The sequence below is a fragment of the Zeus faber genome (genome assembly GCF_960531495.2).
Source record: "Zeus faber genome assembly, chromosome: 17".
Lineage (NCBI taxonomy): Eukaryota > Metazoa > Chordata > Actinopteri > Zeiformes > Zeidae > Zeus > Zeus faber.
Window position 1 is genome coordinate 7,899,453 of NC_137204.1, and position 141,756 is coordinate 8,041,208.

General features: G+C 42.1%; 5 protein-coding genes across 9 annotated transcripts; 4 read left to right on the forward strand and 1 right to left on the reverse strand.

Moving 5' to 3' along the window:
- The first annotated feature begins 3,839 nt into the window (after positions 1-3,839).
- Positions 3,840-14,845, forward strand: trappc13 (trafficking protein particle complex subunit 13). Its single transcript, XM_080018273.1, has 13 exons — positions 3,840-3,959; positions 4,845-4,913; positions 9,022-9,121; positions 9,717-9,801; positions 9,908-10,035; positions 10,145-10,217; positions 10,551-10,595; positions 10,997-11,014; positions 12,609-12,742; positions 12,839-13,037; positions 13,131-13,231; positions 13,361-13,508; positions 14,575-14,845. The coding sequence occupies exons 1-13, from the start codon at positions 3,914-3,916 to the stop codon at positions 14,680-14,682; spliced, it is 1,254 nt and encodes a 417-aa protein (XP_079874399.1). The 5' UTR covers positions 3,840-3,913; the 3' UTR covers positions 14,683-14,845.
- Positions 14,846-15,050: 205 nt separating this feature from the next.
- Positions 15,051-21,316, reverse strand: sgtb (small glutamine rich tetratricopeptide repeat co-chaperone beta). The gene is made up of 12 exons (XM_080018291.1): positions 21,311-21,316; positions 20,044-20,154; positions 19,490-19,593; positions 19,325-19,400; positions 19,106-19,205; positions 17,813-17,917; positions 17,549-17,687; positions 17,400-17,462; positions 17,005-17,042; positions 16,786-16,869; positions 16,584-16,704; positions 15,051-15,807 (listed from the first exon to the last, which is right to left on the reverse strand). Exons 2-11 carry the CDS (start codon positions 20,141-20,143, stop codon positions 16,593-16,595), a joined length of 921 nt encoding a protein of 306 aa, XP_079874417.1. The 5' UTR covers positions 20,144-20,154; positions 21,311-21,316; the 3' UTR covers positions 15,051-15,807; positions 16,584-16,592.
- A 973-nt stretch (positions 21,317-22,289) lies between these two features.
- nln (neurolysin (metallopeptidase M3 family)) lies at positions 22,290-31,509 on the forward strand. Of its 2 annotated transcripts, none has more exons than XM_080017992.1 (13): positions 22,290-22,494; positions 23,666-23,917; positions 24,010-24,158; positions 25,915-26,019; positions 26,132-26,234; positions 26,316-26,476; positions 27,076-27,211; positions 27,448-27,814; positions 28,579-28,780; positions 28,865-29,051; positions 29,135-29,263; positions 29,356-29,492; positions 29,578-31,509. In XM_080017992.1, the coding sequence occupies exons 2-13, from the start codon at positions 23,689-23,691 to the stop codon at positions 29,737-29,739; spliced, it is 2,067 nt and encodes a 688-aa protein (XP_079874118.1). In that variant the 5' UTR covers positions 22,290-22,494; positions 23,666-23,688; the 3' UTR covers positions 29,740-31,509. The 2 variants fall into 2 exon arrangements, with proteins under 2 accessions (XP_079874118.1, XP_079874117.1); XM_080017991.1 differs by having other exon boundaries at positions 22,290-22,461.
- Positions 31,510-32,766: 1,257 nt separating this feature from the next.
- On the forward strand, positions 32,767-95,752 carry erbin (erbb2 interacting protein). Of its 2 annotated transcripts, XM_080017791.1 has the most exons (27): positions 32,767-33,391; positions 47,782-47,857; positions 69,085-69,279; positions 69,627-69,744; positions 71,195-71,273; positions 71,384-71,473; positions 72,345-72,401; positions 75,322-75,385; positions 75,635-75,709; positions 78,192-78,336; positions 79,475-79,547; positions 81,269-81,398; positions 81,500-81,615; positions 85,042-85,111; positions 85,853-85,952; positions 87,988-88,109; positions 88,538-88,711; positions 89,024-89,194; positions 89,314-89,431; positions 89,590-89,773; positions 89,898-91,422; positions 92,606-92,749; positions 94,223-94,276; positions 94,819-94,986; positions 95,103-95,195; positions 95,356-95,430; positions 95,563-95,752. In XM_080017791.1, exons 3-27 carry the CDS (start codon positions 69,094-69,096, stop codon positions 95,668-95,670), a joined length of 4,239 nt encoding a protein of 1,412 aa, XP_079873917.1. In that variant the 5' UTR covers positions 32,767-33,391; positions 47,782-47,857; positions 69,085-69,093; the 3' UTR covers positions 95,671-95,752. The 2 variants fall into 2 exon arrangements, with proteins under 2 accessions (XP_079873917.1, XP_079873918.1); XM_080017792.1 differs by lacking the exons at positions 32,767-33,391; positions 47,782-47,857; positions 92,606-92,749 and having other exon boundaries at positions 69,091-69,279.
- Positions 95,753-109,472: 13,720 nt separating this feature from the next.
- Positions 109,473-120,939, forward strand: srek1 (splicing regulatory glutamine/lysine-rich protein 1). Of its 3 annotated transcripts, none has more exons than XM_080017937.1 (11): positions 109,473-109,644; positions 109,764-109,897; positions 112,474-112,631; positions 112,791-112,940; positions 113,680-113,858; positions 114,088-114,218; positions 114,320-114,416; positions 114,487-114,588; positions 116,024-116,095; positions 117,419-117,530; positions 118,628-120,939. In XM_080017937.1, the coding sequence occupies exons 1-11, from the start codon at positions 109,517-109,519 to the stop codon at positions 118,796-118,798; spliced, it is 1,434 nt and encodes a 477-aa protein (XP_079874063.1). In that variant the 5' UTR covers positions 109,473-109,516; the 3' UTR covers positions 118,799-120,939. The 3 variants fall into 3 exon arrangements, with proteins under 3 accessions (XP_079874063.1, XP_079874064.1, XP_079874065.1); XM_080017938.1 differs by having other exon boundaries at positions 112,794-112,940; XM_080017939.1 differs by lacking the exons at positions 109,473-109,644; positions 109,764-109,897 and adding exons at positions 110,186-110,265; positions 110,396-110,421 and having other exon boundaries at positions 110,664-112,631.
- The last annotated feature ends 20,817 nt before the right edge of the window (positions 120,940-141,756 follow it).

Here is a 141,756-nt window from a genome sequence, read left to right on the forward strand (position 1 = left end):
CTCTCCGTTGCTCTTTCTTTCTTTTTCCTTTCATTTTTCTTTTTCACTGTTTCTCAGCCTGGTTGGATTCGCTGTAAAACACGCAAAACCTACATTGGAGGTAACGGCACAACTGACATGAAAGAGGTCTGATGACGTCATATGATGAAAAGGGACTGATATAAAGTATCCATGAAAAGAAATAAATAAGCTCAACTGAACTGAATTATTTCCAGATGACTATCGACTTAGACATATGTACCACCAATAAGAATCACTGATAATGCCAATTGATCATTTGGGGTTTTACTTCACTACATTACATCCAACATGATATTATGATAATTTCAATATTGTCATGGGGTAAGGACCAAAGCTTGGCTATTTTTCAGAATGTATTAAGTGAAATCCTATCGGACATTCTTACATCCTTGCAGAACTTGGCACACTAGGGTTAGGTTTTTTTGTTTTTTTTTTATTTCAGTTATTGATGGTCATATGGCCCTTGATGCACTGGCACACTGTTCATTCTCTTTTGTACTCTTCTCTTTTTTTTCCGGGTTTGGGGTTTTACACTGTGTCAAACATCGGAGGACACGATTGCCACGCTTGTTTGTGTAGATTAAATGTGTTTCCCTCTCTCGTCTGTTACATGGGATCCTCCGGAAGTCCTGGTGGGTTACCTCAGGTGCAGGTCGACGCCCAGGAACCGGGGGGAGGGGAAGACCAGTGGGGCCCAGAGTCCTTGGGCAGATGTCCATGAGAGTGCTCCACATGGCAACAAGGTAAGTAAAATATGAATTTCATTCACACAGGTACACACATTTCCAAACACACACACACGCACAGGCACACGCGCACGCACGCACGCACACACACATACTGTATATATGTGAATAGAGGGTCTGAAATAAAAAAAATAGACATTAGGAACTTAAAGCACACACACACAAACTCAATAAATAATATAAAGGTGCTGAGAAATTGGGGTATTAAATCATAATTCTAATAATGTTAATGCATGCAAAGGCAACCCACATAAGGGACGTGGGAGGGGATTCAAACCATAAATATATATAAACAAGACATATTTATACTTATGAATGAATAAACTAATAAGTAAATGAATGAAAACATTACAGGAAAGTTCTATAAATCATGCCTGGATTTAGCCCATCTTTACCTGCCAGCCCACAGTCTTGATGATGGAGCTCATGGATCTCCTTCCATCTAGGCTCCTTGCTGTAGAACTCTTCTGTTTGATTTGGTGGTTTCAGCAGGGTGCTGTAATGTCCTGCGATTTGCTCACTCTCGGTTTTGCAAAGACGGTCGACCATTACAGGGAGGGAGCGGAGGCCTTTCCTTTCTCTTGGCCACCGATGGCCAGCTAGTGAAACCTCCATGCAACAAACCTGTGACAACTCCATTCAGAACTGTAGACCTGGCACCAGCAGAAGGGGAGTTGAGAGGAGATCTTTAATCGGACTTCCGATGTTCAGAAGTTGAGACGTGGTGCTGGACAGTTCTGAATCGGTGCCTATGATTTGAAGACGTCGAGTCACTATGGTGAAAGGAAAAGTCCAAAAGTCCATACAGTAGGAGCTGGGGAGATGGAGACACTGTACATCTGACAGAGGATGGACACCTGGAAGCACTTCCTCAAATGAATGATAAATATTTTCAATACGTGCCTCTAACAATTCCAGCTTAATCCGATGTTCTCAACCGTAGTCATTCCTTGAAAGGAAGAGCGTACTCTGTCAATCTCTTCTATGTCCAATGTTTCGCTAAATATTGTTGAGACGATGCAGAGTCAGGCTCACGCACAGTATACTAGCATCAGTGAACTGAACTAAAACTCTCAGTAGACTTACTTGCTGCATAGTTGCAGTGCATCTATCTATCCTTTGTATTACTTAATTGTATCAAAATCATTATGTAACTGTATTTTGTTTTACATTATCTATTGTTTTTTCCATATGAATGAGGATTTGGATTCAATCATTTCCGTCACGTTGCATATTATTATTATTTTATTTTATCATTATTATTATTGTTGTTATGATTATTATTATTATTATTATAAGGGGTCCAGCCGTGAAAGAGCCCTATTGTTTTTATTAATGAAAAACTTGACAGAGTACAGCTCACCACACACAGATACTGTATAGTCACAATTGGACTTTAACAAAAGGAATATAGGATACAAGCTCTTAACCATACAAAGTTACAAAGTGACGGGTATTATTTTATTACTATTAATCTTTATTATGTTTCAAAATAATTAGGTTAAAGTATTAACAGAAGACAATTGGATTAAATGAAGCTCAGCGTATTAAACGTCATAAATATATAGGCTTCTGAGGACAGCTGGCATGCACTAGAGTAAGTTCTCCAAAATAAATACCCAATAGAATCACTGTCAGAATTTATAGACATTCCAGAAATATCAATGTATACAATATTCCTGAATTGTAGTTGGTCGTAACAATAACCATAAGCAACTACACAGTGTAGGTGATATATGTTTATTGTGTCTGTTATGAAATTATGTAATTCTTTTGTGTTTCTGAGTTTCCATCCAGACGCCTCAAAGAAGTCAACATTCCAAGGCAGCGAATAATCGATGGGCAGAACGTGCTGCTTTAGAGGTCAGCCACACTCCCCTTAAAAAAAAAAAAAGACTAAAATGCTTTATGAACCCTTTGAACAAAATTCAAAAGTAAGGACTGCAAAAAATTCCTACAGAAGTTCGTGCAAATCTCTGACAACATTTAGTACAGATGAAGTTCCTTTGAATATACCTGTTGATTCTCCACACATCTCGGTGTTAAGAGGCTCATTTCATCCGTGTGATGCAGTTTGAGAGACTCCAGGAACAGTTTTTTGTCAGTTTGACAGCAGTACTTAGGAGCAAAACCCAAAATGTTTGACAGCAAGTGACCGAGATGATGTTTAGAAGGAACTTGCCTTTATCAGGACATGAAAATATCTGTGGAATAAAAGACAATGTTTGAGGAAGAGATTATATTTCAATATCACAATTGCAAAGCCAAATGATGACTTTGAATTGACGGAATAGAGCCATGCCAATTGGTAAAGCCATTCAGAGATCACTGGTAAATAATGACGCATGCTTATTAACAATTACTGGCAATACATGTGCGATTATTAAGCAGGGATCATGTTATGCAGTTGTCGATTCACACTTACGCAGCTCAGTTGGACATTTGCAGTATGACTCATCCAGCAGCTCAACCCCGTGGCGCAATGAATTAAGGGCCGGTGTTTGCCAGCGGCTGAGATGCGGGTGCCAGGCGCACCACTGGCCCGTCTCATCCGCACCGTCGGGGAGGTGGAGCAGCGACATATTTATGAGCGTTATTAATGGACATTTTCACCGTCAGGTTGAGTTGATCAGGGGGTTTTTTTTATATAAGGTTTATCAGGCCAAAAAAAAACGGAATTTCTCCATGTTTACAAGTCAGTGTACCATCTAAATGACTTGGAGGTTGTCATCAAGGTAAAAACGTTGCAAAATTACAACAGCTCAACAAAAGCAACTTGGTCCGAAAGTGACTGTCATTCCTTCCAACAACAGCAGTCACACACATCAAGCAATTGCAATGGGTGACCCTTGTGAAACGAAGGCTATCGTGAGTGATGGCAACTGCTCGTTTAGAACGCGAATGGAAACAATCACAAAACAGAGAGCCAGAGCACACTCTTCCAGTGAACTTGGACCAAGGGTCGACGACCCTGGACCCGCCGCGACGCTCAGCGACATTTATTATCGTATCTGAGCATATTTGGTCCTCCTCCCGCTCCGTAGCGGGAGTAGCGTAGTGCGGATGTGAAGGGTCGCCGCTGGCTCTGTAGCATCCTTAGCCTAGCCGCGACTTCTCCAACACCGGACCCGATTGCTCGAAAAACAATGGATGTAAACCAGGCGAAACAGGAGCACCTGCTCGCACTAAAAGGTGGTTCGTGACGAGAGGACGCTCACAGCGGTGTTGTCAACGCCATGAAGAGCAGCTTGTGTATTCCCAGAGAGTGAAGCCGGCAGACATGCTAACGACGACAGCTAAGCCAGTGTTTTTGACGGGATGATACGGTTTTGCGGCGAAATGGACGCGAGTTAGCTATAACTTGTTGTTTCGAGTCACAAGTATCTGATATCGTCTGAATGTCTCCGCTATGTGTGATGGAGGAACATAATGGCACCATATATTTTTTGAACCTACGTTTTACTCGGAAGTGCTCATTTAAATTTCAGTAATAGTTAAAGAAAAAAATAAAGACAATTAGAAAAAAGCCATGAAGAACGTCGCCAGTTTGTGGAGTAATACATTGTAAAGCAGAAAACGGCAACAACTTGTGTATTAGCGCATTTGAAGAAACCCTAGGACACTCTACAAAATAAAGTTGTTTATAATCGAACAGGGGCCGTGTATGTGTCATTTTGAAATTCCTCTCCCAAGATTCGCGTAGTGACGCTATGACTGAGCATGAGTTGATGGTATTGCGATAACAATATCATTCATTCATGATGAGCAACATCGATTGATTGAATTCCCTTGTAAATCAGAGAAAGGCACTTAACATTTATTACTTGCGGCAATAATGTTAATAATCTGTGATTAACTCGTGTTTAATTGGCTGTTGACGACACACAAAAACGATTTATTCAAAAAAAAAAAAAAAAAAGTTCATACTGGATGACAGTGAAATTGGTGTTCTATCAATCAATACACTCAGCCTTAAAAGTTCTAACTCCTGGTTGTCTGCTTTTCAACAAGCCCTGTCACCATCTGCAAATGCCTGAATTGTTAGGGACTGACCAGCTCTTTCCTGTCTTTTTACAGTAATGCGGTTAACAAAACCCACACTATTCACCAACATGCCAGTGACGTGCGAAGACAGGGACCTGCCAGGTAAACCCATTACTGGAGGCCGACGTCACTTCCATGTAGAGTATGTCACCTTGGAGAATATGTTATTCCAGGTTACTCGCTGTTTAAGGGAATGCTAGTTGCAGGGTTGAGGTTAGGGTGAGGGTTGTCTCTCGCTCTCTCTTCCTCCGCAGTTCCAACCTTTACAGACAGAGGGGGGGCCTCCTGCTTCCTCTCAGTAGGGGTGGATGGGGGGGAACCTTTTTCGTGATAACACAATGTTTTTCGCATTTCATTTGTGGTTGTTAAGGCAGCCAACTATTGGTTTTGTCCATTTGGTCCATTTGGTTGACTGACTTTGTGTGATGAATTTCCACATAAGATGAAGTGAGTTGGTGTCATTTCCCACAGTTTCATGAATTTTGGAAGTACCCCCCCCCCCAAAAAAAATATCTGAATGGGATGGAATATATGCATTCTATTGCTCCCCTTGGATTGCGAGAGCAAATTATTTATTCAACTTTACTAGTCATGTGACTTAATTTGTGCCTACTGTAAGTACAGTAGTTTTTGAGCTAGACCTGCTCTTAAGTCGTCTGTATGGGAAAATACAGTGAAATCCACCCCTTTCCTGTTTTCACAATTAGACCTGCTCTTTAGCTGTCTGTGTGGAAAAATACAATAAGATCCACCTTTATCTTGTTTTCACAAATTGAATAAAGGTTACACACACACACAAACACACACACACATATATATATATATATATATATATATATATATATATATATATATATATATATATATATCGACATGATGTAGAAGAAAACATGATTCATCAGACCAGGCCACCTTCTTCCATTGCTCCATGGTCCAGTTCTGATGCTCACATGCCCATTGTAGGCATTTTTGGCGGTGGACAGGGGTCAGCATGGGCACTCAGACAGGTCTGCGACCAAGCAGCCCCCTACACAGCAAGCTGCGATGCACTGTGTGTTCTGACACCTTTCGATCATAGCAGCATAAACTTTTTCAGAAATTTGTGCTGCAGTAGCTCTTCTGTGGGATGGGACATCAATGAGCCTTGGGCGCTCATGACCCTGTCGCCGGTTCCCTGCCCTGTCCTTCCTTGGACAACTTGTGGTAGGTACTAACCACTGCACACCAGGAACACCCCACAAGACCTGTCGTTTTGGAGATGCTCTGACCCAGTCATCTAACATCACAATTTGGTCCTTGTCAAAGTCGCTCAGAGCCTCACACTCGCTCATTTTTCCTGCTTCCACTTCAACTTCAAGAACTGACTGTTCACTTGCTGCCTAATATATCCCACCCCTTGACAGGTGCCATTGGAACGAGATGAGCTCTGTGTGTGTGTGTGTGTGTGTGTGTGTGTGTGTGTGTGTGTGTGTGTGTTAAAAGTATTTCTTTTAACTATTGTGTTATTTTCTTTTTTTTTTCTGGGCTTTTCTTATCAAAAAATGCAGTACTATAACACGTTGGGGCAGTTTAAGATGGCTGTTACGGTAATGAATGCAATTTAGATGAGCTTAGTTTAGTATAAAACGGCGGAACACACAATGACAGTGCAAAAATGTATACTCCATCACTACATTCCCTCACCACTCTTTCTATTGTCATGTTTAAAATAAATGAGATATAAGTTGGCTGTAGTAGGCATGGGGTACTTTAATATTTAAATGAATTATTTCACATTCTCTGTAAATAAGTGTATCAACTCATTTTGGGCATGTTTTCTGGGAGGGGGGGTGACCCATATAATAGATATACTAACATAAATAATGGATAATATAAATAATAGACAATGAGACTAAGATTACATTATATTTTAATTAATGAAGATCACATTGAAAATTTGTTATGTTTTGCATGAAGTCCTTGAAAATGAAAAAACAGTACTTAAAAAAGTACGTGAAAGTTTGCAAAGTTTGAAAACGTTCATTTTGTAATGCTAGAGTGTACCCTGCTAACTTCTGAAATGATTGATGAAATGATTTATAGGCTCCCAGTGTAGGACGCAGTTCCTAAATATAGAATCGAGCCTGGGTATCATTTATAGTGTTTCTTTTTCCTTCTCGTTGGCTCGGGGCAATGTCAGCTCCAAGTTGGTAACCGAGCTCTGCACAACCCCTAAATCTCTGTGACCCTTCCTGGTAGGGGCGCTATTTATACAAGGGGGGAAAGCATTTTATAATGTAAACAAGGAGGTATTACTGAAATTCAATATTAGATGCGTAGTGTAACAGTGTCTTATATACCTGTCCTCACATTTGCCTTTTTACTGCATTGATAGTATCCTCTCTGAAGTTACGATTCATTTTGTTCTTTATTATCGTTGTTCATGTTGGTATTATTATACCAAAAGATGAATCACAAATAAGAAAAAACTTTGAGGCTAAATGTCAAAGGAATCAATCACGACACAAGCTGGTATGACGACCCCAGCAAGGAACTATAAAGAAGTAAAATAATTTCACATTTACTTGAATTGCACTTAGAAACATTTAGGGGCAGGGTTTCATCTAAATCAGGACTAAAGAAATCCTACTTAAATTAATCCAGAATTTAAAAACAAAAACCTTCTGAGACGTTTCTTAATTTCAGATGAATTAGTTCGAGACTGGGGTCTAAGTCCTCGACTAAGGTAATGAAGGACTAGTCAGCTCCTTCTGTGTGGTCTTGGTGCTAGTCTTAGTCCAGATAATCCATCTCTATTGTCAAGGTCGACCTGGAGGCCACGTCCATTAATCCAAAGATAAACCTCCCTCTGGCCAGGTTGAATTTAAGTCTTCACATAGACATAGATTAGCTCTATTCTTCCATCTGAAAAATCAGATTTTTTAAACCAAGACCAGGCCGAGTCTGAGACTAATTTAAACCATGACTGATAAAGGCCATTTGAGTAAAATCCAGATTAAAAGTGTGATTTTGTCTTAGATTAGGCCTAATCTGTGTCCGTGAACAACTTAGAGTTGTTTATTTGACAGCAGCTGGCTCCTGTTTGTATGCCACACATCACAATGTGGCAGGTATGCGAGGCAACAGCAGTTCTGTGTGAAATTCTTACAGAGACCAACCAGGTCCCTTGTAAAACTGTTAACTGTACCCCTGTGCAGTTAACCTCAGAGAGAACTGCACACAATTAAATATAGCAGGATAATGGAAAATAAACCTTTAAAGCAGCTTATTTATTTATGACTCTATTTACCCACAAAACATTTTTCTTTTACTCAAATTGAGAATATTTTTTTTAATATTCCATGATGCTTTGGAATGAATTAAAATGGACTAGCAAGACTTTGGGGTATGTTACAGGGATCTTACCGTGCCCTTGATGTGCTTGAAGTGCTTGAATTTTTATCCTCAGAAATATAAGTACTGGAATATCTTGAAAATAGCCCCCCTTTGTGCTTGAAAAGTCCTTGAAAAAAAACTTGATAATTGAAAACCTATAATGTTCCCTCTGAATCGCTTCCGACATAGATTATACCAGAGAAATGTATATTTAACCTAGCATGGTTGGAAATCCTTATGATACTAGATGACAATGAGATTAATAATAGATATACTAATATAAATAGTAGACAATAGGAATACAATTATATTTAATTAAATATAGATCACATTGAAAATGGGTTATATTTGTTTTGTGTAAAGCCCTTCAAAATGGTAAAATAATGCCAGAATGAACCCTGATATGAAACGGCAGTGGTTAATACAGTCAATAAATAAAACTGCACAAATATGTTCATAATAAGTTGTGGCCCTTTGCATCTGTTGTGGTTTAACTGTGAGGTATATCCAAATGCCACATCCGGGTACTTAGGGTCGTTTCTTATGTATGCATATCTGCTACTGCAATAGACTCTATCTGTGTCACAGTGTTCTTCTTGTCTTATAACCTTTTTTTATTATTTGACTAAAAGTTTTTGTTGTTTTCTTATTAATATCTATGCAATAGGTCAACATACGAATGACACAGGCTGTGGTCACATCGCTGTCAGTATCGCAACTTCTATGACTCGTAAAGCTTCTTGTCCTTTTTGGTTTAACGTATCACATGTTTCACCTTTGGCATATGTCGGGTGGCACATCAAACAATGTTTTCCTGTGTCTGTGGGGTCCTCAGGGAATCTGTTTGGCCAGCTGATGGAGGCAGATCCTTCCACCATTAAAGGAGCGGAGGCGTTGATGCTGGGGGAGATGCTGACGCTACCACAGAACTTTGGGTAATCAAATAGTCGTTTAAAGTAGCAAGCAAAAACAACCTTAAAGAATTCTACACGTTTTTGTAATTCAGTGTACTATAAAAGGCGTGGAATGTAACCTTCTAGTTTTACTATTTCACCCTGATCATTTAGGTATGGCGGTATCGCAGACAGCAAATACAAGTTGTGTAGTGTGTACTGTGCACTGTGATAATTGATCTAAATGTGCTTACTCATGAACAAACGCACATTTTTGACAACCATGCATAACATAACAATCTGAAATTATATTAATCATTAGTTGGGTGTAGTATACTGTGTTTATTTGTTCTGTGTTTGGAAACTAACGTTTTCATTTTCATTCAAATAAGATGTGTAGTACAATTGAATTGAGCAATCATGAAGTTTTGGTTATTCACATGCAAATAGTCAGTTTGCAAGTTTGCAAGAGCAACTTGTATATAAGCTTGACCTTCGTGTGGATATTGTTTATATTCTTTATTTTGGTGTCACTTGACTCATTTTCACACTTTTAAAACCGCCATCTTTCTTTCCTGCCTACCTACGGCGCTTGATGTTGTCAATTGCCCTCCCTGGGAACCCTTTGCGCTTCCAGGAATATCTTCCTGGGCGAGACCTTCTCCAGCTACATCAGTGTGCACAACGACAGCAGCCAGGTGGTGAAAGACATTTTAGTGAAGGTGCCGCGCCAAGACTCTTTATCTCTTTAATGTTTACGAGGTAAATGAGCTTTTAAGCTCGGGCTGGCGGAGGAACTTCACAGCTTCTCCCCCGTGCTTCCCCCAGGCCGACCTCCAGACCAGCTCCCAGAGACTCAGCCTCTCTGCCTCAAACTCGGCGGTGTCCGAACTCAAACCAGAGTGCTGCATCGACGACGTCATCCACCACGAAGTCAAAGAAATCGGAACTCATATGTAGGCTGTTTTTTTTTTTTTTTTTTGCTTAACTTATTGAAAAAGCAATGTTAATATGTAAATATATATATATTTATTTATTTATTTTTTTGCCCTCCCCCATTTCCAGTTTAGTTTGTGCAGTCAGTTACACCACCCAGTACGGCGAGAAGCTCTATTTCCGGAAGTTCTTTAAATTCCAGGTGACTCATGATTCTTTTTGTGGTAACCGGAGCTCAGGCTTGAGAGAAGCTTCAGGAATCTCACATGTCCACACCAGAGCAAAACTCAATTAGCGTACCGGTCCCGGAGTCTTAACGAGCTCCGTTTTGTACCAGGATCTCCGGCCGCCCGCTGTCTGTTTCGGTAAAACCCAGTAGAACTACAAGGGCCACCGGAATGACTGATTATCTAGTATTGCTGAGCACTGCAAATACACAGTTGGGCATTGTGCGGATCTATTTTAGTTTCTGTATTCAATGGAAGAGCAGTGTGAGAGGTCTCCAGCATTCAGCTTGCAATCTATTCTCAATCAGGTGTTAAAGCCGCTGGACGTGAAAACAAAGTTCTACAACGCCGAGGTAAGCCTGTCGTATTTGATTGTTTACGTTGTATATCGTTGTATACACCACTACCACATAATATAGAGCCACAGTTACAAAAAGGCGTTTCTCTACGTCGCCTACCACCAAATAATTATTGAAACCTTCTTGATGCTAATGTAGTCAAATGTCATGGAAAAGCCTTTATCTCCATAAGGACACTATCAAAAGCATTTAAAGTGATTTGCTCACTTTTTGAACCTTAAATTGGGGTTTTAAAGTGTTTTTTTTGTTTTTACAGGCTTAGATGAAATAAGATCGTCTGTCATGCTCCCTCATTCAGCATTTCTTCTTAGAATGCAGATATTCATTGTCATTGACACTGGCCATTAACTTCATTTATTTATGTCTTATATTTCATTTTTTTCCCCTTCCATTAGAGTGACCTCAGTTCTGTGGTAATTTGTTTTCTCTGTTTTCATCGCTAAAACTTCGCTTTTTCTTTCCTAATCCCTTTCACGGCAATGTTTGTCTATTCCCCCCCCCCCCCCCCCCGCGGCCAGCAAGAAGGAGCAAACCGACAATAAATGGAAAGGAATTCGGAAAACATAACTTGAATCGCAAAAAGACAGATATAAAACTTACTTCACTTGCTTCCACTCAATGTGGTGGCAATGCGGGTTTTCCATCGTTTTGTTTTTTTGCTCTTTCTGAAGATGCTTGCGCCCACTCGCAAACTTATCCGGCACAGGGATTTGGTGAATGAACCTGGATGTCGATGGGATCAATTGTTGACGCTTGGGGATTTTCAATGATCAAAACAAATCGGGTTGAAATTGGGGGAGATTTGGGATTGGTATAAGAATGAACTGATCCGGGTGTCCGTTGCGTGATTCCTGGGTTGCAGGTCAGGCCGGTTCATCTTATTTTAGTGAAGGATGATCAGCGTCAATGACACGGCGCCGATTATTCAGCGGACGTTCTTGACGTTTTTTAAAGTGTAATTGGGTTATTGGTACTTTCTCAACATCGGGTGTTGGATGGAGTGACTCTGGGACTCGGCTGAGCTCCGTGATCTAACAAGTCTAAATTGCCCCGGTGTGAATGGCAGGCATGAAACTAATCTCTGCTTCTCTCTCACGATGTCTCACCGTATACTAGAGGTTGCACTGCACAGTTGACACGTCGGTCCTCGAAAAAAAATCTAGGCTCCGCAAATTGAAGGAGGAAGGAAGGAAGGAAGGAAGGATGGAAGGCCCATGAATCCGTGACGCTAGCTTAGCTGCTGAACTTCCTTGAACTTCGTTTATCTAATTGAATACATCAGCACCACAGAGCGTGGGACCTTGATTTTTGTTTGTTTTATCTCAAAGAATATTTTTTTAACAAGTGAAGTGGTGCCTTAAGACGTTTGTGTAACATGAGCCAAAAAAGTTTCAAATCATAAGAATATTGACGCGAACACTATTCATTTGTACGTTCATTGAACATTATTTTATGGGATAGCCTCTGTTAGTGTTATAGCAGATATTTGTTACTGAACAGACGTGGCACATACATGTTTTTTTTTAATCCAACTGGAGAGCAAATGTGTTGGATCGCGATTGGATCTAAAAGTCAACTCGTACTGTTAATACACTAAGTGATATTGTAGCCCGTACCACATTTTTAAAGTTATTTGAATTTTTTTAAGTCAACGTTAGATGACTGGTAAAGTTCGGCGTTGTGCAACCCCTACTGTATACCTGCTGGTCTGCATTGGACTAACCACCTCCTCAAAGGCATGCTGAGCACACTTTAGAGCTATTTTTACCAGGCAGCGTTTAAGTTGAGGTTGTCTTTGTGTTTTCTGTTATTGTCATTTCACGTGATGTGTTTACACTAAAGTAGGTTTGAAGTAACTTTATGCAATTCCACGTTCTAATAGCCTAGCGTCCTTTACATGACTTACATTAAAGTCAGGGTGTTGCTCAGTTAGCCCATGAGTCGGCGTTCCTGCATAGTTCTGATTATTTCAAATTATTATTTGATATTACTGTTGAACCCTCCTAGACAGATGAGGTTTTCCTGGAGGCCCAGATCCAGAACATCACAACGTCTCCCATGTTCATGGAGAAGGTCTCCCTGGAGCCCTCCATGTTGTACAACGTGACAGAGCTCAACACAGTCGCATCCGGAGTTGAAGGGTAAAAGCATTTTGGGGTTTGTTTTTTGTTCTGGTTTTCATTTCTTAAGCAAACCAAACAATTGGTTTGACTTCCGGTTTTTTTTCGTAACCTCAGAGAGTCCACGTTTGGGAAGATGTCCTACCTGCAGCCCATGGACACGCGGCAGTACCTGTACTGCCTAAAGCCCAAGCCTGAGTTTGCCGAGAAGGCCGGCGTCATCAAGGGCGTGACGGTGATCGGCAAGCTGGACATCGTGTGGAAGACCAACCTGGGTGAAAAGGGAAGGCTGCAGACCAGTCAGCTTCAAAGAATGGTACCGAGAACGTTGTCATCGTTCAATGTCCTGCGCTGTTCTCCATTTTGCTGAGGCCTCCGTTATTTGACTCCCTTTTCCTGTGCCTTGCAGGCTCCTGGCTACGGAGACATCAGGCTATCGTTGGAGATGATTCCCGACACGGTCAACCTGGAAGAACCCTTCGACATTGTTTGTAAAATCACAAACTGCAGGTGAAGCCTGTGCTGAGTCCCGTTCCGAGGCTGGTTCTGGGCAATTTGCCACGTTATTTCAAACGGCGGAGGTTCATTTTGTGAGCTGTAGTTCTAAGGCTCGGCGTCTCCTCTGGCTTGATGTTTCAGTGAGAGAACGATGGACTTGGTGTTGGAGATGTGCAACACCCGGTCCATCCACTGGTGTGGCGTGTCGGGGAGACAACTTGGGAAGGTCAACCCCAGCGCCTTCCTCTCGCTTCCCCTGAAACTCCTGTCATCCGTCCAGGGTCTGCAGGTAAGCGCCCAAATGACAAGATCTAGACTAGTGGTCGATCGGTTGATTGGTTGACTGTTTAATTGGGCCGATATTTCGGATTTTGAGATCATCAGCATCGGTCAATGCCTGCGCTCACGAGGCCGATAAACAAAAAAATGTCTGCAGACTAGTGTTGTCTAAAATATCCATTTTTCTATATATATATTGATTCTGAATATTTGAAATGGTCTCAATACAAATTTTCCACACTATGGATACATCGGTAATAGCTCCGCTTCCTCTTTGTCCTCTCCCACAGGGAGTCACACACACCACGTGCAGCGCCCACATAGCCCCGCCGCCTTTCACTCACGCGCAGTCTTTCCTAGACTATTTTAGGTCTATTTATTTTTGTGTTTCCTAACTTGTAAGAAACAAAATCTTGAAAAACAACAATTTTGTTTCAGTAAGGGAATGGAGCGGCGGGGGGGGGACACAGCCGGAGCGCAGATCACGGGCGCCCCGTGTGCAACATGGCGGCCGTCCCGGTCGTGGGAATCCGCTACTTTAATTCCCATTCACGCTTTGAAAAACATAAAATCACATCGTCTCGCTATGGGTCTTAATTTAGTAAAAACTGGATGTTTTTGTGTCAATACTTCACTTGTAAATAATAAATCCTGCACTTCTGTAATGGAGGGACTATTTCTCGATCAGACTTTGATATGACAGTTTATTTGTTATTATCGTTTAGAATTAATTATTTTTCATTCATAATTTTTTTTTTTTTAATTACCTGTGGACATGTATTTAGTTGATGCATTTTTTATTTAAAATAAGTGCACTGCAGAGACAATGCAGACAATGACAGTGCTAAATAAATGTTGATAAGTTCAGCAATTCTTTATTATTAAATTGTTGTATTTTATCAGATGCAAAAAAAACAACATGATCTCAGCAGTATATATCGGCCATCGGCCACCCCGCTCTTTAAATATCGTCATCGACATTGCCCATTGAAAAAACCCAACCACTAATCTAGATTCCAAAATACTCTCTTAAAAAGGTGTGTAACAGTGTGTTTTCCTTCCATGTGTCTTATTAGAGTATTTCTGGACTGCGGCTCACAGACACCTTCCTGAAGAGGACGTACGAATACGATGACATTGCGCAGGTCTGTGTGGTGTGTCCATATACAAACAACGAGTGCTAGTGTTGATTAGCGCTTCTTTACATTGACATTGAACGGACCTCTGCGTTTCTGCAGTTACCTTGAAATTAGGACTTTTTTGCACCACTGGTTGATCACATTTTAATATATTGTTTCCATTTTCTTGTAAAAGGATTCTGATGTAAATAGTGCATAAATGTGAATAAAGCACTAAAACCAATGACCGTCTTTTCTAATAAGCATTTGATCTCCTTTATCAAACTTGAACGGTGGCATATGTAGCAAAGTAAAGAACAAGTGTCTAGACAGGGAAAAGGAAACTTATTTTCAAGACATTTATTGGCATGTTTTTGACAAAACCTTATGCTGTCCTAGTATTTAATTTTTTTTTTCATAAAACATCAGACTTCAAATGTAAGATTTAAAAGCATGCTAATTAACAATCAGAAGTAACTATTAAACAAGCTTAAAGGGGAGAAGACAACATATATGTTTGCTAAAGTGCAATAATAGGATGATTCAGGCTGCAAACATTGTTGTAATATGACACGATTATTTAAAAAAAAGAAAATCAGTTGTTCAGTATTCACTCCTCGAAAGCGATGATTTCAGGATTGAATAGTCAGGTCACCCGACGGTAAGTATGCCATGAATTTATACAAAAATAAATAAGATTGAGGATGACCCAATAACAAAATAAAGAGTTTAACCTTTCTGGCCTGTGTATGGAGAGAAAGCAGAAATGCTATCCTGAAATGCTCCCCTACCACTTGATCTTTTATTTAATCTGTACATGTCACATATGGCGGGCGTTAATCTTAGCACAAGGACTGAACGGGATCTGGAATGGAACAGCTCTGGACAAATATACCGTCTGTGTTGTTGAATGTGCTTTTGGATGTCTCCCCTATGGCCCGGTGTTTACAATGTGTCGTTTACAGCTGTTATTTGACCTGATATCTACATATGCACGATGCTTTTTTAGAAGGTGTAGCTTCCACGCCCTTTGCGTCGCCACTTCCCAGCCCCAAACGCCAAACATGATAAAGTGCCTTGGACCCCCATCTTTGTCTCCTCGCTCCAGCTACGCCGGTGACTTGTTTCAGAAATGGGTATAGAGATTGTAATCACGTCGTATGGTTCTCCTTCCTTGGCTAAGCATCGCTGCTGAAACAAAGATCACATACGGTTTTTCAGATTTTAAGTTTGCGGCACAAGGTTTAGACCAGTGTTTTTTCTACCACTGGACCTTGTGTGAAGAATGTTTGAAATTCCACTTAAAACCACATAAATAATAAGTAAAACCAGCTCTGGCGTTGCAAGATCAAAATTGCAAGGCCGTGCTAATTCATCAGTTTGAGTCAGGACACCAGCTCCGTGTTCATCACAATAAGCTCAGGTTTCACACTGAAAGTGAGAGCTATCAGTCGTGATGAAAGGTGTGATCGTTTAGTGAGATTCGGTTCTTGACGAGTCACTCGGTAAAGAAATCGTTCAATTTTCAGACTCTTTGTACATTTGATTGAGTTGATGTAACGAGAGTGAGACGAGTCGGTCGACTGCGCGTTGTGAATTCTCCCAAGAATTGTTTGATTCTCTCAAAATGTTTTATTTTGGTTTAATCAAAACTAGAAATCAGTCACATTCAATATGGGGGTACCTCAAAATGCGTTCACCTTGTTTTGCCTTGGACTTTAATTAAGTCCTTTAATTATTTCAAGTTTGTGAGTCGTGACTCCAGTCTCCCGAGTCATTTAAGACATTTTGTTCGCTATGAGTGAATCGTTTACGAGTCTTGATAACTAGCTATTAGTAGGCCATAACAATAAGCACAGTCGTACAGGTTTGTGAGGTTCTTAGTGGTAAACAGGACCGTGCTCTGCCGTGGCAGAGTGAAGCTCGGGGGGGAAAAGCTGGTTTCAGACTCAACTAGACGTTCAGACCTGTGGCGATCATGAGTGCTCCTCGGCGCTGCCGCTGAAGGAACGGCTCCGGATGTGGTTCCTTAACTGCTCTATCAGCTCGGGGTTCTGCTGCTGGATCTGCTGGGCGAACTGCTGCCCTCTGCGGGAGACGACAGGTTGAAACGATTGAGGTCTATGAAATGGATGCGGGGACGCGGAGGTGAGGGGACGCGGTACGTACGCCTCAATCAAGCTGGAGATGTCAGAGAGTCCACCCACTCCCGCTCCCGGCCCTCCGACCGCGTTCGACATCATTCCCGACATACTGAGCGGGTGGAAGGACAGGAGGAGGGACAGTCAGTCTATGCATGTTCAGACAGCAGCAAACTTTATGTGGAATATTTGACTTTACAAACCAAAACACTTGAGCAAAACAAAATCAAGTAAAAGCGTCACTCACAGCTGCTGTACCTGTTGGTTCTGCATCACGCTTGCGGCCTGAGAATAATGAATATGGTGGTGAAAATCAAATTCAATTTTGCCTTTTTTTAATTTTTATACTTCACCACAATAGAAACCTTAAGTAGAGAGCAACACAGACCCCAAAACACAGATCACTTTACGCTGTGAAACGCTGGCACGCTTGTAAAATAAAAAAATTCTGCCATCGCCTGCTGCTGCCGTTAAACCGGTTGAGATGCTCCGGCCTGAGACAACGGTGCGGCTGTTAACAACATTGATTAAAAGACAATCTTGAAATGAGCTTGGAATACCCCGTGATCGCACCTAATCCAAATGTCATGGTTTATGGTTTGTGACTTATGATTTACGAATGATGATATCCATTAGTCTTACCATACTGATGAAGGCCGGGTTGTTGATCAAACTTGCCATGTCGAATCCTAATCCGGCCGCTATCTGTGGCACATTAGAAATAAACTATTTCCAAATAAAGTTTTCAACCAGACGCGCAGGTTTTATTAATCGCGAGACTGTCCGCTTACGGGGCTGGTGGCTTCCCTCTGCTTCTGCTCCGCTATCTTTAGGTTGGATTTGTATGTGTCGTTTTCCGGGTCCAATACTAACGCTTTCTTGAAGTAGGAAATGGCCTCAGGATACTTGTTCATGGCGGTCAGAGCCAGTCTACAGCGACAAAGGAAAGTCATAAGTGTTACATCACGGGACTGGATGACTATTTCAAATACACAGCTGTGTGTCTGATGACTTTGGATGGTTTTTTTTTTATTTTTGGGGGCGGGGGGACTCACCCCATTCTTCCATAAGCCTTGCTGTAGCTAGGATCGATGCCTATGGCTCTCTCACAGTCACCGGTGGCCTCGGTGTAGTTTCCCAATTTACTGTGAGCAGCAGCCCTGCAGGGAGCACAGAGTAGAGTGAGGGGGTAAGAGAGTGATACAGTGTCACCATTACATGTGATGTATTACATTTTGAAAATAATGTCATGGCCATTTATATAAGAATGATGAATGATGAATTGTTATAATATAAATATATACAACTCTGCATCTAAAAAATAATTTTATGAATGACCTTTATTTGCATGGCACATACATTAATAGAAGTCAAGCTAAAAATAATAATAGTAAACACAAAAGTGCAATGTATTAATACTTTAAATATAATCAAGCAAAATTATTAGCATAGGAATATGCAAATAAAACAAATTTAACAAAGTTGAATTCAAATATTCATCAATTAAAATTTGGACGCAAGCAAGAGGACTTGTCAATTGTAAGGTATACTGTGAGCCAATTTAATATAAATCTACACCGATCAGCCACAACATTAAAACCACTGACGGTAAATATTGCTCATCTCGTTCCAATGGCACCTGTCAAGGGGTGGGATATATGAGGCAGCAAGTGAACAGTCAGTTCTTGAAGTTGATGTGTTGGAAGCAGGAAAAATGGACAAGCGTAAGGATCTGAGAGACTTTGACAAGGACCAAATTGTGATGTTAGACGACTGGGTCAGAGCATCTCCAAAACGACAGGTCTTGTGGGGTGTTCCTGGTGTGCAGTGGTTAGTACCTACCACAAGTGGCCCAAGGAAGGAAGACCGCTGAACCAGCAACAGGGTCATGGGCTCACTAATGCACATGGGGAGCCAAGTCTAGCCTGTCTGGTTTCATCCCACAGAAGAGCTACTGTAGCAGAAATTGCTGAAAAAGCACTTACAATGGGCATGTGAGCATCAGAACTGGACCATGGAGCAATGGAAGAAGGTGGCCTGGTCTGATGAATCATGTTTTCTTCTACATCGTGTGGGTGGCCGGGGTTAGGGTCCGATCCGATCGAGCATCTGTGGGATGTCCTGCAACAACAAGCCCGATCCATGGGGGCCCCACCTCACAACTTCCAGGACTTAAAGGATCTGCTGCTAACGTCTTGGTGCCAGGTACCACAGGACACCTTCAGAGGTCTTGTGGAGTCCATGCCTCGTCGGGTCAGAGCTGTTTTGGTGGCATGAGAGTTCAACACAATAGTAGTGGTTTTAATGTTGTGGCTGATCGGTCTATGTACAGTATATAGTGTATATACCTATTACAGTAGTAGACAGCGTTCCGTAGGTCCAAGTCAATGGCCTTAGTGTAGCACTCCACTGCACAGCTGTAGTTCTCTTCCTTCATGTGGTTATTTCCTAGAAACAAAATATGGGCTTATCCAAAAAGATCATTATCCATGATCTCTGACAAAAAGGCGTATAAACAATCCTATTTACAAACGTTAAGACTGGAGGGAATGTGTTCAGAGCGGCACCTTCATTTTTCAGTTGTTCTGCTCTTTCTATGTCTTCTGGAGAGGCCGAGGTCTCCGGTGCGGTCAGGTTGTCGTTCTGAAAAAATAAGATAGAGACAAATGAGAAACTCAGTATCGAGCCCATGCCCTCATACACAAAGATATTTAATAAATGGCATTACACACCTTCAGCAGGGAATTTAGGAAGATTTCTGTCAGGGGCTGTGGCACAGCGAGGTGGCAGTCACTGGAGCTGATCTTGAAGGTGGTCTCCAAACATTGTATGGCAACTGAGGGTCAAATATTAAGATTAAAAACAACAATTATTTTTATTTCATTCAAACTTTTAATTTTCTTTTAAATGTAACTGGAACCATTTTTGTAAACTTTGCTATATGGGGAAAATCACAGGTTTTAAATGTTTGTGGTTTTTTCCCCAAGGACTTTTCAAGCACTTCCGCACAAAAGCGGTCTTTTTCAAGGTGTTCCAGTACTGAAATTTCTGAGGAAAACAACTCAAGCACTCCCAGCACCTCAAGGACCGGGTAAACCCCGAAAACACCACTGTGAGTCAGAAGGCTCAACTTTTACACGGCAAGGCATTTTAACTTTCATAAAAAGAAAAGGTGGATTTCCCTTTATGTATATTCACCTTATGCCTAATTATTAGGCCCACCCTCAGTGCTCTTAAGGGCAAAACGGAGCAGTGGGTTTGTATATAAACCGATAAGCGTCCATACCTTCCAGGCTCTCCTGCTCGTCCGAATTCAACGTGCCACGGTGCGTCTGGTCTCGCAGGAACTGCACAATAGAGAATGCTAAGCGCTTCTCCATTGCCATTTTTCTTTCAGCTGCTGGTGCAGGAGACGCTTTGTGAGAATCATGAAGACAGCACAGCTCGCTCATGCGTGCATCGTATTTCAGACTGCAATGACAGCAATGCACCGCCGCAGGACGACTAGTGTGTCGCACAGTAAATCAGCATGTGTAAAACCGTCACCCAGTGTTGCTGTCACTAAATGTAAACGACACCGCCTTGAACCTACAACCGTCCGAGCGGAGGGGGCGATCGTCTCGCAACGTCCTTCCGCTCTCGTGTTTCCGGCCATTCAAGTGGAATTCTGAGCCGATGCAACGTATAGAATGTGGATTCGGGTGCATTCCACACGTTTGGTTGAGGCAAAGTAACCGAACATCCAACTTATGTTCCAATCTTCAATATCCCGACATGTCTCATGTTCAAGAGGCGGATGTGTGTTATTACACATAACAGAAATGAGAATTAAATCGTTCATCAGAATTACTTGTTTTTAACAATGAATCATCAAACAAAACGTGTGCCTGTTGCGTTGACAAAACCTGTGGATTTTCTGCGCAAAGCCTTCTCGTGCAGCCGTTCCGACAACGTTTAACCATATCGCGGCGTCGCGATACCCAGTGTCATATCGCAATATCGACGTCGTATGGTGTCGCCCAGCCGCACCACGAAGTTCGGGAAATGGAAATGGCTTTGCTGTGCCACGACGCCACGACGACAGAGAGGCCCAGACGCAGATAGCCCGCGCTCATATATTCCTATAGTATCGTGATATCGATGTCAGAACGACATGTCGCCCAGCCCCACTTTGAACGCAGCGTTTGACAGACTCAGTGCCCGAAACGCGCTGAGCTGGGGTGTGACGACGCCGTTTTTTGTTTTTTTTTGTTTTATTTACATTTTTTGCTCCGGGTTTATTTTCCAAACAACTGACACGCAGGTTTATTTCCGTCGGTTGTTTGGAGAGCGTTCGGGAGAAGTGGCTAATGGCTAAAGCAATTACGTAGCCTGCGTGCGTGCGGCGGCTGGAGACTGAAACTACCTGTCAAAAAAACCAGTCCGGCGACGCGGCGCAGCAAGGGGTGATCGGCCGGTGAATGCGAGCGTTACGGCGCCGTTTTGCCCCCTTCAAACGCAGATAACGAACAACATTGACGCGGAGGGATGCTGACGTGCCCCCGCCCACCTACCTGAGCTCCCGGTGCTAGCGCGTCCGCCGCTTCGTGACGTCATCACGGCGCCCGTCACACGAGTGGCGGCCGCGCGCCCGCGCGTTCACGACTCGAGGCGACGACAGGTTCGGGCGTTTTCTCCCGATTCGGTTCTCGACGAGTCACTCGATAAAAAAAAAAAATATATATATATATATATTATATATATAAAAATATATAAAATATATAAAATATATAATATATAAAATATATTCGATTATTTCCCATTCGTCATTGGTTTGATTCGGTGGGTGTAACGCCCCGGTGAGGTGAGCGAGGGAGGATTCCGTCGAACGAGAGTCCTAGAAGAGTCGGTTCGAGTTGTTAATGGAGTTCTCCCATCACTCACGTCTGTCCAACTTATTATTCATATACGCTAATAAACCCATACGTCATAATTACTTAGGTGAAATAATGCAAACTGTGGATTTCAGATTCACGCCGGCAAAATGAGCTGCATAATAATAGTTTGGGCGCAGAAAGCGAATCACACGATTTGCTTATATACCTTGATGGAATGCAAAGTGTAAATCGGTGACATTCATCGTGGATACTGCCAAATGCCTTCAAGATTCAAGATTCAAGATTCAAGATTCAAGATTCAAGCTTTTTTTATTCATCACATACATATACATACTTTCATACATATATGCAGTGAAATGTAATGCAACGCACCCGGTGATAGCACACAACATACTGACTCCTAAAACGTAATACAGTAAGTTGAATACTTATAGAATAAGATAAAAAATATATCGAATAAAATACAATAAAAAAATAAATAAATTGCTCCTTCTTCCATATCAATGAAGTCCTCGGTCATTTGTGCGCAAAGATTCACTCTCGTTTACGTCGTTTGAGCGTATTCGTTCGCTACGGACGAATCGCCCACGACGTCTCGCCTCCGCGCGGCGAAGCCGGGACGGGCGGGGGCGTGGCAAGCGTGGGGGACCGCGCGCCCGTGGACGTGGACGAGGAGGTGGGTGCAGCGGACACCCACCCACCCGGGCACCGTCAGCTGCAGCCCCGCGCCGGCGGCACCGCCTGCGACCCCCTTCACCCCTGCGGACGACTACACGACGACGCCCGCGTCCGGCGCGCGTCACCGGCTCTTCCCACGCCGCCGACCGGTCAGTGGTGTTTTTCCAAGCCGCCGCCGACCGGTCAGTGGTGTTTTTCCAAGCCGCCGCCGACCGGTCAGTGGTGTTTTTCCAAGCCGCCGCCGGGTCGCGATGCCCGGTTACTTCGGCGGAGTTGCAAACACGTCCAGCGTGTTTCACGGTGCTCATCGCGGTCTGACCCCAGAATACATCAACTCTGTGACTGCTTGGCTGTGAAAGGAGATGGTCATTCATTACACACATACATTAAAAAAAAAAAAGAAGATAAACAAAAAGAAAAGAAAATAACCATATATATAGATATGTGGTTATATATATATTTATATATATATATGTGTGTGTGTGTATGTATTTGCATTAGTGTTGGTGTTGTAGGACTGGATCATGCTGTTGGGAATGATACTCTGAAAAGAATCGCATCGGACATTCACGTCACTTTTTCACACCCTGTAGACATAGAAATAGATGAGTAATAACATACTAATATGTAGTATTTATTATATATATATGTTATTAAAGTATTGTATTCATATCTATCCATCTGTACAGGATAACCACCTATATTTATATTTAACTGTATTTATTACCATACATACTAGAAACCATAGTGCCGCCTAGAAAGAAGAAGAAGAAAGAAGAAACAGTCTTTATTCGTCACGCAACACACCACACTAGAACACATGCTTGCACACACACACACACATGCACATGCTTTTGACGGTGGCCGGTGAAATGGATCCTCTGCATTTGACCCATCCTGGCTTGTCCTTCCTCCGGGGCCACAGCCAGGAGCAGTGGGCAGCATACGTGGACGCGCCCAGGGGACCAGGTGATAAGTGTCCATCGCTGGTCAGACCATGATGGGTGCATGTTTTTGAGGGGGGTCCTTACTGACGTGAGGTGGAGGAAACCCCATGTGAGCACGGGGAGAACATGCAAACTCCACACAGAAAGGCCCCTATTTAGGAGATAACCCGCCGGAGCACGGTGCCAACAGCGCCCCAGGCGGGAATCGAACCCAGGACCTTCTTGCCTAGCCCCAGTTGTTGCCTTGAAATTAACATATATATATTTTTTTATTTTCTGTATATTTTCTATATTTGAATTTTTTCTATATTTGGAGATTTGTCTTTTTTTTTTTTTTTAATGCAAAAAAACTTTCTGACTGAGATATAAAGGCCATTCAAGTTAGTCCTTCCAACCTCCCCCTCAGAGGTGTTTAAAGGTGGCTCGAGGATGACCCTCCAGGACGGCTCTGCCGCACCCTCCAGAGAAGAGTCCGAGGCGGGAACGGGCGGGAACCCGCTGCGGTGGGACCTCACCCCGGACGAAATCAGGACCCTGACCGACACCCTCATCGACAGGATCCAACGGGTCTACGACGCCGTCGGGTCCCTGGATCTGGACAAGGTCTCGGTGGAAAACACCCTGAAGGCCTTGGCCGGCGCCAAGTTTTCCTACGCGGGTACCTTTACACGTTTGGGTCAACACGACAATGCGATGAAGCCCATCCCGTGCGTTCCTATTTATGCTGCTTGTGTTGATTCCACTTCCCAGCATCACGCCATGTCCTCGACTTCCCCCAGTACGTGTCCCCCTGCAAGGAGGTCCGCTCGGCCAGCACGGAGGCGGACAAAAAACTCTCCCAGTTCGACGTGGAAATAAGCATGCGGGGCGACGTGTTCAAGAGAATTCTAACCTTACAGGTACGATTAAAAAAAAAAAACAACACCTTTTTCTCCTTCGTTGCTTAGGACGAGAACACGTTCGGTTGGCGTGAGCTGATCGAGGGTATTTTTACCGTTTCATGTCAGCCAGAGGGCAACTATTTGTGAAGCGACCCGAGCGCCCAGGGCGCAACGTCTAATGTTTTTCACACCTCACGGCTCGAAGGACTTCTCCAATTATTAAATATAGTACGTTAAGGCAAATGTTTTCCGTTCCGAAGTGCGATGCAGATGTGGATAGAATTAGCAAACCAACCACGACTCATTACATTATAAAAAACAATTACATTTGAAGTAAAAACATATTTTCCTTGTTGTAGTCATAGTAGCTTATAGGGAATGGTACTCATTTTAAACTATAAATAGATCAATTACATTATGTAAAAAATATATGTATAAATCATTAATTGTCGTTTTTGAAGCAATTCGATGTAATAAGTTTAAGTAAGAACTTATATCCTTGTTATAGTCATATGCCAATGGTCCATCCATTTTAAACTGCAATGCACATGTGAATGGAAAATATATATATACAGTATATTCGCACACACACACATATATACACATACACATATATACATATATACGCATATACAGTATATATTTTCTATATATATACAAAAGAAAGTGCTTCTTAAAACTGTGATACATACATACATATATATATATATATATATATATATATATATATATATATATATATATATATATATATATATATATATATATATATATATCGTTTATATAGTTTTATGAAGCACTTATAGAAATGTATTTGCAGAAACTCCTAGAACTCCCCAGCTGGTGAAAGCTTTAATAAGATGAGATAGGATAGGATTAGTTAAAATAACACTTATGGAGAAATTCAGGCGTCACAGTAACCAAAAATAGAGCATGTCAAGGAAGTGATAAGCGTAAGAAGTCAGATGAATAAGAAGTCAGATAAATAATAAAAAACAAAGAAAAATAACGTATGTACACATCTATCCAGAGTTATCATGGTGTAGCACTATGTTAACTAGCAGTAGTGAGCCCAATGTGGGCAGCAGTACTAGTATTCTTAATAAATCATACTTTCAACAAATAATACTAAGTGATTCACTGAATAATTACTTTGTACATTCAAACACATTCAATGTAACAATGCAATTCTGTCATCTTTAAAATTGTGCATTCAAAAGCTTGCATCACACCGAATCCGAGAAACGACAAGATCAAACCAGAAGTCCATTCATTCCGACGGAGAGTCAGATTCCGCACACGAAAAACTGTGACGCATTGCGGTGGGGTATTTCGGCGTCCGATTGAGTACCCGGGATCCATTCAAATTTTTACCACATGCAACATGTTTCGGGCCGACACGTCCGAGGTTACATCAGTCAAGTAATAAGACATATATAAAATAATCACGTTATTAGCGTTAACCTTGGACGTCTGCATATCCACTATCAATAAATCTTTTTTTATATGAGAGAATTCTGTGTATTACTATTATTATTATTTTTTTGGACTTTGCAAACACTGAATAAAGTAAATTTTAAACTGTTATTCATGGCAAAATTGTAAACGGGTAGTTTGAGCTCTCCCATTTTCTCTGACAGATTCTGTGATGCGAAACCCCGTCGCAGTTCACCTGAAGGCCACTGGAGCGGGGTCCGATTGTCGGATGCGATTATGGATTTGGTGTAAAGCGGACTTTAGAGAGGATTGTGTTGTCTTTTGTTGATTTTTACAGGATAGGAACAAGAAGAGCCTCACGTCTGAGGAAGAGAGATTTTTGGACCGACTTGTCACTTTGGGAAAACGTAACGGACTGCATCTGTCGAAAGACACGCAAGAGGTAGTAATACACGTTTTAATCCATCCTCCTGATGATGTTCTGTTCATTTCCAGATGGTGTAAAACAAACATTAACTTTGCTCCTGTTCTGTTTTGTTTTTTTTCTTCCAAAGGAGATAAAGAAACTTTCCAAACTAATAAGCGAACTCTCCATTGAGTTCAACAGGAATATAAACGAGGAGAATACGGTTCTCGTTTTTTCTGAGCGCGAATTGAGTAAGCTCATTCTACTGATTTTAAAATCACGTTTTGGAGTTACAAGCGTACATTCATTTCCGAATCGTTTCATTTGCCAAGGCGGTCTGGCGGATAGCTACCTCAATGAGCTCCAGAAGACGGCGGACGGACGGTACATGGTGACACTCGAATACCCGCACTACCACCCTCTGATGAAGAGGTGTCACATTCCCGAGACCCGGAAAAGGGTGGAGACGGCCTTTCACAGCAGATGTAAGGAGGTAAGAGGATATTTGATTTTTATCTTTAATATAAGGTTTATTTTTTGATTGTTTTTTTTTTGTGCAATTTTTCAGCTTATATTTAATGTTTTTTCATTAGGTTTATTGAACGGTACCCACATTTCTTTCTTACTGGTTCACTGTTAGTTATTGTATATTACCGAATATTTCTGGTTTATTTTTTTACTTTGATTAAAAAAATGGTTTGATTATTTTTTGGGTTATATTTTGTTGTTTATCATTAGGTTTAATGTATATTGTCACATTTTCATTGTGTACAGTTAACCATAATGTTTTATTCTATATGTTTATATTCTTCTTTATTTTTTCCATTTTCTTTTTTATTCAAAATGCTTTAATTATTTTTGCCTGTTTTTTGATGTAAGCTGTTGCTGACGCTGCAATTTTCCACCGGGGATGTATAAAGTAAAGTATCTATCTGTCTGTCCATTTCAGTTTTTAAAAATTGCTTTTAATTTTCAATGATAAATACAGGTATAACTAAACTAAAATTCGATATGATTCACCGATGTATTGACATTTTGCATGCTCTATGCTTCCTTAAAAAAATAAAATAAAATACAATTTACATTTTCCAGGCAAATACCGCCATCTTGGAACAGTTGATAGAACTGAAAGCAAAGGTCGCCAACTTACTGGGTTTCAGCAGCCATGCAAACTATGTGTTGGAGTTGAACATGGCCAGGAATGCCATCAATGTGTCTGACTTTCTAGGTACGACCATATCAATGCACACGCACACACACACACACACACACACAGACACACACACACACACACACACACACACATACACACACACACGGGTTGGAACCAATATGTGATTATTAATGTAATTTGCTTGTCGTTGTCCAGTGAGAACCTCGACAGTGTCCAATAGTGTGCCCTTAAATTATGTTTTTTTGCAGGATTGTTCACTGTCAACATAAAACCAAATGTTATTCTTGCAGACAAGTTGTACACGAGATTGAAGCCAATCGGGGACAAGGAGAGAAGATACATCCTGGCCCTGAAGAAGAGGGAGTGTTTGATGAAGGGCTATGATTTTGACGGACAGATCCACGCCTGGGACATGCCCTACTACATGAACCAGGTGGAGCAGGTCAAGTTCGCCGTGGACAAGGACACGCTGATCCAGTACTTCCCGCTGGACGTGGTGACGGACGGGCTCTTCGGCATCTACCAGGACCTGCTGGGCCTCACCTTCACACGGGTGCAGCAGGCCCACGCCTGGCACCCGGCCGTCAGCCTCTACTCCGTCTCAGACTCCGCAACGGGGGACGAAATTGGCCAGTTCTACCTGGACCTGCATCCCAGGTAATGATGCAGAGCTCGCCAGGTGTGCTGTGGATGGTTTTCAGATTCCTCATTCCGAAAAAGATGAATTGTGGAAATGAGCTTGTGTGTGGCAGTATAAAAATTGCAAGGCTGTAGTAATTCATCTGTTCCAGCCGGAACAGCAGCTCTGTGTTCATCAGAATAAGATCAGGTTTCACACTGAAAGTGAGAAGTTTTTGTCGTGATGAAAGGTTTCGACTCTGTTTCGAGATTCGATTCTTGACGAGTCGCTCAGTAAAGAGTAAATCGAGTCGTTCAATTTGCCGATTCTTTGTTTGTTTGGATTCAGTTGGTGTAACAACGCAGGACTTCCTGTGAACGATGAACAAGACTTGATTTGGCTCTGAGTTGTGAATGCAGTTCTCCAAACAATCATTACATTCTGACAAAAAAAAAATATTTATTTTGGTGTAATGCCAAGTGTAAATCATATTCAGTGACTAATGAAGTAACCCAAACGTCCAGACCTTTTTGGCCTTCGACTTAAATGTAGTCCTCAGTTACTATTTTCAGCTTGTGAGTTGAAGATTCGCTTACTCCTGGAGTGACTCCCAACTCATTAATTTAATGGGTTTGTTCGCTACGACCGAATCGTTTGCGAGTCTTGCATCACTCACTGTTAGCAGGCCATGATAATGAGCACAGATCTATGTGTGTGTGACGTTTTAGGTGGTTAACGGGATAGTGGTCTGGTGCCATGTGATTATTTTATTGTAAAAAGCGATTATTTTATTGTTCACCAGGGAAGGGAAATATGGCCACGCAGCTTGCTTTGGGCTCCATCCTGGCTGTGTAGGGCCCGATGGGAAACGCCGACTATCTGTAGCGGCCATGGTGGCCAACTTCACCAAGCCCAGGAGGGGCTTGCAGTCTCTGCTGCAGCACCACGAGGTGGAGACCTACTTCCACGAGTTCGGCCACATCATGCATGAGCTTTGTTCCAAGGTAGATGCGGCCATGATCTAAACAGTCACTGAGAGCATCTGCGTGACAATTTGTGAGCCTCACACACAATCCGATCCGTATCAGACCGTTTTTTCAGATTTTAGCGGGACCCTGGTGGAGACGGACTTCGTGGAGGTCCCCTCGCAGACGCTGGAGAACTGGGTCTGGGAGAAGGAGTCTCTCAGACGGATGTCCGCTCACTACAAGGACGGCAGCCCCATTCCAGACGCACTGCTCCACAAACTGATCGCATCCAGAGTGGCCAACACCGGTGGGACATGTCTTCCCTTCCCTCCCTTCGGCGAAACGTTTGCCTTCTTGGAAGGGTTAACAGCGTCCCTCTACCTCTTTTAGGTTTGATGAACCTGCGTCAGATCGTGCTCAGTAAGGTGGACCAGTCGCTGCATACCATGCGGCACGCCGACACGGCCGAGGTGTTTGCCAGACACTCTCGAGACATCCTGGGCGTCCCCGCTACCCCAGGTCAGCTCCCACCACACTAAGGGTCAGGTTTTGAACGATGAATGAATCACTCGGAGATGGGGTTCATTATATTTGGCTCCATTTTCCCGAAGGTACGAACATGACGGCCAGTTTTAGCCACCTGGCCGGAGGGTACGACGGCCAGTACTACAGCTATCTATGGAGCGAAGTGTACTCCATGGATATATTCTGGAATCGCTTCAAAAAGGAAGGAGTCGTGAATCCCAAGGTGTGACATCATTTGATTAATTTACAAAATAAATCTTCCTTGTTACATAGTATTGTGTTTAAAGCTGTTCTTTTCTTATTTTCAGGTGGGTAGTGAGTACAGGAGGGTGATTCTGGAGCCTGGCGGCTCCATAGACGGGATGGACATGCTGAAAACCTTCCTGGGTCGTAATCCCCGACAGGATGCCTTCCTTCAATGCAAGGGATTGACCACGTCAGACGAAATAGGACTTGAGATGTTTGGTTAAGCTTTTTTAACTGTTATTGAATCATATTCAAGGTCAAGTGTGTCCACGGGCAGTGTCCACAAGGCTGAACTAAGCCTGCCGGAAGGAAACACTTAGGTTTTTGGTATTTGTGTAACTAACGGCCTATGTCTTCAAAATGATAGAGGTGAACATAAATGGGGAAACATCTTAAAATGTACTTTAAAATCAAATGATTGTAGACTAAATTTAAGTCAGTGTTTTTGAGGAGGTCCCCTCATGGTTTTGCAGGACATATTTGTTTTTAAACCGTGCCATTTTGAGCAGACTTCAAAGTGAATTTAGGGTACTTCCTGTGGGAGTCTCTGCCCACAGGTAGGGGTTTAGGGAGGGAGACGGAGTCTTTCTGGCCGTGGTTTGCCGACACGGCGAGAGTCTTTTATGAAAGCGTTCAACAGAAAGGCTCGCTGGCCACAAGTATAAATAATAAAAAATAATGATGATGATTTTGGGGCGCAGGAGGAACGGCGTTCCGAACTGGCTCCTGGTCGGCTGACGAGCCTGTGCACCAATCCCCTCTGCAAGACAGACAAACATTAAGAAAGCTCCCTGCCCCAAATCAGACCGATCGGCGCCAGTGGGGCTTCGAAGCAGCTGGGCGGGCACAGGAAAGGAAGCCATGCTGCCGTCTGCAGCCGCGGCTATCGGGATACACAGATAATACATAGGAAAATGCGGGTCTCTGTTTTTTTATGCTAAGCAAGAGTCCATGCACAGCAGTTTTTGGGAACCCTCTTGGAATTGCTTGAATTGTTATTCTGCCCTTAAAATGTATCTCCTCCAAAAACGACATGTATTTACCACACAATGGTGCTATAACAGTCAAATTTATATATGATTTTGAATCTAACAATACAACTTTTTCCTTGCATCTGTGCTGGGTCCAACACACACATTTGGACCATTTCTGTCCACTATATTTTCCTATATTTGCGAAATACTTTTTTCTCCTAAATTGCTTTCTCCTAAACTGCTCACATGGGGTTTCCTCCACCTAACATCGGTAAGGACCCCCACCAAAAACATGCACACATCACCATCGTCTGACCAGCGATGGACACCTGGTACCAGGTGCCCGGGCGCGTCGACGAATGGCTGCCCCCCCGGAGGAAGGACAAGCCAGGATGGGAGAAATGCAAAGGCCACATTTCACTGGCCACCACCCAAAAAAACATGTGTGTGTGTGTGTGTGTGTATATATATATGCATGTGTTGTAGTGCGGTGTGTCATGTAACGAGTAAAGATTATTCTTCTTCTTCAATAGCTATTCAAATAGGCTACGGGGGGTGGAATACTGTTGGTGAGTCCCAATCCTAAAACTGATCTTTGAATTGTACAAAAGGCCACACAAAGTCGTTAAGTAAACCCCTTAAAATATCGACATAAATGTAACTGCTTTTATTTAGAATATGTTGTTTTCCACGAACCAAAAGGCTACGAAACTGATTTAACATTTGTAAAATAATATCAGATCTCTCTACATATTGCACCGCCAGCTATTCTGTTTGTGTATTATGTGATCTAGTTCCAATGAGGTAAAATAAAAAATAATGTAGAGTACAGTATATGGAATGGGCCTAAACCTGCGCCAAGCGAGGGATCACCACCAGGGGCCGCAACATGGCAACAAACACCAAATAAAAAATAAATGTGACTGCGATGTGCATTTAAAGCGTTTTCTTGAATGATTGACGGTCAAATGAGCTGCTGTGTGGACGTTTGCAGTACCAGTGACCCCGGACACGGTTAAACTCCTGTTCACCACAACAGAAAACCTGCTCTTGCGATTAAAACACATTATAACACATCCACCGGCGTTGACGTGCTTGCGATTGTGGCATAATAAATACATAATAGAAACTGGCTCTTGTGTTGCAAGATCAAAATGGGAAGGCTGCACCAATCCAACAGTTCCAACCAGGAAAGCAACTCTGTGTTCATTAGAACAAGTTTTCCATTTCCATTTCCATAGTAATAACAAGCAGTTATTCGTGAATCGAACGTTTGCAGTGGTTAACAGGATATTGGAGTGACGTGGTCTTATTCAGTTATCATAAAAAAAAACAAAAAACCGTGTGCCTTGGCGGAAATAAAGGGGTTGGAAAGACTTGAGGCATGACGTCAGAGCGATAAAGAGCGTTTAGCGTAGCGTGGGTCGTTCACGAACGATCCGGTTATTTTGTTATTTTATTTAGTATGATGAGGCGTTCTCTTTTTTTTTCATTGGCAAGTTTTACAGACGGTGACAAATAAGAGCTAGCCAGATATGTGTTATTTTACTTTTATTGTTTATGTGTGGGAAAAAATACTCATATCTGTTCGGCACAAAAATGACGCACTATGGCATTTGTTTTACTTTTTTTTTTTTATTGTGCAACTTTAAAATATTCAAGATTCGCAATTAATACATAAATACATACATACATATTAACGACCTCGAGAAAACGACTTAGATCCTGATTTTCACGGGTTACGTGAACGTCTTTTGGACACGAACGGAGACAAAAGATGCGGTTCCCTTCAAGAGGCCGCACTTCCCGTCAGCGTCCTAGTGACGGGACCGTGAAGTGAACGCCGTCGCCACCGGCGGTGAAAGATTCGACTCCTTCGCAGACCCGCCCCCGACGAACCGCCGGCTGAAAGGGTCGTCGGACGTTCCGAATCGTTCGCGACGCCCGCAGCTCGGGGTCAGGAGTTTCGACCGATACCAAGTACTACCAGGGCCGGATCGTCGACACCGATACCGATTTCCGTATCGACCACCAAGCGAGCGCAAGAGAGTAAATAAATACGTAGAATAAAAAAAAAAAAAAAAGAAGAATAATAATAATGAAATAAAATGTACTTATTTTGGAGGTAGACACTGGTCCGTGTGTTGGTATCGATCCTATCGACGCTAGCGTCGATCTCGAAAACGAGACGCGGCATCGGTAGTATCGATAGTTTTCGGCGTCGATCCGCCCACCCCCGAGCAGCAGACTCCTGCAGACAGCCCCGGCGCACTCACAGGTGCTGGGAGAGAGCAGACACCCCTCCAGCACCACCACCACCACCACCCCCTCTCCCACCCCCGTGTTTCATCCGGATTGAACACAACACGCATCGCAAGAAACACGGTGAAATAAATGCCCGCCGAGCGCACGGTGAAGTATGCCCGAAGACAGCGGGGTGCGACAGACATCCAGAGGAACAGGCTTCGCTGCGGCGGCGGCCGAGTGCGTTCTGCCTTTTGTATTTCCTTGATGAGCGCTGTGGACATTTTGGATTCCTTTAATGCCCACTGACTCGCCGTGTTTCCAGAGGACTTTAAAAAAAAAAAAAAAAAGCGACCGTTTATCGCACAGTTTTCCCCTCTCACGCTCCGAGTAATTCCGCCCGAGTAGCGCCGTGGCGGTGAAGTGAGAACACTTTCGAGGGGGAACCCCGCGCCGAGCCGGTAAACAAGTTTTTATTTTTGGTTTCGCATGAAGGCGACCGGAGGAGAATGCGCTTTACGGGGGTTAGCTTCACTGGCTAAGTGCTAGCACCAGCGGAGACAGTGTGGTCAGGAAGAACCGACCGACCGACTCTACGGCTAACCGACGCTCCGGACTATAATATCCCAAATATCGCCCGGACGTCGACCGCAGCCTGGTAAGTGGCCTTTCTGCCGGGCTTTTCGGGGTGGACACACGGCGTGTTAGCATCGCTGCTAGCATTTGGCTAACGCAGAGTCACCCAGCTCATGTTTAATGACTCCGTGTGAGATGCTGTTCAACTTCGGTCACTGGGGGTTGTTGTTACGGACAGACGAGTGGAAATAAAAAAGGATCGCTCCACAGTCTGAAATCATCCAAACGAAATGTACGGAAACGCACCAACATGCGTTCTCCTATGTAGGCACAGGATAAATGGAAGGGGCTCAGTGGCAGTATGGCTGTAAATATAAATACAGATGGGATATTCTGTATAGGATCAATACATATTAATACGAATAATACAGGCATGGATAACGGTGAGTGAGTAGGACTAAGTTATTAGGATTGTAGTCCGAAATTAACATTAAAATGAATTAAGTAATTTAATGACTAACTTGATTATTCCATCATTATTAACCCGATTTTTTTAATTTTATTGTCGTCTACTGCCCTGTTGTTTATCCATGTAAACAAACTTGATACACACAATACTACTACTTATGATGATGATGATGATGATAATAATAATAAAGAAGACCAATCATCGGGCTGTTTTCCTTTGCCAGTCGGTTGTTGTCGGGCAGGTAACACGCACTGACACTACGCTTCTTCACGGTTAAGGATCTTCAATATATGTAAATGTCCGAGCGGCGTGTATACATGGTCGCGAATGGACCAACGCGACCCGAAATGACTAAACACGTCGTCGTGTGGGGGTTGTTACTCGTCCTGCCGTCCGCAATGGAAGTCCCACAGCTGCAGCGCGGTGGGACGGCGTCCATTGTTGGGGATCACCGTCGAGCCGCTCCGTGAGACGGAGAGACCCGTCTCTTCCTCTTCCCCTACGGGATCGCCGACGTCCCCGATTCGAGTACGGTGCGAAAGTGTTGTAGTTCCGCAAGCAACCAGCCTCACGCCCACGGATGTTGGCTGTGTGTTGAGACGAGCAATCGTGTGCGACTGGGCGACCGGGAAGGATTTCGGTGATACTTCCCGATGGAGCATACACCAAATGCTTTGCAGTGCCCGTTTAAACAACCCCATTTCGGCAACCGGGTAGATCATAACCAAGTGGTGCTGTTATATAGGCTATTAACTCTCTTAAAGTGAGCATTTCTTGACTAGATCGGAATTAAATAAAACCGACTTACTCTATGCTAAAGGGTCAGCCAATTTGGTTGAGAAATGGGTATGTTTGCTATGTCTTACGAATGCAAGGACCAGTCATCCATGATTTCCCAGGACATAAGCCATAGTGAGTCCTCAAGAAGAGAGATGTAAAAAAAAAAAGGATTCCCATGTCCATAAATGATAATCATACACACTGATCAGCCACAATATTAAAACCACTGACAGGTGAAGTGAATAACATTGATCATCTCGTTCCAATGGCACCTGTCAAGGGGTGGGATATTTTAGGCAGCCAGTGAACAGTCAGTTCTTGAAGTTCAAGTGTTGGAAACAAGAAAAATGGGCAAGCGTAAGGATCTGAGCCACTTTGACAAGGACCAAATTGTGATGGCTAGACGACTGGGTCAGAGTGTCTCCAAAACGACAGGTTTCGTGGGTGTTCCCGGTGTGCAGTGGTTAGTACCTACCACAAGTGGTCCAAGGAAGGACAACCGGTGAACCGGCGACAGGGTCTTGGGCGCCCAATGTTCATTGAAGTGCATGGGGGGCGAAATTTAGTCTGTATGGTCCAATCTCACAGAAGATCTACTGTGGCACAAATTGCTGAAAAAGTTGATTCTGGCTATGATAGGTGTCAGAACACACAGTGCATCACAGCTTGCTGTGTAGGGGGCTCTGTAGCTGCAGACCGGTCAGTGTGCCCATGCTGACCCCTGTCCACTGCTGAAAGCACCTACAACGGGCGTTTGAGCATCAGAACTGAATCATGGAGCAATGGAAGTGTCCTGGTCTGATGAATCACGTTTTCTTCTACATCATGTGGGTGGCCGGGGTTAGGGTCTGATCCAATCGAGCATCTGTGGGATTTGCTGGAACAACAAGCCCGATCCATGGGGCCCCCACCTCACAACTTCCAGGACTTAAAGGATCTGCTGCTAACGTCTTGGTGCCAGATACCACAGGACACCTTCAGAGGTCTTGTAGAGTCCACGCCTCGATGGAGCTGTTTTGGCGGCACCAGGGGGACCTACACAATATTAGTGGTTATTAGGTGTATATTTTAATGTTAAAATCAAGCCACTAAATATTTAATTTGCCTATTTTGTATATTGTTGAGATGTCAAGGCACAACAATAACCTTAATCTAAGTGATAAAATACACTGCCTGTTCTGTCAATAACCAACTAATACCAATTAAATCATTCTGAAAAAATGCCCAATGAGGTATAGTTTCCCAATATAATGGATGAGTCTTGGACAAGCAGGGGATGGACATTTGCCTCTGTAAAGTCCATCATAACTTAGATTTTTCTTTTGCTTACAAAGACTGCAAACAAGATCATTTTATTGATGTGGATGGCGACGGTGTTCCCCAAATTAATATTATGTGTACAGATAACCCTCACTTAACAACCTACCTGTTTAACAACCGTTGAGGCTTACGACCAGCTCTCCGGCATTTGTACAGTGCGTGCAATACCGCGGCGTCTTAGCATCAAGCATCTCATCGTGTACTACCATTCTCGGTTTCATTCTCGTTCCTGCAGTCGGTCATTCTCCAAGACTGAAATAACGGCAAGGGGGCGTGTCCTCACTTATCCACCAATTTGCTTAACGGCCTGGTCGTAGGACCGGAACCTGGCCGTTAAGTGAGTAGTACCTGTATTGATTTGATTTGACTATTCCCATTGATTTTCCATCCGAAGCTGTAGTAATTTTTTGAATGGCGATGAAAATCGCCTTTATTATCAACAGCCAATGACATCCGAATTCCCATGCGTCTGATGGGGCTAGTTGCATGGTCATATTCATGTTGGATAATGTTAAAAGTTGATCATCGAAAGCAGTGGAGATGGAAATTTCCCTGTTATCCATGACATTGTTTTAATTACACTGTCTGGAGACAACAGATAGTGAGACGCATCATACTTTACAAACATCTGTTTTCACCTAAGATGTTGTCTAGATGCGAACACCCATTGTCCAAACAATCAATGAACCTCATGGAACCAAACTTACTGCTCAACTGAATCTGTTTCTTTTCCTCATTTCCCACCATCTAAGTTGGATATAACATTTTAAACATCAGAATACTCAGAATAATGACCATTTTCTCTCAACATTGTTTTTAAGGTGCTATATAGTATTGTTACTATACCCTAGCAAGTGAGCGTGTAACAATTAAAATAAAGGTCTGTTTGGATATATATATAAGAGACATTCAAGACTATATATATATATATATATATATATATATATATATATATATATATATATATATATATATATATATTGTGTGTGTGTGTGTGTGTGTGTGTGTGAGACAGAAGAGACATTCAGCTATGCAATGCTTAATGTCTCTTCTTGGCACACTGCCCATTTCCACCTGAACTACGTCACAAACACTCACACACAGTATTACAACATATTAAATTCTGTCACACATAGTTATTTATCTTGAGAGACAAATATTAAATGTATATATTTTTCAATTATTTTCCTACACTATACATATAAAATTATATATTTTTTAAATAAATGTATAAATAAATAAATAGGTAAAAACAATTCTATGAACATATATATTTTTTTACTGTTTGGGTGAGTGTGAAATACAATTCATGAATTGATTAAGGCTATATAGCTGTGAATTATCTCCATTATTCCAATACCCAGTTCCTCATTGACTTGCAATAACACCACAAACCACAATGTTGCACAATACTGTTGACTTTAATGTGAGTCAATTTAAAAATTGTCTAGCTCCAGATAGGGCATGAAATCATCTGGATACATTGCAAGGTGAATACAATTCAAATGTGAATTCAAACTTCCACCATTTCAACCATTTCACTCTTCAATGTTTACTCAGCACTTCCTCCAGCACTGTCACTGTTGTCAGGTTGATGTTTTAAGCAGGGAATTAAAGCTACAGTGAAATTGGCCATTTTGAATCCAAAATGGATCATATACTGTAAGTGATTTGCGTATCTTGGCTGAGAAGTTTTAGGAAGAGACCACACGACCTGGTGTCATATACTGTGTTGAGTATATGAATCAGTTCACTTGTGCTACTTGTACCAAGTGAGGTCAATCTGGACCCTGCTCTGTCGTACGCCGCTTCCTGGAGATTGCCTCGCAACAACATAGGCACTATAGGCAATTCCTCTCCATTAACTGTCTGTTTACCTTTTCTCAAATGGACTTTCTTTCCCACTGCAATGTCCGACACCATTGCGAGTAATAATTGCTGATGATGAAATTATTTCAGTTGTCCACGAGAAGGAAGGATGTGAAACTTGGCTGTCTAGAGCATTTCTCATTACTTTTGTACATTTCCGGTTGATGAGCTTGGTGCTAATAGATATCTGTGAGGGTGACACTGGGAACCTATTCCTGGCTAAATAAAGTAATTTATTGTGGAATATGACGCATTAGAACACTGTAGTTGCAACGTTATTCTCCTGATGTGACGTGATTATAAAAACAAATGCTGGGAAAGAAGTGACTGTCTTCTTTGTCCCACTAAAACCACACAGTGGCGCTCGCTTAAATATGGATGTTATTTGGGCTGATATTAGTGTATTTTAGCCAAAGTTGAGAATTGATATTCAGATTTTGAAAAAAATTAAATTATAAAATATCCACCCCCCTTCCCCCACAGACAAGACGATAATGCTGATCGATTAGATTATTGGGTGACGGTTGATAGGCAGCAAAAATTTCATGACCGGTCCAGCCCTAGCATAGACTGATCTGTTTGCCGCAATACGGCATATTGGTTCACAGTATCGCCAAAGAAAACAAATTCATATTTGGGACTGCATCGTGATATATTTTGGAAATTGCCGAAGACGGGGCTAAACGATTTGGGAAAATAATCGAATTGTGATTTTATTTTTAAGATCAATATTGCGATTTAGTATGCAGTTTTTTTTTTAAAGTTCCTTATCTTCTGTATTATTCACTTGGCACAAGCAACAAATCATTCTATAGTCTGAGCAACACAACATTGGATATAGTCAACATATAAACTGCTCTTTCCTGTAGGCCAGGCCTACGTGTTATGATGAATAACACACCTTTATTTAACTATTGAATTGTAAAAAGAAAAACCTTCCATCACAGCAGAATATTTACTCATAACTTCAAGCCGTGTAATTGTTCCAATCTGAAAATGAACATTTAAAAAATATGCAGTGTTTCAGCAGAAATGTATTATTCTTTTTATAAATACGCTGCGCGCATACGTCCACATACACGGAGCACCGCTCTGTATGCTCAGGGACCGCTTTATTGTGTGTGTGTGTGTGTGTGTGTGTGTGTGTGTGTGTGTGTGTGTGTGTGTGTGTGTGTGTGTGTGTGTGTGTGTGTGTGTGTGTGTGTGTGTGTGTGTGTGTGTGTGTGTGTGTGTGTGTGTGCACACTTAGGGATATTCGGCTTTCGGGTGAAATTTCAGGATAAACCTAAAATACACTATAACCTTTACAGGTGAACTTAATTTGACCTTCTCTAAACTTTTGAATGCGCATGTCCAACTGTTCATTGTTTCAGTACTTTTTGCACAACTTGCTGTTCTCTCACAAGGAGCTGAAAGGAAAAATTCACAACAGGTGTTTGATCCATGAATCGACCAATACATTTCCTGGTTCAATTAGAATTGGTATTTAAACAGTCCTCTTCATCATGCTGTTCACATTTTGACATCATGAGACCAAGACGACACCTAACAACTGATCAACAGTACCTCACCATTGCGAGGCTTCAAACAGGATGTTTTCAGGGAAGTGGCCACTGAGCTTAGAGTGTCACAGAGTGTCATCAGCAGGTTGCAACAGAGATACAGAGAGACTGGAAGAGTCACAGAAAGGTATAGAAGTGGACGTCCTTTGGCCACATCCCACACTGATGACCGCTTCATTGTGAACAGTGCCCTGCGGAACCGGATGATGAATGCCACTCAACTCCAGGCACATTTAAGGGAGGTGAGAGGCACCCAAGTGTCACGTCAGACCATTCGAAACCGTTTACATCAGCGTGGTCTGCGTGCTAGATGACCTGCAAGGATACCTGACCACACCACCAGGCACAGCCATCATCGTCTTGCATGGGCCAGGGAGCATTTACACTGGACGAGGGACCAGTGGCCTCAGTGCTGTTCTCTGATGAAAGTCGATTCACGTTGAGCAGAAATGGCCGCCAACGATGTTGGAGACGTCAAGGAGAGCACTATGCATCAGCCGCTGTTGTCACCAGACGAGCCTTTGGTGGTGGTGGTGTTACAGTGTGGGCAGGTGTGTCTAGTCAATACAGAACTGCCCTACACTTTGTGAATGGTACAGTGACAAGCCCATACTACCTGAATAACATCATTAATCCAGTCAATGTGCCCCTGCATGACACACAGGCCTCATTTAATCTTCATGGACGACAATGCTCCAGCTCATCGAGGTCACATCATTAGGGAACGGCTGCTGGAGACTGTGGTTCCTCAAATGGAGTGGCCTGCACTTTCTCCAGACCTGAATCCCATAGAAAACCTATGGGATCAGCTGAATCGATGTGTAGAGACTCCTAACTCTGTACCCCAGAACCTCAATCACCTGTGTGTGTGTGTGTGTGTGTGTGTGTGTGTGTGTGTGTGTGTGTGTGTGTGTGTGTGTGTGTGTGTGTGTGTGTGTGTGTGTGTGTGTGTGTGTGTGTGTGTGTGTGTGTGTGTGTGTGTGTGTGTGTGTGTGTAAATATATATATGTGTGTGTATGTGTGTATATGTGTATATATATAATATATATATGTATATATATATGTATGTATGTATGTATATATGTGTGTGTGTATGTATATATGTGTGTGTGTGTATATGTGTGTATATGTATACATATGTGTGTGTGTGTGTCGCATATATATATATTTTTTTATCGCAGGCTTTGCAATTAGAAAATTGCAATTACTGTTGAATTGCGGTTGCGGTTTGAATTTGATTAATCGTTCAGCCCTACGCCCAAGCCTATTGCGAAATTATTCAATGGCCTTGGCAGGGATATTTTGACATTTATTTCAAGCTCTGCTAAAAAATATAAAACTCCCTACAGCTTGGTTGGTCAGATTTGTGCTACTTATGCACTTGGAAGCAACTTGATGCAGCTGGCATCGTTTTGCTAAACCCATTCGACTATAGAACATTCCACGAAGCACAATAGACAGTGCCACTGTCGAACGGGGCTTAGGTTAGCGAAAACCATGTTAGCCTGTTGGGTAAAATCAATAGTCCGCTGGATGGTTTTGTGCGTTCACTTAGGGGTGTGATATGATGATATTAGGTCATAACAATCAAAATGTCTCCACGATCTTTTTACAAAGAGATCGTTGGTATCATGCTACAGTGCACATTCTATCAGATGCAGTTCTATGGCTCATACATGCACGTTGTCAGATAAAGCTTAAATCACACAATTTTTCCTCGTCCATGATTTGTAAATCAGAAATCTGGTGGCAGAAAAAAATACACGGAACATATGCACGGCGGAGTTTCCCCCAGAAAAGTGTTTCGGCCCGGTGACAAGTATGGGCCAGGCGGCGTTTAAGAGGGTGATGCTGAGAGTGTCCCTGTTACGCATGGTGGTTTTTTTTTTTTGTTTGTTTCGTTCAAGGAAATTCAGTAAAATACAATTCTTATTTTGTTTAGATAAATAATTTGTTAACAAATAACTGACAGTTTGTATGAACCGGACATTACCTGTTGTATGGCCCGTCCCTTTTCTCTCATGGACTAGCGACCATAATGGGACATTGACGACGCTGCTGCTGTGGCTCGACCAAAAGGCGAGTCGCGCCGTTCGCACAGGAGAGGAAAAGCGTTGGCGCATCAGGCAGAGGATTTGAAGTGGCTCCAAACTATAATGTTAAACTGTTTCACACCAAAATTAGCGGGTTGACCCGGGTTTCAACCCGCTAAAAATAGGCGATTGACACCTTTCCATTGCCAGGAGAAATGCAATTTTTTTGTGTGTGCACAGCGGCGTCGCTCGCTTTGTTGGGGGTCCATGTGCCTTTTTATTTTTCTTTGAGCACCTGCCCCTGAAAGTCTCTGTACTGGACTGTGGAGGGAAAGGGAGACCTGATCACCAGTGGTTAATGGACAGCTCTGAGCGGAGAGGGGGAGAGCCTCCGACCTCTTCCTCCCTCTCCTCTCCTTCCGCTCCAGTTTCAGAACAAGGTAAACTGCACTTACACCGTTGAAATTTGGGGATTTTTCCTAGCGGATGAAAAAAAATATAATAATAATAACCTCCCCAAAAACCGGCTGCCCTCAATGTCAATCGCGATCGATGGGAGTCGATTGCCGATAGACGATTTAATCGTAAATCGGCCCAAGCCTACCACACTCACACCGTTTCACGGTCCCCCACACGGAAAAAAAGTCAGTAACTTCGGATTTTGGATTCTAAATGGGTTATGAGATAATGAAATGATACACCGATATTCCCGCCTATTTATGTGCCAGCCTGTTCACATCATAGCCGATTAAAGGTAGAGCTGATAAAACCCGGGTTTTTCCTTTCCCACTGGTGACACCCGGTTGTAAGCGGGTGTTATCGCGTTTTTGGTGCAGTGGGAAACGGGTATTAGTGAAGGCACGTGTGGTTTAGGTGGATAAATCAATCAGCAACTCGGGCATGGCACCCAAACCTGCGTTGCGATTCGGTCAGGTAGATACCGATCGTATAGGAACCAGTGAGCTAGTGGTCCCAGGAGCCCAACCCAATGAGATGTTTAAACTATCCAGCCGAGCTTGGTATACACTGGGGGTAACTCTGCATTGAGCACACAAACGGCTGTGGGAGTCACGGGGCTTTTTTCATTTTGTTCAATTAGTTAACAGCAATAAAAAAATATATGATCTAAAATAAAACACTACTTCTATTTTCTTTGTTTGGAGAAATTGGGAACGCTGGTCGAGTCGGCTCTGGCATCTTTTACGATGGGAACCAGCTCCGGAGCCAGTTTCTTTTCTTCTTTGTTATTTTTGGAAATGAATACAAGACAGAATAAAAGGATGATCCTATAACGTATTTGTTAAATATGCTCCAGAAACTTCTCACTTTGATAATAACATTAAGAGCCAAGCATGGTGACACTTTGTATGTTGCGCTGGTCGCATCCCGCCCCCCCCCCTCGCAGCGCAAATTGAAATTGCGGAAAAATATTCCATTTAGGGCGGAGCTTGCAGCTCGAGCCTCTCTTTATTTATTTATATACTATGTATTTAGCTATTTATTTCAAATCAGATTTTAAATGCATCCAAAATAGGTAAACAAGCGATTTACGAGTAACGTTAATAGGAAATAACATTACACAATGTATTTACAGATTTTGATAGTGAAAAAGTGAAAATCAAATTTAGCCATTTTACACGCCTTCCTTAGAGACACACCAGTATTAGCAAACAGTTCTTTTTTATTTTAGGTTTTGTGACGTTGTACGACTATATATTTTTTAAATACGTAAATAAGTTTGGTTATACTGTTCAGTAACATGCAAAAATGTCTTAAAAATCAACATGAAAAAGAATCGTGATGAGATCGCGATCCCGCCTGAAGAAAATCATTCAAGTTATGACCGTATGTATATGTATGTGACAAATAATCTCCTGAACTTGAACTTGATAATTGCGAGCGGTCTTCAAAGAATGATTATCCACATGACTGACGGTGTTTTCGATTCTTGACTGAATTCAACCAAACCGTACCAAACCTTATGTTTGCTCCCTGAGTTGTCGGAGCCCTGTTGCATTTTTCACGTGGTGTAAATCAGTTTTGTCATTGGAGAAATCAGAAGTGCTTGTTTTGGTGTAACTGATCTCGAGTCCAACCGATGCCAGATTTTGTAGCCCACGATTACCAATGTTTTGACCAATATTTAGTTAACAAGTGCAAAATTTTAAAATCAATTTAAAAATATATATATATTATGATAATATATATTATAAGTTTCTATATTTGAGAACATTTAACTTAGAAGCATATAAATAAATGGATTAAAAAAAATGTAAAGGATGATATCAAATTACATTTTCATTTGGTATTTTCTTTCTGAGTTCCAGTGAAGGCATCTACACTCTGAATCAAGTTAGTTTTCTCCAAGTTTCCCATGAACGCAGCATTGCTTCCTGTTTGGAAACCTGTTTCTAAATGCAAGTGTAAACATTAAAACATGGATGGATTTATAATGCCTAGTTTGCTGAGTAACTTTAAAGTAGTGTAAAACAGAAAAATACAGGATAAATAATCAATCATTTTGGTTTATTATACTTGTTTAAAAATTGGGACACATCGGCTGCATAACTGCCGATCCCGATGTGGTAAAAAATAAAAGTCAAATAATGGCCTGGCCATTATTTGACTTTTTTTTCGGGCTCTGAACTGATCTCCCTCAGGCAAATGCAGCGGGATCCTTGTCTTGTAGGAATGAGATTGAATAGAGGTATGAGTCGAGAACACACTCTACTTTGGAATGTGTATTCTCAGCTGTGGAGCCAAAACAACATAATATATCTATTCTCAATAGCATGTGAATATGCTTGTGTTTCTGAACAAGAATGCCTCATTAAGTCATGAATAATAGATTTATTTTTGTGCTTTGCCGACTTTGCAGAACAATCATCCAGGAAACATAAAGAAATCATGCGCTACTCTGCAAAATATATGCCCCCTCTCTCACTTTTTTTTTTCAAGCTGCTATTCCCAAAATATATTGGAAACGTCTGTTGTCTGGGGAATAGGAACTGAGACACATAGAATACAAACAATCTTTGATGTTCAGTGACCTGTCATTACCATTTTAGTTTTCAGGGACTATTGTAGCATACCCTATAATAATATTAAATAGCATATCAACTTACACATATCTGTCAAAACATAAATCTAAACATAAGGCAGGGCGAGTGAACTTAATCTTGGTCCCCAAACCATGACCAATAAAAAATATATACAATACTACTGAATATCAGGGAATTTTGAGGGATCGAGCCAGCCATATTCTAACTGGATTTTCATGCATTATTTCCTGCAGCCTGCACCATAATTCCATGCCGCGCAGAGTTTCAGTTAGAAAGAATTGTTGCTGGCCAACGTGTCCTGAAAGATTTTAATTTCCCAGACAAATGGGAGAGATTCCAGTCAAATATTATCTGTATTTATTGAGCTTAAACAATTGATAAGTAGTCTATATAGAGAATGACATCCTGAAGGCATGTAGATGTATAATATTTTTTATTGAACATTAAAAATATAATAAGTCCCGTCAGTTAACAGTTTTTTAAAATTAAAAAAATAAATATTACGAATGTTACTACTTGAAATCAAATCATTTCTGTTCGTGAACAATGAGCAACAAGTGCAGCCATATTTTGTTGGCCCCATTCGGTGTATCTCAATTTGCAAAATTTAGAGCATCTAGATTTCGAAAAGCATTATTTTAGAATGTCGCAGAAGGTGCCCTCGTCTTAGTCGTCTAGCGTCAGAAATAGGGTAAAATCTCAACCATGGAGTTGAAATTGTGGTTAATCTCTTAACGAGACTTTGACCAATTATTGTATTGCTTGGTCCAGCCTAATCGTTTACTCATTTTGTCAGAGTAGCTTAGCTTTGGATGAAAAGGATATAAAGGAGACCTACAGTATGATATATTGTTGACCACTGACACATGAAAATATGGTGATGCAAATTTCAGCTCATATCGCCCACCTTTAGCAATTTATTTCAAGTGAAATCAGAAAAGGGTGAAGTCAGTGTGAATAACATGGGACAGGACCTATCAGTTCTAATGTACATCTGTGTGTTCCGCTTACACTAATGATTTCCCTGCTTCTATGACCCACTTAGAACATCTGTCTCTCTTTCTCACATTCCAGCTCTAGCTCTGTCAACAGATATGTTCACAAAGCCAAATCCTTGCTCTAATTGAGTGCCCGCTGCTTGAAAGAATAACTGTCTAGCAGCATCCGCTGCAGAAGCAGCACACTGAGCGTAAGATCAGGCATTCCCTTCCTTCCATATTTCTTTTGTTTTGGAAGCAAATTGTATTTCAGTGTTTGTTTGGGGTTTTTTTTTTTTTTTTTTTTTTACAAATTAGTGTTCATCTCGAAACACGGTCAACAGACTATCTGGATATTATTAGAAGATTAGCAAACAGAGGGAGTATGGATGCATCCCTCATCCTTGATATGCATATCCTCAAAACTTTAATTTAGACAGCATGATACAGAATCAAACATTGGAGGGAATAACCTAGATTCTTTTCGATGCACAATTATCCGTTGTCATGCTGCTCAGCTTTGTAAAAGGTGGTCTTGACGACATCTTGAAAGCTGTGCTGTTATGTTATTCGGAGAACGGTAACTAGGTGTCGTTTTGTGATTACTAGGAAAGATTGTACAATGATGTATTGAGAAGATATCTGCAATGCCACAATTAATTGTCAGAAGCTAAGATTAAGATTCTTAATTCTCTGATATGTTCTCCAGTCCAAGTGTCGATGATGCAGAATTGAAGTACAGTAAATAACGTTTTTACTTTCTTAGACTTGAAATTAAATGTATTGGAATTTTAAGAAAATACCTGAAAACTATGCATTTTCACTATTTCTCAGGTCCTGTAACAGCAGATTGCTGGTACTTGTGAGATGTATCTCATCATGTTTACTTCTGCATTTCTGAACACATACTTTCAAGGACTAATTGGTAATATTATATTCTTCGTTCCTCAAATTGACCCTGACATACTGTATGAGTAGGGGTTTCTAAATGGCATACACCTATTGCTGACATAAGGGCTGTATGGCACTTTTTTACATTTTTTTCTATGATTATTTTTTTCAGTCAGTGTGCATTACTATAACAGGATAAAAACGATAGAAGCTGTGGATCAAAAATGCACAGGGACTACTTTTCAATGAGGCAATAAAAATAAGTGAAATCATAAATATATTATGTGTCAATTGTCCGCATCCGGACACGAACACAGCTCTCCATGCGCCGTGATCGCGGAGAGCTGTGCCCCGTTCCTCCAAATAGTTTCCGCCGCAAAATAGTCTAATTTTCGCATTGCACAGTCAAATCCGATTAAACTGACAAAACTCTGAGACGGGTACAGCCCTAGAAATAATTTTTAATAATCAGACACACAAAATAAATCCCCCATATGTTTAATGGACTGTCCCTCCCAGTAACGAGCAGAGCAACTGAAAAGCTTTGTTTCTCCAGAAGCCCTTGAACATGGCATGGAAGACAGTCAATGATTAAAACTAAACAATGATTATTTTGTTTATATTTCATATTACACACCGTACGCATTCCTGTAAGTTTCGCCTGCAAAAAAATTAAGAACAACCTTTTTTATTATATGCGGTGATGACGGTAATGAGATCAACCCCGCGGTGACATCGTCACAGCCCTGGCTGACATCACACTACAGCTGAGCTCGATTAGTCGATGGTCGAATGTTTGGTTGGAATGCTGTTAGTCGACCAAGATTGTTTGGTTGGGCGGTCCCCTTTTTTTCTTCCATTGTGTGCGCCTAAGGCCTGGCCGGCTTATTTATTTACCTCTTACTGCCTTGTATGTTCTTCGTGTATTGTTTCCCAGTTTCGTCACGAAGACCCTGCCAGACAAGCCATGTGCTTATAGATTATTTTATTCTAGAGTAATAGTTAAGTTATTTAATACATGTTTTCTTTACCAGACAGCAGCTTTTTTTATTGAGATATTTTATATTTCGTTGCACATAGTCCTATAGCCTTATTATACATAGCAGACCTTGATTCAAAGCATAACACATGAACATTTACTGACCGTTTGTTTCACTTAAATGACCTAAACTGGAAATGAATGGCCACTTTTAGGGCACCTATACATTCATCACTGCATTACAATTAATATTTGTGCTGTAATTTAACTAGGGCAGTTTTACTTGAACAATGGTGTTTTCCATAGCAAACTATTGGCCTAGCAATTTCATATATAGTCAAATCAAGTCAAATCTGTGTACATGATATAAATGGTACACATATATTTTCACATCCTGACTCAAGATTGAAATGGGGAATTCTGTGTTGACGAAATAATACTTCAGAAGTACTGCAACTAGTACTGAAGTACTAGTTTTCAAGCTTATTTGAATTTATTTAACATAAAATGTTTGTATTTTCTTTCCTTAGACAAACAAAGTTGTTGCTGTTGGATCTCTCACCTGCCATACACTGGGATCCAGGAGCTTAAGTCATAAATGACAAGGTAAGTCAGTCATCCTATGACCTTGGGGGCCGTAAAGCATCATATTAAATAACATGCAAGCTAAAGTTATGTTTGCTAGGTTGTATAGATTGGTCGTCCAAACTACATCTTAAGGTTCCCATGTTTTCACTTTCCTTTAAATGGTAATGGGATGCTGAGTTTAAATGACTCATACACAGCTTGTTTGGCTTGTGTATCATATCATATTAGCCTGCAGGAAAACCGGGTGGGGCACCCGTTCTTGTCAATAAGGTGGGTGTTGTGGATAACAACTCTCTCCAACCCTTATTATTCTCATTGAATTAGATGTGTTTAGATTACAGATGCACCGTGTGGTGTGGGGGTGGTGTGGTTTATGCAGCCACACCTGTCTTGGGTCTAGTATTTGGGCGCGGGATCAGTGGCTGTACGACTGTTGCTTGTTAGAGTAATCGACAAGCAACGAGTAACCCCCCCCCCCCACACACGCACACAGGAGAGGACCCTTGTCATGACATGCTTTACACCTGCTACCGGCTTGTTCCACATTGCCCACTCTCTACAATAAAACTGGTACTTTTCAACCCCATGTCTCTCTGTGAGAACCTACTCTCAGTCAAACACATCTCAAAATAAATAAGTGCTCCAGGTTACTGGTCAGAGCTTTTTTGTACAAATAAAATCCAGCTTTGCTTGGATCGGATCGCCCTGTGGCAAATGCCCTGCGGCCCGGCACTGGTCCGCGGCCAGGAGGTCAGTAACCTGTGCATTGGGGAAAGCACCGAAGTCACTTGTCAGATTTTCGTAATAAGTAACCATATTTGTTTTCAAATTAAAGTTTAAAAATAAATAAATACATAAAAAGCAAACCGCGACTGTAATTTTTCTTTTTCCTTTTTCAAGCGACTTAAAGTTGTGTATTATAAGCGGTCTGTCCCTCTGCAATCACTCTCCCTCTGCGCGTGGGCGGGCTTGCGTGGAGAGTGTTCGAGAGGGGAGATGCAAACACTGGCATGGCTTTACGGAAGAAACAAGTTATATATTTCTCCTTTCTCTCACTCTTTCTCTTTGAAAACATATCGATACACCGCAGGATATCGGTATACTGCCCAGCCCTTGCACCACCTGGCACAGAATCTGATATATCTGACACCGGTAGGCCGATCAAGCTGAAAACTGGCCAAATCAGGTCACCAGCCGATCGATCAGTGCATCTCTAGTTTATATGAATTGGTCCTCATGGATGAGAAGGGCAGTCTGCCTCAGATGTGGCCCAAACAATAAATAATCAGAGAGCTTCCAGAGATGGAGAGAATATATCCTATAATACCAAAATGTGTCCTTTAATAATAAGAATTTAATCGATAACATTTCAAATTAAACAATTAGCTGAAGGGGGGGAGGGGGGATTATCCATATTGCTAGTCAGTGAACCATCCATCCATACCAGCTGTTATTTTAGGGCAAAAAAATGACGTAGGATTGCTTTCAGGAAATTCCTTTAAATATGCATTGCTACCTCCGATACAGCCTAACATGCTGGATCGTGTCTATGTACTAGAATTGAGCAGATTTACCAATAAATCGTCTATTGGCGATAGACTCCATCGATCATGATGACGACGATTTTTTTTCATCTGCGAGAAAAAATCAGCATTGAAACGGTGTAAGTGCAGTTTCCCCTGTTCTGAAACCGGAGCAGAGAGAGAGGGGGCAGAGGCCACAATTATTAAATTGTGGCTGCACTTTAACAGTTTTTTTAAGGAGTTGTTATTTATTCCGAGTGAACAATGTGAGTTTCATGTCAGAATCAAATCAAATATCACACAACATTGACTTGTATAATGCACCTTCCTGCCTGATTTAATCTTATCTTAATATCAATTTGGATCTAATATTCAAATGTAAATCTTATTTATTTGCTTTTTTTTTTAACAAGGGACTGTGTGCTCTAGGCAGCTGTGCTTCAAATTAAATGTCCAAGCCTCAGAGAGGCGAGTGTACACTGTGCAAAGAGGATTCCATTAAGGAAAGCTTAAACATTTTTTTAAATGTAGTTGGTGTTCTTTAGAATAAAGCCATGTGCATACAACATAAGTTTCAAAGTCGTCAGATCGCTATAATGTTCAGACTACACAACTTTCTGTCTTGTGGTTTGCACACTACATGACTGACCGGCTACAGGGGGTCACACATTACAACATCTTTCACCAGGAGGAATTTCCCAAGAGTCTGCCGGGTCTCCAAACCACGGTATGTCACAAAATCACATGCGAGAAGTGACACAGGAAGAATTTAAGTGAGAAATATATTAAAAACCTAGAGAAGAAAAGTAAAATAGGTTGTAGGGCTGTAGGGAATTTTGTCAGTCGCTATGATTTGCCTCTGATCTGGGGCTTTGCTCAGTGGTCTCCAAAACCTGTTGGCGAGTGGAAAATCAGGCCAAAATCGTCTAGTCGTAGTCTAAACTCTGCATCAGAATCAACGGATGTTTGCTGGTTTTTGTTACGGGAAGATCATGTACTATAAAGGAAGCAGAAGTTCCAAGCACCTCCGAAGAAAAGAGAAGAAGTTACCCCAGTTTCACCATAAACAAAAAATCAGAACCAGAAAAGATGCAGTTATTTGTTGAGACTGGGCAAATATTAGGAGTTTCAAGATTTAGAACTTCATCTCAAGCATTTAGACAACATTTCAGTCATGGATTGGAATGGTGAAAGTGCAGTGTGATCCCCTTGGGCCCATCTGTTTTTGTATTTTCTAGCAATTGATGTTGAATAGACGTCTATAGGCGTAGGCTAAAAACTTGGCTGAGTTTTGGTCCAAAAGTGAAAGTAAGATGGACAAAATTGCCATTTTTAAACATATTTCCAGCAATGATATTTCACTTTTATTAGGGTTTTTATTTTCTCCGATGGTTAGTTGTAGCAAAACAATAACAATCGCTACTAACATTGTTGATCATCTCGTTCCAATGGCACCGTCAAGGGGTGGGATATATTAGGCAGCAAGTGAACAGTCAGTTCTTGAAGTTGAAGTGTTGGACACAGGAAAAAAGGGCAAGTGTAAGGATAAGAGACGTGACAAGGACCAAATTGTGATGGCTAGACGACTGGGTCAGAGCACCTCCAAAACGACAGGTCTTGTGACGCGCGTGGTGAGTGAAGTCGAGCCCATCTTGTCCCATCCCACAGAAGAGCTACTGAAGCACAAATTTCTGAAAATGTTTATTGCTGACTATGATAGAAAGGTGTCAGAACACACAGTGCAGAAAACAGTCTGTGCCTCAATGATCGGAGCTGTTCTGGCGGCACAAGGGGGATCTGTTTTAATGTTGTGGCTGATCAATGTGTCTATGTCTACATCAGAGTTTCGGTTAGAAAAAGTTGGTGGTCAACGTGTCTATTTAAATTTCCTGGACAAATGGGAGCGATTCCGGTCAAATTGTCTGCGTTTTTTGAGCTTAAAAACAATTGATAAGCAGTCTATATAAAGAATGACATCATGAAGGCATGTAGAATATATGTATGTATAATATATTTTTATGTATGTATAATATATATTTTTTTATATTAAAAGTAAAATAAGTCCCGTCAGTTAACGCTATTTTAAAAATAAAAAAATATATATTACGAATGTTACTACTTGGAATCAAATAATTTCTGTTCGTGAACAATAAGTAACAAATACAGCCACTTTAATTAACATTTCAGTAAAATAAAATTTTGATCAAACCAAAAACAAAATAAACATGGCAAGTAGTTCCACATAAATAATAACGTTTGTGGTGTTGTCTGTGTTCATCGGGACGTCCTGTCAACATATTTTAAATAATTAATATTTTCGTCTGCTTTGGGTCGGAACTGGAGTATCCAAAAAGAGTGTTTACAAGGCAACCTGTTCACGAGGGAGGGGGCTGGGCTTAGTTATATCAATAAACGTGATTGGTCAGAGGTGAAACTTTCAGATCAGCTTTAGATTGTCTAAACTGATTGGCTTCCCGTTTCAACTTGTGAGTGCAGAAATGAACCGATCTACAGACTTTTTTTTTTATGGATATGACCCCCCCCCCCCAAGCACTAATTCAAACTGTGCTTGGATGGAATTATTGTCACCGGACATTATGACCGGATGGATTTAAATATGTTGGACTTGAACCGGTTTTTCCGGGCAAAACTGTGTGTGTGTGTGTGTGTGTGTGTGTGTGTGTGTGTGTGTGTGTGTGTGTGTGTGTGTGTGTGTGTGTGTGTGTGTGTGTGTGTGTGTGTGTGTGTGTGTGTGTGTGTGTGTGTGTGTGTGTGTGTGTGTGTGTGTGTCATTGATAATAACAATATTTATTTTCCTGTTCTTCCAAGTAATTCAAATCGCACAAACACAAGCCATTACAATATTCTCATATTGAAATGACCTCAAACTACAACCCCTCCTTTCGGGCTCGGCAATGTGTAGATACAGCAACAAACAACAAAAGAATAATCAATATCTTATCATATCTATGATAAATTATCACCCAAACAAAAAGCATCAGCTACATTCGGGTAAGGCTCTTTTATTTTTTTACACCATTCAGCCATTAAGTGTACCTCATGGGTTGCACCCTAATGAGGTGTTTTTATCGATTGGATCTTGATCTGTTATCTTGATTAAAACATGAGTTAAGTTAACCTTCACTGGGATTTTGATGATTTTCCTGTCATAATAGAGCGTCACGTTATAGCTGGGCTTACTGCTGTCTTGGCTAGGGCTCTCTTTTAAAACTTGTTGAATTGCTATAGTTTACATACAAGCTGCTTAGGCCATATATAATCTGTCTGAAACCCTGTTTACCTCTGAGTTTAACGGCGCTGTATGTTAAACACCAAATACACAACTGATTTTTGGATCCAATTAGGCTTTCCCAGCCAGTGTTTCAACTGACATTGAAGTATTGAGAAAACATGGTTCACTGTTGTCTGTAATATTCAATGGAAGCAGCATTTGCCGGGCTCAGAGCAAGAAGACTAATAAGGGATGCTATCTTGTGGATAGTTATAAACCTTGTCTTTTTTTAGTCAAACTGTAGTCACTCACAATGATGAGATAAAACATGAAATTAAACATCCAATATAATCAAGAAATATTTTGATGTACCTTGGTCAAGGAGAATTAACAATATGCTGAGAAAATAAACATTTCACATGCGGCACATCCTATACCATGTAGGCTGTAGCCAGTTTTTGAAAGGAAACAGTACATCTTACAAATTAGATATAAATCGCTTTCTGAAGAAAATGTTTGTACTTGCTTGTTGAACAAAAACGCACGGCACTATATTTCCTTAAAGTATACAGCATTATCTACGGAAAGTGTACTGTACCCTCTCCTGGTTTGTTTTGACCAGGTCATAGCAGACATACTGCTCCTATTGGTCAAAAATCACACCTTGTGCATTTTACTGTGACGTGCAAAAATTGCTGATGATCTGTATCAACATTTTGGATTATTAATGCACATTTTTTTTTCCAGTATAAATCAGGGCTTTTCACAAGGATATGGAGCAGTGAGCTAGAGGTGTCCGGGGGCATTCCATCATCTACACTGATGTTAATTATTGCATATTTTAATGAGTTTGCCTACCTGAATTAGGCTTCTTGTGCGTTGAAGCCCACACAGTCTGTGAATATCTATTAATATTTAAAACCATGACTATTCTTAACTGATCAGAGATTTTGTAATTAAAAATCATCAGACCTTATTTATTTGTTTATTGACACCTTCACTGTAAGGTTTATCAAGACATGCCACAATGATTAATTTATTGTTTTACTAGAAACATAAATGCACTTTTGTTAAACGAAAATAAACAAGGTTATTTCATGGGCAACATTTATTTATTTATAAAATAAACCTATGGCAAAAATAACTTAAATAACAAGTAGTACATTAAGTAAGTATATTTTTCAAGTTAGTTTCGGAGACTTTATGACTACCGCTTTAAAGCAAATATCCGCCATGATCCGACAGATCCCGTTCCAGAGGAGAGGAGTGATTTGGCACTCGCTTACACGCTGTTCTGGTCTGCCACTTTCTGGATGCTGTTTTGAGCAGTTGGCAGTATGCATTAGCAGTTAGCCGTCACTGAGCGTGAATGCATGGTGCGTGTAAATAAAATAATTTTTCTTATTCATTACATATCAGGGAGTCTCTTGCGACATGTTTATCGTGCATGCCCCCCCCCCCCACACCTTTTTAGGAAGAACCTTCGCAATCTCCATAGGTAACGACTCATCCTCTACAGCTGAATTTACCTGTGGTGTACCGCAAGGTTCCATTTTAGGTCCAGTATTATTTTTTTAATCGGTGTGCTACCTCTTGGCCAAATTATCCAAAGACACAATGTCTCTTTCCATTGCTACGCAGACAATACCTCTGAGACCTGGTGACCCAAACAGACTACCTGCTGTTGTGGATTGTCTCAGTGATATCAACTGTTGGATGGCACAGATACTTCTTCAACTCAATAATTCAAAATCAGAAATCATACTGTTCACTCCACCAAATTCTACCAGTCATATTGAGTGACCTTGGCACCCTGTCCACAAATATTACATCTGTTGCCAGAAACTTGGGAGTACTGTTTGACTCTTACCTAAACTTTGAACAACAAATCAAAAAAAATTATCCAGTCCTGCTTCCTTCAACTGAGAACCATTTCAAGAATCAAACCAATACTACCACACAGTGACCTGGAAAAAGTAATCCACGCCGTCATTTTCTCACGATTAGACTGCTGTAACTCCCTCCTTTCTGGCATCAACCAAAAGTCACTCTCTCGCCTCCAACTAGTTCAGAACGCAGCAGCGCGGCTTTTTACCGGTTCCAGAAGACATCACATCACCGCAATCTTGGTTTCTCTCCATTGGCTCCCTGTTCCGTTCAGAATCGCTTTTAAGATTTTTCTGATCACTTTTATAGCGCGTCTGGGTCTGACTCCAAGCTACATAACAAGATATGTGAACCCCATATGAGCCAGTACGCAGCCTTAGATACTGGCTGTTCCAAAGTCTAGACTTAAAACTAAAGGTGACCGTGTCTTTTCTGTCAGCCCCCCTCGGCTTTGGAACAGCCTGCCTGAGGAGATAGGGCTGGCTGAGTCAGTGACTTCTTTTAAATCACTTCTCAAAACCCATTTTTATGGATCTGCTTTTATGTGATGTTGCCCCCTTTCTTTATCTATTTTATTTTTTCCTTTTTTGTTTATTTATATTTTTTCCTTTTATTTATATTTCTTATTATCAGATGGTATCTACTTTTTGTCTCTCTATCCGCTTTTACATTTAAATGAATTTATTTAATTGCTGTTTATTAATTTTCCTTTGCCTTTTAATTTCAAGCTCTGAACACTGCTTTTATTTCTCTGTCAAAGCACTTTGTAAACTCGGTTTTTAATGGTGCTTTATAAATAAAGATATTATTCTTATTACCGGCACTAATGCATCTTACAGATGGCACTGCTGTAAAAGCACAATATAAATAAAGATAATTCATTCATTCATTAATCCCATAAATGTCTAAAGGTCTCCATAAACTTCAGTAGACTTTTCAATACTTAATGGACAATCGTCAAGTTTCTGCCACCGGTGTTTTCCAAGGCAACCTGTTTAATGAGGAGGCCCCTGTCTGTGCAATCAATGCAATTCCTAATGTGTTAAGAACTGAAGACAACTCTCTACTCAGCAGGACACTAGGATGCAACCTCTTAGTTGAGCGCATGCACACACATTCCTATAGAGCATGTTGGGGCGGGACGCTGATACAGATATCATCACGCTCGCATTGTTTTGAAGCAGACGCTAGTGGTCATAAATGTACACGCATAGAAAATCACAACTTGTTAATCAAAACTCTTTTATTAGAATCAAAAATGAATATAATAAAGTAGCCGGCTAGACTTACATGAGTAGTCAGCTGTTGTGGAAAGCTCTTGTAAATGTGGCATTTAAATGTTCCCCTCCATGCACTTTATTGGCAGTTCCCATTTGGGAGATTCATCATGTTTCTTTTATTTTCTTCAAACAGGTTCATGGAATACAGCTTACTGAGACTGTGAAAAGTTGTCCAAATGCAATGGATATGGAGTAGAATCTTGAATATTCATTTGAGCAAGTGGTTGTATCACATGTTAAAATTACAATTACATGCAGTCCAATTACATGCCTTTTTTTAAACGTGGCTAACCTTGGCCATATCTAACATTTGGCTCGATGTTGGTATGTCAGTGTTGGTAACATTCTACACATTCCTAGTGACTTCATTATTATGTATCTTTGTAATACATACAGTTACATCATTTTAACCTTACTCATGGTAGCTAAACTACTACACAATGTAATTTTCAGTCTTACTGATTTTGACTCTGTAATTTCTCGATGAACGTGGTGTAATGCGTTATTTCACATTCTAAGCAGTGGCATCATTGAAACGGTTTGTTTTAGTACATAGTAAATCGTGAGGATTAAATAATGTCTTAAAATGTTGATCGATTGACCTTGTTTCTTCCAATGTTGATTGAAGAAGACATCCTGACCTGCACCGCATGGAGCTGCTAGTACATTTACACGTATATACACTTTATTTGTAAAAACTCTACTAATACTGGGGACTAATACTTAGCTCTTTACTTGGCATGGATTCTTCAAGATGTTGGAAACACTCTTTTGACATTCTGGTCCATGTTGATACGATTGCATCGCTCAATTACTGCAGATTTGTCAGCTGCACATTCATGCTGCAAATCTCAAAGTGTTTTATTGGATTCGGATCTGGTGACTGGGAAGACCACAGAAGAACATTGAACTCAGTCACGTTCATGAAACCAGTTGAAGACGATTTTTGCTTTGTGACATGATGCATTATCATGCTGGAAGTAGTAGTTAGAAGATGGGTAAATTGTGGCTATGAAGGTTGCACATAGTCACTCACAATACTCAAATAGACTGGCATTCAAGCAATGATTGACTGGTATTAATGGGCCTAAAGTGTGCCAATAAAAAATATTCCTACACTATTACACCACCAACAGCCTGGACCGTTAACACAAGGCAGGTTGGGTCCATGGATTCAAGTTGTTGCCGCCAAATTCTGACCCTACCGTCTTTGTGCCTCAGCAGAAATCGAGATTCATCAGACCAGGCTATGGTTTTCCAGTCTTCAACTTGGTGAGCCTGTGCGGGTGCAGCCTCAGCTTTCTGTTCTTGACTGACAGAAGTGAAACCCGACGTGGTCTTCTGCTGTTGTAGACCATCTGCCTCAAGGTTCCACGTGTTGTGCATTCTGAGATGTTTTTCTGCTCACCGCGATTGTACAGAGTGGTTATCTGAGTTACCGTAGCCTTCCTGTCAGCCCGAACCAGTCAGGCCATTCTCTGTTGACCTCTCTCATCAACAAGGTGTTTCTGTCTGCAGAACTGCTGTTCACTGGATGTTTTGAATTAACTCTAGAGAGTGTTGTGCATAAAAATCCCAGCAGATCCCAACAGAAATACTCAAACCAGCACGTCTGCCACCAACAATCATACCACGGTCGAAAACACATAATCACATTTTTTCCCCCATTCTAATGGTTGATGTGATTGTTAACTGAAGCTTCTTACCCGTATCTGCGTGATTTTATGTATTGCACTGCTGCCACACGATTAGGTGATTCGATAATTGCACAAATAAGTAGTTCTTCCTAATAAAGTGTTAAGTGAGGGTATCAAAGCAGGAATAATATTATTATTATGAAATATTATAATGCTTTGATTCCAGCAAGCACAATTATCCCTCTTAATCCAACATTAGATTACAGGGTCTAGATTACAGAGTCAAATACCAGAGTAGCATGGAATATCACTTCTGTGTAATAGTCTGCCGCTTTTAGTAAGAATATAATATACACTGGATAATACCACTGGAGAGGAGGCATCTTGTAGGTCTGTCGGTAAGATGTTCTCACAGAACATTTTTGATTCATTTCAAGGAGACCAACATTTTGAGTTGCAGTTTTGAATGGATTATTTTGGATTTTTCCCATGTGCATGTCTCGTATTTTGACAGTTACAGGACAAATGAATTCAGTCAAAGGGTGAGATGTTGTGTCGTATTAACGATCATTATCTTAAACTGGCAATTAAATTTTTATAGTTACACTGTTGTTAATTTCTTTATGGGCTTTTCCATTCTTCGGCATGGGTATTAGTAGATAAATATAGCTGCAGGCAGCAATACACAGGGTCCAGGTTAGAAATGTAATGTACATATTTCAGGTTTTGGAGGTTCCGAGGTTCCCGAATCTGTGCTCTGTGATCATATGCGAGGATGTTTGTAGCAAACCGAGGGACTCTATCCTACCATAGATTCTTTCTTTAATCACCGGGGGGGCCTCATCCTTGCCGCACGCTGCCTGGCCGGAGAGCGCTGTGGCAGGGGAGAGAGCGGAGGAAGCACCGGCGCTCCTGCTGCACAATTGTCTGTTTGTGTCACATGGTTGTTTCTCTGCTCTGTACGATTGGCTTTTCATGTCACATGTTTGAAGTGACGTACATACACAGATTTATGTATTTATGGAGGTTTACAAAGGTTGTCAAACTAACATAATTTTAGTTTTGACTTCTTTCCTTGGATTACATTTTCAATAAGTTACGTTTCCAAGAAATACGAAAACCTTTGTGGTATTTCTGTGAGTAATTGCCATATCACGGCTTCTAATTTTCCGATGCCTTCTTAGATCTTGAACGCATCACTCATTCGCTAAGTTCGGGGAACTCGATGTGGTCACGCGTTTCTGTGGATTAATGATTTTCTGGATTTTTCCATGAATCAGGCAAAGTAATGGGGACCAAAGAGATAAAATATAATTTAAACAGATCCACAGACATCTTCCAGTTAAGAAGGTTAATAAACACACACACATACACGCCTAGCTTGTAATCTTTAACCACAACAGAGCAAGGAGTCTACACCGCATGCTGGACACGGTGCGAATGTACATTCTGACCCATAACCTGCACATCTACATTTACGAACGTTGCCGTGTCGGTGATGCGGTGAAGTTGAACCACGAGATGTTTGTGGCGTAACAGTCCAAAGAGACGCCAACTGTGTTCGTAGCTTCTGTAATTGTTCTGTTCCAGATACTTTATGCCCTGTTCCAGATAGTTTGTCGTGTCGGTGACTCACGACCACCTGGATACTTTGGGTCAAATTTTGTCCATTTTTCATCTAGACTCTGCTCCGTATGTGGTTCGATTTGGATGAAAGTTGAACCGCGAGATATTTATGATGTCCCGGTTCAAACGAGACGTAAACCGCGTGCGTAGCTTCCGTCATTGTTCAGTTCCAGATGCTTTTAGCCCCTTTCCACATAGTTTGGCGTGTCGGTGACTCACGACCACTTAGATACTTTGGGTCAAATTTGGTCGGTTTGTCATCTAATCTCTGCTCTGTATGTGGATCGATTTAGATGAAAGTTGAACCACGAGATGTTTGCGACATCCCGGTTAAAACGAGACTTCCTCTGTTTCAGATAGTTTAAGCCCGAAATTCTTCAGACCTAAACTCGACAACTTCCAGATCTTCCAGACCTATGAATTGGAAAGTGGATAGGGTACTCTGGGCCATTTGCACTGTAAAGCACTGTCAACATCCCATGTAACTGATTTATGATCTATCTAATATATGTAAGAAGTCAAGGACTTAGGAGGGAACAGCACCCCGACTTTTCTCCAAATACCAGTGGCTTCATCTTTAGACATGGTGATCTTTAGACTGTGCTTATGAGTCGGGTTGGGAGACTTAAAGAACTGGCAGATCCTAATCTTCAGACTAGGTATGTCACATAAAATTATAGCTTTCAACTGTCACACAAATACTTAATTAACAATTGAATTCTCTTTTGTTCATTTTACGTCACTGTCGTAGTACAAGCCTATAATTTATGAATACACATCCACCTTATGAAGAAGAGCCATTTTATTGAGATTCAATATTGGAACACAAAAGTTGATTTGGAAAATGCCCCTACACATTCAATTTATTGAAACATTTCTAACATTGGCTCAAAATTCCTCTACAATTTAACTGAAACATGTGATTGTTGTTGTTTTTTGTGATGATTTTGTATGAGACTGGATCAGTTAACTACTATCATGCAATAGTTGTGACAGCTCTAGTTCAGACATGGGGCATAAGAAGGATTTGTATTTCAAAACCAAATCAATCTTTTCATAGGTTTTATTCTATGTTGAATGGGTTTGAGCCAATGCCTGTTGGGGGGGGGGCTTTTAATCAGGCTATTGACAACCCATGCTGCTTTCTGTTTCCTTGCTCAAGTTAGGTAACAGTTTTGTCATGGATAACCTTTAAATACGAGGAGCTGTTTGGTTCTTATTTATTTTTTAAACTCTCATTGTGTATACTGTCAGCTGAGGGGGGAAAAAAAGGTGAATGAACATAGACATTTTGAGAAGGTAAAGGGCATAATTAATGTCTTCAGCGCCACAAGATAAACAGTACTTCACAATGCCAGTGAATCTTTTAATATAACCTATATAAAACTTTTTGGTGGAAGTAAATTATTCATAATGTGCTAAACCTTTTTAAATTGTACATTTCCATTGATATGTAAGTGATTTAATGTAGTCAATAAATGATGTTGCATATAAAAATTTTATATTTTTAAATATTAAAATTGAGTTATAAGGCACCTGCATCTCCAAGCTTATAAAGAACACCTAATTCCTAAGGGTGCTGTGCGACGATTAAAGATTGTTCTTGTTCTTCTTCTGTTCTGTTCTTCTAATTCGGAATGCAAAACTGCAAAACCTTCACCAGTCGACACATGTTGCATGTGACATTTTCGAAATATAATATGTATCATACACTAGCAGTTGTAGTATACTGACTTATGTCTCCATAATACATTGGCTTATATATTATTTTTTTGTTAACCATGAAAAAAGAAAAGCAGGTTTATTTGTCTTTGCTTACAGACAATCCTTAAATACAGATCATTGTCTGCAGTCAGAACCAGATAATTAAACTACACTAAAGCAAAATATCAGTGAGTTGTGATAGCTTCAGTGCAGAGCACACTCTGCAGGACAATATTCTTAAGGACAAGGAATTTGTTCTTGCTCCAATTTGGAGTCAGCACCTATTTTCAGCTGAAGTAAACCTCACATCGTCTGCTCGTCTACTGCGCTCTTCTGCTCTGCCTCAGCCCTTACGTCAGCCTTCACGTCGGCATTCACACATCGGAAGTGGCTTCTAAGGCGACATTGTTGGTTCTTAGACAGTTGTGGTTGCCGTTATAAGAAAAATTAAACATGTCTGCAATTTCAGCATTTGCACGGATGCTAGAAGAAGGGCCACAAATCAACCCCGACTGACAGTAAGAGTAGAGACCAATGTGCCATAACTTTATATTTTGTTGTTTTGGCTTTTTGAAAATAGTTCCTCAAAGTGTGGAATTTGTTTATTAATCGAATTAAGTAAAGTTGTCATTACTATTAAAAGTATCAGATAGATATGGTGGATGCCAAATATAATCCAATATATTGTTATTCCACATTTCAAATTTGGTCCCTTTTCACAGTCCACATTTTTGGATTTAATCAAACGATTCCACCTCACATTTGTGTGCCCTACAATGGAGAGGTGTGCTGAGAGTTTCACAAGTAAAATTTGGAATGGTTGATTTTGAACAATTTCCCATATAAATTAAGTGAGCTGGGGTTAAAATACCATTTCTGTGAGACTGTATGTGATTGAAATATTATTTTTGATTAGCTATGGTGACTCCTCCAAATGATTTCTCTACAGATCCCTGTGTAACACCCTCCAAGGTTATTGCTAATATTCTATGGCTTTTAATATCCAACAGTCGCAAGCATTTTTGTCAGCAAATGGATATCTAAAATCAGCAAGTGATACATGCTAGAAGGTTGATATTGGCCACAATCACATTTAAAATTAATTTTGAATAGAATACATTCCATCTATAAGCATGCTGACATATACAAAGCAGCGAGGGCTGTGGCTTTCTTTCATAGGCATGGTGATCTTTAGACTGTGCTTGGGAAATGTCATTTATTTATTGCATTTTCTTATGTAGGAGGTCGGTGAAGCTAGAAGCATACTTTATGTGAATCTGGTGTTTGGGGAATTTGTATGTGCAAATGAGCCCTGTTTTGACCCAAATGGTGTGTCGCATTGAGTTTGCTCCCCATAAATCGTAAATCACAACTGTCAAACTGTCAAACTTTTTGCATACAAGATGTCTAGAACTGTTAAACAGGAAACAGAAGGTGGCCAATCACAATTTCCAAGTGCACTTAAATAAATATTCTCCAACATAAGTTGTGGATTTTGTTTTGCAGCATGCTGTTAGAGCAGAAATGGCACCATGCGATCTGGGGCAAATCACTGTCTGTCATAATCGCAATGATGATGACCTGACCCTCTTACATGGAACACTACCGACTGCTTTCTAATTTGTCATAGTGAACATATTTTTAATCTTTTTACAATGTTGGTAATCCCATCTAATATTCTCAGCTGCACAGTGCAACAAAGGCTTACTTTCTTTACATAATGCTCCCACTATTCCTCACAACACACTCATAATACGACAGCATGTGGTGCTTGCCCACGTTAGCTGTGGGCTGAAGTAGTACCATTGGGCCAATAATGAGTATCTGCATGAAATTAATTCCATTCATTCCAAGCGTTTTATAAAACAGTGAATCTATTCAACATGTTGCATTTATTTAAAAATCAGAAGTAGCTCGGCATTTGAGGGTCGCTCATGTAAAATCAGTGAAGTGTCCAGTCCTTGGCGGCTTCCATGGCGGCCTTTTGCTTGGTGTATGAATGTGTATCTATGAGCAGCCCATGAGAGGTTATTTAAATGCAGTTTATTTACCTTTTTGAAAATTCTCATTGTTGATTTGTCATTGAAAATTGAATATTTTACTTAAATATAGCTTGGCATGATGAACCCTAAATGGTGAAGTAGGGGGTTGATTCTCGTGAATAAGATCTGGGAATAAAGATCCAACTGTGTGTATGGTTCCAAGCCTGTGATGTAGGTCAACACATGAACAGTCACTAAGCACCTTGAGATGGCTTCATATGCTGCTGCACATTGAGGTTACCTTATCACTGTGTATCAATCTCACGGGGATCCATGACATCTCAATAACCTCCGACTGCATTCATTTTCCTGGGAGCGATGAGTGTCTAAAGAAATAATGTGGGAATGATTCATCAGAGTAATTATGCCAGGCATTTCAAAGGGAATTAAACTGACAGCAATAAGCCGTTGTGCCTGATAGTATAAATGCTTTCACTGGAAAAATATAAGGGTGTAGGGCTTGGTTTTAGCCAGGACCTCACGATCAGTTCATATCATGATACGTTGTAATACGATAAATATTGAGATACATTGCAATAGTTAATTAACTGAAAATTTTAAAATAGACCTAAAAATCCGCTGCGTAGTATCGAGATACGGGAAGTTTTGCGATACGTTAAGTATAGCAATTAAATTTATGTCACAATAATTTTAAGTAAGATAAAATCTATAATGACAATTAGAATTGAAGTCATACCCCTAAAATGAGAAGCAAGAAGTGAATCAGTTTAACCCAAAGCTTTTTTTTTATTTATTTGATCCAGTTGTACTGAATTTAGATTGGGGCATTGCATCAAACTTCTAAGAGTAGGAGTGCTGATCTAGTATCAGTTTCAGTCACTCTGTCAGCCTCCTTGTGATGAGGAAAACCGGATAGATCATCACTCCTACACTTGGGCATTGCATTGTAGTAGTATTATATGATTCTGCAATATATTTCAATGTGTTTTTAATATCTCATCTGACAGCTGTAAAAAGTTTGAAACGCATCTTTTTCTGGTCTTCCGTCCACATTAAGCTTAAAATGCTGACGTCATGACGTCAACTTGCGCATGCGTTAGGAACCTACAAGTGATGGCCGACGACCAGTTTGTTCACGTGCGGTAAATACTGTTCAGTTTAATTAGATGTTATAAAGTAATTAAATTCGTTTGGCGTGTCTCCATTAAAGTTCAAGTTTTTCCAACTTTAGGATTCGCGCCCATACCATATTGTGTATGTACATTATGATCACTGACACTGCACCGTTGTTCTCACTTTCACACCTGATTTTACTTCTAGGGTCCAATAAAGTTACGTTTGTCATCAGATTTTCTCTCTCCGCCTCGTGATTTGGACATGTTGGGAATTGTAAATTACTTCAGATGTTAACTGCATTACGATAACACTGCATCATCACGCTTGTAAACAAAGTCAACTTGTTCCATTGCTGCTGATTTCCTGCGCATGTGTATTAAAGAAATGGAAGCATTTTTGGCCGTTTTTATATAAACCCGCTTTAGCCTGGACATGACCTATATCTCACAGCCCTATGAATAAAAAAATAAAGTCAATTCTCGTCAGAGTATCGATACAATATTGTGGGGGGAAATATCACCATACTATGCTGTATCGATTTATTTTTTTCCCCCACCCCTGTCAGGGTGGTTATTATATATTTTTTGCACATTAATTCAAGTCTTATTTTGATTCTCAGTGTGAATTATGAAAGTTTTACCCAGTCCCAGCTAGTGAGGAGGTGGGAAGATGCAGTAAAAAGGGAAACTCTGTGCTTGTCACCCGGATCAGATTACCAGCCCTCCTCTCACTATTGGTTCAAAGAAAACAATCGTGGTTTGTTTCCTGGAGTCACGCACACCGTTGAGATTAGGGGAGGGGGACAAGGGTGAGAACTAAAACCTGAGGAAGAGAGAAACTGGAGAAGCAGGTTCCACTCTGTCATCCACTGCTGCCGTGAATTCTTATTATGAGGTTTATCCCTCTCTCCCTAGTTCAGCTGCTCCTCACTGCTTTCTTTCCCTGTTCCGTCAAACCTTATGCGTCTCCATAACCCTTAACCTGTAAACATTATCTTGTGGTCACCAGGACGGCTGGAGCTCTAGGCAAAAAAGGCAAAAGTCATCTTGTTTACTCTTTATGGTGTGTTTGTTATGAGACTAACCACCGCGTCTGCCTGAATCTGTGTTTTGCTTAGTCAGAAGCTGAGCTGTGGGCCTCTCGAGCCAAGTATCCTACTCTGCATTATTTAGGAGCTGAACACTTTACTGTTGTTTCCACTGGAATGTGATGCTGTGAATTAGTAGCACGGAGGTAACACACCAGCAGGGACCGGTGATTACGACTAAACTTCAACAACATATGCTCCATTTTTGTGACAATACAGCACAAACATGAAATGGCACCTACAAAACTATGAATGAGAAAAAATTGAAATTTCTTATCCAATTCATATGAAAACAAATTTGTATAGGCAGAAATTGCATAGGCTAAACCTTACAATTTTACACATCACCTAAAATTATTCAAAAAGATGGATAATGATAAGATCTTGGCCAAATAGGTAGACTGCCATTTGTCGGTAACATTTGCATTTGCAATGTGGGGACAGTTTACTGACCAACCTAACAACCAGCTTGCTTTGATCAGTTGTCTGTGTGGTGAGTGCACATTTTTCTGAGATGATCTTGATTATCAATGCTTCTTGTAAACTTGACCTGGAAAAGGGGATGTTTTCAATGATTAACTAGGTCTACTCCCTGGATTGTCACTAAAATGTAGTTATAGCTGAAATGCGTAGTCCCTGCCCTATATTAAACCTACCAGCGTTTAGAATCGTTAACCGTTTCAGTCCTTCTTTCTCGGTTAATTCCTAATGAAATACAGAAACAAGTGAAGGACAATTCTGTGGCATGGAAGTCATTGCTCATAGTCCCGTTTAGATAGTCATAGGTAGAGAAAAGCTCCCATGCTTTTGTTTAATTGTGTTTTCTTTTCCCTATTTAAAAACTATTTTTAGACCTAACACAATTTCTGTGTAATCTATCCTATCCATTCAGAGATATAAAGAGTTAGACTACCATTATGCAGCAGCTCAGAGCGTATTGGCTTCTGGCGCTCTGCCCTGTCTTGAGGAAGTGGCTTTTTCTTTCCTCTTCCTTGACACACTGAGACAGACTTGACACAGACTGAGGCAATTCGACAGTATCCAGCAGACCCTGCATTGTTTTGCTAGAAGGCACAATTCAATACCACAATAATTGATGGAGAATTATGTTGCGTAATGAAGAATGAATTAAATGATTGAAAGTTCCTTTCATAAAAATGTTGATGGTTCTATACTGATTTATATTTTCCTGAATCGAGCAGATGAGTTTTACCAGCTATAAATAAAACACTGCCTCCTCCTGTCAGGTGATTTAGTTGCACTGGCATATAGTCCCATTACTCTTTACTTCCTGAGAACAGTTTGGGTCACAATCTATTCAACTCAATGAACTTGAAGTAGGTCAGTTAGTCCCAGTTGGCTGCAGTGCAGAGACACAACCCGTTTTGGAAAATCAACATGAAGGGCTCAGAAAATGTCATGCTTTCTGTTTATGTATAATATATTGGTTGTATTTGAATACTTTTCAGCAAAGCCTTACAATATATTTTATAATAATATTCTGTAGCCTTAGGTTCATATAGCCCTTCATATTTAGGAAAAAATAGGCTTTGACATGTCAAAATAGGCTAGATTACCTTCAGGCTGACCTCGAATATCCGATCTTTGCATTTTGTGTGTGCCTTGGGGGTTGGAAGTCATTGCTACCATTGACTGTAGCCTCTCTAGCAACACCACAGCCCGAGAGGCATTCCTTTCTGGGAGGGGATTGTGTTGAGCCAGGAAAGTACTTTCCTGGCTCTGACTGGGAGAAGCAGAAGGGATCTGGGATTGCCCTACCTTCTGGACCATTTCATTCACTGTATTGTGAAGAAATCCACTAACATTGCAAGGCTACTGAGTTCTATTGCAACAGACCCACCAGTTGGAAGTATCTGCGCTGAACGACTAGACATGATTTTGAATCTCAAGTCAAATGTAACCATTTCAGTGTCACCCAACCAAGATTTTCATGAAGGTGTTGTTTCAATATGTAGGTTAAGAGAGGAAATCTCCGCTGAGAGCTTAGCATGTCTGGAAATCATTTTTGCATGTCTTCCGCTTATGTGTTACTTAGCTCAAGGCGAAAGCTCTTGAAAACTAAAGCTGAGTGAGTGTAGTCAGTCATCAGGCCCTACAACATGTAGGCCACTGGATAAGCTCATGCTGCACATTAGGGAGAACAGACACTGTTGTTTTTATCACATTGGTGCCCCTCGGTACTGTGCTTGCTTCAGGGGTTTTTTCAACCCAACCATGCCTCCAGTGTTATCCAACCCATCTTGTGTGGAACTGCTACAATTTAGAATTACTTAACCAAGTTAAAACATTTTCAGGCCTGTTTTTTTTTTCCCCCCCAACTCCTCATACATGTCAATTCATTCTTCCATTCCCTATCTTCAACTCATATCACACTCTTCTTTTTCCAGTCCTCCCAGTGATCCATGTCCTCTCTCTCTCTCTCTCTCTCTCTCTCTCTCTCTCTCTCTCTCTCTCTCTCTCTCTCTCTCTCTCTCTCTCTCTCTCTCTCTCTCTCGCTGAGCTTTACTCTGGGTGAAATGGGCCTGGCACTCCTAAGCCCCCTGTCATCCCCTCCACTGATAGAAGTGATTACTCACAGAGTATTTATATTTTGGCTGCAGCGCAAGTGTAGGAGGCTGACCGACCCTTTGGTTATGCATACCTTATGGGTGTGTAGGAGGGTATGGGTAGGGGAGGCCCACGAGTGTCTTGAAATCATTTAAGTGGTAAAATGTCATTCGATTACTTTCTGACGTAAAAAAAATATATAATTGTGTGTTGCCTATTGCAGTTTTAATTAACAGCCAAACTAATGAAACTTTCAGTTAATATATTTCTAATAGTTATTCAAATAAATCTTGCAAATGACAATAGGAAATATAGTAGTAGGGAACAACTGTTACTTGGACTAATATGTATGCCTTGTATTCAGGTTCATGTTTATTACGTATTCACAAATATAACACCATAAAATTCCCGACCCTGTACGTAGAAATGGGCACATCATTTTGGAATCATAAGTAAGGAGACGAGAAGTGAAAAGGTAACCAATAGCGTGGCAAAAAGCAAATTTTAAATACCCATTTTCCATTTAACTAGGATTTTAAAATTAGGTTGCACGCACATTCGGTGTTCATTTGTGGGGTGTTTAACACTGTAAATCTTTTATAATCCTTGGTACCAAGCTAACCCTCAGTTTATGGGTTCATGACATTCTGCATTGACAGAGCAGGTCAAGGCTATCACAATAGTATCGCTCTTACACAAAGTCAGCACAGTCCTAGCGAGAAGCCCGAAGTCTGTGCTGTGGCAGTTCACAGATTAAGACGAGGAGGTGGAAAATTCACATTCTCTGCATGCTCGAGAGAACAAAGCCTCTGTTGACCAGAGCGCATTCCACAGTGCATACTGTACCCAGTCAAAGTCTCTATACTAACCTGTGTCTGAGGCCTCAATTACCAGACCCATATTCACATCATCCCCATGTCCCTTCTGATAGTAAGCCAGTTTGCACGTCAAAAGTTATACACAACCAGTTCTCAAGCCACTTCCTATCCAAGATGAAGGTAGCATCCATGCTGTAGTCTATTATCCATGGATTGCCCATATGATTAGGCTTAAATCAGACGTGGGAAGGTGACTCACTCACAGTTTTGTCTGCATGTTCACCATCAGCCTGAGAAGATTTGGGCTGCAACTTTCTCCAATATTGAAATGCTGTATGCCCACTAAAGGACATTTGTTGGCTGACTCAGTTTTATCATTTTTATATTCTTGCAATTTGTTGTTGCTTTTATTAGGCAAAGCTGATCTAAACAATGCCTTTTAAAATCTTTATTCACTGCGCTATTTTTTATTTTTTTTATGAGTTGCACACCATTCTTACCCATCCATGTATGAGAATACTAACACGGACAACTGCAATTAATTTCAATTTCCAGCCTTATTATCCCAACAATACAAAGACTATAGACAGACATACATGAAATTGCAGGATCCGTTTCTTTCAGTAATATTAATCTAGATAAGTAGCATTATTAGGATATACGACCACCTTGGGCGGGGCCTTTTGGACAGAATGCTACATCGTCCACTCTGAGGTTCCCTGTCCTCTGTCTACAATGACATTCTCTCTGTTTCCTTTGCCCAGTGCCTGAGAATGTCCAAGCGGAACTTGTTTGTTCGCCTGGTGCCGTGCCGCTGCTTGCGGGGCGAGGAGGAGGCTGTGACTTCACTGGACTACTCCCACTGCAGCTTGGAAACTGTTCCTAAGGAGATCTTCAGCTTTGAGAAAACTCTCCAGGAACTCTACCTCGATGCCAACCAGATTGAGGAGCTGCCTAAAGTAAGACACACTGACGTGCTGAAGCAGCTGAATTCTGTAAACTTTGTTCCACTGAACGGCTCACGCAATCCAGACATGGAGAATGATTCATCTTCATCTTTATGTCGGCTCTCTTAATAGATATACACTTTTACTGGACAAATTAATCAATTATATTAGATTTGGAAACAAACCTGAGCTATTAATGGTTAGGTTAACCAGATCTTTCCTTCTACATTCAGATGATCTCAAGATGTTAATATTAATTTAAATAAAATATCCCCAATGGCTTGGTTAAATATAAATGTGTTCTGACCTATCTTGCTCTCTTGCTTCTCCACTTGTCTCTTTTTCTTTCCCTCCCACAGCAACTGTTTAACTGCCAGTTACTCCACCGACTGAGCATGCCAGATAATGACCTAACGGTGTTGCCGGCAGCCATCGCAAACCTCATCAGTCTCAGGGAGCTTGATGTCAGCAAAAACAGTAAGAAAGCTGTCCATTCTGATGCCCTCCTTAGCTGTCGTTTCAAAAAGTCAAAGCACGTTTTACCAGATTCCATCAAGTGGTTGAAGAAAGATGGAATACATAAGGTTTCTGAAAGGTGGAGTTATTGTACTTATACTATAGTAATAAATATTATACATAAATGGTTTAAGAAGTCCTGTATGCATTGTTGGCCAAGAGATGGATGCAGAATCAAGCTTAGATATATAAAGAAATAAACCATTAAGTTCGATGTTTGCCCGGCGAGCACATTTTAGTATTTGCAGAGCTTATAGAGCTTATTGTGCATAATCACCAGGTGTCATGACATTTCACTGCATATATGTATGACTGTATGTATTTGTATGTGACGAATAATCTCTTGAACTTGAACTTCTAACACCCCCTTAAAACCCTTATGCAATGGATATAAAAGCAGACTAGCCCAGACCTGCAGTTGACTGTATTCATCAAACTTCCTCAGTACAGCTGCACAGGGCAAACTCTTCTCATGGCGGTGGTGATAATAATACCACTCCAGCTTTACAATTACAAGTCTAAACTTTCTGTTGACCATGTTTCTGGACATTTAGCAATGTCAGTCAATGTACTGGTTTTTTTTTTTTTTCTTTTCAAAAAATAGGTATTCATATCTGTTTACGATGGGTTTCTTACGTCGATCTGACGGCCAAAGCATTTTCTACCACGATGTTATAATGAAACACATTAAATTATTATCTGGGCCTTATTTATTGAATTGTATTTATTTGACATGTGCAATACAACTGAGCTGGTGTGACGGTAGCCTAAACAAAACAAGTGTTGGAGTGGGCGATGTGGTGGTGTTTTCATAAACCCAACACTGAATAATCTGTGGCTGTTCTGCGTACATTCAAAAGTAGCTTACCCCCCCCCCCCCCCTTTACAAATCCCTCTTTGCTAAGTGTCGAGGGCACATCAAAGTGGTGGAAATAAACTTTGAGAATCGGTCACCTGCCCCTCCGTTCATCCACGGCGGATGTTTGGTGAGAACTTGCAGGTCCGCTTAAGTAGTCACGTCTACCTCTCTCTCAGTCTGTCTTTTTCTCTCAGTCACCTGAAGCACTCTTCTCCGCTGGTTGTTTAGAGAGTGCCGGTGCAGAGGCACTCTAATGCACCCCGAGCTCAGACAGTGTAGACAGAGAGCCGTCCCGCTCGGGTAGCTTGTTGGCTCGCCGGATAAGGCCATTATCAGTCCAGCTGTATTTGACATCTGCAAAGCTTTCCCTCGCTCACATGAAAGGGACGGCTTACATGAACCTATTTAACTTTATTTGTGTTTTGAAGGGAGCAATTTGTTTGCCTTCTCCAAACATTAAAAAAAAAAAAAAAAAAGTAACGTGTGTCAAATAACAAGGGACGAATAATGGATAATGATCTTTAAGTGATTTAAACGTCGGTCTTTCTTTAGGTATCCAAGAATTTCCAGAAAACATCAAGAATTGCAAAATCTTAGCTATTATCGAAGCCAGCGTCAATCCCATATCCAAGTGAGTACAGCCCCATCGTTCGTTTGATCGTTCTCCTTAATTGGTTTTGCTTTGCAGTGATTTTGTTCAGAAGTTATCCTAACCGTCCTGACTCTTGTCCGTGCCGACAGGCTCCCAGAGGGCTTCACGCAGCTGCTCAGCCTGAGCCAGCTCTACCTGAACGATGCCTTCCTGGAGTTCCTACCGGCCAGCTTTGGGAGGTGAGTTGCTTCAGCGGTCCAAGTTGGACCATCTAAATCGGTAAAGTCTTTCCCATCCTGACCTTGCTCCTCGAATCGCGGGCGCGATTTGCACAAAATGAACATTCGGGGAATATCTCCACTTTATTGGAAAGCGCTGCGTTGAGTTGTAAACAAAGGAACACCTGGCTTTTGTCCCCCGCCAGCCATTTCAAAAACAAATACAAATCCCCAGTTGCTCTGGCCTGCCTGCTTTTCATCCATTGCACTTTCATAAATTAGTACGAATTTGAAGGGAAAACAAATATTCAGCTCTGAGTTCATGAGTTCTAAAACTACAATTTCCGGCAAAGTCATGAGCATTATTTTTAAACATTCCTACAGATTGCAAATTGAGAATAAAACACGTAGATTTGGGTATTTGTCAGTTTGAATTCCATTAAGTCGAAATAATTGGTTCAAAATACAGACCTGGGAATGCCAACGTTGGTGTAGGTTATATATGAGGTGATATTTAAAATATAATACACATGTATTGGCATCTTAACTCTTCCACAAGAGTTTCCTTCCTTTCGGGAGAGATGAGAACTAGACGCAGTGACGCGCTTGAGTGGATGCAGAGCAGCTCTGAGAGTTCAAATCAGCCTCTATTCTGCTTTACTAAAGCACGTCCTCAACAGAGACCACACTAAAATCCTGCTGAAATGCTCCGCTTTTTGAGATAGCGTTTATTCTTCCAATGCGTGCCAGAGTATTGTGCAACTGCCACGGTGGCTACTGAAAGAGCGGTATTGTCTCTGTGTGAGCCTTTCATCTGACTCGACACTGGGTGAATGGGACAAGTCGCCCGTGCCCGCGGTGTCACTGATCTTTTCCTCTTTGGCTGTGGCAGGTTGACCAAGCTGCAGATTTTGGAGCTGAGAGAGAACCAGTTAAAGAAGTTGCCAAAGTAAGTATGCCTCCTTCCACATGTTTCCTGGCGTCACGTCCGCCCGACGCCGCCTACACCCTTAACACGCATCTAACTGGAGCAATGAATTCCTCCGTCTCACTCGGCTGCTTGCTGTGACAGGTTTTATAATCTCCTACTCGGGCGGCTGTTCGGGTTATCTCACCATTTGAGAAGGCTCAGTGCAGCCCCACAATTCTGAGGAGAAACTGGGTGGTTGCTCTGTTTCTTACTACTCCGCTGCCCCATTGTGAAATCCCCAGTACTCCATTTCCTGGGGCTTACACATTCATATGGAAACCTGTTCTGCGGAACCAATCCTCTTTTTCCTGGGTATATTCGCGTTCACATCCGTTGCTCCTCGCCATGCCGGTATTGCGGCGCGGACAAGTTTCAGTGCAGCCGATCCTCTCCGCCAGTGTTTACGTGACACAGGCCAGACCTGTTGAGCGCTGGAACACTGACAAAGGGAAGGTCTTTGGGTCAGGAACGTTGCCAGAGAGACACACAAACATTTCGGGGATGTAAACAAACATGCGTGCACGCTCACCGGGCTCCAGATAAGCTCCCACAACGAGCACGCGTGAATTACAACACCGCCGGGTCGTTCTCATGAAACCACTATGAATTGGTACACATACTCCCAGAGTATATGAAATAATTCTTTTAAATATTAAAGTATACAATGCCCGGGGCTCCCCGGTGGCTCACCGGGTGGAGCGCACCCTTTACAAGGCTGAGTTCTTACCACAGCCACAGGTTAGATTCTGGCACGAGGCCATTTGCTGCATGTCATCCCCTCTCTCTCTCTGTCTACCGCCTTCCCCTTCTCCCTGCACTGTCTCTATCGAATAAAGCATGAAAATGCCCCAAAGTACACGTGTTTTAAATTAATAAAAATGTATATTTATTTAAGAAAATATGAGATACTACGTTGTTTCGGCAATGTAGGGGTACATTTCCGTGGCAATGTCTTTTTGCCCGGACACGTCATGGTTATGGATTATTATTATTATTTTTTTTTTAATAAGAAAAGCACAGAAAAAAAAACCCAAAAAAAACAAGATCCTAGTCAAAAACAACGTTGGCCGTGTAGTAGGCTTTAATATTGAAAGGAATTATTTCACATTCTCTCTGAATGTGTGTAACAGTTCATTTCAGGCATGTTTTATGGTGGTTTCATGAGCACGAGCCACACACCCAGCCACACACGGTCCTGCGACACAACAAATGTTATTGGCTTCCTGAAAGTTTGGCTGCATGGATACGGCTCTTTGTGACCAGGCTCAGAATCTAGCGTAGTAATTGTTTAGGGTTTTTTTTGGTTGTTTTTTTTAATGTTTTTCACCTTCTTTAGATGAGCCAGACCAGCATGTTTTCTCATGTGGGCTACTGCTTCGTCTTTCTGCGCCCGCTGCTTGTGTGGACCAGGGCAGAATTTGATTGAAGGTCCCACATCATTCCAGTCAAACGCTCCCAAATGCCTCATCGTCCGTGTTGTCTGATGGGGCTGGAAAGAATGTGAAATCTGTCTTCCATGTTCCTCTGGGGGGGGGGGGGGGGAGACACATCACCTCACCAGACAAGTGGGTCATATTTGGCCCCGGGTGCGATCTAGGTTATCTCATGCGCCTTTGACCAAGCATTTGCATAAACTTGCCCCGATATACCGTCTGGTTTGAGGGGCCCAAAGAGAAAGCAGGCAGAAAGACAACCTTACCCTTAGTCAGGGAACCAATCAAGTTAGGGCATGTGGGGGAAAAAATGCGCAGTGCTCACTCAAATGCCTTGTTCCACCTCAAGGGAGAGAGTCTGCATTATACTGGAAAAATAAAATCATAGTCATATGCAGGGGTATTTTTTTTTTTTATACTTTTGAGAAAACGTTTTGTAGGCAGTGGAATGATAAATTACAAAAATTGAAGAAAACATGGTACCTTTCAATGCTTGATGTACACCCAGGACAATCCCACCTGTGTGAGGTTTTATCTGATCATAAACAGATCAGAGTCTCGCGATCGCAGCTTTACTGACCCTTTATGAGGAGCTTGGGCTCAAATTCGATTAGTTCCATATTATGACCGACTTACTGATTAGTAATCTACACAAATATGATTAATTTAGACTGTAGAAGATTTTAGCAAAGTTCAAAGTTTTCCCGTTCCCTTGTAAAATACTTACATTTGTTAAAATACATTTGAAATTTTGTGTGAAAATCTCTTTTTTTGGGGGGCGGGGGGGTTGAGTCATTCTTTATAAACGATATCAAGGATTTCATCATGAGTTGATCTCTGCATGAGGTTATCAAATCAGTGCTTGTAGAATGCAACATCTTATTTGATTAAGATTAAACCAATGACCTATAGAAGACACGTGCACCGGAGACGAGATGTTATTCTAAAGAAAAGCATATTGTAAGGTACAGCACGTAAAGCCCCTGATTTCCTCCTGTTTGCGGGAGTGCGTGACCTGAATGCGGTGAAGTGTTTTGAGACTGAGGCTGGCCACCATTTACGTCACACTGATAAATTATGTAAACGCATATTATTGGCACATCTGGGTAGGAAAGCTCTCCTTGGCACTTCTGCAGAGATCTGAATCTGTGAAATATGGTACTTTCTTTTAGTGGATGTAATTACATAAATGACTACGTAGGCGACGTCATTGCATTTAGTCTCTTTAAGAGATTGACAAATAGTGTAGGATTCTAGTGCAGAACTCCAGAAAACCCCAAAGCTCTTAATGCATCCCCAAACATTGCTTATCTGAGCACCGTCCCCATTTCATGGTCTGCCAACCTGCACTTGTCATGTGTTTCAGTGGCTCACTCCTGGGTTGTTGTTTGTTTGTTTTGTTTTGTTTTTGTTTCCTCGCAACACTATGATCCGTAACGTGTCGCGGTTTCGTTTCCACTCCACAGAAGCATGAACAAACTCACACAGCTGGAGAGATTGGACCTGGGAAGTAATGAGTTTACTGAAGTGGTGAGTGCCCATCAGTCTGTCCGTCCTACTGCATGTCCGCAGAGTCCTTTGGCATGTGTGCCTTCTTTTCTTCCCCGTCCAAATTCTAATGGTGACTCCCACAGCCAAATAAATACATTGCAGTAACTTTCATTTGTACTTAACCAAATATACTACCCCACCAAATATACTACCCCCAACCCCCAACACACACACACTTGTAAACACCTGATCTCTTTTGTCCTCTCTTTTCCTCTTTTACTTCCTCAGCCTGAGGCATTGGAGCAGCTAACTGGTATCAAGGAGCTGTGGATGGATGGTAACAGGCTTACGTTTCTACCCGGGGTATGATTAAGATTCACTCACGCATAACACAGCCCCATTTTCCTATTTATGTGTTTATTTTTCATACAAACTGTTCTTTTAAAGATGGTCACTACACAAACTTTTTAATTGCATTGCCTTTGATTTGAAGATGTCGATATACACGTTCTCTACGCTCTACTTTGCGGTCACAGAAAATAGCAAATTGTGAGGAAGACACTGAAAAATCGAGTCAAGCTGTTCTGAGCCAGGTCCAGATGCCACCTAGGAGGGAGTGGGTTTATTTTAATACGTAAATTAAATCCGGATGCCGCACGAAAACAAACACGCTGGCAGTGGCTAGGCTGCGGCGGAGGCACTGGTTGGCCAGAGCCTGGGCTGGTGCAGATTGGGGCAGAATCCCACACCCATATTTGTTTGGGCAGCCTCATTTCAATTATGATTAAAGTCAAGGATTGCCACATAAATATACCGGTGGTAAATCTTTCTCGGAATTAAGATGGAGCCTGTGGAATTCCAGATTCTCCTGGAACGCTCCCATTCAAATAATACGATCCAGCCCCATTTAATGGTTGAGAAACCTCGCATTGTTTTTGTGTGATGTAATTTCTTATCCAAAGACCTGAGTGGGTGCTATCAGAGGTCAGTGCAGTTTAACAGCGTTGAGTGATCCCTCCAATTTTAATTATATTCACACAACGCTCATAAGGTATTCAGATGATTGTTGACACCTTCCACACCAAAGACACACTTCAAACCAGTTTCACCATGGGCGCCAAACCTACTGCCTACATCAGAACGCAGAGGAAACATAAAGACTTCAGTTAAATGCTTAACACCATCTCAACCTCAACATTCTACCATATGATCCAAAGGTACAAAATACACAAATTGAGTGTACGCCAAATGTCGGTCAAGGCCATTTTTCTTTTCCTTATACTCAGAGCATTCCTCTATGTGTATTTTACACCTTCATCGATTGGTATTGACCTTCACTTCAACAGGTCGGTATCGCCATCAAGGAGCTTTATGAGGAGCGCATTATCTAGAAAGACGGCTGTATAATGGCTCTTCGAACACTTCAATCACCTTGATACTAAGGGCGACGGTTGAGGTCCCTGAGCAACCTTTTGCTGACATGGGAGGTTGCTGAATACACAACCTGGCTCCTCCACTCAAAGTTCCTGTCGAAAAAATTAAGATATTGTAGTATACATTTGCAATCACATGTTTAATGTAATGGCTGCATTGCAAACCTGTGTTTTATGTCATCTTAATCTCTAGCCCAGTGTTGGATATGATGAAATTGTTATCCAGCTAATTATCCATTTTTTTGTGATGTCCTGATTGGGACGGAACAGATTGGTTAGTAGACTTGTGTTATTCTGGTCAGTTCTGATGGCAACTGTAACATTTTGACTTTCTAGGAAATAGGAAGTCTTGGTCTCTATATTATAGTTTCACAACCGGATGTCGACTAACATAAATGCTGACCTTTGTGTAAAATAAATGATATGATGAATGAATTTGGCCTTCTTGGGCATCTCAAGATTCTTAAACATAAGCTTACCATAAGCACCTTCTGCCTCACAGCCACAACTGTGAGTACTGTCTGAGTACAATGGATAAGCAAATCATTGTGAAATTATTCTGAAAGTCTCTTCAGGGAAAAGCATATCCATGTGCCATTCAAAGGCCCTTTGGAGGATATCTGCTATTTAGGCTAAAGGCAGTTTGTATACCAAGTAATTCAGATGGTTTTTAATCAGCCATTTCTGGTCAACATGTAGTAACTGCATGCCATGCAGCTCTGTATTGGTCCACTTCACTATTCTGGTATTGTTTTGATAAAGCGGCTTAGTGGCCACATTTAGTGTGCAGTTGTTCCGTTAAGACCCGCTGCAGACACAGGCCTTTTAGTGCTGTCGAGCCGCCGCCATATCTTCTCTGGTTTCACATGGGTTCCACGCTACCACACTCTATATGTATAACTGGGGAGTTCTGCCCAACTATGAAATGCTGCCGGAAACCATGTATTGCCGAGGAAATTACTCCCACAGAAGCTACTTTTAGCATGATCCTCATCTTTGTCTATTGTTCAAGTTTATTGTGTTTAGTTTCAAGACATAGCTGTATATTCTGCAAATGTGAGGACGTTGGCCACTTAATTCCTATGACCAGGTTCTCCCGAAACCTACCTAGCTTCTCAGATGTTGCTTTATTATTGTTTTATTTTCATTTTTGTAGACAAATAACAAGATAACTTAATTTTACTAAATGTTCATGAAAATGTTTTATTCCTATATTCAGTGGGATCTAAATATAAACCCAGATAAAATGTGCTCTCAGAAAAAGTAACAAACAACATTGCATATTTAATTGTGAAAATAGCCGAAACGATGCAATATTTCTCCCAGTATTTTTGCCCAAATAATACATCACGACGTTATGGTTAAAGCCCGGGGTAACCAAAAAGGTCTTTACCCTCCTTCGCTCCGGTCAGATGCTGGGAATGCTGAAACAGCTGGCGTACCTGGACGTGTCCAAGAATAACCTGGAGATGGTGGACGAGCAGATCTCCGGTTGTGAGAGTCTGCAAGATCTGCTGCTCTCCAACAACACCCTCACACAGCTGCCTGGCTCCATCGGTAAACAATACAACCTACACACCCAATTGAACCCTTAAATGTTCCTTCTCATTATGTAAAGGTGACAGATCTATTCGAAATACGGAATCTTATTAGTTATTTGCATCCAAGGGTGAACCATTGTTCACCCATTAACGTAGTTTGGTTTGTTTATATAGTTTAGATTATTTATACTATACTATACTTTTATTTTTGATCACAAATCTTTAACTAGGGTTCAGGTCCTTCAGGTGCTTGAAGTGCTGTAATTTTGTCTTTACAAATTGAAGTACTGGAATACCATGAAAATGCTTGCAAAAATGCTTGAATAGTCCTTGAAAAAAAACCTATATTTGAAAGCCTGTGATATTCCCCCTGGTTTTGTTATTCAAATCGAAACGTAATAAAGGATGGCTTTTACGACATATATTATAACAGGGAAATGTAAATTTAATCCAGCATGGTTGGAAAAATAATCTTATAATAAATGACAATGGTGGTGTGTGTGTGTGTGTGTGTGTGTGTGTGTGTGTGTGTGTGTGTGTGTGTGTGTGTGTGTGTGTGTGTGTGTGTGTGTGTGTGTGTGTGTGTGTGTGTGTGTGTGTTCAAGTTCAAGTTCAAGAGATTATTTGTCACATACATATACATACGTTCATACATATATGCAGTGAAATGTCATGACACCCGGTGATTACTCACAATAAGCTCTATAAATACTAAAAAATACCAAAATGTGCGTAATCGACACAAGGTGCGTGTGTGTGTGTGTGTGTGTGCGCACATAATAAAGTAAATAATAGACAGTTGACATTGATTATAGTGCTAAATTTCACCTAATGTTTAGGTTATCTAACATAAGGCGGGCTTTTTCAAAATATTTATCAACATTACCTTTTTTACAACAAGAAAATGGTGGCACTAGAAGTCAGATGTGGCGCCAGATATACAGGAAAGAAGAACATATTATCCATCGATTATGTGCGATGCAATTACGGTATTGATGATTGATGGTGCTTTGAGTTAATCTAACAAAAATCTATTGGGGATATTTCTTTAATGCCATACCACAGCTAGCGCTAATCAATAACAATCCCGAGCTCTCTGTAATCATCTCACTATCTCTATCTCGCTCTCTCTATCTCCCTGTTTAACCCATCAGGCTCCCTGAAGAAACTAACCACTCTGAAAGTGGACGAGAACCAGCTGATGTACTTGCCGGACTCGGTCGGAGGGTGAGTGTTAACAGCATTAGATTCAATATCAGTGATATAATCCCTCGAAGCGGCAGATTGACAAGGGTTTTTTTGTTTGTTTGTTTTTTCAATCCTGTCCCCCTTGATCAAGAACCCTATCCTCTGCAATGCAGCCATTTGGACCGGATCAAAGTTCTAATTTAAAAAAAAATCCCATTGTCCCATCCGCTTCTTTGGTTATTTCTCTTGAGTTTGTTTTTGGTCACTGGCTGTTACTCGAATGAAAATACAAACGATGAAAGCCGTGTTTTCAGCTTGTCAGCCCAACAATTTTATGACTGTTAAATCTGCTTGCAGCAGTAGTTTTCATGTAAATTGCAATGAAGTACAAGATCGACCTCTAAAGTTTGACATATTTTAAGAGAATATGAGACACGTTCGACACCAAATGAAATGATGCTTGGAGTGTTCTTGCAGGCGCTGGCTGCAGCCTTAGAGGTCAGAATTATGTCCTTTCACTCTTATCTCTAATGATCCATCACAAAGATTAGACTTCAGTTTAATCCACGCACATTTTCAATCTAACCCCCTGGATCCGAAGAAGAAATGAATAAAGATTTTGACTAATGCAATTGATGATTAGGTTCTAGAGTGAGCCGCTTGTCGACCATTGTTTCCAAACACCGTCAATTATCCCGTATGTCACTACCCGCGGTGCACTTTGACACAGATTATGTAAAAAAGCCTATGGTTTAGCATAATCCCATGCAAGGATTGTAGCTTAAGCATACTGATTAAATATCTAATCTTTTTTTTTTTATGCTGATTTATCTGTAGCTGTTTGTTCAGTGTGCCCTCCGCCCCTAGTTGTGGTGTTGTTCCTTGTTTTATGTCTGCAAAGAAGAAGCAAATCCCCTGTTAATTCCGTGGCTTCAGAAAATATGGGGCCAAATGATAGCCCCTTTCACACGTATTTCCTATACATCTATAGCACATAGTAGTATCCCAGTAGGTAAATTACTGGGATAACCTTTTCAGCACCGCAAGTGATTTTCACTATTCACACATGCAGCCACATTCAGGAACGTTTCCGCCTAGCACCCTTTCATACTTGCCATGATAATGCCGGAATAGATGGGTCAAGGGACAGTCCGTTCCATTGTAGATGCGATCGTTTGGACAATTTGTGTCGGCAACCGACGTCCAACCTGAGAGGTTTCGTTTTTTTCCTGGCTCTCCGAGACCAGCACTTCGGTTTCCACCTCCCCATCTCCCCGCCCCTCCCAGACAGACTCGGTTCCCTCCGCTGACAGAGCCGGGACAGAGCCCCAGTTCTGAAACTCCAATAGTCCGAAAGATGTCCCATTGCAGCCGGGAAGGTTGGCTGAAGTCATTCTGCATGATAATCTGTTCTTTGAGAAACGATGGGAGATTAATTGGCGGATGAAGAAAGATAAATTTGGCTCAGAGTAGATGAATTTCATTGTGATTTTTATTTACAATGTTTGTTTTCGTTATGCAGAATGACCTTATTGGACGTGATGAGAAACTGAAACAGTTTCTCATCTTTGTAGCCGATCACCACGGTTGGGATCAAACTCACCATTTTTCCGAATGTTAATACTGTAATATCTCCCCCCCCCTCCCTCTCTCTATTTGACTATGCACGGTGAAAGTTTTGGAAAAAGTTTGTGAATTCCACTTTGCTCGATCTTGTAAAAACCCTCCAAAATATCACGTGTTTCTATTTATTTTCCTAGGCTCACAGTCCTGGATGAGCTGGATTGCAGCTTCAACGAGATCGAGGCCCTGCCCTCCTCCCTCGGTCAGTGTGTCAGCATCCGTACCTTTGCAGCGGACCACAACTTCCTCACACAGCTCCCCCCGGAGGTGGGTGTGTGCATGGCGCACGCTGTCGTACGTTGGCCGGCCTCGGTCAGTTGTAATGCTTTTTTTTTCTGTTTTCTTATTTGTTTGTTTTCCGCTCGCAGATTGGAAACTGGAAAAATGCAACTGTGCTGTTCCTGCACTCCAATAAATTGGAGTGCTTACCGGAGGAGATGGGAGACATGCAGAGGCTCAAGGTCATCAACCTCAGCGACAACAAGTGAGCGCATTTTGAATATCAGCCATTGCATGCTGGGTTCTTTCTTGAAGTGCTTGAATTTTGTCCTCGGGAAATTAAAGTTCTAGGAAACAAAAGGGGCCATTTTCCAATGGCCCCCTTTTGTGCTGAAGTGCTTGAAAAGTCCTTGAAAAAACACGACCATTGGAAACCCGTGATAAATCCCCCTGGGTTTGTTTATTCAAAGCGTAATGTAATAAAACATTTCCAGAATGGCTTTTACGACATCGATGATGACAGGGAAATTTAGAATTGAATTTAGTCTTCAGCTGTTTTTTCTTGTCCTTTCGTGATGTCCTTTCATGATTAAATAAAAAACTGTAATGTCATAAATAACTGATCTAGCTGGTTGCACACCCGACATGCAGATTCCCTGCGTTATGTTCTGTGTCAGTTGCCACCATGGCGCAGCAGAGCGATGACATCAGTAAGTGGCAACTTAAACTCTTAAATATTATTATTTTTAACGCTAACAAAAATAAGCGGTGCAGCTGTTAAATATTCGCAAGAGTTTTGAGTAAGTTAACATATTATTTGTGCTTAATGGGGCGTTTCTAGTGTACGTTGAAGCAGTACATTATTTATCTTTTTTTACTTTTTTTGTATTGTTTTCATATTGGTGCAATTTCTGTGACTGACCTGGACCCCTTGCATTGCTGCTATATTTATTGGGGGTCCAGCCCACAGGCGATTCGCCAAGGGTCACGTTCCGCCAAGCGCCGCGTTCCGCAAGAACTGCTTGTGCCAATATTTTACGACATGGTGCTTTACGGTACTTGCGAGTGCATGGGAGCAAGTCTAAACAAAAATGGCAGAACGCGGTCCTATTATTTATTGGATGCATTATTACAACACTTCACCACCACCGGCAACGTAAGGTGAGGTGAATTAAAGTTTACACTACACGGGGTAAAGACGCCTGTTTGTCGTTGATATTTGTTGACCACGACAAAATATGCCTGAATTTGTGTAGTCTGATCCCGGCATTACGGAAACTCAGAAAACTGTAATACATACCTAACACGACTAAACTGGACCCTGTGTATTGCTGCCTGCAGCTATATATATTATTATTATTATTATTATTATTATTATTATTATTATTATTATTACCAAAAACAGTTTGTGTAAAATGTGCAAGTTAACTTCTGTTCGAGCAGGAGCTTTTGTGACCAAAAGGCGCTATGTAAGTCCATGGAGAGGGGTGGAGGCTCTAAATGTGGCAAATATGCATTTTTTCATTTTATGTTATTGGAGTGCACACACACATCACAAAGCTATTGTGTATTTAATATGAACGAGAGTATTCTAATAAAATGTTTTATTACATTCAAGTACTTGGTAAATAATTAGTTTCTATCGCTTGAAATCCATACTGATTTACTGTGATATCCTTCATACTTTTGCAAGTATGGCCGGGAAATTGGCATTAACTTTCATTCTAAGTGGTATTCAAAAGGTCTTAAAAAGTCTTAAATTTAACTTGGAGAACCCTGGGGATGCCCTGAAACTGACACTTTCAATAGTAGATGACAATGACATTAATAGATACAGACGTGGACAAATTTGTTGGTACCCTTACAGCTCATTGAAACAATGCTTCATTCCTCCTGAAAAGTGGTGAAATTAAAAGCAATTTTCTGTATTCCTGCATGCCTTTGATCTCATAGAGTAAAGCAAAGAAACAGTGAAAATAGATCAATTATTGCTAAAGAGATCAATTATATTCTAAAATGGCCTGGACAGATTTGTTGGTCCCCCTTAGAAAGGATTATACACAATAGGATTATAGTGATTTTTAGACTATTTTCTTTAATGGTATCACACATGTCTTCAATCGTATAATCAGTCATTCAGCCTATTTCAATGGAGAAAAGTCACTCTGCTGTTTGGTATCATCATGTGCACCACACTGAACATGGACCAGAGAAAGCAAAGTAGAGAGTTGACTTGGATCAGAAAGAAAATGATAGACAAGCATGTTAAAGGGGCTCAAGAGCATCTCCAAGCAGCTTGAACTTCCTGTGATTACAGTTGCAAATATTATTAAGAAGTTTAAGGTCCATGTGACTGTAGCCAACCTCCCTGGACGCGGCCGCAAGAGGAAAATCGACCCCAGATTGAACAGAAGGATAGTGCAAATGGTAGAAAAAGAGCCAAGGACAACTTCCAAAGAGGTACAAGCTGAACTCCAAGGTCAAGGTACATTAGTGTCTGATCGCACCATCCGTCGCTTTTTGAGTGACAGTGGGCTCCATGGAAGAAGTGCCCAGGAGGACTCCACTTTTGAAAGAAAAACATAAAAAAGCCAGACTGGAATTAGCTGAAATGCATATTGACAAGCCACAATGCTTCTGGGAGAATGTCCTTTGGACAGATGAGTCAAAACTGGAGCTTTTTGGCAAGTGACATCATCTCTATGTTCACAGACGAAAAAATGAAGCTTTCAAAGAAAGGAACACCATACCTACTGTGAAACATGGAGGAGGCTCTGTTACGTTTGTGGGCTGCTTTCCTGCGTCTGGCACAGGGTGCCTTGAATCTGCAGGGCACAATGAAATCTCAAGACTATCAAGGTAGTCTGGAGCGAAACATACTGCCCAGTGTCAGAAAGCTCTGTCGCAGTGGCAGGTCATGGGTCCTCCAACAGGATAATGACCCAAAACACAGCTAAAAGCCCCCAAGAATGGATAAGAACAAAACATTGGACTATTCTGAAGTAGCCTTGTATGAGCCCTGATCCGAATCTTATCAAACGAGCAAACTGCTGCAGTTTGCTCAGGAGGAGTGGGCCAAACTACCTGTTGACAGGTGCACAAGTCTCATTGAGAGCTACAGAAATCGCTTGATTGCAGTGATTGCCTCTAAAGGTTGTGCAACAACATTTTTGTCCATGCCATAAAATACTCTGTGGCTTCAAAAATCAAAAGCAAAGTCTGATTTATATTAAATATGGAATAAACAATGATGCATGTCAATTAATTTCGTGAGTTTCAAGTTATTCCAGAGAAAATTGTGGGTTCTTTTTTTTTGTCGAAGGGTACCAACAAATTTGTCCCTGTCTGTATACTTATGTAAACTATCAACAATGAAACTAAGAATATATTATATTTTAGTTAATAAAAGATCACATTGAAAAAGGCATTAAGTTTGTTTTGTGTGAAATCCTAGAAAATGGGTAAAGTAGTGCTTTAAAAAGTACTTGAAAATCCTCGAATTTCATTCTGGAATGGCAAAATGAACGCTGTCACATGATGCAGTTATTTAATAAACAAATGTTGTCGTGACGCTCAGCAGAATCAGTAAACTAATGTCTACCCACGACGCCTCGTTCTTCTCGCTCTCTTAACAGACGGTTTGTGGCCGTGTAGTGACTAAATAGATGTTTGTTTGTTTGGTTTCTTTCAGGTTGAAAAATCTTCCGTACAGTTTCACTCAGCTCAATCAGATGACTGCTATGTGGCTCTCAGAAAACCAGGTGAGTGCTCACATGGATCGGAAAGTTGCCACTTTGGGGGCCAAGGTGTTCCTTGTAGTTCTAACAGTAGAGGTGAAAGTACCAGTTGTTATTAATCTATAACTTTGTAAGAAGCTCTGCTTACTAACCTGAATCATTCTTATGTTCAATCCTTTTGTTTCATTATTTGGAATTTCATATATTCCAAGTTAGGGCCAATATTTATTGTTGACAACAAGATGAGAGTTTATTTGCAGTAATTCAGGTCAAGCCAATTTACTTTCCCGTAGTAGAAACTAGGATTATGAAATGATGTGCTTCCCGCTATTAGTCATCTCTTCTCTGTGGTGAGTAAGACAGTGTGAACTGTAGGGATGACCGAGGTGCGTTGACGTAGGTTGACCTGAAAATGAGCTCTTCTGCGGCTTCCCTCGAAAATATTTTCACTCAAATGCTCGATTACTCGTTTTTTTTCCCCCACTGAGTTTTGGGTTGATGCAGGTAATAGCACCATGAATAACAAAGGCCCTTTTAAATGTGACGTGAATGAGGTGATTTCTACAACGTAATACTTTTAGTTATGATTTTTGGAGCATAAATGCAAGTATGCAATATTTATGTGTGTGTATATATAACTGCGTAACCAATAGAGTATCCAAAGATAATCACTGCATTTTTTTGTGTTATTCTTTAAGAAATGCCTGTGGTTGCAGAACACATGTATTTTTTCCTTATCTTTTTATTTTATTATCTTTCCCTCAGTCTAAGCCCCTTATCCCACTCCAGAAGGAGGAAGATCAGGAAACGCACAAAACCGTGCTCACAAACTACATGTTCCCACAGCAAACAAGGACCGAGGAGTGTGAGTACCCGATTTGTGACGGATTCGTGGTTTTCTTCTGGTTTTTTCCTTCTGCTTTTTGTTCTTCTGTGACCTATTCAAGCATCTGAAGTTCCATCCGGGTTGACAAACCGGTTGGTTTCACTTTGAATACTTTGAATGAAACTGAAGCCTGCCTTGTGTTTGGATGCACCGTGTTTGTAGCGAGTCTGCAATGAACACCCGAGGCTACCCAACGCGCTTTTTAAATTAGTGCTCTAATGGCATTTAATCACTACTATACTTGCTGGTTGTCTTACTCTATTTTGAGATCATACAATCCTAAGAAAGAAGGAATGTCCACTGTTGGGGGGGGGGGCGCTTTGTTATCCGAGGAGGCCGCTTTCGTGTCACGCACCTGTTGGTTTCAGCGAGGTTTGCTATTACATCGGCCCCCACCTCATGGTGGCGTCGGCTGCAGGATCTTTGACACATGCACATTTAAACGCACACATTCAGACTATTGAAGTGGAAGTCATGTTGGCACCGATTTCATCCCCAGAAGTTTAAGCACTGAAACACCTTGAAGACAGCCCCCTTTTGCACTAAAGTTCTTGAAAGCCCTTGAAAAAAACACCATCATTGAAAACCTGTGATATTCCCCCTGGTTTTGTTATTCAAAATGCAACGTAATTAATTAATTAATTATAAATAATATAATATAAAAATCCAGAATCGCTTTTTCACCATAGGAAATGTAACTTTAATCCAGCATGGTTGGAAATAGACACTTATAAAAGCAGATGACAACGAGGTGTGTGTGTGTGTGTGTGTGTGTGTGTGTGTGTGTGTGTGTGTGTGTGTGTGTGTGTGTGTGTGTGTGTGTGTGTGTGTGTGTGTGTGTGTGTGTGTGTGTGTGTGTGGGACTGAAGATGATATCATATTTAAAGTAATAAAGATCACATTGAAAATTTATTATATTTGTTTTGCGTCCATGAAGGTCCTTGAAAAAGGAAACAAATAGTGCTTCAAAAGGTACTTGAATTTCCTTTTTTAATGCAAAAATGAACCCTGTACATATTTGGCGACTCGCTGTTTATTTTTATTTATTTTTTACATTAACAAGCTTCCATCTGGATGCCAGGTGGGGTCGTGATGCACCGCACAACACTGCCGCCCATGCCACAACCCTCTGTTGATTTCAGTTCAACAATAATCCTGATGATGGTTTTGTCTGACAAGCTTAAGTGGTGTGACACGGAGAAATGGCGAGTGCAGATGTCAGAGAATGATGTCAATGATGACAATGATGGATAAGGAAAGTGAGAAAGTTGGAGGCTAAGCATTGCTATAATCTGGAAGTTTTAAATTTACATAATTCACGTTAGACCCATAGTGGGAATAAAGTATATAGCTATAAAGAAACACTTAATCTGAGGTAGGCTGTATTTGGATGTTGTTATCAGCTGTATGAGTCACTGTATGGCACTCCTGCCATACCCCAGTCAATTCGGTTCTGTGTAGAATAATTGTCTGTCGCCAAGATTCCCCGACTTACTCTTGGACCTATAATTCTCCTTTGCAGAACTTAGCTCTCATTATCTTTTCAATTATTTGTTGGCTATAAGAGAGTCTATATAGTTGAGAATAGGTCAAATCAAATGTCAAAGGCAATAGTTTGATATATTTTGTATTGGATCCTTGTCTGTATCTCTTCATTGTTCAGATGGTCTCGTTCTCCTTGCGTTCTGTGCATAGTAGAGTGTTATTTGATTTTGTTTTAGTAGAATAGTGAATTGGTTACTCAACGACAAAAGGCTCTTGTATTGTTTTCGTAAGCAAGAGGCTGTGCGGTTGACTTGTAACTCTGTTCTGGGACCCATGACTTCCCTGCCTCATGTGAGTTGGGCTCCATCTTCAGGTGAATGTCCCAAATTGCATACACAACAGGCTTGGTCAACCCATTTTACCAGCACCCATTTTGAACATACTGAAAACAGCAATGACTTCCAATGCAGCCACTTATTTTCAACACTGTACATTGTGTGACATAGCCGGTTCTTGTACCGTTCTGCAGACATTCCCAGCTCGGATTCGGAGAGCTTTAACCCTTCCCTCTGGGAGGAGCAGCGCAAGCAGCGAGCGCAGGTCGCCTTCGAGTGTGACGAGGACAAGGACGAAAGGGAGACGCCGCCTCGAGTTAGTATTACTCATTCACTTCATTTATACGTCACTTTTTTTTTTTGTCCGAATAAGGCCAAAGGTTGAAAATAGAACCTCTATTCGTCACCAATTGTACCGAGGTCCCATAACTAACAAAACCTCCTGCCTCCTGTAATCTTGTAAGTGGTTAATATGCTGTGTTAAAATTGGTTTGCATGGTATCGACTGAACACGACTGTCCGTGCTAACCATAAGCAATGTGCAGGATATATAAGAAACAGCAGGAGCTCATTAGAAAAACCTTCTGCACCAATTATTCTTTCTCCTATGTCCCACTGGTGTGATCTTGGGTGATGCTGTCCTCTAAGCTGTCTGTCTGACTCTCCTGCTTCCGGTTCACCGTGCACTGGCACATTCAAGCCATGTTTTGAATCCGCAATGTGTACATGTGTTTGCTCTCCCAGGAGGGAAACCTGAAGCGCTATCCCACCCCATACCCAGACGAACTGAAGAACATGGTGAAGACTGCCCAGTCAGTGGCTCACAGACTTAAAGAAGACGAGTCGAGTGACGAGTCGGGAAAAGAGTCAAGGTCGAACGAGCGCAACCATATTGGCGTGCAGGATGTGGGCGTCAAGGTTAATATAATTTTGTTATTAACAAACAGCACCACCTTACAGGATTAAGATTCATCTCTTGCATTCTTCTACCTCACTTACAACCATAAAACAACAGTATACTGCATTCATTATACCCTTTCAATGGTAATCTAGTATTCTATGTTGTACTAATTCAGTAGAAAGTAATCTGTGAAAGTCGGCCTACCTGGCAAGTCAATTGTGTTTTTATAGCTAGTTTAGAATTGCATGAAAACAAGGGGTTTTTTTGGGGTTGTTTTTTTTTTATTGAAAGAAGGCACATCTCTTTTTAAACTTGACAACTGTGCTTAGGTGATCGAGGCTCCATGTGCCAATGGCAAAGCAATGGAGATGGATCCTAACTCCCAAGTCGAGAGCTCCACAGCACCTAAATCCATGGACAACTCTGAGTCCTACAGTACTCAGAAGGCCTCGCTTAAATGCTCAGAGACCTCCACGATGAACCACGAGGACACACTGGAGGTACAAAGGCACTATTTGAATCACCTAAATGATTAATAATCTCACAAACGATTGTAATATTACTTACAAGGTTTCAAGTGAAGTGAGCACCTGAGAGCTTGACTGCTGTCTGTCTGTAGGACTCTGAGGACCTGTCCGATGAAGAGGAGGAGATGAAAATAGCAGAGATGAGGCCCCCTCTCATCGAGATCTCCATCAACCAGCCTAAAGTTGTGACCCTAAGCAAGGACAAAAAAGGTACCACTGTTTTTTATTAATTTGTTTATTTGTTCCAGTCGTACTTAGGTTTTCTTCTGTCATCGAATGGGCCCAATGTCTTTCAGTCGTAATATGGCAAAAACGTTGCTATGTTAAACGTACAGTAAACTGTCGGTTATTTTAATTTGGATTGACAGATGATGGAAAAGATGCAGACTCCCTGTTGGATGACACAGTGGCCAACAGCAATCAGAACAACAGTAACTGCTCATCACCATCGCGCATGTCCGACTCCGTCTCTCTGACTACAGACAGCAGTCAGGACAACTCCCTTTGCACCCCAGAGAAAGAAGCAAAGATGCCCTTTCTACCCAAGAGCAGGTGAACTACCTTTCTTCAGTTGGTCATGATACCAAGTTAGTCTCACTAAATGTTGATACATTCCTATTCCTATTTACACCCTGGTTTCTTCACATAACAAATAGCCCTGCTGCTTCCGTCCTAGGCAAGAAGACGAGAATATGAATCAGCATAAAGAGACCACTCCTCTCCTCCACAATGGCAATGGTTCAGACATGTCATTGCAAGCCCTACTAAAGTCCCAGCAAACTCAGCCAGAGAAAATGGAAGACTATGACCTCTCCATGGAGTCGAGACTTGCCTTCATCAAGAAAGGTATTAACAACGGCATGGAGGAAGCCTACACCAAGTGGGATCAGATCAATATGAATGTCTCCAAGCTTCCGCCTGATAACATGGTTCAACTTGACGGCTTAGACAAAACCAAGAACTGTTCCATAACCAATGAGGACTTGATTAACAAGCAAGGGTATAGCAATAACAATGTGGACCATTTAGAAAATGGAAACCAGCAAGTTAATAGCATGGGGAACAAGGGCCATGCAGTGTCACCACTAAGAGCAGAAACATCTGCAATGCATATGGTCTTGACAGGTCTGACGGGCAGCAGCGACATGTCTCTGTCTCGCAGCACAGAGGAACTCTCCCCCGAGAAAAGGTACCCGCCACCTCAAGTGATGAAATCTCAGAGCATCACTAACATTGAGAATGGGGGCATGAAACTATACTCAGTCGATGGGGATGGTGACACCTGTGACACCAAAGCAGTGGGCCGGGTGGCCGGATCTGCTGTCGGGGCAGGAGCTCAGGGCCAGACCATAGTCAGGAGCAAGTCAGCCTCTCTGCTTAACGACCAAACCCTCCAGGTCTACCCAAGCTCTTCTGCTTCCTCCTCAGACCTGCTCTCCAGCTCCTCTAAGCCCCCAGCCAGCACCAGCAGATATCAAGTCTCTTCCAGCATGGCCATGGGTATCCCTCCCCCTCAGTACAATATCCAGTACACAAGCAGTGCCATGCCCAAAGAGGGCCTCTGGACCCAGAGGACCCCAATTCCTCCAGAGCACCAAGGCTACCAACCTCCACCTCAACACACACTAGCCAACACCAACTATTCCAACCGCAATCAAGCACCTCCCTACCCTATCCAGCCTCAGCAAAGGGGACCTTCCTTGGGTCCAAGGCCCTCTGGAGACATGTGGGCTAAAGAGAGACTTCAATCTTCTGGTGCTCCGCCTCGAGCCAGCACTCTGCAGAGGCAGAGCAGCAGCTCCTCCACAGTCTCTATGGGAGATCCAAGGCGGATACAGTTGCCTGAAGGAGAGTACATGACATACAGGGACATTCACACCCTTGGCAGAGGACCGCTGGCAATGAGCCATGCCATGCAGAGGCCCCTCTCAGCACGTACATACAGTATCGATGTACCTGGAGCCTCCAGGCCTCAAAGCGCTAGGCCACAACCCCATGAACTGCCGGAGAGGACCATGTCCGTTAGTGACTTCAACTACCAGCACAGCAGCCCCAACAAGAGGCCTAACACACGGGTGAAGTCCGAGCACTCGCTGCTTGACGGGCCGGTTGGGGGATCAGGAGGCGCTGGCGCAGGAAGGGTGCCGGCTGACTGGAGAGACCAGGTGATTCGTCACATTGAGGCCAAGAAAATGGAAAAGGTAAAAGCAATCTATGCCAAAATAGTTAACCGATGCCAGTTTACCCCTTAAAGAAAAATGCCTCACACTCACGCATTGCATATGTAAAATAATTTGAGCAGTGTTTCCCCTATGCACCTGGCAGCGTCAGTTTCTCTTCAGAAAGTAACATTATATTATTTTCGCTATGGATGCTTCATATCCAGGTCAATTCACACACCTGTGAGTAAAGCATATAAAAATGTAACTTTGCGCTTACCTGATAATCAGCAAGATAATTATAACAAGTACCAGGTAGATGTCAACAACGAAGAAAGCGATTCTGATCGTGGATTCAGGATTATCATTCGCCAAAGGAAAAACAGTCCTGCAACTTCACGTGAATATCGCTGTGCGCAGATTGCTGTTGGCACGGTACCGGCAACTAGACAGTCAACAGAAAGCCTGTTATAACCTAGAACTGCCAACGCAGCCCCACAAACCGCAGGCTGTGGGGGAGTAGTGCGAGCGGGTGCTCAGTGTTGGCAGCTTTCTGGCTACAAGCGTGAACACGTGCAGTGCTTCCTGGTCCTTAGTCTTGCGAGACTGGGACACCTGTTGGCTGTAACGCGTATTAACTCCTAAAAGCTTCAGAAGACACATACGTAGTTTGGATAGCTGTTTATTCTGATAATAATATTAATAATAAGAAGAAGAATTATAGAGTTGAGTGTGCATAGTACGCACCCCGCTTGCATGTGTGCTTTACCTCCGCTGCTACAACTTCATCCTAGGGGAAACACTGTTTGAGCTGTTATGTCTTTTTCAACTTTCTGCGTCATCTGTCGATGGTTCTGAAACTGATGCCTTAGTCATTCAATTTGTATGTGAAAGTGGGTCTTATCCAATTATTATTTTATCCAGTTATTTTCCCGATGATCGGCACAATCATTATGTTATAACTGGGAGCTGTGAATGTATGGCCACTTCCTATACTCAAGTAAACTCAAAACGATAAAGTGACTTTACATAAAGGGGCAACACGATGCACAGTTTCACTTACTCATCTATAGCCCAAATATTTTGTCTTGCATTTACAGTACATCTGTGCTTAATGCTGTAAACTGTTGTCATGTGTATTGAATGCCATCATTAGTGGATTGGTGGAAGGACGCCACTTAAGTGTTGGTCGGTGTTGGCTTTTCTATGTTATCCCTTTGTTTAGAATATGCTGTCTCCGTCCTATAATTCCAATTATGCCCCGCTGAGCTGGTCTCACTACAGCAGCTCTAGGGATAGGCATGCCGGCCAAGGTGCTCTGGCCTTAAGTCCCAGAGACGGACAGACCTGCGGAGCCTTGGGCTTCAGTGTGAGTACTGACTTGTAGCTAGCCCCTAGAGCTCTTCCTAAGCCCAGGCTTCCAGACCCCGCTAGCCTCATATCGCCTTAAGTCGGGGAAATGCCTGTTTCCTTTTATTTATTTTATTTTATTTTTTTAACTGAGAAGTCATCACTGATCTTCAAAAAAGTATATCTTAAACATCGCAACTAAATTAAAGCTGCGCCCAAATTGAATATACCAATACATCACGATACCATCATGAGTATCACAATTGTTTATACAGCTGTGTAAATATCACACAACACAAATTTTGATACCTAAGTAACTAAGTCCTTCAGTATTTGTGTGCAGCAAAAAAAAAACATTCTATAGTGTGCAAACGTTTGTATTTGAAAGTGGTGTATAACCTTTGAATCCATATTTCTGGTAGATTTCACTTCAGAACCAGTATTGGCATCAAAACTTAAGAAATGATCTCCAGCTCCGTCTGTATCTGACCACCACAATCCATGTGATACCTTCTCAGAGGGAAAACGGACAGACTCGTCTCGAATGTCTTGTTCTTAAACGCTTATTGAGTGTTTTAGAAGTAGCTCTGTTTAAAAGGGGAACCCTTCATATTTGTACCAAGACAACATTTCTCCAAGAGTCGGCTTCAAACTCAACTTTTACAGATCGGACTATTTCTGGTTTGTTGAAAAATCACTTAAGTTTATCGCAGACTACATTGATTTTATTTTGGTAATCTTTTTTCACCCTGTGGTAAGTATTTCCTCGGGAGATTTACATTTGGACTGCGTACTTCATTAAAGCGATCTACCATTAAGGTGCTATACCAGACCATTATAGGGGGTTGGTTAAACCAAGCTTCCCTGGAGCTATAGACCAGATCCTCAGTTATACGTTTATTATTTAATGGCCATGGTACAAAATGCCCCCCTTTTAAACCTGCCCACAACACCCAATATCCCACCATCCTTTTATCCCTGCAACCTGCAGCAGCCCTGTCGCAGGATAGATGCTCCTGTAGGTCAAGTCCCTGTGATTGCACAATATTTTCCGCTCCCTTTTTAAATGTCACTTGAAATCATTCTCCTGCTCATTCATCATCTTCACTCCCGCTTTTGATCACTTCAGAAACACTTCCGAAACACTTCATAACCTTTCACTTTGTGTGTGGAGATGAAAACTGTGTTTGTCAGAGGTAAGTGGTAGGAACGTGTGTCTCGTTAGCTAGTGTTCTCTATAAGCATTCAATGTACACTGTGTTTGCCATGTTCTCACTTTCCGTGTAAATGATGTATCTTTTCAAGTCGGCTGATGTGCACAATTCAAGTGGTGGATAGAGTCTGAATTAATGACTAATGAAAAATCCTAAAGCATTTTCATTGGAGGTTGACTTTAAAGTTACACATTCCCTTTATTTCCCCATCCTGCCTAATTGTCCGGAGTGTTGATTATGTCGAGGTGTTTAATGTGGTCGTTTGTTTCCCCGTTCAGGATGAAGTGTTTGGTCCCCCAGGGCAGAGCTACACCATGGACCCTCATAGAAAAGTAGGCATGAAACCCATGAACAAAAAATAAAGTGTGTGTGTGTGTGTGTGTGTGTGTGTGTGTGTGTGTGTGTGTGTGTGTGTGTGTGTGTGTGTGTGTGTGTGTGTGTGTGTGTGTGTGTGTGTGTGTGTGTGTGTGTGTGTGCGCGCTGTATGTACACAACCTGGGTTATAACTACAATAATAACACTGGAGACATTGCAATAATTTTGTGATAAGGTATACATGGTAATAACATGGACGCCCATTGTTATCTCCATTGTACTGTACAGTATTCATATTTATCCATCTGTCAACCTATAGTTATAGAAGTTATTTTATTTATCTACATAGCCACACTGCCACCCAGCCCCAGCATTTAAGTTTAAACTTAACTCGTCCTGTGCATAGTATCCTTTTTTCTATTTGTATATTCCGTTATTTCAGATCTTTTATTTGTCTATTTTTCTTTGGAAACGTGGATATTTCTGCACACGTGGCTGTATTCGTTTCATTGTATATTTTTCAGACTGATGACTTACTTGACGCCTCCGCTTCACACAGGTGCCTTTAGCGAACGGCCAGACGGGCGCGGCTGTTCGTCTTCAGACGAGCCAGGCCCCGGTGGCGCGTCACCCTTCCAGAGAGCAGCTCATCGACTACCTGATGCTTAAGGTGTCTCAGCAGTCCCAGGGGCCCCCGCGCGGGCCACAAGACACCCTGCAGCAGGAGGTGAATGGACACCTTTTTTTTTTTTTTTTGTATCGATAGATTGTTTTTTTCCTTTCTTTTAGTTGCCAGTGAAATGACTATCAAGTGAGAGTAACCGGCGACCGGGTGTGTTTCAGATCCGTGTGAAGTTGGAGAAGAATCCTGAGCTGGGTTTCAGTATATCAGGAGGAGTGGCAGGAAGGGGAAACCCTTTTCGCCCGGACGATAATGTATATCCCCTCTAACGACCTTCATAACCCTAGAAATAACCCAGATGAATTGTCCTCCAACCAAAAATACTTTTAAGATATTCTCATTGTTGCGTCGCCATTTATTCGCGAGCACCTCGGTGTCAAATGACTCAAGTTGGTGTCTCCGCTGCCTTTCCAGGGTATATTTGTGACAAGGGTCCAACCCGAGGGCCCTGCGTCCAAGATCCTCCAGCCCGGCGATAAAATAATCCAGGTGATTTCACAGAACGTCAGCAAGACACTGACGACGCCGACGGATGGCAATGTCAAAAGACTTGGTAGAGATCTAATATGAGATTGATATATGTTATTAACACATACTTATTTTTTTTTTTTGCCCCCACAGGCAAATGGATACAGTTTTGTGAATATTGATCATGGGAATGCCGTCTCCCTCCTGAAGACCTTTCCCAGCACTGTGGATTTGATCATCATGAGAGAAATTCTCGCATAAGACTCGTTTTTTTGGGTTTTTTTGTCTTGCGGACAACGAGGGAGACTCAAGAGGTCCAGGTTCGCGCTTGTATTTTTGTACACAAAAGAGAAGGGTCTATGGATACGTGTGGGAACTATTTATGACGAAGACGGCGCGGGGTTTGGGGGGGGGGGGGGGGGGACTGGAACCGGCGGGTGGAGAGAAGCGAGCGAATATCTGGAAGTATGCGTCCTCAAGAGGCCATCACTGTGGTTCGGAGTATTTTTATATCAAGGAAGACGGAGACGTGCTCATCTCCACACACGCAATCGTGGAGCTCTCTTGTACAGATGTTTTTTTGTTTTCGTTTCCCCGGTCATCATCAACGCCTCCATCAAGCGCTTGGTTTGGTTTCGATAGGGGGGGGGCATGAACTGTAGCTGACCACTAGGGGGCAGGGCTCCCTTTTTGTCATTCAATTTGCCTTTCTTTTATCACTGCTTTTTATATTTTGATTATGTTGAAACCACTTGTGGGTCGGCTGTGTGATCTGTGACGGGGTGGGGGCGGGGGGGCAGCGTGACGTGCTGTTTTGTTGACATGAATGTAGAAAAACGATTTCTTTTTTTGTTTTGATTTTGTCCTCGGAAGATTTAAGGTGCGTGTCGGGCGTGAGGATGGTAAGATGAGTCTCACCTCTGGCTCCCCAAACCCGTGGCCATCCTTCATTTGGACGACGCTTTCCTTGTTAAACCAAATCATGTAGTGGGTGAGGGTGGGGGAGGAAATGACGCGGATCCAAGTCTAAATCGGAGCCCTTTAGGGTTGGCCTCACGTTTATCTGAAGGTTCTCATCGAAGGCGGCCGTCAGATAACACAAGAGTACTGCAAGAGTACTGCTATTGCATCGACTTCAGTATCCAACCTTCTTTTGGGGTGGAGGGACCACAGTTTGCCTTTTCATGTAAAGTTATGTTCATTTTTATCAGGCCCATCGCTTCATTCGTGAGCAAACAGTGACTCGTTTGCATTTAATTTGCTATCCAGAGCATTTGGTGTGAAGCAGGGAGAGACGTAAAGTTGTCAAGTGCCATAGACCTTGAACTGTTTGAACACGGGAGGACACTCGACTCCAAGACCGAAGCAATACTCGCTCACTCACTCACAGCAGATGAGACGCTCATCTCTCAGTACATTTTAGCATTACGGCTTAGAAGCAATACGAAAGAGAGAGAGAAAGAAAAGAAAAAAAAAAACAACACAAGCAAAATCAGCATTTTTAACAAGACTTTTAGTAATCACTGGTTTTACATGACTTTTATATTGAAGGGGGAAAAAATCTTTTGTAATAAAACGTCACAGTTAATATGAACGGCTGTTATTTAGGTTGGTTTTTTTTTTTTGTTTGTTTCGTCCATGAAATTAGATTTCTCTGCATTGTGTAACAGCGAATGTTTTTACCACTTTTGCCCTAGGCTTTTTAACTTGCTTTTGAGATTCAGATTGTTTTATTTTTTTTTCAAGCCTTAGAATGTCATCAATCATTTTGGAAACTAATCTATAAACGTATACAATCTAGGCTGCGGTCACAAGATATTTTTTATTGTTTTAATTAATTGCATGTTAAGATAAATGCTGTTAGCGTCACTCTGTGATTGGAACCCTTTTTTTTGCATGAAATCACCCTATTAATAGTAGTCTATTAATTCAGTGGTTTAAAAAAATATATATATTATTCCATGAGACGTATTTCCAGACGTGATGGAAATGATCAAATTTATATACCAAGTCACAAATTCTCTAATATCTAAGTTACCACTTAATTATATGTACAATGTATAATTTTGTATTTTTCCCCCCACATTGATTTGGTTACAGCCCTTCCCTCACATGTGCTCCACAGTGGTGTTGGTCACTGTACCTGTATGTAAACATTTTGATGGGAGACATGCTCCTGACACTGTCAGACCTATAAGATAAACACTGTGGTCATTTACAGGTTTTTCCTATCTTATTATGATTGCTATTATTATTGTTGTTGTTGTTGTTGTTGCAGATTGCTGTATTACTTTGGTTTTGAATCAAAGCGCAAAGACTGGTAAATTTAATTCAGAAAGGCAAATGACATTGCTCCTGCAGCCCTCCCTTCCTACTGCATAATGCATTTTAAAGAGATTCGATCATTTTTATTATTTTTTGTGCTTTTATTGTAGATCATTTTCTGTGATATTAGAAAAATGTTTTTTTCTGAAGTCTTTTTTTTTTTTTTTTTGATATGAATGTCAAAAAAATACAGTGACCATGGAGACAATCTAACCTGTTGTCGCATTGTCTTTACCCAACATTTTTTATGTTTTCACATAGTTCTTATTTATTTAGCAGTCTCCTGTGAATTTTAGACATTACTATTAAAATGTAAATACTTTCAAAAACATAGAATTAATCACGGCATCAGTGGCCCAAGTTTATAAAACCAGCAATAAATTGAAATGCAGAGGCAACCCTTTTGATGTATAGGTAGTAATTATGACGTTTCTCTGGAAACAGCCACAGTAGAATTATTGATATGCATTTATCCAACATTCCAGATTTTGTATATAGATATCCTGTTTCTGAAGTAACCTGTGGAAAATAAATAAACTAATGCTCTTCATTGTTTTGTGGTGGTAATTTCTGCCCCTTTGGGGTACATCTAAAATGAAATGCATGGATTGTTGATCCCTGTTTTGCTACTTTTTACAGTACTTAAGTTTAAACTATTTTATTTAAATATCAGGTTAAGAGTGCAGACAAATTAAAATTACCGGAGAAGAATTATAGATGCATACAGTATGTATTATATATTATGTAAAAATAAAGATAATTACAGTTCTAGCACCCAACTCTGCTCATAGACGGGGCAACATTTACTGTTGAATAAATTATGTCTGGGTTGGGAAAACAGTACTGGCATTCGCCACAGGGTGTCAAAACACAGGCTGAAGGATTCCTTTATTCATTAGACAAAGGTATGCAAGTGACTACACTACTACACATGTATAGAACAACCTTAGTGGCTGCTGAAACATTTCAAAGGAACATCAAATTCTCAATGTTTTTCAACAATGAGCTTGTCATTAGAGAGAACTACTGCTTTCATTAAATGGGACTAAATGTGCGATCTGAGGCTAGAGAATAAAGCCCTGGTATTCTGGCTTCACCTACTTAAGCAAGGAAGGTTCGGATGGTTCCCTTGATCGGGCCTCTGCAGATCGGGCACTTTCGCAGAGAGCGGGCACACTCCTTGCACACCACCAGGTGTCCACATGGGATGAAGACTATGTTGACCTCTTTATCCATGCACACTTTACATGTGCGTTCCTCCAGCAGAAAACGCAGCTGTTCCTCAATAGGCAAGTCTGAGAGATCCTGACTTGGTGATGAGGCTTCATTTGCCTGGGTCATTAGATCTCCAAGCAGGAGAACACTGTTTTGGATCCAGTTTCGGAGGGCCTCTGCTGCTGCATTTCCCTTGCTAATGACCAGCTTTGTGAGCCTTGCGGTCTGTTTTTGAGCAGATGGCTGTGCCAGATGACCAGGATATTCCTCAGCAGTAGCACTAGTTGGTCTGGAAATGGTATCCAATGGTGGTGAACTCGATCCATGTAGTGTGGTAAATGTTCGGTTGTCTGGTCTTGTGTTTGGCCCCTTCACTTGTCGTTGGCTGTCAAAGTCCTGACACCATGTCTCATAACTCAGCCATTCAGAAAACTGTTGCAGGGAGAACATTAACTCTGGCTGCCGTTGTGCGGTGCGTTTAAAGGCTGCTTGTTGCTCTGGGGGCAATTTGCTTAATAGGCAAGCAACATGAGAGCCACAGTTTAACTCCACCTCTCCTTCAGGTCCGAGAGATTTTAGCAGGCCAACTAGAGACTGCACTTGTAAAGTAAACCTCTCAAAAGCCATAGCATCTTGCCGGCGCACATGAGGGGACTCCAAGACACTTGCGATCTTCTGCATGGCGATTTGGTGAGGCCGACCATATATATCCATGAGCGCAGCCATGGTATCGCTGTATGGCGTAGCAGAGTTCAAGTATATATCAGCTATTAATTTAGCTTCTTCCACCTTTAAGTGGTCAATAAGTATTTGATACTTATACAGTTCTGTTGCATCAGTGGGCAGCAGAATTTCCAGGGCGAGTTTGAGCCTCATGAACTCATTTGAGTCCCTGTGACTAAGGTTGGGGATGGTGGGTCTAGGGTCCCAGTGTGATGGAGGCAGCCGCCCACGGGAAAAGGTGGCTGTTGTTGAATCATATCCCGATGTGACTGGGGGTGCTGGCAGCTGTAATTGAAACTGTCTATGACTCACATCTGACAGAGTAGGCTTCCTGATAGGTGATGTATTCCGTTCTTCCCCACCAGACCAGGGAGGGGGCACTAGCCATTCCTCCTCTTCAGCCACTCCCTCTCTGTATTTTGTGGGTCGGTATGGAGTTTGTGGTGACGGTGCAGGGTGCCAGTTGAGGGAATGAGCATGTGTAGTCTGACTTGAGGTGGGTGTAGGTGGTTCAGAATGGAAACTCCTGACTGACCTTAAGAACCCCCTAATCTCTGCATGTGCAGCCTGCTGAGCTTGAAGCAGCCTCGCATTCTCGGCCTGGATTGCGCTGATGTCCTTTATGTTTGTTGAGGGCCAGCAGTCTCTTAGGGCAGAGCGGTGATGCTCTTGCTGCAAATGCAATTTGCCGCAAATGGTATATCTTTCAGGTGGGGCAGCCAACACCTTTCTTAACTCCAAACTTTGTGGGCCCCTCTCTCGATGGGAGAGGACATTGCAACAGCGAGTGGTATAGCTAGTCATTATACCACTGTGGTAATCTTCCATCGAGGCTAGTGGCCGTAGAACACGCTTCGGTCTGGGTCCTCCACGAGCCTGTTCATCCGCTTGATATGCCATTTCCATTGGTAAATGTGTCGGATCTCAGCATTCGGGCCCAAATGCAGACGCACGGAGGCAGAGTTGAATGCAGCAGATGCAGACGTTTGATATAGAAGGGCGAGGAACAGGAACACACCAGGCAGACAGGATACGCTTAACTACTAGCACTGATAACGTGAACCGCTAACTAACACTTAAGTTAAGGATCCTACGAACCGACACAGGGAAACAGAAAACGGCACTTAAATACCCCTGGGAGTCCTTTGTGACATCACAGCTTTGTGACAGGAATGGGAAATTCCCCTGACGGGGTGTGGGGTTAGCACTAAACAGGGGTTGGGCCTGGTGGCAGGGCTGAAGCTGACAGGGGGAAATGTGAATAAATCGGCGGTATAAATTTGCAAATCCCAAAATGTGCTGCAGCTGCTTTAAACTGGCGGGTTGGGGCCAATCCACTTCTATACACCGATTGAAACGAGGAACGAGATGAGCAGTGTTATTCACTTCACCTGTAAATGGTTTCAATGTTGTGGCTGATCGGTGTATGTTATCTGTGGCTGAGATGATGAACCCTAAGAATGATGTGGTGGACACATGAAACTAACATTTTGCAGCTTTCACAAACAGCTGGTTCTCCAGGAGCCATTGGAGAGCCTGGCAGACATGGGGGACATTGGGGACGTGCCCTTGTGCTGACTAGGGAAAAAAACGGAATGTCATCAATAGAGACCAGGAGCATATCGTGGCGCACGTCTTTGGCAAGGGCCTGGAAGACTGCCGTGGCCAACCTTAACCAAAATGGTAGGACCGGGTTCTTGTAATGGCCACCAGGAGTGTTGAAGCTTTTTTCCTGTCATCCCAATCTCTAATGCACACAAGATGGTAGGCATTGTGCAAGTCGAGTTTGGTGATGGCCGCGGAATCTGTCAAGTGGTTGAAAGCTGAGATGAGTGGCAGGGTATCTGTTCTTGACCATGATCTTTTTCAGGCCACGATAGTATTTAAAGCCTGCAGTACCTTATCCTCCTTATCCACAAAAAAACAAACAGGCCTCTGCTGGGGAGGAAGAGGGCTGAATGATGCCGGCGGCCAGTGACTCTTCTGTATTTCTCCAAGGCGTTCATCTCAGGGCCAGTAAGGGAATACAACCGGTCAGGCGGGGCTAATGTCGCCGGTAGGCAGTCAATGGCAGAATTGCTGGGTCAGAAAAAAGAGATCTCTCTTAGATTTCACAGTATTCTCTGGACTTTGACAGATCTGACAACTACAGAACCAGGCGGAGGTGGAACTTATCAGATCCAGGCCAGTGGGCGTGGCAGTAGGCAGGTAGTTTCTGGTGTGCTGCGACCCGGTGGGGCTGTGGAGAGCGCTGCCGGGTGCCTTCCGGGGCCCCTGAGAGGCCGCTTACTGTTGTGGGTATGGATTGGGGTGCGGGGGATGGCTGTCAGCCTATGCTCCGGCTGAGCGGCTTCTCTGCGCCGGGTGCCCCGGATGGTGGAGGGCCCATATATCTGGTGGCCGGCTGGCGTCGGCGGGGGGGGCTAACATCCAGGTGCCCTGCACTGAGCACAATCAGCTATGTGGATGGGCGCTCAGGGCTGGGTGGGACGTCTAGTCGGCTGCAGTGGGGCGGGCCTCGCTCTTGCGCAGGGCGCTGATGGACAGAGGGGTCCCGCCGGCTCACCTGCGGAGTGGTTGGAGCGGGTTGTCGGTCTGTCGGCATGGGGCCTGGCTCTGGGCCTGGGGTCCGTACCTGAAGCCAGCGGCTCGGGTTCTGCGCCTGCGTCTTGTGCCTGCACATGGGGGTGGGTTGTGTATGTGCGCCTCAGGGCTGAAGGGTCTCCTCGCACTCCCTGGTGCTGGGTTGTGCTCCGCAGGGCCTGGGTGTGGCGGTTGTTCTGCTGGCTTCTGGCTTCTCTGGGGGCCCGGGGGTCTTCTATGGCTGCGGAGCAGGGTGCCTGGGGGCTTTCCTGCCGCCGTGTGATGTCTGAGGCTGCAGGGCTTGGGGGTGGCTTTGGGGCCCTTTCCACTGCTTGGAGGACCTTATACACCAGAACCAATTGGTATAAGTCCTGTACGCTCACCGGTGGACACTTGACACACACACACACACAAACACACACAAACACACACACATACATACAGGCGGAGCCCAGATGCGCTCACGCCACCGGCACCTGCTTTGAACGCCCCCCAACACCCTCCTGGTTGCATCCCTCTCCATTTCTTTCTCATTTACTGCCTAACTATGGCAGGAAGAGGCCACGTGACCAATTGCTGTTCGTTTTCCTGGACCTTATTAACGTTTTTTTGTCAATACATGTTGTCGTCCGATGTTTATCAAGATTCAAGATTCAAGACATTTAGTCGTCATATACATACTTTCATACATATATGCAGTAAAATGTAATGCAACGCACCTGGTGATAACACACTATGTCCTCGGGAAAGATTTCTTTCTAATAGACCAACTAAATGATTCCTAAAACGTAATACAGTAAGTCGAATAATACTTATAGAATAAAATAAATAAAAAATATATATAGAATAAAATAAAATAAAATAAAATAAAATAGATAAAGGGAATATGCTTATGTATATGTGATAGGCAATTATGTATGTACAGATATGTGCATTAAAGTGGCATGTGAATGAAGTGAGGTAGTGTTAGTGGGATAATACAGCACAGTATACAACAGGACGGCGCAGCAATACGGCATCACCGAAACAACCCTGAACAATGACATAGTATGCGGTACAGTATGCTAAATACAGTACAGTAAAGTAGTGGAGCCTATGTGTGTGGCTCAGTGAGGACCCCTGGTGAGGTCAGCATTGACAGTTCTTATGGCTAAACATGGTTTATGTTTTTCCATGTACATTTTGTTGTTTGGTTCTATGTTTAATTGTCTCACCCGTGGTGATTCTCTCCCCCTCTTGGAGTCATGATAAGTTCTTTATAGACCCAAACATGGTAAAATAGTTCACCAAAGCGGGGGATTGGTGGTGGTTCTGTACAACAAAAGACTGTGCTCTTGTCATCCTACAGGCCGCCCACAGAACAGAATTATTGCGGCAGTTCTTGATGATTTAAGAACGAATAAAGAGTTGCATTGCAGGTTGAGAACTTGAACTCCACTTGCAGACTAACTCTGTCCTATGTGCAGTAGCATACAAATACTCTGGGTTGTATGCCTAGCATGCTGACAGCACAAGTGGAAAAAAGTTTTAAAAAGGCAGTATGGACCCTAGACTGCGCGGAACCAGTGGGCCAGTCAATATGAGGGTTGTGTGCCTTGAGCCATAGGTGGCTGAAGACACGAGGGAGATGAGGGTAATCTAGCAGATGCAATTGTATCATTTTCGTGGTCACCAGAAAATGCAGGCTGACTGGCCCACTCAAATGCCATTCACTAGATTTTTTCAGTTTTTGTTTTTAAGCACCATTCTCTGTAAACCGTGGAGACTGTTTCGTGTAAAATTCCCAGTATAACAAACGAATAACGATCACTCCAATGATCGTTGGTGCCAGTCACTTTACTATACTCACTTTGATCACTTTGATCAAATCACTTTGAGTACATTTCTTCTCCATTTTGACGTTTGGTCTGAACAACGACTACGCCTCTGGACCATGTCTGTAGGCTTCTCATACATTTATGCATTGAGCTGCTGGCACATAATTGGCTGATTGGATATTTGCATTAATGAGCAGGTGTCCAGGTGGACCTAAATAAAGTTCCTGACTTTGTACTTTCTTTCTCATTTCACGGCTCCTGCCCTCTACTTCTCACTGCAGCTCATCTACACCTCTAGGGGAGAGTTGTGACATCACAAAGATGTCACACAAAGATGCCCCCAGGTAGCTGTGGCTATGGAGCTTTGGGGCGGAGCTATGTGGGGAATTCCCTCAATATGTTTGCATGTGTCTCCACGACGACGACTGGACCTTCTTTCCGCAACACAAACATCTATAACCATTTATAACCTGGCAGTCATTGGGGCCTTTTCCAGTGTGATTACATTTTTACTTTAACTTTCAATTGTTATCAGAGTGATGACCAGGGTATTAAGTGTGCTAGTCTAAATTCTATAGACTACCTGGCAATAACTATCAAATGAAATCGTCTTCACTTTTTTTAATGTTTGTTTCGTTTGAATGCAAGTCTAATATCCAAGACAAAAATAGGCATTGGTGTTAGGGTCTGCATATTTTTCATCAAAGATGACATTTTCACCGACTTAAATAAATTGTGTTAAATTGCCTTTGTGGCAGTTTCTATTAAAAATTGCCAAGAGCCCAGGTCATGTAGAGTGTACTGTATATGTATAAATAAACAAATAAACAAAAGACGAACGAACGAATAAACAAACAAATCAATCAATCAGTCAGTCAGTCAGTCAGTCAGTCATTAAGTAAATAAATACAAATAAACCTTAGTTGCATATGTATATAAACTCATGTAACAGGAAGGGAAGATATGCTGAGCAGCAAATAAATAATGTTGATGTGAATGAAACAGGAAGAAGAAGAAGAAGTTTAATTTATCGAGAAATTGAGAAAAGATGGCAGGAACTCAAATGGATTGAGAACAATGACAATAGTAAGACTGTAATTTCATCATTATTAGATTAAACTGTTAGATAATGATTATACTGTACATATTATTCCTCACGAGACGTAAAGACAAAAAGCCTGATAGACACTCCATATTTTATTCAAGAATACAGATGAAATGGCAAATTATAGTCACAGTATATTTCGACAATGAACAGAACATTTTGAGAGAAAAGTCGATAATTTTGAGATTAAAATCAAAATTAGGGATCCTTAAATTATATATCCTACTTGATTCTCAAAAATGTTCATCTCGCAGTATTTCCTCTTTAATCTCAAAATTTGAGATTAACGAAAAAAAAAAAAAGAATATGTTTTTGGTTTCCTTTCAATAAATTTCATTTAATGTTATTCTCGAAATACAATCATAGTAATTTGACTTGATTCTTGGTGACACGGAAGCCCTATGTGTTGACGTAGGGGAATGTAAAGTTTGCCGGTCGGCATCTTTGGAGGACCACTTCCATTCAATTGTATGGTGAAATAGCTGAAATACACGAAATGTACAAAAGTGGAGAAAGGGAGGGGGAAAAAGAAGGGTCGATGTTTCACACAAGATGGTGGCAAGATATTCTGTCCGTTTTTCACCTAACAAGACTCCCAAGCCATCGTTTAACTCCAAAAAATGCAGACCGACATTAACAGTTAATGCGGGTTTCCCCAAAACATGGCGGCTTGCTCCAGCAATGTGACGGCAGCTCCACGTTCGCTACTCACACTTTTTTTTTTTCCCGCCGGTTTTTCACGACAACAAGAAAATTCTCTCGCAGCGAGTTTTTGTTGTTTGTTTTGCAGCGAGAAAATTAGCTCGTTGTTGTTGTCACGGAGAGAGAGTGAAGGGGTTAGCTGCGTCCAACGGAGGAGAAAGGAAAACGGATCAACTGTGTGAATAAGCAACTGTTCAGGGCTTCTCGGAATACAACAATATCAATTGTAGTTCATTCTTGGCTAAACACTAGTATTCCTCCACACTGGTTGGTGACGCTAACGCCGGAATGGAGCGTTAGATCAACCAAATATTATTTCGTTGATCTGCAGTCCATCCCCTGCCACTGCGTCATGCGTAATGACGCGCCACAGAACCTTATGATCCCGAGTGGCACAGCGTAGCGGATTAATACATTCTCCTTGGCGTCATGCGGGCTGGGAACGAATAATCCTCCCGCTGTGAGGGGTGGAGACGGGGGTTACGCGCTGTAACAGTCCCACAAGGCGCAGAGGGCGGCCGGTGCCTCTCCAACGCCACAGAAGGGAGAGCGCACAGGAAAAACCTCCGGTACCGATCACTCTGACAAAACACTCAGTACAGAGTGGGTCGTGGGGGGACGGGAGACATCCCGCAAATAAAACCGGGTGAACCGAACAGATGAAAGACCCAAGAAGCTGCAGTGTAAATGTCTTCCACTGACATTCCTCCGTGCAACGACTTCCTCCGAGTCGTGAGGGGGAGGAAGGAATCCATCGAGAGTTATCGCTCTCGACCCGAAGGAGCTAGTGATGCTTTTAGGCGTAAAAGCCGGGTTAGGGCGTAAAATGGCCGGGCTGCCGTCTCCTTGGATCCTGAGGCATGAAGGAGCCACAGACAGCACAGATAAATCACTCACCCTCAAAGGGGCTTTAACCAGCGAGCGTAAAACCAGCGCAAAGTCCCACCGAGGAGCCAGGGAGTGGCACCGGTCCGTGTCTCCGCACACCTTTTAGGAAGCGTTTCAATAAAGGGCGACTAAACGACGCTGTGTCACCAAAACCTTCGTGACAGGGTGAAGTAGCGGCCGCATAAGTCTTCAATGTGCTGGCAGCCAAATTCCTGTCCACCAACAGCTGGAGGAATAAAAGCACCCGAGGCAGGGGACGTGCCGTGGGATCCAGGTCTTTCCCCGCACACCAGCATTGAAAAGCTGCCCGTTGGCGCCCTGGATAGCGCGCACAACATTTTGGGAGAGACCCAGTCTCTCTAGGTGGTTCAGCGGCCAAGCCGACAGGCGCTGGCCCATCACCGGGTAATCCCCGATCGCTCCCTCCGCTCGGGAGAGAGCGTCTCCGCGCCACGGGAGTTCCCACGGCCAGCCTGCTAACAGCCGCTGCAGGTGTGGTAACCATGACATGACATCTGAATAGCCTCCAGCCGCTCCTCTTGCACTCATGCGAGGAACCGTGGAATCAACGGGACCGGTGGCAAAGCGTAACGGAGCATCATGCACCACGGCCAATGCGCAAACGCCTCGACTCCCAGCGGAGGACCGTCTCGCGGGCTCAGTGAGCACCGTGCGTTTCCGCGTGCGGCAAACAGGTCCACCTCTGCTTCGCCGAACCTGTTCCAAATCAGGGTAACCAACTCTGGATGAAGTGTCCATCAGAACATGCTGCATAAGAACATGCTGATTCTGCAGCAGCGAAGCGTAATGATGGATCACTTTCCACTGTGGGAAGTTCCAGTGCGTTGATGTGAAGAGACATGTTGGCTGCCCCCCCCAACCAACACCTGGGACAGACACGTTCCTCCCCATCCTGAGACTTGTGAGACTTGAGGGGCACTCCCTCTGACAGGACTTGCGGGTTTTTCCAGTGAGCCAGATCGGGGGCCACTGAGGGAGGAGTGGAGATCATGCGTCTCCGCCACGTGGCCCGCTGACATCAAGCCCAGCAGCCGCACGAAGGAGCGAGCTGTCACCGCCCTGTGGGGCGTGACACGGCGGAGAAGGGCTGTCAGTCCCTCCACCTTCTGTTGTGAGAGCTCTCATTTCTCTTCTTCTCCTTCTTTGGGCTGTCCCCGTTAGGGGTCGCCACAGCGGATCATCTGCCTCCAATACCTTCTGTTCTGCGCATCTTCCTCCCTTACACCAACCGCCTGCATGTCCTCCCTCACCACATCCATAAAGCTTCTCTTTGGGCTTCCTCTTTCCCTCTTGCCTGGCAGCTCCATCCTCAGCATCCTTCTCCCAATGTAACTCTCATCTCTCCTACACACGTGTCCAAACCATCTCAATCTGGCCTCTCTCACTTTTCGGTCGAACTTAATTCCACTCCCAGGCACACAACGAGCTGGGAGGAAAGTGGGAGCTCTTCTTCCGGTTTATGGCGAAAACCCAGACTCGAAAGGGGCCTCATCAGTGTCCTCGTCCGCAGCGCCGCTTCCCCCCTGGAGCGAGCCAGCAAAAGCAGGTCACCCAAAGAAAAAAAAGCACTCTTATCCCCGTCCCGTGCAATGGCTGCAGAGCCCCTCCTACATATCTGGAAAGGGCGCGCGGAGCCAGGGAACAACCGAACCGTAGACGTTTGTTCTGGTATTGGATCCCCTGGAATGAGCGCAGGTATGTCCTGTGCTTCGGGATGATGGAGACGTGGAAATACGCGTCTTTCAGGTCTATGGAAGTAAACCAGTTTCCCTGGTGAATACATTACAGCACCTGTCTTATCGCTGCAGTGTGTAACCTCCGCTGATCAGCCTGTCCACCCAGGTGTCCAGTAAACATGCGCGCTGCCGCTCGGGGTAATGCACTGAGAGCGGGCGAGGGTTTATTTAATACGCTGCGGTTGTCATGGGGACGAGCCAAGCCAGGGCACCCGCCGCCGTCGCCCGCGTCGAAGTGTCCACCGGGGCGACATGGGGGTCTCAATCCGAAAGGGTCTGGTGAGCGCATTGCGCACGGACCCTCGGCCGGACCCTGCCGGGGAGGGGTCGCGTGATGGGCGGAAGGCGCTCGTAAACGTGACGTCGGGGGGGGGGGGTCGCTCATTCTCTCGCACGCTGAAGGGCGAGGAGAGGAGACGCCGAGCGCAGGCGGGGGCGCCTGGTGTCCGCTGTCCACACGAGGCTTAACGGCGCTCGTTGGTCCATCACTACACATCTCTGTGTGGCGGCGGAGCTGAAACTTTGGAGCCGTTAATCCGCACTGACTATTAACCGAGGGGTCAACGGCCGCCGGCTCACGCAGTGTGGGGTGTATATATAACAGCTGTGGCTGAGTCAACGGGGACTCCACCGGGGGCGAAAAACGAACAGGAAGACCAACTTCCGCTGCTGACGTGACGTGGGTTCCTGTCGGCCTCGAACGTGCCGCTCGCGGATGTCCGCCATTTTGCCTGCATCTGGGCGCTCTCGGCGCCGCTTGCGGATGTCCGCCATTTTGTCTGCATCTTGGGAGCTGAACAAACCCGCATGGAGCAGGAGCAGGGGCAGCGGGTCCTCCGCGCCGCTAGGTGGCTCTGTCCGCACGGCCCGGGCCCCGGCAGCAGCGGCTGACCGCTCCACGGGCTCCACACACACACACACACACACACGCACGCACGCACACACACACACTCAGGGGGAGAAACGCGTCGTTCCCTCCGCGCGAAGGAGCAATGAGCGGCATCCCGGGCACCGCGGTGGCCCAGATCACCAACCTGTCGGCGGCGGTGAGCAGCGAGCAGCTGCGCACCCTGTTCGGCTTCCTGGGGGACATCGAGGAGCTGCGTCTCTACCCCCCAGAGTGAGTGCGGAGGGCCGCGGCGGGGACGCGAGGCCCGGCCGCGGCGGAACGGGCGGCGTCGCGACCCGCCTCGCCGAACGTTTGTCTGACCGCAACACGTTTTGTCTCGTTTCCCGCAGCAATGCGCCGCTGTCGTTCTCGTCCAAGGTGTGCTACGTCAAGTACCGCGAAGCCGCCAGTGTTGGTGTGGCGCAGCATCTCACCAACACTGTGTTTATTGACAGAGCTCTGATCGTGGTTCCCTGCGCCGAAGGTGAGTGGACCCTGGCTCACACGGCACCGTCCCGGGGAAAGCCGTTCAATTCAATGGGGCCTAATAATGCAGAATTCTGGGTTGTTGTTGTTGTTGTTGTTGTTGTTGTTGTTGTTGTGTTCCCCCACCCCCCGCCCCCACGTCCGAAACACGCAATTTTGTCTGATGAGAATTTGGTTTTAAGTCTCCCTCTCTCTCCCCCCCTCTCTCTCTCTCGTTCTCTCTCTCTCTCTCTTCCCCACTGTCCTCTTACACAGTTGCAATCGTGACAGTGCCACATTAACACAGTGGCACATTATCTATGACACACCCACGCACTGGCGACTTTGCTTTGTAGGTGCTTTCACTAATAGAAAAAGCTTCCCCAGGTATTCCATGACTTTCCAGGGTTTAAGGCAAATGGCATCACATGTAGGCTTTCCCAACTTTAAACCAAAAAAAAACAAAAACCAACAACATCAATGTTTTTCTCTGTTTGTTTTTGTGTTTTTCATTAAGAGGTGACCAGTCACTTGAAGGAAATGGTAAAAAAAAAAAAAAGTATGCAATTCAGATAACTTAATCTCTCTTCTTCCTCCTCCTTTTTTTAAATATTTTTATTTTTTGTTTTGGTTAAAAGTCCCCCCCCCCCCTTCTGTGGTGTTGATCCCATGTAACCCGTTTAAAACATGATGCTGATGTCCAAGTGACTTGGTGCTGGATGGCTACTGAGTTTATTAATTTGGTTTTGTATGTTTTTTTCTGTGTGATTATGTGTGCATATCAGATGACTAGACTGGCCCAGCTGTTACACTACACTAGCCTGAATCAGGCATTGTTTTCCAAGCCTCTATCCCTGATGGGGCCAGCGCAGCCTTCAAGGGGGGAATACTGACCCGGAGAATAGCCCGCTGAACCTTCCAAGATGGACACCTTGTCTCTTTATTTTCCTTTATTTATTTTGGTTTCATACTTTCCCATGTTGTTCACTCTCTGCTGTCTCTATCTAGAATATTCCCTACTGCCTATTTCTAGCTTTTTTTTTAATTTATTTTTTTAATAATTGGTATTTTGGTTTGTTGTTTTTTTATTTTTATTTTTTATTTTTTTTTTTCTGTCCAACCCCCCAACCCCCTCTCTCTACTTCTGCAGCCGCGACTTGTGTGTGGTTGAATTCGGCGCAGCACCGCTGGGGATGTGTCACACCGGAAGATGACTGACCCTTAATTCTCTTTGTCTCCCACCAATGTATTTAGTGGCTAGTCGCCCATATGAGTCAGTGAGACCCAACCCAAAAGTTTTACCTCGGTTTAGAGCGATGTCTTTTTAAGTCGCGCTCACACTTTGCTGTCGTATGTATTTAAGGTTTATTTAAATGACAAATCCATTAGTTTTCCATACTGGATTTAAAGCAGTGGTATTCAAACTTTTATTTCCCTTGCCGGGGCAGAATGATTCGCAACCAATGAAAAATAATAATCAAAATAAATTAAAAGATGAGCAAATTGGGTTATTATCGATGAACTAATGAAAGAACAATTATGACACTGAACTTGAACGTAACATCCGTTCAAATTTGATTATACAATATTAATCAACAATTATGCTAATAGAAACTTTATGTAGACATATTTGATGACATTTAATTTGTCATGTCAAATGGGAGGGCCGACACAGTTTGAATATCACTAGTTTAAAGTCAGCGTTCACAACAGTGTAAAAGTACATTTAATTGAATGAGAAAAGTCATGACGCAGGGATTATTTGCTTTTTGTTGTATCCGTGGAAATTGCCTTCCACTGGGAAACTACAGAAAGCATTAGAGCCAAAATATGCTATTGCATTCCTACTCAGCGACTACACAAGTTTCTCTTTTTTCTTAGTCCGGTGAAGAGTCTTAATTTAACGATAGCAGCAAAATCAAAGTGTCCAGCTCTCCTCCTGACCCCTCAGCAAGCAGATGACAGTTCACCTATTTATTTTATTTTTTTACACTTACAATAGAAAAAGCAAACCGTAAAGTCAGTTGTTCTTTGGCTTTGAAGTCTTGGCTAACCTCTCCTACCGTTTCTTAAAATTGTTGTTCTTCTCTGTATTTGATGTCCTATGTGCTATTAGTGACGCAGCCGTTGGGGTTGTCTTGTGTCTTGCACAACTTTCCAACACTGCGAAAACCCCCTCCCCCCACGGAAAAGCGTCCATGCTTGATATCGTACGGTTCTTGACCAATATGTTTCCAGTACAGGTGACATCATACATACAAAGTGTTGACTCATTCTCTGTATTTTCTTTTTCATTTTTTTTTTATATATAATGAAAAGAGACAAAGGACAAAAAAAAAAATCAGTGTTAAGATTTTCTTTTTGTTGAAATTGACAATAATGCTTAAAATGTGAGATTAATGTAGTGACAGCACAGTAAGGATGATCGCTCTTCAGTTAACCTTGGCTAATCACTCGTCGTATTAAGGAAGTGTATGCTCTCTTTCTCTCTAGAGTACAGTGGGCTTTTTTTTTTTTTTTTTTTTGCTTTTTTTTTTGTGCATAGAGGATACGGAGGGAAGCCTGCCCGCGCTAACGCTTGGCTCCGTCTTACAGGGAAGATCCCGGAAGAGGCCAAGGCTTTGTCGCTCTTGGCACCCACTGCTCCGGCTCCAGCTGCCACGCCCGTGTCCGTGCCCATGACCGTGCCCATGACTAATGTGATGCCCGGCGGGGGACTGTTGCCGATTCCTACCCCCAGTCCCGTTCAGAATGTGAGCTCCTTATTGCATTTTTTTTCCATTTGCTATTCATTGTCCAGATATATGACAATGTCCAAGGTATGGACATTGAACATTGTCTGTCCATATATTGTTATGTTTTGTATATTCTTTGTGTATATTTATTTTTATTTTGTCCATGTATTGCCACAGCAGCTCAACCTTCCAGTCGTCAATCGGGTCTCGGCAAGCGTGGAGCAGTCGCCGTCCGTGGCCGCTCAGCCACCGCTGATGGGCAACGTGGATCCCTCCAAAATAAACGAGATCAGGAGGACGGTGTATGTCGGCAACCTGAACTCACAGGTAGCAACAACATAATAAATACTCATCGCATTCCATTCCATTTCGAATTCCATTCAAAATGTATTCAAAATAAATGGGAATAAGCTTTTGTGTTGCAAGATCAAAATTGCAAGGTTGCACAAATTCATGTAATTCACCAGTTCCAGCCAAAATAGCATCTTTGTTGATCAGAACAAGCTTCAATTTGAAACTGATTATCTTCTATTACCGACTATTTGTGGTGATGAAAGTTCTAATCACTGAAATATATATATTTTTTAATTCAGTCCTTGAAAAGTCACTCAGTAAAAACGAGTCGTTCTTTGTTTGTTTGATTCTGTCGGGTTTATTGCACTGTGAGCGAGGGACGACTTTGGATGAGTGTGCTGAATTAAGAAAGAGTTTCTTTTTTTTGTGAATTTAAGATTCACTTTTTTCCCCCCAAATTTATATATATATATATATATATATTTTTTTTTTATTTTTTATTTTTTTTTACCAGAACGATGCCCGACTTCCGAGTCATTTAAGAGTTGTTTCGCTACGATGGAATCGTTCGCAAGTCACTGTTAGTCGGCCATAACATTAATCACAGTTCAACACGTTTTTGCGGTTAACAGAATAGCGGTGTGCTGTAGAAGTTAAAAGATTGGGAAACACTGATCCCACCATCTCACTATCTGTTAAGTTGGCTTCATTTCAGATAGCCACTCTTGCCGCCAAGTGACATTTAACATTTCCACCACTCCTCTGTCCACAGACCACCACGGCAGAGCAGCTACTGGAGTTCTTCAAGCAGGTCGGAGACGTCAAGTTTGTGCGCATGGCCGGAGACGAGACTCAGCCCACGCGATTCGCTTTCGTGGAGTTCGTGGACCAGGAGTCGGTGTCCAGAGCGCTGGCGTTCAACGGTGTCATGTTTGGCGATAGACCCTTAAAGTGTGCCTTCCTTCCTTTCTTTCCCACATCTTGTGAATTAAGAGGAATTAGCTGTATAGTCCAGGTCGGAAAAGTGAAAGTCTTCCCCCAGTATTTTCAGACAACCAGCATTCTGATTCTGATTCTTAAATTTGGAACCTGGAATTGTCCAAGACTTTATTAAGAATAGCATAAGTCACAGCAACACGCATTCTAAGTGAAGTAATTGTACGTTTGTTATGTTTTTCAGGATTAACCATTCCAACAATGCCATCGTTAAACCCCCTGAACTAACACCGCAGGCGGCGGCCAAGGAGCTTGAGAGCGTCATGAAGAGGGTGCGAGAAGCCCAGTCCACCATCGCAGCCGCCATAGAACCAGGTAGCACATCCGGGCAACTCTTTCTGGCGAGGATCAGGCTTTTTATCTATTTTTTTTTGTTTGTTCGTTTGGGATCTTGATTGTTTTCTTTGTCTTTTTAGCGGAGGAAAAGCACCGCTCGTCGAGTCGGACAAGGCGGCCGCGCCACTCCCGCTCGCGCTCCAAGACTCATCGGAAAAGATCCCGTTCGAGACAAAGGTCTGGATCTTTCGCTCCGCTCGATGGCCCGTGCGATGTACAGAGTGCTTACTGCGTTCCCTCTCTGCAGGAGGAAGCCCTCTCCCAGCGTGCGGACCGCCCATTCCCACGACCCCAGAGGTGGCCACAGGAGGCGCTCTCGTTCCCGAGACAAACGACGCAGCCGCTCCAGGTAGGGCAGCGACAGTGCAATGTTCAAGAGGCCAGTTTTGTGTAATTACCCAAAAGTTCAAGTTGAACTTAAACTGCATATTATTAATATGTATAAATATTAGGGCCTGACCAATGTATTGGTAGGCTGATAAGATCGGCTGATGTTTGGTTTCCGAAGAACTATCGGTATCGGTTGAAATTTTACAGATAAAGTGCCGATAAAGGTTATACCATACCAATGGTTTTACCATGCATGAACGGATTTGAAACCACAAGTAGAAGTGAAGTTCTTGTTACTTTCTGTTGCTTAAGTAAATCTTGAATAAAATATTTTTTTTTCTGTTGACATTACATTTTTAGAGATGAAGAAATGTAATCTTGGAGAATATTAAACTACCATTAAAGGATTGTCAGTGTTGAGAGTGAGCTGGCTGAGACTGCGGAGATAGACCTACTATAACATTATATTCATCCCCGCTGGGGCTTTAACTCTAAAATGTTCATTTTGACATTTCTGACTCACCCAATCAGTAAGTCAGTGGAAAACATCTGTGATTGTGTCCACACACATGGAGTTGGCTTGCAGCTCCAAAGCAACACCAGTTCATTGTATAGAGAAGTAATAAATTAAATACTATTTATTTTTGATTTGTTAAATACATGTGTGCATTCTATGCCAAAAAGGACACTGGACAGAGTGCCAGTGCTTTTTTTTTTATGATGATCATTTTGTTCAATAAAGCAGTGTTTTCCTAAAACCAGTGGTTTCCATTTATTTTCTGACAAAAGATGAAAAATATCGAAATAAAAGTATTGGCAGATAATATCGGTTATCGTTTTTTTTTTTTGCCTCTTAAAATCGGTGCCTGTGACAAAATTACATTTCAGTCAGGCCCCAAATATTATGTATATAATATGCAGTTTGTATCCCTAGCTTGATTTCTTCTGCTCAAGTTGACCAAAAACCTATTTGGGTTATGCGTTCACATTTGTTTTACACAATTATAAGTACATGTTTTTAAAATTCCTGCAATTGCACTTTACTTTGGACTTCCACTTTTATTTAGGTTCACTTTTACGCAGTGACCAGTGAGAGTTGCCTAATTTAGGGTTTTAGTTTCCTGAAAACTATTTGGGGACATTTGGTGATTAAGTTGCAATCAAATCGATTTAATTTAAACCCATATCTATCTTCTGTCTATAATTCTAGGCATCTCTGTCCGTCTGTATGTATGTATGTATGTATGTATCTATGTATGTTCTATATCCTTCAATTATCTCGACACCCGTTGATCTGATCTACTGTCACTTCAGCACCGGGCGCGTGACCCTCAATGACACTGACGCGCGAGAGTAGGACACCCCAATTTTGAGCGGTCATGTACTCGTCCTCTTAAAGGAAAACGTCATATTTAATCGCATGACTAAAGTTTGGCGCTTCAACTTGTTCCCAGGGGCCACAGGAGGAAGAGTAGGGGTCGGTCAAGAAGTCCTGCCAGGAAAGTGAGATCTCCCTCTCCCAAGAAGTAAGACTCTCCTTCCCCGTTACACTGATGCCATGATAGATACATCATCTGCTACAGGCGTAGTTCGCTCGCTCTCAGTCAAGTTCTATGATCATTGGCGACGCTACAAGGCCGAGCCGATGTGAAACAGAACTTCCTCATGGGAGTTGATTTCACAAACGTACTGACCTCCTCCACCAACGCTGTTTTATTCAAAGCAAAGTAAGATAAATTGATATATTTAAATGTCCCTGGAAATTGTGAATGTATAATTACATTAAATTAAAAAAGATGTATGCAAAATTAATAATAGCACATTTTCCTGTCAAGCTATTAGTCTTTATATTATAAAAATGTAGCAGTAGCAAATTGAAAATTATGACTTTTCCAGAAAACACATTTATCAATGCTGTTTGTACAAATATACATATAATATGTAAGTATGTAATATAACGTAATTATATAATATTATATAATAATATGCCTTAAATAATAATATTAGTAGATGGCAATGAGATTGTCTGTCTGTCCGACGCGATCGCAGGGTCTATTTGAAGCCTTCTATTAATCGTGAAGCATTATTTATTTATCTGTTCTTAACAACATTGTTGTTGTTGTAGTAGTAGTAGTAGTAGTAGTAGTAGTGAATTAAAATTAAGTGATGAGAAAGTATCATGAATTGACAAATGTTTATTTATTGACAGGCAACATGTGCAACATTCCACTCTCTCTCTTAGAGAGAGTACTTAAAAATAGCAGCTTAAAGCTTAACAATATAGCTTTCCTGTGGAATAAAATTGTATACAATGTGAATAAACACTAAACACACCAAGTTAAAACAATAAATTACATATACTAAGGCAACAAAAATCAAATACAGGGCCTCCAATTTACTCCAACTTTAAAAACTGCAACAATAAAGGAGAGAGAGACTCGTGCTGCTTGTGTGAGAGCAAGAAAGCAGCTTTTATTGTCCTGGATAAAAAAAACAAGCGGTTGTCCGCTTCGTGGGGGAACTGGCTACGATGGGTGAAGCTAATACTCTGCAGCCTGGCCCACCGGGGCCCATCCAGGTTCGTCCAAAAAAATAAAAAGTTTTGGTGTGTTTTTATTACGATTATTTTTATTTTTAAAATTATACTTCATTATTTACACTTATTAAAAGAAAGACAAAATCACTGTGCAAAAACAAAATCACATAATATCCAATATAACTCCAGCTCATTAAGGCAGCAGCAGAGATATTTCTATTCATACCTTCATGTGCGCTGTACTTATGTTACTCCAAGTCATGTGCACGGATGTTGACACTGAGTCATTTCACTTGTTTGGGTTTGACCTCAGAGGGAAGAAAGACAAGAGGAGAGAGCGCAGCCGGGACAGGAAGCAGCGCTCCACGTCCCGCAAGAGGAGCCACAAAGACCAGGACAAGAGCCGCAAAGACAAGACGCTAAAGGTGACTGATATATATTAATATAGTCCTGACACGCCAAAAAAAACCTTGGCATCAACAGGAGTTAGATGAGAGGGAACAAAAGTCAATCTAAAAATAAATGTACACGTACACAACCTGACCAAGTTGCATTTTACATTTAACTGTATTTTGAAAATCTTAAAGCTTATCCTCTTAACACACACAATAGAGAATGGAGGTGAAACTATATATACCCTATAATATAAGTCTTTAGTTTATTTTAAGTTAATTGATACTGTAGCCCTTCACAAATTGATGTCACCATATGAATTAAACCTCAAATGAAAGTATGGAATGACTTTAACTAGGACTGGGTGATAGGGCCAACGTCTTCGATCCCGATAGAGCTCATTTATTCTCTCCATCCCGATATATTTTGCAATATAACACCTTTCCTGTATATACAATTAATAAAAAGTTAAAATAAAGAAAATTGTGCAGAAAAGACTTGTCTGGCCTCTCAAGTTCACAGCAAAATGAGGTCAACCTTCCTTCACAGAAACGTTGAACTAACTGACGTGGCTCCCACGGGGGGAGAAAGATATTTTGATTGGTCATATAATATTTTTGTCCATACCGCCCGGCGCTACTTAGCATATATATCTTCATGTTGCATAGCCCTCGCTTCAACAATGCTCCCAAAAATAGAATGAATAATACCTAAAACCGTGTGGTCATTGCACACAAGCTGAGAAAAGTCATTCAAATATTAGATGGCAAAAGGTGATATTTGGCAAATGACCTTGTCCACTTGACTCAAAGTAGAACTGATCAGTTACTGGCTGCACATGTTTGCATACACAACCCACTTATGTTGCCAAATTGACGTCATGGCTACGCTACGCTACAAAATACAAACACATATTTGCACACATTTTGATGGGGGTCTCCACCTAAGGGACACAGATCGTCACAATGTCCACGGTGTTTAACGTACAGCAGAAGAGACCGGTGGTCTGACCCCGGAGGTCTGACCCCGGAGGTCTGACCCCGGAGGTCTGACCCCGGTGGTCTGACCCCGGTGGTCTGACCCCGGTGGTCTGACTCCGGTGGTCTGACCCCCGTTCCTGTCCTTTCAGGTGCAAAGGGATTACGAGCGGGAGGAAAAGGAAGACGCCGAGAGCGACGGGCCACGCTCGGCCGCGGCCGGCGAGGAGACAGAGGTGCCCCGCTCGCGACACAACGGCAGCTGCAGAACGCCGGCGGAGGACCAGGTCTCCACCGGCGTCGCCAAGCAAATGTTACGATAAGTCCAATTAGAGAGGTCTGCTTTCACACCCGCTCAGACAAAACCGCGCACGTGTGTGTAAAATAAATACTAACACGCGTGCGTCCATGGTCCCACCGACTCACACACCCCGCAAAAATCTTTTTCATCATCATCCCTTCATCTAGTTTTAACAAATTGGATTTAATTCTTTCTTCTTCTAGTTCCCAATTGTGTTTACATTAAATATCTTTTTTTTTCCCTTTTTTCTTTTTTTTTTTTTTTTTGAACGACCTAATAAACATAATAGTATTTGTCGAGGCCTAAGAGTGTTTTAATAACATCGTTTTTTGACCTACACTTGGCTAAGAAGATGATTTTCTAGATTTTTTTCTTTGATTTTCTTTTAAAATCGTTATTAACATTAGGATTTCCAGACTTTGCGCTCCATAATCTGATTCCCTCTCAACGATTTGGCTTCTTCGCCAGCAAATTCTCCTGTAACACCCCTTAAATTGCCAAACTATTTAATAGCAAACTTATATTTGTTGCGGTGTGCGTCCGGTGTGACTTTGCGAGCCAATTTTCCCTGAGTAGAGTTCTGTTTCACAACCTACCAACCACAAACAAGACGAACAGGAAGCAACGACGCACATTATCTACCTGTTAAGAGTTTTAGGGCCACAAAAAAAAAAAAAAAAAGCCAAGATGTCAACCACAGACCCCTCCAAGATAATCTGGTGATTAGAGAAAAATACCACGATTTCTAAAAACCTAAAACGATCCACGTGAATCTCACAAAAAAAAAACATTTATTTGGATAAAGGGAGAACTCTCCGTAGCTGCCTGGAGGTGTGCCGCAGGGGAAAAGCTCAGCTGCCGTTGGCCCATCCTGTTCTTGGCCGGCAGCTTCAGGACCTGTCATGGCGTAGTCTCCATTTAGTTGTCTTTTTTTTCTGTGCGCTGCTGCCTTTGCTGTAATTGGGCAAACGTGGGTCACCCATGTAAAATGTTTGACGTAAAACTACTGTAATTCTAAGAGAATGTAGACACACTTTGATTCTTGTGTTTGGAATTGAGAATTTTTATTATTATTATTATTATTATTATTATTATTATTATCATCATTATAAGCAAAGAATCCTAATCATGTGCACCATTTTTTAAATATATGTTCCTATAAGTAGTACATTTTATTTTGCACTCGCTTGTGAAACATTCGTTCTCGGTAGGTTTCAACTCTGGATGCCACATTTTTACTCGGCCGCCATGTTCCTTATTCTGAAAGCAAAGCAACACGGGCCTATAATGTAAAATGCTTGAAGATAATATATTTGGTAATAACGGGTCTATTTTAAGTGTGAACTCTAAAAATAATGCTACAAACTGGGGGAGATGGTGTGGAAATAACCATAAAGTGCCTGGACTCAGATTGTACACACGCTATCTGTATAATACATGTTTAGGCAAAACCCAGATACTGACGTTGTCGGAAGTATTGTGAGTCCAATTGGCGGAATAGAAATGGAATATCTACAAAAGCGTGCAGGTTTTTTTTTTAACCATTTTTAATAATTTTTTTATTTGATCCTTTTTTTGTTTTGTTTTGTTTTTTTACTTATGGTTTTCCTCCCTAACTGTTCGGTGTTGATAAGTCCAGTATTAGGCAATGAGGTTAAAAAAAAACAAAACAAGACATAAAAATAAACCTCAACACAATTTGTATCTACAATTTGGTTCCTGTCAATTTTCCTTCTACAGTTGATATAATAATAGTAAAAAACCCTGAGGTTGTGGAATGAATGGGCCTCTTGTAACGTGAACTTATTATTTTTTTTATCATGTCTAACAAGCCAGAAGTTTGCATAATCTGGAGGTGGTTAATAACTTGTTTTTATGTTTGGTTTAATAAAAAAATAAAAAATAATGGTATTTCTAAAACAAATTTACATACATAACGGTGTGAATAATTTTATTTTTTATAAATATTCAGAACTATTGTGTGCTAACTCCTACGATGAAAGAAGCGGCCTCTGGGACTCAGGCGTTTGAGGTTCGGCCGCGCTGTTGTCGAAGAGCTTGGATATATGTGGTGGATCTTCCTTGGTTCATTTAGATATCTGTGCATATGTAACCCCCCCCCCCAACCCCCCCCCCACCCCGAAAAAAGAAGATACCAAATAAAGAAACTTTTCAACTGAGTTAACTTCTTCTGTTTGAGTGTGTGATGTAGGAAGCCTTTTAGAGGAGGAGGTTACATTCAGATATGCAGATGTTTCACTACACTGGGCGGCACAAGGGATTTGCACATCACATACACACAAAATGGTATCACTGGCGTGACGGAATCTTCCGTTCATTTATTCCACATATCTTGGGTATCTTCAACAATTTGTTAAATTCACCCTTTCTTTTAATCGGAAATATTAAACTTGATTGCCAATAGAAGATGGCAAAGACCTAAATGACTGTATAGATGTTAAAACATTAGCTCCAGCGAATCTCGGTGGATAGCATATAACCCCACAGAGGTTGAGTTTCCTGCATTAAACAGGTGAAAAAGACACAAAACTAAGAATTGGAAAAACTTTCCCTATCTTTTGGTAAAACTAGCTTCAAGCTTTCTCAGTGTTTGTGCACATACATTTGGGTCTCTGACGGACCTAACAACACACAAACCGTGAAATAAGACAACCCCCGTCTTGTTTGTTTTTTGTGAGCTGTTATGTTTTTAGAAAACGAGCCGTTCAGATGTGTGTCTCAGTACTACGTAGCATTGAGACACATTAGAATTAGAACCGTCCTCCGTCTTGAGTAACTCCCCCCACGGCTCGAGTGCGACCGGACCCGCTGGCATCCAAGCTGAGAGCAAATCCTGGGACCTGCAGAGACCAGCATAAATCTTTTAAAAGAATGAGGAATTATTACCAACTGTCGGTAACAAAACTGCGAACGAGTGGTGTGTGTGTGTGTGTGTGTGTGTGTGTGTGTTTCCGTTTCCGTTTCCATGTAAACGTGTCTGACAAGGACGCATCTCCGGTTGTGTGCTACACGTGCGAAAGTGTGTGTGGGTGTCCACAGTAGGACTACCGTAGTCTGTGGCGCACAATCCGCTCTGCATTTCCCGCAAACAAAAACGCGGATGTGTTCATTTCATTTTCCGACGTTTCCTTCATTTCGTGAACTCTGAAATGACATCTTGTAGATGAGCGAAGATTCAGCAACTGGGATTCACTCATTTCTCGCCTCATACGGTGAAATCAGTGAAAGTTCACGAATGAATAAAACAGAGAATGGAGTAAAGCTCAAAGGGGTGTTAGGGTTGCGCCGAAGACGTTGCTGATTCTTTTCCATAGAGACGTGCAATTTAAAACAAAGGACGTCCAAACTGTCCAGCTGCACATGGATACACACCCTTGTGCTGACACCGTTAGATATGATATTACATTGCGCATCTGCAGGATTCATTTGAGCAAGAGCAAAATCAACCACAAACTAAAACTTGAATGAATGACTTTAGTTGTCTGCTAGTTATTAGAAACCAGAGCAGGACTCCTTGTCTACTGACTGGGTTGGTTGCTAAACTGACGTACGTAGACCTTTCCGTTGACAGTCGTGCCGAGTTCCTCCGGCCTGATCGTGGCGGTTTGGTTTGCGGCGGTGGAAGCGTTGGGGGGGAAATGCTGAGGCATAACCTGCTGAAAAAGCTCCATGGTGGTATAATCGCCGGGGAAGGCGAGAGCGACGCTTCGGGGGTCCCTGCACTGTGAGGCCGCGGCGTCTTCCGACGGGTCCTCCCCGCCGGCCGCGTCCGAGCACGTCTCGGAGCTTCCCTCGTCCCCGCCGTCGCGAGAATCGCGCGACGGGAGTGGCGAGAACGAACCGGAATGAGCCGTCCGAGCTTCTTCCTCCCCCAGGCGGAGACTGTAAGCGTCCACTTCCTCCAGCTTCTCTATACTCACAGGCTTCAGGAGCTCCTGAGTGGAGAGACGACATTTTGCATCATTCATGTGACAGTGTTCCCCAACCGTTATTACCTCGAGGCTCACTTTTTACAGTTAAATAATCTCGCGGCACACCGCTGTCCTGTTAACCACTAAAAACGTCTCACACATGTGTAACCGGGCTTCTTATGCGGCTCGCAGACGACTCGTTCACAGCGAACGCATCTTTTAAATGTCTTGTCTTGAGTCACCCCAGAGTGGGTGAGCGAGTTCATCGTATAATCACAAATAATAGACTAACAAACAGAAAACTGTTACTAAGGCCAATTTTTTTTGTGTAATCCATATTGAATGTGATTCATTTACACTTTGCATTCCGCAAACATTTATTTTATTTTTTTTACATAGTTAAAGGATGCTTGGGAGAATTCCATTCACAGCTGAGCCAAACCGACTCTTCCGACTCGTTCATCGCTCGGGAGGTCCTCCCTTTACTCCGACCGAATCAAGCAAACGAAGAGTCGAAGAGAATCGAATCGTTGTCTTTACTGAGTGACTCGCCAGGACCGGATCTCAAAAAAGAGTCGAACCTTCCATCGCTACGCGTAGTTTGTCACTTTTGAACTTGAGTTTCTTCTGATGAACACAGAGCTGCTATTCTGGCTGGAACTGATGAATTAGTGCAGCCTCGCTATTTTGATCTTGCAAATAGCTCATTTCCAGTGCAATTATTTCTCCACTCTGCTAATTTCCTCCATTAATGGTTCTTATGATATAAGAAGGGAGTCTACTGTATAATACAAGCTCTAAAAATGTTAATGTCATGGCCGGTGGAGAATTAGTTTCAAGTATGTAAAAAAAGCCTAATGCTTGATTGAACTAAATACAGTATATTTTTTAACTCTCATTTCGGTAATGGACAATGTATGATGCTTTGAGTCGAATGATTCCAAAGTTTGTTGTGACTAAAATATGCTCAAAAAACACTCACCAGCTCATGGGATCCATCCATTCTTTGGACTGCATTACTATTGCTGGGATCAGGTATTTTGGGCCAAATAATCCCTTTTGCTCTGAAAAAGGGAATATAAGAAATTGTTAGCCCTTTGTAAGGTTCAGCATTTATCAATCCAAATGATTTGTTATATCATCAATACAATTAGCACCAATTATTTGAAGAATGTGATTAGGAATACTTTTCTATCAGTTTAATAAGCCAGATTATAGACAGAACATTTAAATATTGCTTGTTTGATTGAATATAATTTAAGATTGGTGGTTTGATTGCTTTTGGGTGACTGGGATATGATTTATAATTGAATCATCTCAGCCAACAGCAGCAACAAAAACAGCAACAGCACACAAGCGAAGACGTCACCGGGACCGGAAGTGGTAGCTCTCACTGGAACCAGATAGTGCATTATAACCTTGTGGTGTGGGGGTGGGGTGATTTAAGCAGCCACGCCTGTCTTGGGTCTAGTTAATTGGGCCCAGGAATAGGGGTGGCTGTGCACCAGTTGCTCATCAAAGCAATCGATGACCACGGGTTAAATCACCCATCCCCGCACACAGAAGTGGAGCTCTTATCATGACATTGTTCCATATGCTCCTGGCATGTCACATCTTGCCACTCTCTACAATAAACTGGTGTGTTTGCAACATCGCTGCTTGTGTCTGTTTGTCAGAGGGCCCTGAAAACGCCACTCGTGGTGTCAATGGTGCCTGGACAGGGACTATGCTTGGAGGCATCAGGGTGTGGTTTCGGTGTGTGCATGGGGATATTCACACATATCCAGTGGTGTGACTCGAGATTCGTTATAAGGAGACCTGTGGCCTTTGAGTGGGTAGTTAAAATCGATGGTTCACCATAACCCGATGGCTGGTTGCCTTGGACACAATAAGAAACTGCAGTGGTCACTTCTATTGGGCGGGCATTTAGGCAGATGTGCATAAGTGGTGCGCCGCATGTCCTGACTGACAATTAGTCAAACCCCCGGCAATCACAAACGCACCGTTGAGGCCCCTCCCCCTAGTTGATGCGCTGTTCAAAAGACTCATTATATGGACCTCCTCTGGCGGTGAGACCGCAGTGCTTGTGGATACCGTTTTATGTTGGTCCGAGTGGACTTAGTCCACTCGGACAGCACTGTTTCAGGTCATCTCCTGGGTCAGAATTCCGAAGGAAATCCTGACCGACCAGGGAACTTCTTTTATGTAACGTCCACTTTGGGAACTTGGGAACTCGGACCAGCGTGTACCACCCCCAGACCGACAGCCTCGTGGAGCGGTCCAATAAGACGCTGAAGAACGTGGTTCGTAAGTTTGTGCACGACAATAGCCGTAATTAAGATAAATGGTTGGACCCTCTGTTGTTTGCGGTGCGGGAGGTTCCTCAGGCCTATACAGGGCCTTTGAACTCCTCTTAGGCAGAAGACCGAAGGGCCTAGCACCAGGAACCAAGTTCAGTATGTTACGGACCTGCGAGCAAAGTTACATGCACTGGGGCAGTTATCACGGGAGAATTTGCTGCAGGCTCAGGAACATCAGTGGCGTTTATATGACAGAGGGGCCAGACCAAGACAATTTTCAGTGTTGCTCCCAACGTCAAGGTCTAAATAAGTCGTGTAGTGAGTAGCAAGGACCCTTCGTGGTCACACGGCAGTTGGGGACATCGATTATGAGGTTGAGCAGTCAGACAGGTGACATGACGACAAGACACGCTTAAATCACATCAATCCAACACCGCATACCTTTTTAGCAACAGCGAGCCAAAGCAGATCATGCAAAATAACACAGTGACCGCCACGATGGAGACTTCTATGGAACCGTTTAGTCTGAGGTGATCTATGGAGAGGAAAAATAAAAAAGAAATGTATCTTTGATTTTGTGAAGTTTTAACAATTAAATATTGTTTATTTCACAGCAATTCCTTGGACTTCAGTTATATTTGTTGATGTGGGGACAAGGCATTCTGATTTGAGTGGAAATTATACTGAATCAGTTAGTCAGTGCATCAGTTCTAATTCTAGATTCAAGATGTTTATTTGTCACATACTGTACATAGATTAGACTCCGGCAGAAGCTACAAACACGGTTAAGGTGTCGTTTTAACCGGTATGTCACAAGCATCTCATGGTTGTCATCCATATCGATACACATACCGAGCAGATATTAGTTAAAAACCAAACAACTTTGACCCCAAGTATACAGATGGTCCTGCTTGACCGACACGTCACTATTCGTAAACAAAATGAACGAGATGAGATTTACAAGACGCTTTATGACGACACTGTGCTTATTCACTATAAATGTACAGATTATTACGATTACGCGGCAGGTGTTCCTAAAACGCCAATTCAACTGGAACTCGCACTCCTCCCAACCCAAGCCCAGCGCGGCCCTCATCCCGCAAAAGGACAGCGATTGAAGAAAGAATCCGAGATAAGGGAGAGTCCCTCAGTCCACTCAGGTGGTCCTGCTTGACTGACACGTCAGTATTCGTAAAAAAAATGAACAAGATGAGATTTACAGTAAGACACTTTATGACATCATCATATAATTTACTATAAATGTACAGATTCCGATTGAGAATGTCCGGTTGGACTGTGTCCAGTGTGCGATGTACACTTGGTCATTCTGTCCGACATTACCAAACTATGTCAGGATCCTGCCCTGCCTTGAGTGTTCTCTGTCTCTCTCTGGCTCCCTCTGTCTCTCAGTCCCTCTGTCCCTCTCTCGCTCCCTCTGTCTGTGTCTGGTGTCACATCACATCCCTGTCACTGCACACCTGTCTTCACCTTTCTCATCACTCCTTTTGTATTTAACCTGGTCCCCATTCACTCTGTTGGTGTCTGATCGTCGCATGTGTTCCTTGAACTCTCGGTCCTGTCTACAAGCCAGAGTCCCTGCCTGTTTCTGTTCCTGAGTCCCGTCCTGTTCGCGAGTCCCTGCCTGTTCCTGTTCCTGAGTCCCGTCCTGTTCCTGGTCTTGAGTCCCTGCCTGTTCCTGATCCCCCATCTGTTTCCTGTTCTTGATTCCCTGTCTGTCTGCATATCAAACTCTGTACCTACTCCCAAAAACCGTGTGTGTGTCCTGCCTTTGAGTTCACCTGACCGTATCCATAACAGTACGATTGGACCAGAAATGAACCCATCGGACCCGGTTTTCGTGGCGTTAAGGGGGTTCCTCACCCGGGGCCAACCTGGAGACTCGCCTGCTAGCTGTAGGCCCGCTGGTCGCCAGCATGCTTCCCGGCCTGGACGTCCCCTCCAGGCACCCCGGACTGCTCGCCCCCTACTCCCAGCATTCGGATGCAGGGTCGCGACCCTCCAGCCGATCCTTGGCCAAGCCCCCGAGACCCTCAGAAGTCCCCCAGAGAGGGCGTGGTCCCAAGGATCCCCGAGGCCGCCCACGTTCACCGCGGCCCGGCACTCCCCAGTCCGGGAGTCCACTGAATTTTCAAATTGTATTATTCACAGAAAAAAATACACTAAAGTAACATTACAACTTCATGTTTTTATTATAGTTATAAAATGTATTTATTATTGTTGTGAAAAGTAATTACAAAGTTTATTTTTGTTATTGTTCCAGATGCCCAAAATCTAAGGCAATAAAGAAACCATTGTCCAAAAATCCAGTCCTCAAGGTCAGTCACAATATTAAAAAAAAAAGTACTTGGAAGGTAACTCCACAACGTAACCCCACGATGTTTGATGTTTGTAAGTTTAGTAACTTGTGATGCATTTCACAGAAACACGTACCTAAAACAAATAAACTGGACCCTGTGTACAATATTTACGTTGATTTACGTCAAATTTACGTATATCTTTAGTAATGTTGGGTTCGCTTTTTTAGTTGGATTACATTCTCAGAAAGTTCAGTTTCCATGATATACGACAAACATTGTGATATTTCTGTGGGTAATTACCGTTACACGGATTCTATTTTTCCAATGCCACCTTGTATTTTGAACTCATCATTGAGTCGCACATTACAGTGTTTTCGAGGGACGCTCAGTCGACATTTCACTGTTTTCTACTGTTTCGACTATTTTCTATAAATGTTTCCATTAATCCAGCAAAGTAATGTGGAACACAGATCTAAAATATTAATCCAATACATCTACCAGGTAAAAAACTATCAATATACACATAAATCGAGTTTGGTAATGTCGAAACACTACAGAGAGACTCGGTCCATGCCGCTCACTGGACACAGTCCAACTGAACATTCTCAACCGGAATCTGTACATTTATTGTAAATGTGATGACGTCATAAAGCGTCATACTGTAAATCTCATCTGGTTTCATTTTGAATGACACGTGTGATGTGTCAGTTAACCAGACCAACAGAATATTTTGGGTCAAAGTTGTTTGGTTTTTTCACAAATATCTGCTCCGTATATGTATCGATTTGGATTAAAAATAAACAAAATCCTTGTGATATAGGGGTTTAAACGCCACCTTAACAGTGTTTCTAGCTTAGGCCAAAGTATGTCTTCCAGCCAGGTTTGACATATTTCAGACTGGCGTACTGGCACGTCGGTCTTAATTTTGCTCGATTTTTGGTCGGTTTTTCGTTAATATCTGCTCTGTATGTGGATGGATTTGGATGAAACTTCAACCATAAGTCTTCGTGACAGCACGGTTCAAACAAGAAGCCAACTGTGTTCGTGGGTGGTTCGAAGTTGAGTTTTAGGCTTAGGCTGGACCCCTAATAATAAAAGTTAAAAGTAAACCTTGAGATTTGGTTTCAAAGTAGCTGGCTGCACTCCTGACTCCCACTCCGGCGTCGGTGAAAGCTGAGATCTGGACTAAGTACACGGTGCCACTTTTCAGATTCACCACCTCCTGCATGTTCCATGCAGGGTCCACTGTTATATCTGTAAAACAAAATGAGCCTTACTGTTAAAACAAAAACAAAAAAAAGGTCAATTTTAATTAAACACTTCTGCTTTTATCGCCCATAAATAAAGAGGAAGTGAGATGCTGCTAAAAATACCAGGTGGAGAGCTGGAACCCCGCTGAGAATACAGTGAAGACTGTTAAACTGAAGATACAGTAACAGTGAGAAAGAGTTGGTGACAGTGAGCCAGTGGAAGAATGAGTCAGAGAGTGAGTGCGTGAAAACCAGAGACTGAGAGAGAAGGAGTAGGTGAGAGAACGGGTGATTCAGTCAATGAGTGCGTGAGGGTGAGTGAGTGGATCCCACCAAATCGATCAAACAATAAAAATGGAACGACTTGTTAGACCGAGTCGATCATAAAGAGCTGAATCTCCAAAAAAGAGGCCCATATTTTACAGCTATCCTCCGGCGGACCCTACTTCTCTCTGATCTTGTTCCCCCCTGGTGATACTCGTCGCAGTTGATGACGTATCCCCGGAGAAAGCCCCGGGCGTCCTCCTCTGGGATTGGCTGCCACTCCAGCCGCACGGAGGTCGTAGTCACGTTGGTGAAGCTGACGTTGGTTGGAGCGCTGCTGGGAGCTGAGGGAGACGTCAACGGGGAAGAGGAATTATTTACAATGATCAGCACGAGTAGCTTTAGTTTTCCAAACGCTCGTATTGAAAGGACTTACACCCTTCTTTGAAATAGAACCCCATGCTGCCGTACGTGCTCTCACTGTTGTTGACACGCTTCATGTTGCAGATCTGCTTGTTGGGTCTGGTGTGCAGCGTGATGCGGTATCTCTTGTAAGGCTGCAGGGGCTCTGGTTTCGTCCAAACAACCGAATCAACCAGTAAATCAGCGGAAAAGATCAGGTTTTTATTTTTTAATACTTTCTGTCTCGCGGGAAATACTTGCACGCACCCTTTAAGGATATGGTACGGGAGTTCTTCTTGTCCTCGAAAAAGGACAAGTACGCTGCTTTATTCTCTCTACTGCTCAGCTCAACCGAGTAGCAGATGTAGTTCTGGTTTTGCCACGAGATATTTAAAGACGTGCTGTTGTTAAAAGTCACCATCAACTTCCCAGCTTCCGTATCTGTGGGGTGAGGCAAAGAGAAATCTGTCCACTTCGATTTGCATATTATCTAATCCAACCTAACCTGGGTATGGTCAAATGCGATCCCATGCTATACATATAATAATAATAATAATAATAATAATAATAATAATAATAATAATAATAATAATAATAATAAAATAAAAAAATAATTCAAAAATAATAATAATAATAATAATAATAATAATAATAAAAATAAATAAATAATAACCCTGGAAGCTACCATCTCTCTCCTGTGACGGTATCATCTGGCTCACTGCAGGAGAGGTGCTGGCGTTGTTAAAGGCGGTGATGTTTAGATAGTAGTCAGAAAAGGACAATATCAGTCTCAACTCTGGCTGGGTGATGGTCATCCAATCATGGGGAGGCTCTCCAGAGGCTTTCCCAATGGAAACATTGTAGCCTTCAACCAGCTCCCTAAAAGCAAACTAATAGAAATATGATATTTACTATTATTATTGTATTCTATATTCATATAATAATTTCTATAATATAATATTTTAACTCCAAAATATATATATATATTATATACACAATATACACTGTATATACTATACACTATATATACTATATACACTGTATACACTGTATACACTATATACACTGTATACACCGTATATACCATATACACTATATATACTATATACATTGTATACACTGTATATACTATATACACACTGTATACACTGTAAATGCTATATACACTATATATACTATATGCACCGTATACACTATATACACTGTATACACTATATATACTACGTACATTATATACACAATATACACTGTATATACTCTATACACTATATATACTTTACACACAGTATACATCACATCACTGTTCTCAGTCTCAGTGTCGTTCCCACAGTCTGTCAGAATTCACTACACTAGCGCTCACAACGGCCACGCCTCCTTCCCAATTTATTTAACGACCTGGTTGTAGGAACGGAACTTGGTCGTTAAGTGAGGAGTACCTGTATATGTATAAATATACAGTATATTGTACATATATACACAGCATATATACTGTATACTGTATATACAAAGTTGTTTCCATATAATACAAATGATCCATATATATAAATATGTGTTATATATACATACTATATGCACCATAATATAATGTTTAAAGAATTTACCTTCCATCTTATAACCAGCAGTCGGCAGCCTTTTTTTGCATTTTCTTCCATCTCAACAATTTCCGGCTTTGTTGTCAATTCTAGAAGGGAACACGTTAATAATATAACACATCATTTATAAATGAATGCGGAAGACAAAGTCGTTATTCATTAATTGCCATGGCAGAGGTTATCAAACCCTTTGGCAATTCCAAAAATGAGTCGTTTCATCACGTCAACCAATAATAATAATCGACTCCTCTCCAGGGTAATGTACACGCAGAGAGCCGGCAGACCTGGTGGGAGGTGATAGACGTCGCTCCACTGGCACTGTGGGCATTTCTGGTTGGGGACACACCGAATCCACATCTGGTGGCTGAGTTTGGGGCTGAGACCCCCCACAGTGCATCTCTCCCCGTTCACACATGTCACCGACGTCTACGACAAAAACTTTGTCGCCTTAGTGTGAAGCCAAGGAGTCCGATAAACAAACCCACTGTTATTCTACACTGATTATAACGCCCTTAAAATTATCACCACGACTATCACCATGTTTATACAAAAAAAATCTATCTATCAATCTACAAGTTTTCAATTTTTTGCCACGTACCTCATTCCATAATTCGTCGCCCTGGGCTTTATATCTCAAAGTGAAATCCTGAACCATCTCCTTGTCCTCTGCCTTCCAGATCACGTTCACCTGCAGCTCGCTCCGATGCCACCGAAAGCTGGCGTTCTTCGGGGGGCTACAACGAACTGTAATCGGAAACATTCGGCAACATCGTGATCAGTCTCCCATTGAGTTTTCCAGTAAGGACAATAGGGGCTTTGTAAAAAAGGAAGTGTCATGGACTTACTTAAGTGCTTAGGCAGCCCTGTGAAAAATGCTTTGGTGCAGTTCTTATCAAAAACATGAGCCGTCATGTTATAGCCCTCATTTAGTTTTCTGGTGTTGATTTGTTGCTGTTTTCCAGATGTGATATTGTACTCCAAGCATTTTGCTTTTCCTTTCCTGCAGGAATTGACACATTTTAAGGATGTTGCTCGATTGATCCTCTTTATTGTATCTAGTAGTAAGTACACTACATAGCCAAAGGTATGTGGACACCCCTCAATTAATGCCTTTGGCTATTTCAACCGCACCCATTACTAACAGGTGCATCAAATCCAATATACACCATCTCCTTAGACAAACATGTACAGCAGAATGGGTTGTCATAAAGAGCTCTTGAGTTGAGTGACTTTCAACGTGGCACTGTCATAGGATGCCACCTTTCCAACAAATCACTTCATCAAATGTCTGCCCTGCTGGACCTGCCCCGGTCAACCGTCAGTTCTGTCGTTGTGAAATGGAAACGTCTGGGAGCGACATGAATCCGTTGGCCACACGAGCTCACAGGACGGGACTGCCGAGCCCTGAAATCCTCCGCCCTCGGTCGCAACACTCACTGCCGAGTTCCAAACTGCCTCTGGAAGCAACGTCAGCACGAGAACTGCTCATCGTGAGCTTGTACGAACTGGGTTTTCTACGGCCAAGAAGCTGAACACGAGCCTAAGATCACCATGCGCAGTGCAAAGCGTCGGCCGGAGTGGTGTCAAGCATGCCACCATTGGACTCTCATTGGATGAATCACACTTCACCGTCTGGCATCTGATGGACGGGTGTGGGTTTGGCGGGTTCGAGGAGAACGCTACCTGCCTGAATGCATAGTGCCTGCCATACTTTTGACCATGTAGCGTATCTATATGTGAGTAATCAGTGATTAGTCATAGATTAGTGGTAATGTATTATAGTAGATTGTTCTTTAATTTAGGATTTCCACTAACCGTCCTTTACTCACTGTTGCATGATGACAAGAGTGTACGACTTCTCTGATGTATGATTTTGAGGCGTGTACACACAATACCAGTTCCCAACGACACCGATTACCGTATGTTTCCCAAAGCAATCCAGATCTCGGGCACCATCTGAAAGATAGACACACAGAGACTACACTCCCACGGAACAGCATATGAAAAGGATTTTAAGGGTCTCTAATGTTATATACAGTATATCACAACCTGAATTACCTTGGTGAATCCCGCAGCGTTCATAATAGTGGGAGATATTCTTAGACTTGCATGGGCCTGAGAAGTGATTCAAAATGACGGTATGTCATTCAAATGAAGTTTGTGCAAAACATCCTCTTAGAAGACTACTATGTTAACTTCCTGGGGAATCTGTTTTTCAATTTTCCATTAGACATAATCTTTGCTCTTTTCCCTCTCTATTCCAGTTACTTGGGATGATGGAAGGGCATACTCTAGACAGCATTACACCACAGGGTGGAGTATGAATAGTTATATTACCGGTGATACATTTGATCATTGCAAATGCTGCACTCAGATTGCACTGCTATGGTCAAAATTTTCTGGGAAAATAAATACATAAATAAAAGGTTCATACCTGGTGTGGCTTGGATGAAAGAAGGAAATTGGCTGCAGTAAATTCCCATACCTGAAGAAATGTATCATTATAATATAATGTATATATTATATAATATATGATGTAAGTGAAGTAGAGGAATAGTTTCACTATGTATCTTGTTATACAATTTCATGATATTTAAATTAAAATAAATAATATTTATAATAATAATAATAATAATAATAATAATATTATAAAATAATATTTAATTAAAAATGACTAATCATAAATGTTAACAAACGACTGAAAGACACATGTTAAGGTCCCGGTTTAAATTAAAAGAAATGGCGTTTACGCCAGCCCAAAAAAGAAAAACATCAGGTAATCCTCGTATAATAAAATGTAATTTATTTTTTGCTTTACCTTCTTGCTTGTATAAATTATCATTGTTTAGATTTGATCCGTTTTTACTTGATTGTACAGTGCTTTGAGTTCTGAGAAAAGCACAAGAAAAATAAAATGCTTTATTTTTTATTATTTATTATTATTATTATTATTATTATTATTATTATTATTATTATTATTATTATTATTATTATTATTATTATTATTATTACCACTATTGTTATAATTATTATAATTATAATAATAATAATGGTAATAATAATAATAATAATAATAATAATAATAATAATAATAATAATACTGGTAATAATAATAATAATAATAATAATAATAATAATAATAATAATAATAATAATAATAGTGGTAATAATACTACTACTACTACTACTACTACTACTACTACTGCTACTACTACTACTACTACTACTACTACTACCACTAGTACTACTACTACTACTACTACTACTACTACTACTACTACTACTAATAATAATAATAATAATAATAATAATAAGCATTGCTTTTTTTTATTACTTAAGTTATTGTCTGTGTACATGTTGCTTTTCTTTAAATAAAAAGCCATTCGTTGCTTTAAACAAATAATCGATAAATACCGATTAAGCCGGGTAAATTATTTCCAAAAACCAATATAAATAGAAAATAAAAAAACATCTCGGAAGAGCTCACCTTGAATTTCAGCTACTTACCAAAGGACAGTAGAAGATGCAGGAGGGGTGGTCTGCGGCTGCCGCGTCGGGGCATTTTTTGTCTCGTAAATTGAAGCGATGTCCACCTCCAACTTCCTTTCTGTATTTCATGTTCCAACGGACATGTGTACTGACTGAAAGCAGAAAAGAATAAAGTAACAATAAAAAAAAAAAAAACTAAAGTAAAAGCGCACATGTCCAAAGCTTGAAAAGGCGCAAAATGCGCACAAACCATCCCCACGACCTGGATGACAGCCAATGACATGCGGTTACCTGGGAGCCAGGTCCGGCATGGACTGTCGAGAAATAGAAAAACTTGTCGTTGTGTGAAGAGAGAAAAGTTGTTCCTCCTCCTTCATAACGTCAATGTGACTGAAGTATGTCTTGTCTCTGGGAGACGGTTGTCCAGTGACGCGCACGCACGAGGGAAACGACAGAAGCCTTGAAGAGGTAAAAGCGTTTCAGCGCCTCCTTAAAGTGGTGATCCATCACGTTTTCTGCGTCGGTGGATTACACGCTACACGACCCGGAATTCATTTATATAAGATATATAGCTCATATTTTTTCTAATATGTTCCCACTGTGCAAACGCTATGTTAAGGACGGTTCAAACCTCTGTTGTTCCGACATATTTTGTGATGTGAAATCAAGACACATGGACTACAAGAGTGGCATCCATTTTTGGAATCAGTGTAAATCGGGCTGGTTTAGAGAGTCACTTTTCTCCAATTCTATTTCATTTCGGGTCAATTGATTTGTTTTATTTTTTTATTAGTCACTTGAGGTGGTGGTTGGGATATTAATCTCAACCCAGGCTGCTGTTCTTTTTTATGAATGTTCCTCCATATCGTCTACTGGCCACAACGACCTATGTTGTTTTTCCAATTCACAGCTGCCGGGAAAGGCGGCAGACCCAGCCAAAAGCTTTTAATTCACATTACTTAACAATTAACATTACATAAAACAATCCCCTTCCCCGACAACCCCAAAACACACAAACAAAGCGTGCCGGGAAATCTCCATCCCCCTCTATTCCCCAACACGCTACAATATTAATAATTATTTCAAAATAGACAACCCGTGAGCTGTCTGTTTGAGAAAACATGTGGTGAAAGAAGCCGTTTATCTTTGCTGCCCTAATACACATCACTTAGGGCATTACTCTAATACGAACCACACTACATCTGAGTAACTCTGTGTGCAGATACCAGCACAAATCTTTTAAAAGAAAGAGGAATACTCTACTACCAATAATTATACTATAATAATATAATATAATAATACTACTAACTGTCCGTGACATACAGTAACTGCAGACACTGGAAATGTAAGTATCTGCTGTGTGTTGCTTTCTCTGTGCGTGTGTCTGTCAATGTTGGGTTGACTGTACTGCTCCACGCTGCTCCAAACAAAAACATAGATGTTATTTCATTTTATTTCATTTTCCGACATTCCGGTATTTGAATGAAACAAAAAAGTCCCGAGCCCTGTATCCTGTGGTGCTCCACGCTCCGCAGTGCTCCGGACAGCGCAGTGAAAGTCAAACTTTTAAATTAGACCTTTTAGATCGAAAAATCTGAGCGGTATTTTCAGCGAAAAATTAACAAAAAAAGTCTGTGACCCAACACACAGAAAATGAGAAAAAATCGTATTATAGAACAATTAAGTAAATGGAAGAAATTATCTGAATCAGAGGTTCCCAGCCGCCGGGCCAGGGTCGTGAGAAGGCGGGAAAAATGGGTCGATCAGAGTGATCTCTTTTCTCCAAACAGAGCAAATAAAAACAGTATGTTGTTTGTTATTGTAGATGTATTTACCTCCGTTTCCGTGATCATTTTGTGCGCTGTCACTTTGATCCAGCTTTATACGACTTGGAAAGGTCCAAAAAAATGTCCATGTCTCCTTTAAGGCTAAAAAACACACAGGAAGCTGGCTTCACACTTGATCGACTTCAGTAGGAAGAAAGCGATAACGTTGACGTAGGCGTGTGCCGCATGCTCAACATGTTTTGATGAAATGAGTGTTTTCTGAACGACTACTCAACAAGATGCTGAGTGTCGTGAAGAACGCAGAAAAAGGGGAAACAAAAAGGTTCACGTGAAAAGGAAATAAATTCATTTCTGCTTAACTCTTGATTGCTGGCCTACGCATTTCTGAGAACGTTCTCACATGCTCTCATGCTCTTATCAGCCCAAAAGATCAGTGTTGCACAGGAGACAGATGACTCTCTGGCTTTTGGCATGAGTTCAAAGCCATGTAGGAACCTTCCATGACCTCAACGACTATCTCTGAATGTATCGGTGAGACTTTTACCGTAAATATTTTGTCAGTTATTTTTTTACGGTGCAAATTATACTTTTGAACAGAATTCTGTGCCCTAGGAACATAGCAAGGACTTCATAGTGATGTTTATATGACTTCTGTGTGGGAAGTCATGTATGTATGTGTACACTGATCAGCCACAACATAAAAACCACCACTAATAACCACTTATATTGTGTTGCTTCCCCTCGTGCCTGCCAACACATCTCTGACCCGTCGAGGCATGGACTTCACAAGACCTCTGAAGGTGTCCTGTGGTACCTGGCACCAAGACGTTAGCAGCAGATCCTTTAAGTCCTGTAAGTTGTGAGGTGGGGCCTCCATGGATCGGGCTTGTTGTTCCAGCACATCCCACAGATGCTCCATCAGATCGGACCCTAACCCATGATTCATCAGACCAGGCCAGGCCAGACCATTTCTGCTACAGTAGCTCTTCTGTGGGATCAAACCAGATGGTCTAGATTTCGCTCCTCGCGCACATCAATGAGCCGTGGGCGCTCATGACCCTGTTGCTGGTTCACTGGTTGTCCTTCCTTGGACCACTTTTAGTAGGTACTAACCACTGCACACAAGGAACACCCACAAGATCTGTCATTTGGAGATGTTCTGATGAAGTCGTCGAGCCATCACAATTTGATCCTTGTCAAAGTGGCTCAGATCCTTACGTTTGCCCATTTTTCCTGCTTTTAACACATTTACTTCAAGAACTAACTGTTCACTTGCTGCTTAATATATCCCACACCTTGACATGTGCCATTGGAACAGGATGAGTAATGTTACTCACTTCACCTGTCAGTGGTTTTAACGTTGTGGTTGATCGGTGTATTAGCAGTAAGTTGTACATACACACCCGGCTAATGGGGTAGGTGGTAGAAAATTCAAATTCTCAATCACATTCATGACTTGCTGAGAAATGTTCCCATTTATTACCAATAGAATAGAATAGCTTTCTCCCCATCGATGTAATATTTTCTAAATCAACAAACAAGGCTTTGAAGTCATAAGTTCACCAAGCAACACGATACTGCAAATATATACAGATATATCCATCCTGACCACATCTCTTCAGATCAGCCATTCTGCCAGACAGCCATTCTGCCCCTTGCTGGCCAAAGGAGGCAACACAGGGGCAGTACCAAGACACAGGATGTCCTCCTCCTCCTCCTCCTCCTCTTCCTCCTCCTCCTCCTCCTCCTCCTCTTCAGCACAACGTCTACAGCAGTGGTCTCAAACTCAAATGACCTGGGGGCCACTGGCCAGATTTTTCACTTCTAGGGGGGCCATGTTGTTATTTGAAAAAAAAATTTGTGGGCCAGATTTATCAATATATTATCACCATGTAGTGAGCCACATTAAATTGTCTTGTGGGCCGGATGTGGCACCCGGGCCTGTAGTTTGAGATCCCTGATCTACAGAGAAAGTCAACACAGAGGTGGTTTGACATTTAGGGAGTTGTATTTGTATTATATGGAAACATGATTTGTTTTGTATTTTTATTTTAAACAAGGGACTAAAACTAAATACACTTTTGGCGAATCAGATGCTGACAAACACCGACAAAGATCAGATCTATCAAATATATACAAATATCCAAATACAAAACACAAATAGTCAGATACATAAAGATATCCAAATAATCAAAATACAATACTATGCACAGGATAAATTATTTATAGAGGTATATAGGGTATACAAGGTGATGAAGATGCGGAAGACAGCTCTGTTTTATTACATCAATTGAACAATTTACAACTGATTTGAATATAGTCATGGGAAGGAGCCTATGCTCTAACAGATGGAGATTTGTTTCGAGAGGGTCTGCACGGACGCTGGTGCTGCAGGAAACATACGCGGAGAGCGGACCCTTCACGAGGTAAATGAAGCTCGTGCCACCCTAAACAAAGCAAACCATATAGTCTGCAGCCTTCCAGCCGGAGAAGCCAAAACACATCAAGTTCTATTTAATGCATCAGTCCTAAAGGTTGAAAGAATATGCTGAACTGCATCTGGGCTCACACCATCGGTACTCAGATGCAAAGACAAAGGTGCAAGCAGAGAAGACAGAAAGTCCACTTCGAATACAGTGGGTTTTTTACTCCGGGCCAGTATCGGTGGTTTTAGAAACATGGTTTATTATAGAATTATGGGCTATTGTGGGATGAATATCGACTTTCTTTATACTCTGTGAGCTGTCTGTTGGGCCAGTCACTTGAATCAGCATACAGCTGTTGGCGCACTATCACGTAAGTGGAACCTGTTTGGCTAAATGTGATTGGCTTAAAACACAACATCTGATTTGCTGAAAGCGGCTAGAGAGAAGCAATTGTAATATGTCAATAAAATGTTACCGCCAGGACAAAAATTTACAAAACGAAACCGGTTTCAACTCACACACTCTATGTCTAATGCCCTGGCAATTGTGTGTGTACTTCGAACACGGTCGTGTTCCAGAATTCACATTCACATACACTGAGCATTGGAAAAGAGGATTCGGCTGATCACTGAACCTCAGATACAGGGGGGCCGGTGCGGAGTCCGTCCCGGCCATGGACCACCTCTTTGCTTTCCTTGAGGGGTCATGGGAATCTACATGTGTTTTGTGGACATGTAACTGTTACAGAAATTAAAGGGTCGCTTTAATCTGCGGTTTGTCAGTGATTCTAAATAAAGAGGCAGACAGACGCTGGTTTTTACATGTACAAGGGCCGGATCAGAGATATGCTAAGGAGCAGCTCTGTGAGTCAAACGGTTTATTTTCAGGGAGTTAGAGAATATATGCTCAGTTTGGGGGCCCAGATTTATAGGTATTCCAGATAAGGTTGTCTCGACACACTAAGGACAATGAGGTTCTGTTCTTGCTCTTGCAGCTGCATCGACGGGAGGAGGCTGAAAAGCCTATACTCCCACTTCTACGGTTTGGAAAACCATGGGAAAATAAGAAATATGTGACTGAGCACATATGAGGTTGTGTACTTCATTATGTGTGCGAATATACTGTATGTTTATGTGATTACATAGATTTAGATATCTTGTTACATGACGTGTGCACAGGGTTGTAACTGGGTGCGAAGGGTTCTTTGGGAGGTACTGGTACATGGCATGCGGTCCCTGTACTGCTGGATTGAGAGCCATGTTTGTATCCTCTGCATTAAGTCAAATCCGTTCGCTGTGGGTGTTGTGCTCCGGCAAGGGTGCGCCTTGTCTCCTATTCTGTTTGTGATATTCATGGACAGGATATAAAGGTGTAGCTGAGGAGCAGAGTGTACCGTGGGGGTTGTGTGTCCCAAGCAGAGGAGTTCAGGTATCCCAGGGTTGTATTCATAAGGCAAAGCTCTCAATTTACCAGTCTATCTTAGTTCAACATTCACATATGGCCATCGGCTTTGGGTCATGACCGGCTGAAGGTTCCTCTTCAAGGTTGCTGTGCTCAGCCTTAAAAGTTGGCTGAGGAGCTGGGCTATCTGGGAGGACCAGGGGGAGCCAGTTTAGATGGTTTGGACAGCTGGCAAGTATGCCCTCTGGTGGCCTCCCAACGGAAGTGTACCTTTGGAGTCCCCCAGAGAAGCTGAAGTAAGTTTCTGGGGAAAAGGACCTCTGGACTGGTATCTTAGCCGAGGTGGGTAGTGGCAGTTGACTAGCCAATGCCACTTGCGGGCTACATCTGCTCAGTGTGGTTCTGGTTTGTCGGAGAAATTTGAAGTAAAATTTGCAACACAGGCAGTCATTCACAAACTGAAAAATACCTGTTTTATTTAGTGAAACGACACAGAAAACAAGTGCCAGCTACACAGAGGAGTTTGTGTTTGACAAGGGCCAAATTGTGATGGCTAGACGACTGGATCAGAGCATCTGCAAAACGACAGTATTTGTGGGGTGTTCCAGGTATGCAGTGGTTAGTACCTACAAAAAGTGGTCCAAGGAAGGACAACCAGTGAACCTGTGACAGGGTCATGGGCGCCCATGGGCTCATTGATGTGTGTGAGGAACGAAGTTTTTCCCATCTGGTTCGATCCCACAGAAGAGCTACTGTAGCATAAATTGCAGAAAAAGTTCATGCTGGTTACGATAGAAAGGTGTCAGAACACACAGTGCATTGCAGCTTGCTGCGTAGGGGGCTACGTAACCACAAATGGTCAGAGTGCTCATGCTGACCCCTATCCACTAAAAAAAATGCCTAAAATGGCCATGTGAGCGTAGAACTGGACCATGGAGCAATGGAAGAAGGTGGCCTAGTCTGATGAATCAAGTCTTCTTTTACATCACATGGATGGTTGGGTGCGTGTGCTTCATTTACCTGAGAAAGAGATGGCACCAGGACGCACTATGTGAAGAAGTCAAGCTGGTGAAGGCAGTGTGATGCTCCAGGTAATGTTCAGCTCGGAAACTTTGGGTTATGACATTCATGCGGTTGTTACTTTGACACTTACCCCTTTAACATTGTTGGAGACCAAATACACCCCTTCATAACAACGGTATTCCCTGATGTCAGTGGCCTCTTTCAGCAGGATAATGCGTCCTACCACACTGCAAAAATTGTTCAGGAATGTTTTGAGGAACATGACAACGAGTTCAAGGTGTTGACTTGGCTTCCAAATTCCCCAGATCTCAGTCTGATGGAGCATCTGTGGGATGTGCTGGAACAACAAGCCCGATCCATGGGCGCCCCACCTCACAACTTCCAGGACTTAAAGGATCTGCTGCTAACATCTTGGTGCCAGATACCACAGGACACCTTCAGAGGTCTTGTAGTGTCCACGCCTCGATGGGTCAGAGCTGTTTTGGCGGCACAAGGGCGAGCTACACATTATTAGGCAGGTGGTTTTAATGTTGTGGCTGTTAATATATATAACTCGATATGGATATGATAAATGATGCTCTGTGATTAAATGGACATTTTCCAAACATATGCTCCTAATGGTGACCTCTCACAAACCATGTGCTTTACTGTTATCTTTATGAATGGGGAGTAAGTTTCTGGAGGACAGTATCATATGATGCACTGTGGTTTAATGCATATTTAATCTAGGACAAATAACACTAAATATTAATGTCAACTAAAGCCCTCTTTATATCTTTTTGAAATGTAACTGATT

Coding starts and splice junctions, on each gene's coding strand:
- trappc13 (XM_080018273.1), top strand. CDS start 3,914: ATGGATGTAAACCAGGCGAAACAGGAGCACCTGCTCGCACTAAAAG. Junction 3,960..4,844: donor GCACCTGCTCGCACTAAAAG/GTGGTTCGTGAC, acceptor GTCTTTTTACAG/TAATGCGGTTAACAAAACCC. Junction 13,038..13,130: donor CCAGTCAGCTTCAAAGAATG/GTACCGAGAACG, acceptor TGTGCCTTGCAG/GCTCCTGGCTACGGAGACAT.
- sgtb (XM_080018291.1), bottom strand. CDS start 20,143: ATGGCAATGGAGAAGCGCTTAGCATTCTCTATTGTGCAGTTCCTGCGA. Junction 17,043..17,399: donor ACCCGGCCTTCATCAGTATG/GTAAGACTAATG, acceptor CATTATTCTCAG/GCCGCAAGCGTGATGCAGAA. Junction 16,870..17,004: donor AACCAACAGGTACAGCAGCT/GTGAGTGACGCT, acceptor CCACCCGCTCAG/TATGTCGGGAATGATGTCGA.
- nln (XM_080017992.1), top strand. CDS start 23,689: ATGACCCTCCAGGACGGCTCTGCCGCACCCTCCAGAGAAGAGTCCGAG. Junction 26,477..27,075: donor TTCACAGCAGATGTAAGGAG/GTAAGAGGATAT, acceptor TACATTTTCCAG/GCAAATACCGCCATCTTGGA. Junction 27,815..28,578: donor TACCTGGACCTGCATCCCAG/GTAATGATGCAG, acceptor ATTGTTCACCAG/GGAAGGGAAATATGGCCACG.
- erbin (XM_080017791.1), top strand. CDS start 69,094: ATGTCCAAGCGGAACTTGTTTGTTCGCCTGGTGCCGTGCCGCTGCTTG. Junction 85,112..85,852: donor TGTGGCTCTCAGAAAACCAG/GTGAGTGCTCAC, acceptor TCTTTCCCTCAG/TCTAAGCCCCTTATCCCACT. Junction 88,712..89,023: donor TGCAGGATGTGGGCGTCAAG/GTTAATATAATT, acceptor AACTGTGCTTAG/GTGATCGAGGCTCCATGTGC.
- srek1 (XM_080017937.1), top strand. CDS start 109,517: ATGAGCGGCATCCCGGGCACCGCGGTGGCCCAGATCACCAACCTGTCG. Junction 109,898..112,473: donor CGTGGTTCCCTGCGCCGAAG/GTGAGTGGACCC, acceptor TCCGTCTTACAG/GGAAGATCCCGGAAGAGGCC. Junction 112,632..112,790: donor CCCCCAGTCCCGTTCAGAAT/GTGAGCTCCTTA, acceptor GTATTGCCACAG/CAGCTCAACCTTCCAGTCGT.